This window comes from Phragmites australis, chromosome 19 (genome assembly GCF_958298935.1).
Source record: "Phragmites australis chromosome 19, lpPhrAust1.1, whole genome shotgun sequence".
Lineage (NCBI taxonomy): Eukaryota > Viridiplantae > Streptophyta > Magnoliopsida > Poales > Poaceae > Phragmites > Phragmites australis.
In genome coordinates, this window is record NC_084939.1 from 19,413,795 (window position 1) to 19,557,973 (window position 144,179).

At 42.1% G+C, this 144,179-nt stretch overlaps 5 protein-coding genes across 6 annotated transcripts; 3 read left to right on the forward strand and 2 right to left on the reverse strand.

Moving 5' to 3' along the window:
• The first annotated feature begins 9,438 nt into the window (after window positions 1-9,438).
• On the forward strand, window positions 9,439-39,816 carry LOC133900234 (probable serine/threonine-protein kinase At1g54610). Its single transcript, XM_062341350.1, has 9 exons — window positions 9,439-9,749; window positions 24,370-24,862; window positions 25,369-25,653; window positions 25,723-26,040; window positions 26,165-26,392; window positions 27,317-27,417; window positions 27,510-27,612; window positions 38,647-38,925; window positions 39,468-39,816. The coding sequence occupies exons 1-9, from the start codon at window positions 9,439-9,441 to the stop codon at window positions 39,612-39,614; spliced, it is 2,265 nt and encodes a 754-aa protein (XP_062197334.1). The 3' UTR covers window positions 39,615-39,816.
• A 19,552-nt stretch (window positions 39,817-59,368) lies between these two features.
• On the reverse strand, window positions 59,369-60,725 carry LOC133900502 (glucuronoxylan 4-O-methyltransferase 1-like). Its single transcript, XM_062341661.1, has one exon. The coding sequence runs from the start codon at window positions 60,609-60,611 to the stop codon at window positions 59,637-59,639; it is 975 nt and encodes a 324-aa protein (XP_062197645.1). The 5' UTR covers window positions 60,612-60,725; the 3' UTR covers window positions 59,369-59,636.
• A 9,573-nt stretch (window positions 60,726-70,298) lies between these two features.
• On the forward strand, window positions 70,299-75,432 carry LOC133900102 (uncharacterized). Its single transcript, XM_062341226.1, has 3 exons — window positions 70,299-70,524; window positions 72,778-72,949; window positions 75,046-75,432. Exons 1-3 carry the CDS (start codon window positions 70,377-70,379, stop codon window positions 75,134-75,136), a joined length of 411 nt encoding a protein of 136 aa, XP_062197210.1. The 5' UTR covers window positions 70,299-70,376; the 3' UTR covers window positions 75,137-75,432.
• A 317-nt stretch (window positions 75,433-75,749) lies between these two features.
• LOC133900101 (chlorophyll a-b binding protein CP26, chloroplastic-like) lies at window positions 75,750-78,420 on the forward strand. Of its 2 annotated transcripts, none has more exons than XM_062341223.1 (5): window positions 75,750-76,022; window positions 76,147-76,231; window positions 76,857-76,907; window positions 77,031-77,151; window positions 77,768-78,420. In XM_062341223.1, the coding sequence occupies exons 1-5, from the start codon at window positions 75,824-75,826 to the stop codon at window positions 78,194-78,196; spliced, it is 885 nt and encodes a 294-aa protein (XP_062197207.1). In that variant the 5' UTR covers window positions 75,750-75,823; the 3' UTR covers window positions 78,197-78,420. The 2 variants fall into 2 exon arrangements, with proteins under 2 accessions (XP_062197207.1, XP_062197209.1); XM_062341225.1 differs by having other exon boundaries at window positions 75,751-76,022; window positions 77,801-78,420.
• A 52,946-nt stretch (window positions 78,421-131,366) lies between these two features.
• Window positions 131,367-133,587, reverse strand: LOC133899887 (zinc-finger homeodomain protein 4-like). The gene has a single exon (XM_062340919.1). The coding sequence runs from the start codon at window positions 132,986-132,988 to the stop codon at window positions 131,819-131,821; it is 1,170 nt and encodes a 389-aa protein (XP_062196903.1). The 5' UTR covers window positions 132,989-133,587; the 3' UTR covers window positions 131,367-131,818.
• Between the last annotated feature and the right edge of the window lie 10,592 nt (window positions 133,588-144,179).

The window sequence follows — 144,179 nt, forward strand, 5'->3', positions numbered from 1 at the left end:
CTGAATCTATCTCTCCCGTATGATACCTATTCATTTGTTAATCATTTTTACTTACTTTATAATTTTTTTCACTTACACTCTAGCATGAATCTCAACGTAAATTAACGGTCTTGATAAGTCACACGTTCACATGCTTAGTAAAATTTACATGTTTAGTCGTATTCAGTAGAGTAAAATCAAAGAGAGGTATAGGCTGCTTCTGGCACGATCGGTATTGTGCTTAAAGGCCTATGCATTCTACGTTAGGAGCATTTAACCCATCTAAAGACTCTTTTGTATGTTTTTCTCCAAAAACAACTACTAGGTAAATTGATTCTTACCGTCTAAATTGCAATAACGGAGACAAATAAAAAGCGGATAGTCACTACACAAACAAAAAGTGTTGCCATTCTTTTCCATTGTTCTTCCTCAACCATCACCCCAACTCTACACCTCCAGCGGAGACCACTTTTTAGTCACCAGTGCGCACCACCTCCCATGGGTGGTAGTGCCTCACCAAACTACCTGAATACCCTAACATCTCTAGCACTAGCATCGATCAGGTCTCCATGTGGCGATATGTTGAGCGGAGTTAGTAGTGCAGATAATAAAAGCACACTACACGTTGCTATAGTGAATATATCCTTAGAAAGATTGTAGCGAAACTCTTTAGAGCATGTATGTGATTTTGATGATTAATGATAACATAATCAATGTGACTAATATTCTTGTCAAATATACGTTTTAGTAGGTCTCATGGATGCAATACATAAAGAAGTCGCCGCAGTCGGGACAAAGTTTGATTGAATTGGAGAAGTCCCAGGAGAAAAGCCTTCACCGGATAGTCCAGTGTAGAAGAAAGTGTACACACAAAGCTTTATTTGCATAAGAGAGCAAAACAGATGAAGCCACTAAATAGTCCGGTGTTGATGAAAAAGATACACATTGGAGTATTCTCAGGAAAATTTCATAAGTTGTGCACTAACCGGATAGTCCGGTGATGAAGGGTATAAAGCACTGGAGCAATTCTTGCAGAGGCGATCCAAGTGCTTAAGAATGGAGATCATGTGGCCGGATGGTCCGGTGAATGTATTGTGTACACCGGAGCATCACCACCAGAGCATTTCTTGCAGAGAAGGTGTCAGGAGCTGAAGATTGAAGTTTAACTCACCGGATGTTTTGGTGAAAAGAGGAAGTGCACTGAAGGCTTGCACCGGAGTGTTTTACACAGAGAAGAAGTGGTGTGGTTTGGCTGAAGTTAACTCACCGGAAGGTCTGGTGATGAAGTTGAAGAATCCATCGGAGTATCCGGTGTTCATGATGACTTTGAGTGGAATCCAATGGCTAGTTTCTAATGGCGTACTTACCGGATTGTGCGGTGATTGTACTTCTGTTATCACCAGACAATCCGGTGTTAATAACTTTTCTTAGCCGTTAGGTTAATGGCTAGTGTACGAGTTTAAGGTTATAAATACTCCTCCACTCAGTCATTTGAAGGTGTGGCATGCTGCTGAAGTCCAGAGAAACCCATATACACTTGAGAAGACATCCAAGCCACTAAAGTGCTTAAAGTGATCATCTAAGGCGATTAAGCACAAGATTAGAAAGTGTTTAGTGCTTATAGGCCTAGAGTGAGTTGTAGTTAGGTGCTGCAGCTTGAAGAAGGGATCAAGAAGTGATCCAGCCTAACTTGTACCAAGAGGTATGCCAGCACCTTAGAGTCTTGGTGACTCACCGGCAAGCTTGTTGACCTTTCGATTTGGTGTGGAGTGACGGCAAGATATGCGTACGGGGACGTAGACACCCTTGCCTTAGTGTCTCAAGCTCCGAAGTGATCGCAGCGGCAAGTGACCGGAAAAGAGGCTAGTGGTGAGGTCTTATCTTGGTGGCTCATCCGGCTTGAGACATTGGTGGCTCAAGAGATATGACCGGGTGTCAACCGGGAGCATGTCCTTGGTGAAGCTCCAACGTGGACTAGGGGTGGTATGCATGTCATCGATACCACGGGATAAAAATCCCTAGTGTCGAGTTTGCTCTCTCTACCTTATTTATGTTTTCTTATTTGCATTCTTGCAATTTACCTTCCCAGATAGGTTACAATCTCTTTTAAACGGTAGAGTAGATACACTAGATAAACCTAGAGCACATTTAGAAAGAAATTGAGATACGTTTATCTTGTGAAGTTTTTGGAGCCATCAATTTCTAAATGTCCTAATTCACCTTCCTCTTAGGATGTCACCGATCCTCACAGTTGCACGTAACCATTGGAAACACTAATGTGCAGTTGATAAAAAAATCCAACAACATTTGTTGATTTTGCTTTCGATACCCAATTGACGACATACTCTTCCTCTCTAGAATCCTCTGGCGGATTAGGGACCGGGATCGTTAGAGTTAGGTTCTAGGGTTCACCACTACCCAGCTTAAAAGGAGCCTGAGGACGTAGTGACTCAACAGTGGGGAGCAATGGTTGCAGTGCTGCAAGGCGTCATTAGCTTCGTCATCTATGGGTTGGAGTAGGGTGGTGGGGCCATCAAGAAGAATGTAAATAAGAGGTGGAAAGGAACGTCATAGAGGATTATGGAGTCTGGTACGACGTGATTTTGGAGCATGCAACTAACCATGGGGAGTTGAGGAGGAATATAATAGGTGAATTTGTTGGATTGTAATATGAGGGTACAAAATATAATTGACTACTTGATTTTATTTCCTTACCACCTGATTTTCCACAACTTTTTTGTAATAATATGTATAAAAAGTAGTTGTAACACCACATAGCAACCGTAGAGCTCCTGTTGGTCTTAAAGTTGTGAAAATCACGATTTAGGTTACGTGCAGTGCTCAACTTCAAAACTCAACCTGTATGGTGCATCAACTCCACTTCCCTCCTGAACCTCCCCTAAAAAGCAACCAACAACGCCCACCTTGTGCTCGGCAATAGTGGGACATCATTTTTCCTCTAAATCTGCACCCTTCGCCGCCATCTCGTGGCAGCGTCGCTCATGTGATGGTGGTCAAGAAGGAGTTCTTGAGCGGAGCGGGTGCCAGTTTTGAAGAGTGGGGATAGGTTGGCCTAAAGTGTAATACCCCGGCTCATTAGTATTTCTAGTTTTGGTCCATGTTATCTAACCCAAATATTCAAGTGTCATGGGTTTAGTACCGTATTGGTAGTTTAAATAGATTCAGGCCAACTTATAAGCTTTTGTGTTCCAAACATAGCAACTCTGGGTTAACTCTTTTACACGAAGTGAGGACAAAAGTGTAAAAGATGTGTTATGCATATGCAGACCCGCCCCACAGGTGGGTTGAGCTATAAGTGAATTTTGGAGACGTTGTGTTACATGGAGTTGGAGACTTTGCACTACTTGGTAAATTGGAAGAAAGTGAGTAGACTGAAGAAACTCGACGGCCTTGGAATCTTAGACCTTGAGAAATTCGAAAGAGCATTCATGCTGCATTGGCTTTGGTATGAGTGGAACAACACTTCCAAACCATGGGTGGGCTCAGATGTCCCTTGTGATGCCACTGATCGACTTCTTTTTAATATCTTGACGGAAGTTACTATTGGCGATGGCAAAAAGGCCAAGTTCTGACACAACCGATGGCTTCATGGAGAGGTGCCCAAATTCCTTGCTCCCAACCACTTCAGTTTTGTGAGAAGAAAAAACAAAACAGTGGTAGCCGTGCATGCGCGTGATTGGGTGAATTAACGTACTCATCTGCTTACGTGGATATGCTTGGTTAAGATCTTGCAAACCCCTTCACTACCAGCTCCAAAACCCCTTCACTGCCGGCTCCAAAACCCCCTTCACTGCCAGTTTTGGAGCCGACAGTGGGCAACGGGCAGTGATAGTCGTACCGGCTCAATGGACCGGTAGTGAAGGGGGTTATCACTGCCAGCTGAAGGATTCAGTCGACAGTGATTCTCTGGCATCACTGCTGGCTGTATCCTTCGGTCGGCAGTGATTTGTTGGAATCACTGCAGGCCGAAAGTTTGAGCCGGCAATGCTTTCCCTCTCCCCCTCCATGGTCCTCCTCTCTGTCCTCTCTGTACTCTCTCTCTCTTCTCAATCTCTTTGTCTCTCTCTCAATACATGCATACAATAATACATATATTTACTGTAAATCAATAATAAAAATACCTTCATTAATACATAGTAATGAACACATCTTACAAGTCAGGTATTGACAAACACACAATATTACAAGTCACCCCCTGAAATGTCGGTTGAGTTGAGCCAGTCTAGTATCCCTCTACCTCTCCCGCGATGAGGACCGCATCCCCGCATTGACGATTGATGGTGTGAGTACGTCCAGGGATGCCGGGAGGCCGATGGTGGTGGAGCGGAGGACTCGGCAACGCTTGATCGACCGCAGCGTTGCCTATGTTCCAGTCTCACCGGCATGTCAAAGACATCGAAGTCTAATGTCTGAACACCTCTAGTTTTTGAGCCTTCGGCCTCCTCCGTAGCACACTGACGGGCCACGCTCTCGTCCTCCTCCTTATAGGCGCGTTTATGGGATACTGCTTCTTGCTCCTCTGCAGTGCACAGCTCACGGGCTAGCCTCTCATCCTCCTCCTCTTGGGCATGTTTATGAGACGCCACTTCTTGCTCCTCCTTCGCACCATCGTTGGAAGGCCATTGTGTCCAAGAGTCGATGATACCAACTTTGCATCATACATAGTAATTTATATCATTCATTAATAAATGGAAAAATCTACGATTTACAACTGAATAAGTGCTGGTTCTACGATATGCCATCCATTGTGAGGATGACAAGTGGGACCTGGTCCCACATGTATTGACACACCGGTGGCATATCGTAGAACAGGTAATGTCATTCATTAATATTGTGTGAATTATGAAAATAGAATATGTTGTCAAGACCCTTGGTAGCCTTCTTCCTTGTCGCATACTCTCTGCTTGAAGGTAAGGTGTCATCTGAAGGTCTCGCACGTGTGGATGGCACAATCGATTCATGAAACTCACCATTTGAGTTGATAATATGTTCCAATAAGAACCCGGCCATCTGTTCTTGAAGGGCATGTATTTCAGTAGGTTGTAACACACTTGTGCGTAGTTTGGAGCGTTGCGTTTGAAGAATCAAAAGAATTAGTCCTTGAACACATGTAGAAATTGAAAAGAAGGCATTGATATGTTATTTCATACCTCAAGGTCATTGAACCTAACAGCGTCTCCGTCCAGGCTGAATGCGTGCATGAAAGTAAGAACATAAAACGCGTAGAGGTTGTTGCCGGGTGGCTGCCTCATACACTTCAAGAGGAAAGGATTCGTCAGTAGAATGAATTGAACCTTTTTATTTAGTAGGAAATGCAAGGCATGAATATGTATTATGTACCGGAAAGTCGGTTTTTACAGTGTACTCCTTCCTGAATGGAAAGTGGATAACACTCTTCTTGCGGTATCTTGTGTACACCGTGTACGTGAATATGAATACCAATTAAACTTAGATGCAATCGTCAAAGAAGATTAAATGATCGAGTTAACCTATTTAGCATGTCGATGAGGTGTTGGTAAGTCATCTAATCTCTCTTTGCTGAGTCCAACACAATGATCTTGCTCAAGTCTGGGTGGATGACAAAGAGGATCCAATAAAAACTACATAATATGTCAGTATAACAAATTAGTACTAGAATCGAGTTGCCCATAAAATGAGCACACCCTTGCGCGCAAACACGTACTCATAGCTGTAGGGTAAGAGTATGAATTTCTTTTATTGGTGGTGAAGCAGACACTTCAATAAGTAGGCCTCGGTGAAGTCTGGATTCTTCGTTACAAGTTTCTGGTTCACAAGGCCAGGATCGATGAATCCTACTTTCTTATCTAAGTCTTGTTCGTATGCTTGGATCTCCATTCTACGAAAGAGAGAAGTTAGCTATGCAATTACAAGGTGCAAGATCATATAACATGAATTATATGCATAAGTCACTTATAGAGTCCACGCTCTGATTATAGCCACATTGAGGGCATCTTCCTTGTACAGTTCATACACGTGCAAGAATTCCAACCAGAAGAAGCCGTCCCCATTGAGGAAATATTCTTTTTTGTATCTCACAAGGAATGCCTAAAAATTCTGCCTAGACTGCTCCAAGTACCATTGATGTAATCGACGCATTTGAGTTGTAAGGTTTCTTTCTATATCTGGTTTGACCAAAGGTCTGCCCAACTCAAATGGCCATATAACATCCAACTTTGATATATCCGCTCCCATAGTAAGTCGTGCTAGTTCTTCTGCTGTTAATCTAGAAGAAACCAAGAAGTCCGCAATGCTTGGAGCATCCTTAATGATTGGGCCTGATTTGCTCTTGGCCCGCATCTTGCTGATGCGTTCATAGTCAGTCGGCGGCTTACTTGAAGCCAACCCCATCTGTTTAGCTTTGGCCATTTTCATGAAAAAATTCAAGGCATCTTCAGGCACAACAAGCTTCGATGGAGGTGGTGGAGGATGGAAATGAGACGTGACACTAGCGTCCACAACCTTTTTTGTTTCCTTAGCAGTGAGTGAATAGACATTTATGGGTTCCGCCAACTTCTTAGATGCCACCGACTTATTAGATGATGTCGTCTGCTTAAATGTTGCAGAACCTGATCTTGTTTTCTGAGCTGATGGCTGGCTTCTTGATGGTGCTGTCTTCTTGAGCGATGGACTTCTTCGAGGCGATGGCTGAGGAGGTGGACTTCTTTTGGGAGATGACTGAGGAGAGGAAGATCTTTGAGGTGACGACGGCCCGGGGTGTAGTGGAGAGTAGAGAGTCTCGGGAGCTGTCTCTGGTGAAAATACTATGTAGACCTTCTCCCACGCGATGAATGTGTGCCCATTCTCTCCTATAGTGTTCGCCCCCTCCTCTGCAGGGTAGTCCACCTCAACATAGTGGTACTAGTCAACTGCCTCATTTACTTCGACCACGGCGTAGCCCTTCGGTATCGGACGTCCGTGCAAATGTTCACATGGTGTTCGTGCTGTGATGAGGTCCACAGGATAAGTGATGGGGTCAGCTCCCGGAACTCCTGTGGGCGCACAACTACTCCGACGACCACCGGGGCTGGAGCGCACAAACTCAGGAGACGTTGCCGGCCGTTCCTGTTCGCTCACAATGGTGCCTCGTTCATGCATGAGGGCTTGTGCTATTACTTGTGCTATTTTTTTTTTCTGTATGTTCCCTCTCCTTTTTTAGCATTTGTTCAAGCATTTCCATCATCCTAGCTTGTTCTGCATCTCGCTCTGCTTGGGATCTCTTTCAGCTCTTGTAACTATCGACTTTGCCTAGGAATCCATATTTTCAACCCATCACCCCAACACTTCGTGTGTGGCCACCGTGCTCCTTGTTTCCCAGGGCCAAAGTGAGCTCGTCCCTCTCCCTATACGGCTTGAAAGAACATTGTGCAGACTGCTCGTGGGCTTCCGCAAGCTTTTTTGCAAGCGTTTGCGCCACTTCCTGGTCTTTGGAGGTCGTAAAGCATAAGCTTCCATCAGACGAGTAAGAAGCACTTCCTGGGAACCATGAATGAGTCGATAGATAGAATGCATACACATACAATATTGTAATTGAGTACATTAGAACCACATTTAACCAAAAAAAAAAGTCACATCAAATGTAGCAAAATAGGCATAAGGGTACTAACAATTGACATATTTTTCTTACAAGTCACCATTATCTTACATAGCAAAATAATGATGATTACAACCAGAACTAGCATTAACTTAGGCTAAAAGAAACTGTTTAGGTCAACCTCAGATAGAGCATCCAGCTCGTCTTGAGAGAAGCTGCTCTCTGAACTAGTAGAAGTGGCACATAAATTCTGACTTGAGAAGAATGCTTCCTTTTTTAACCCATGAAATCAGTACTAAAGTCTGAGAAGTAATAAAGAAATACGGCCTCAAGCCATATCATCATCGCCACTATTTTATTGTATTTCAAAAGAAATGTTTGCTTCTCCGTAGAGAGCATGATATCAAAAATAATCATAGCATCAATATCTATACATTAGGGTGCATTGATCAGTACGAAAATAAGCATAGCATCGGTATCTATACATTAGGGTGTAAGAAGAAAAGCAACAAACAAAAACAAAAATCAATCACCACCATCATATGCAACCACCATCCAACAAAGAGTCTATTATTTGATTGATCCGCATTAGATTATGGAGATAATTATATACGACTGCAAGCTCGATTGGGATAGTGAAAAGACGTGTAAGGTGCATGTGTAATAACCATCCTAGTCGAGCTTTGCAGTCATATGTATGGTAAATAGTTATCTCCTTTCATCATTTGCGACTGCAAAGTATGCTTGAGGACCACTCGAATATAAAAATCAAGAAACAAAGTAGTTCATATACACTGAACATGAACATACACATAAGTGCCATAAGTACAGAAGCAAAACCACCTCCCATCAAGCAAGATAATGAACTGAACGACATATGGATGATTGAATAAAATTGCTCTCAGATAAATATAACAATTGGCCCCAGGACTACGATATCCTGCTCCCTAATTGTTCATTTGACACATCACAAGCTGGGCTAGAAGCTAAGATCACAACAAGATGTAAAATTGAAAAAAAAAATCTCTGAAATTGAGCTTTCTTCCTGGACAATGCTGCTGGACATAAAAGCTGATAGGGAGAGGATTACTCTTTGAGAAACAAACACTAACTGAGTAGCAAAATATCATAGCAGTACCAAAGGTTTTCCTGCTCTTCCAGAATTCAATCAAAACATTAATTGAATCAACAAATACCGTAGCTCCCAGTCCAGGAATCAAGCCTAACTGGTAATGTACAGACTACCAACAATAAGCACAGGGACTAAACAATGGAATGCAGCACTACTATCAGGGCAATCTGTGCCGATCCAACAACAGAGAACAAACAGATTTAACACCTATTGCACTTAAACATCTAGCCCAACCTCAGTGTTCCATTTGATCATCACAGAGCATATCACCAAGCCATCCAGAGAGCAGAAATGAAAGGGAGGAGAAAATTGAAATACTCACAGTGCAATTCGGCTAAAGGCAAAATCAATACAATCAATTAGCACCCCCAACACAGCACCTCCACCAACATAACATCACCACCAATTGATTACCTGAGCACCAAAGTTCTAAACACCATAACTGAGCTCACTCGGCTCAATTTTAATTGACTAAACCACCCAGTGGTGAAACCAGAACTCAATTACCAAATCAACCATTAACCTCACAATACCTATCACTTCGCAGCAACCACAAACACCGTCTAGGAGGTGGAGGGAGACGGCGAGCGGTGGAGTACTCACCATGATGATGTATTGGAGCTCGGGGATGACAGCGACAGGGATGGCCGCGTGGAGGAACGTGGCCTCGGGGACGGGGCGGCGGCATAGAGGCAGGCGACTCTGAGGAAGGCGGTGTTGGGGGGTGAGGACGGGGTTGGCGTCGGGGAGGAGGATGACGGCGTCGAGGAGGATAGGGAACAGCGTCAAGGAGGATGAGAATGGTGCCAGGGAGGAGGATGGCAACAGCGGCAGGGAGGAGGATGACGACGTTGAGGAGGATGGGAATGACACCGGGCAGGAGGACGGCAACGACGACGGGGAAGAGGACGACGATGTCAAGGAGGACATAGATAGCGGGCACGGGCTCGTGGGCCTCCAGCGGCGTGGGCTCCTTGGTGTCGGGAGGCGTTTTGGTGGACGGCACAGGGAACGGAAAATTTTTTTTAAGTGTCAAAGGGCACAGAGCGTCGAGCTATTTTATAGGTGAGTACTTTCACTGCCAGCTCAATATGACCACCGACAGTGAAATAATACCTTCACTGCCGGATCACTAGGACAACCGATAGTGAAACTACTTTCACTGCCAGCTCAATAAGTACACCGACAGTGAAAGTAGTTTCAGTACCGGCCCAATATGTCCACCGGCAGTGAAATCCCTTTCATTGCTGGTACCGTGGGGTGCAAAAAAATTGTTTTAGCTTCGCGCGCGCATAGAGACTCGAACCCAACCCCTATACCAAGTAAGACTGAACAAACTGCTGCGCTACTCAGGTGATTTCGATTGAGTTTGTACTATCTATATTTATTAACTTTAAGTTGACCTAGCAAACCTAATACATATTTATTTAAATTTGAACTTGCTATATACCAAAATTAATTTTTGTATATACCTAAAATCATAAATCAATATGGTCAATAATAAATATATCTTCCATCATACACTACAAATTGAAGCTTCCATAACAAAAGTGAGGTATAATTGCATCTAAAACAAATTCATACATAGTAATTAATACAATTTAGCTACTTTGTCTTAACGATTCACCCTTCATTATGATCATGACGTACATAGGGAGGTTCGTTGGTGTCTTCCATGGGACCTAGGTCGACGTCCTCTCCGAAAGGAGGTAGCGCGTCGAATTGATTGTAGTCTTCCTCGTCAACAACATTCTCCACTCCAACAATCCTTCTTTTTTCGTTGAAGAACCACATGGCGCTCCTCCTTGTTAGCCGGATCCGGGTCCTTAACATAGAAGATCTGCATAACATCATTTGCAAGTACAAATGGTTCTTCTCTGTATCCAATGAATTTTTGGTCTATTGTAGTCATACCGTACTTGTCGATCTTCACACCCCTTGGGAGTCTGACCCATTGGCACCAGAAAAGAGGAACCTTTAACACTCCATAGTCGAGCTCCCAGATCTTCTCTATGAATCCGTAACAGATCTCCCTATTTCCATTGCAGTCTTAAGCATCTATACAGACACCGCTATTTTGGTTGGACCTCTTGTTATCTTGAGCTCTCGTATAAAATGTATAGCCATTCATGTCATATCCTTGGAATGTGAGGATTGTAGTAGACGGTCCATGAGCCAACACATTCAACTAAGCACACTCTATCTGCTTATGCATCACCTGTCTGCATAACCAACCACCGAAATGATCTCTGTGCTCTCGCGTGATCCAAACATCGGACTTCCCTGGGTTTCTGGTGTGTATCATCTTCTGGTGTTCTTTGACATATGGTTCCACTACAACTAATTGTTGCAGAACTATAAAATGTTCTTGCGTGAATGAAACGGGGTCGTTAGTGTGGAATGCATTTGCACCTATCGTCCCTTTCCCCTGTAGCCTCCCCTCAGGGCGTGATACAGGTACACCAATCGATCTGAGATTCATGTAGTCGACACAGAAATCAATGACCTCCTCGGTTCCTCAGCCCTCGACCAGCCTTTCGGTCAATTTTAGTTACGAACATATTTCTTAAGAACTCCCATGAACCTCTCGAAAGGGTACATCTGATGCAGAAACACGGGACCAAGAATCCGTATCTCTTTCACAATGTGAATAATGTGATGCACCATGATATCAAAAAATGATGGAGGGAACAATGCCTCAAGCTGGGATAGAGTCTCGACCACGTCTTCCTACAGCTTATCTAGCTTGGTCGGATCGATGGCCTTCTGTGATATTGCGTTGAAGAATGAACATAGTTTTATGATTGGGTTTCGGACCTTCGGCGGCAGAATACCTCTAATTGCAATTGGAAGCATCTGTGTCATCATCATATGATAATCATGAGACTTCATGCCAGTTAATTTCAAGTCTTTCATGTTTACTAGTCTCTTTATATTGGCGGTGTAACCGGATGGAACTTTGATTCCATGCAAGCACTTGCACATTACAATTTTCTCCGCCTTGCTTAGATTGTAGTTCGCGGGGCCAAGATATTTGTTGCCTTCTTCCTTCTCTTTGGGATGTAGATCATGTCCGAGTTTCAAACATTTTAGGTCCTTTCGTGCTTGGAGTGTATCCTTTGTTTTGCCATGTATGTTTAGTAACGTACCAACAAGCTATCACACATGTTCTTCTCAATGTGCATGATATCGATTACGTGTTGAACCACCAAATCCAGCCAATATGCTAAGTCATAAAAGACAGATTTCTTTTTGAACATATGAGCTCTAAGATTAGATTTCGGAACTGGTGTACTCTCGCGTCCCTTTCCAAGGATAACCCTAAGTCCCTTTACCATCTCATATACCTGTCTCCCAGTGTGATGCTTAGGAGGTGATCAAGTCTCAACTTTTCCATCAAAAGCTCTCCTGTTGCTGCGGTACGGGTGATCCTTGTGAAGAAATTTACAATGACCTAGGTACACCATTTTTCAGCTGTTCTTCAGCCACAAGCTCTTTGTTTCATCCAAGCAATGCATGCATGCACAGTAGCCTTTGACATTCTAGCCCGATATGTTACTAAGGGCTGACCAGTCTTGGATTGTTACGAACAACATTACGCATAGGGTGAAGTTCTCTCATTTGTATGCATCCCATACTTGCACACCATCATTTCATAGTATTACAAGATCTTCTATTAATGGTTTCAAGTAGATATCGATATTGTTGCCAGATTGCCTCGGCACTGGTATCAGCACCGGCATCATAATGTACTTCCGCTTCATACACAACCAAGGAGAAAGGTTGTAGATACATAGAGTCATAGGCCAAGTGCTATAACTATTGCTCATGTTGCTGAATGGATTCATCCTATCCGTACTCAACCCAAATCTTATATTCCTCACATCTTCTGCAAAGGGACTTCTTGTATTTCCTATCGATATTTCTCCACTGCGTAGAATTAGCGGGGTGTCTCAGCATTCCATCATCCTTGCGCTCATCGGTATGCCATCGCATCAGTTCAGCATGCCTTTTGTTTGCGAATAAACGCTCCAAACGGGGGACTATAGGAAAATACTACATCACCTTCATAGGACGCCTTTTCTTCTTTCCTTTACCATTGATATCATCACCGTCACGCTTGTACTGTGCTGCACCACAGACGAGACACGCTTGCATGTCTACACGCTCTCCGTAATACAACATGCAATCATTTGGATATGCATGTATTTTCTGTACTTCCAACCTCAATGGGCACACAACCTGTTTGGCCTGGTACGTGTTTTCTGGCAGCACATTTTTCTTTGGAAGCAATTTCTTCAAGAACAGTAACAACTCTGTGAAGCTTGTATCAGACCACCCGTTGCTTGCCTTCAATTGCAGCAATGAAAGCACGGTACGCAACTTTATGTACTCCTTCTCGCACCCCGGGAACAATGGTGTTTTAAAGTCCTCTAACATACACTAGAACTTTTGAAACTCTCTTTCATTGGTGAAGTTCCCCTCCCCATTGCGCAACATCTGCTCCAGATCATCAACGTCGGCATCGGCCAACATCTCCTCTAGATCATCATCGGCCAACATATCTCCGGCAGGTGGCATATCGATGTATTCGTCGACCGGCATATTGGTGCACATGTCTTCGTCTTCTCTTTCAATGTATTGCCCTTCTTGTACGATCTCAGCTTCACCGTGCTCGGTCCAACGGGTCTAGTCAGGCATAAAGCCCCTTGGCATCAAGAGGGAATGTATCTACTGGATGATGGAGAACTGCTTCTTGTTCTCGCAATCGACGCATGGACAACACATGTATTGAGACTGTGTATTTGACTTGTGCATCGCAGCTTGTACCAGGAAATAATACACGCCGTTCTTGTACTTTGCGCTCACAGGGCTCGCATCGTACATCCATCTTCTGTCCATCTACAATTATATCATTATTGTAAATCCAAATTTATAACATCTAGAATATTTTGCGATCACTAACAAATAAATTACCTCGTCATCTCCTACCGGCAATTGCCCGGGTTGGAGGAGCTACCTTTTGCATGCTTTCGCGTTCGCTTCCGATGAGTATTTGTTGGTGCCATCCCTAGAAATTTTCTTTATTATTCAACACCTTATCTATGACTCATTAAGGAAACATGAAAAATAAATATGCTCATACATAAATATAATTGTATCTTGCTACATACCTAAATATCATGACAAAATTTTTTAATTCATTAAAAATCAAAATAAATATGCTCATACTTAAAGTTTCCATATTGGGAACATGCTAATTAATTAAAATAGAAAAATTATAATTGGAGCTTTCTACATACCTAAATATCGTGGCTAATTTTTCTAATTCACTAAAAATCAACCATAAATATGCTCATACCAATAGTTTCTATATTGGAGCTTGCTAATTAATTAAAATATAAAAAATATAATTGGAGTTTGCTATATACCTTAATATCATGGCTAAATTTTCTAATTCATTAAAAACCAAAAATAAATATGCTCATACGTATAGCTAATGTAAATCAATAATAAAGACAGGAAGCTTTCATATTATAAATGAGGTATAATTGCATCTACATTGTCTCAAAGCATCATGGCCATAGGTTCATCTCCATCATTTCAAAATCTAGAGCAATCTAGCAAATAAAATTCAAATAGGAATGAATTGGAGAGGAAGTTACACACCTTGGAACACCTAGGGCATGAGGATTCCTCAAAATTTTGAAGCCACCAAGATCCTGGTAATCAAAAATGGCCGCCACCGAGCAAGAACAAAGCTCCTCTCTGTTGTGCTCGAGCTTGCGGAAGGAGAGGGCGACTTTTTATATAGCCGGAACATCACTGTCGGCTCATTTAACCAGCCGGCAGTGATGTTATGTTATCACTGCCGGTCGGTGGATTAAGCCGGCAGTGATGATGGAGTAGGGCATCACTACCGGCTCAATCCATCGACCGGCAGTGATGACCGTTATCACTGCCGGTTCATAAGCCACGATGGCTGATTCTTCCCGCGCGGCTTATGAACCGGCAGTGACGGGCCAGCATATAAGGCTAGTTCTATAGTAGTGAAAACCAAAGAGAGGTATAAGCTGCTTTCGGCATTACTGGCATTGTGCTTAAAGGCCTATGCATTCTACTTTGGGAGCATTTAACCCATCAAAAGGCTCTTTGTATGTTTTTCCCTAAAAACAACTACTAGGTAAATTGCTTTTCTTATCGTCTAAATTGCAATGAAAAAGACAAATAAAGAGCGAATAGTCATTACACAAACAAAAAGCGTTGCCATTCTTTACCATCGTTCTTCCTCAACCATTGCCCCGACTCTACACCTCCCGTAGAGACCACTTTTAGCCACAAGTGCGCACCACCTCCCATGGCTAGTAGTGCCTCGCTAAGCTGCCTACATTCCCTAATATCTTTGGCGCTAGCGTCGATCAGGTCCCCATGTGGCGATATGTTGAGTGGGGTTAGTGTAGATAAGAAAAATTCCCTACAAGTTGCAGGTAACCATAGGAAAAACTAATGAGCAGTCGATAAGAAAAATCCAACATCATCCTTGATTTTTCTTTCAATACCCGATTGATGACATCCTCTTCCTCTCTAGAATCCTTTGGAAAATTAGGGACATGTATCGTTAAAGTATGTTAGGTTCCAAGGTTCACCACTACCCAGCTTAGAAGGAGCTCGGGGAGGTAGTGACTTGATAGCGGGGAGCAATGCTTGCAGTGTTGCAAGGTGTCAATGGCACCGCCAGCTATGGGTTGGAGGAGGGTGGTGGGGCCATCAATAAGAATGTAAATAGGAGGTGACAAGGAAGAGTATTATGGAGATGGTGGCGGCAGGCACGACTGTAGAGGAAAAATGAGGTCCTGCTATTATCGAGCACAAGGTGGGTGTTGCTGGTTGCTTTTTAGGGGAGGTTCAGGAAGGGGGTCAAGAAGGCGTTCTTGAGCAGCGTGGGTGCCAATTTTGAAGACTGGGGATAGGTTGTCCTGGAGTGTAATACCCTGGCCCATTAGTATTTCTAGTTTCGGCTTGTGTGACCCAAATATTCTAGTGCGGTGAGTTTAGTACTATATTGGTAGTTTAAATAGGTTCGGGTCAGCTTATAACCCTTTGTGTTCCAAACATAGCACCTCTTGATTAACTCTTATGCACAAAGTGTGGACAAAAGTGTAAGAGATGTGCTATACGTATGCCTGCCTCACAGGTGGGTTGCGCTATAAGCAAAATTTGGAGATGGTGTGTTACATGGAGTTGGAGACTTTGCATTGTGGCCATGTGGGCATGCAAAAATTGAAAAAATCCGCTGCTTGTTCCTTTGGAAAGGAAAAGAAGAGACAAATGGTGGTCACTACTTGGTAAATTGGAAGAAAGTGAGTAGACAGAAGAAACTCGGTGGCCTTGGAATCTTAGACCTTGAGAAATTCGGGAGAGCACTCAGGCTGTGTTGGCTTTGGTATGAGTGGAACAACACTTCCAAACAATGGGTGGGCTCATAGGCCCCTTGTGATGGCACTGATCGACTTCTTTTAATATCTCGATAAAAGTTACTATTGGTGGTGGCAAAAAAGCCAAGTTCTGACACAACCAATGGCTTCATGGAGAGCTACCCAAATTCCTAGCTCCCATCCTCTTCAATCTTGTGAGAAGGAAAAACAAAATAGTGGTAGCCGTGCAGGTGTGTGGTTGGGTGAATTAATGTACTCGTCCACTTACATGGATATGCATGGTTAAGATCTTGCAAACAAGATTCATCATAGCATCTTACGATCGCATGCAGTAAGAGCAAAACCAAAGAGAGGTATAAGTTGCTTTTGGCACAACTGATATTGTGCTTAAAGGCCTATGCATTCTGCATTGGGAGCATTTAACCCATCGAAAGGCTCTTTGTATGTTTTTCTCCTAAAAACAACTACTAGGTAAATTGCTTTTCTTACCGTCTAAATTGCAATGACAGAGACAAATAAAGAGTGAATAGTCATTACACAAAGAAAAAGTGTTACCATTCTTTTACACAAAGAAAAGCAACCAGGAATGCCCACCTTGTGCTCGATGATAGTGTGACCTCCTTTTTCCTCTATGGCCATGCCCACCGCCACCATCTCACAGCGGCATCGCTTAGGTGATGCTGGTCGAGAAGGCGTTCATGAGCGGTGCGAGCGCCAATTTTGAAGAGTGAGGACAGGTCGGTCTGGAGTTGGAGACTTTGCACTGTGACCATGTGGGCATGCCAAAATATTGGCAAAATCCGCCACTCGTTCCTTTGGAAAGGAAAAGAAGAGAAATGGTGGTCACCGCTTGGTAAATTGGAAGAAAGTGAGCATACCGAAGAAACTTGACGGCCTTGGAATCTTAGATCTTGAGAAATTCGGGAGAGCACTCAGGCTGCGTTGGCTTTGGTATGAGTGGAACAACACTTCCAAACCATGGGTGGCTCAGAGGTCCCTTGTGATGCCAAGTTCTGGCACAACCGATGGCTTCATGGAGAGGCGCCCAAGTTCCTAGCTCCCAGCCTCTTCAATCTAGTGAGAAGAAAAAACAAAACGGTGTCAGAAGAGCTCACAAATGCATCATGGGTTCACTCTCTACGTGGAAGAATCACCAACACCACCGAGTTACAGGATTTCATTTTTCTCTAGGGTAACCTACAATCCATCCATTTGCAACCTTATGTCCCGGACTCTATATCTTGGCGTTAGACTGTTAGACTTAAGTGTTCATTAATTCTCAAGCTCTAAATCAAGCACCCCAAAATTGTGGAAGCATGAGGTCTGACCTGCGTTTGGTGATGCCATGAGAGATCGGTGAGATGTTGTCGACGTAGGAGAGTTGGTGTAGCATGTTGACGTAGTGCTGGTGTGAGGAGGAGGTCCGTGCAGATGTGGCCGGTGTGAGGGAGAGCTTGGGGGAGACGATCCCAAAGCAAAAGCAGTGATCTTCACCTTGTTGGTTGCGCCCTCTTAGGATCAGATATGTTAGCGTATGTGGGGGAAGGTTGAGCCTAACATGTCCTTATCGTTACTGGCTAATAAGATATCATCCACATAAAGAACTAAGATGGTGAATTTTTTCCTTTAAAATTTACATAAATGCAGTTATTAACTTTATTTTCATTAAAGCCAAAATGTCTAATGATTTTATCAAACTTGAGATATCATTACCTAAACACTTGCTTTTGATTTCTTAAGGTGACATCCCAAATGTTCCTTGCCTTCCATGACAAAACGTTTTGGTTGAGCCATGTAAACATTTTCTTCGAAGTCACCATTAAGGAATATCATCTTTACGTCCATTTGATGCAACTCTTAATCATAATGCGCTACAAGCGCCATAATTATTCTGAAGGAATCTTTACTTGATATAGAAAAGAAAGTTCCTTTATAATCAATCCTTTCTCTTTGCGAGAAACATTTTGCTACGAGTCTGGCTTTGAACCTTTCGATGTATCTCCTGATCAGTTCATTAGGCACTGCCGAATCTGGACTGGGTACTGCAGGGGACTGCTGAGGCTCATCGTTAAGAATTTCAGAGACCTCAATAGGGGATGCAATGATATTAGTTTCTACTGAATGTGCAACCACGTGGGGCACATAGATGTATGGCACTTGGATCAGCGGTGCAGGAACATAAACTCGCTTCTCCTCTAGATCAACTTCCTTGGGCTCCAAATCCTTGTTCTCAAGAAATACAACATGTCTTATTTTTACAAACTTAGTGATCCTATCTGGATAGTAAAAGTGACACCCCTTCAATCTTTCATGATACCCAATAAAGTGACAACTATCTGTCTAAGGATCTAATTTTTCAATATATGGATTAAATATTTTAGCTCCAGCTACACAGCCCCACACACGTAAATACTTCAATCTCAGTTTTCTCCTAGTCCATAATTATAAGGAGTTTTTGAAACCGATTTACTAGGATCCCGATTAAGAATATGCGGAGCTATCTTAAATGCCTCTATCCACAGTCCAACTAGTAACTAGAATAGATGAGTATACTTCGCACCATGTCCATAAGCGTGCGGTTGTGTCTCTCAACTACCCTATTCTACTAACGTTCACCAGGTGTAGAATATTAGTCTAGTATGCTATTTTCCTGAAGGAATCTGGAAAATGGACCATGGATTTGCCCGTAAAGACATTTCTCCTATAATATTCTCCACTCGATCTAATCTCACTACTTTAATTTTTAGGTTGTACTAATATTCTACTTCAGCCTTAAATATCTTAAATTTGTCGAGAAACTCAGATCGATCTTTAATTGGGTAGATACAGCCGTAACGGGAGAAATCATCAGTGAAGGTAATGAATGAATCAAAAATATCCATCGATGTCATAGGAAAAGGGCTGCATATGCCCATGTGAAATAATTCTAATAATCATGTGCTCGAGTGGCCCCCTTCTTTATTTACTTAACATATTTTCATTTAATGCAATCTATGCAGTGGTCAGAGTCAAAGAAGTCTAAGGGTTGGAGAATCTCTTTATTAATGAGACGTTCCATTCTCTATCTCGAAATATGTCCTAAACAATAATACCACAATTTCAAAGAAATCTCATTAATTACACTTCTCTTTCTTTTGTTACTTACATCATAGACATTAAAAGATATAGAAGATTCATTCAGAGGAAGCATATAAAGTTTGTCTTGTCTGACGGCAAGACCAAAAACACTTGCATTAAACTTAAGAATGCACTTATTATTTCTGAAATTGCATTCAAATCCATCATCATCTAACATCAAAACTGAAATGAGGTTTCGCCTCATGGTAGTAACCTAAACTACATTATTAAGTCAAAGAGTGAAGCCACTTTTTAAAACTAAGGGAAGTGATCCAATAGCTTCAACTTTAGCTTTCTTCCCATTGGCCACTCTAAAGTTTTACTCCCCCTTCTTTAGTGTTCTCACAGTAAAGAATCATTGCAATAAGTTTGTCATGTGCACAGTGGCACCAGAGTCAATCCACCAGGAATTAAGCGAGAAATCAGCATAAAGAGATTCGTCAATAAACATTATTAAGTCATACTTAGGAGAACTCGTGAGATGCATACTTAGGAGAACTCGTGAGGTGCTTGATGTTGTTAACTGTGGCGGCAATGTTGGAAGCGTTAACGGCTGAAGAAAAGATTTGGGCCAACCTAGAAAATTGTCATAAAATAATATTTGCACAAAATTAATCTTACGTTGGTCTGATTATAACATGCAAAATTCAATTCTACATCACCGTTGGGTAGAAAACAGAAAAGAATTTAAATTAACACAAAAAATGACACATAATTACAATCAACGTTGGTCAAAAAGTAATTATAGACCTAGATAATTTGATCGTAAAATTTTCTAGAAAAATCTTCCCATTGGTTCCAATTCAACTAGAGAATTAATCATAATTTTGGTGCATAATCTTCACTAGTTTTGGGCAACAATCATGTATTAATCCAGTACATAAATGATTAAACATTAGGAAATACTGGAAAACATTAAGGCCCATAAAAGAAAAATAACCTTGGTCTCCTCTGGCCCATTAGCACAACATCAGCCTAAGCCCACGCGGGCACGTGCTCTCCCACGACATGGCCCAGACACGCCCTCAGCCCATAAAATGGCCGGCCCGAAAACTCCCACGCACACCTGTGCGCAAGTTGGCCCAGTTGGAGCTGGATGCATGATGGCTCGATACAGCCTGACACCACTGAGACCATGCTCTCCTAGCCATTCAATCGGATCCGACAGACTGCTAACGATTAGGCCCGGATCAAAACCGCGGTGCCCACCTATAAAACTAACCCTACCTCAGTCTCCCCCTCCTTTTTCGATTTCACCACACCACGAGAGAAGAGAGTGTGAGAGACGAGAGTGGTGGCAATGAGGCTAGGCTGCCTACCGTCGGCGAGGAATGAAAGAAGCGGCCGACCGGAGAGAAGGAAATCGCACGCGATCCCATTGAGCTACCTCGTGGTGGTGCCCATGAAGGTGATGATGTGAACACGGTGAGAGGAGGCGACACGCTAGCAAGCATCATGGCTTGCGCTAGGCTAAGGTGTCCGTGAACAACGAAGATGAAAAGAGGAGCTTCACAACAGCCCCGACGGCAACAACATCAACCACATGCGCAAGAACTTATGAGTATCCCCTTCTTCTTCTAGTTCTTGAGCTTGATTCGTGCATCCTAACGTGACCGAGAAAGAGGGAGAGTCCGTTTCCCCTCTCACACTGTGATCATGAGCCCAACCAATCCATGGTTGCTGTCCCACCTTGTGCCGCACCATATAAACCAAAGGAGGGAGTCCGGTTCCCATAAGATTACAATTCCCACGTTAGGTCCAACCTTCCCCCACATAAGCTAACCTATCTGATCCTAAGAGAGTGCAATTCAACCAGGTGAAGGCCGCTGCTTCGGGATCGTCTTCGCTAAGCTCTCCCTCACGCCGGCCACATCTGCACCAACCTCCTCCTCATGCGGCACTGTGTCACTACACCAACTCTCCTACGTCGACTGCATATCACCGATCTCTCATGGCATCGCTGAACGCAGGCCAAACCTCATGCTTTCGTAATTTCAGGGTGCTTGATTTAGAGCTAGAGAATTCATGAACACTTAAATCTAATAATCGGTATCAGAGCCATGCTTGCCTCTAATCAAGATCCATTAGAACAAATCATATTAGTTGTGTTCAGATGATGCCATTTCATGATCATTTAGGCCCAATTAGCTTCGATTTAGATCAATTTGTTGTCAATCATATGTTTTATGTCCAATTAGACCTAGATTAATGACGATTAGGATTGAATTAATGCACATGATTATGGTTTTTGGACATTTATGCCTTTGTGATAGACAATATGAGATAATTAGCTCATGCTTATACTCGGATTAGATACAATTATACTTAATATTCATGGATTAGCTATTCTAGTCTTGAATTAGTCACATGTACATGTTTTTAAGGCCATTTGTTTTCATTTTAATCAATTTCTCATACATGTTCATGTGTTTCCTTGTTTGGGGATAAATCGGCTAGTTATGGCCAAAGTCACCATATCAAATCCAATTCCGGGGTTGTTTTGAAATTTATAACACAGATCTTATTTGGGAAGCAAAGGTAGAAAACAAATAGAAACTTTTTACATGGACCTTGTCCAAAACAAGGTGCTTAGAGCGGACAACCTAGCTAGTTGAGGCTGGCCACACCAGGACTCATGTGTTCTTTGCGACATTGAACAAGAAACTGGTCTTCATCTTTGCCTACATTGTCCCTTCGCCTTGGAGGTGTGGGAGACCAGTGGTGGATCTAGAACAAATTTTAGGGGGGGGGGGGGGCTCAACTTCTTCTTCCTTCTTCCTCTTTTTTTTTCTCTCCTTCTTCTTCCTTCTCCTCTTTTTCTCTTTTTCTTCCTCTTCCATGCCCAAAAATTACAGAGGGAGTTTGGTGGCTCTCAAGTGTTTCTAGGGGCAGGGGTGCTCAAGCCCCCAAGCTCCCCGTTGAATCTGCCCCCTGTGGGAGACTGTCCTCATTTGGGAGCTCACCCCTATTTTTCAACTAGTTAACCCACTTGACTTCAGCTTCATTCTTGATTGGTGATGCACGGCCTCAAAGAAGCTCCCGAAGGAGGAGCGAAGATCCTTTAATGATCGCTATATATGTCATGTGGAATGTATGGAAAGAGAGTAATTGACGAGTCTTCCAACAACGGTCTATGAATGCACAGGAGGTGGCCACTGGAACGAGAGAGGATAAAATCCTTAGGAGGAGAGCTTTTATTCCAACAATGTAGCGTCTATGTATTTTTTGTAATTGGGAACTCTGTTTTATTGTTTCTTTTCCTCTTGCTTAATGGAATGGCAGAGCTCCTACCTTTGTTTTTTTTTAAAAACTTTGCACTACGGTCACAAGAAGTTTGAGGATATGACAGAGAGGGATGTCATCGGCCATGCTAGTGACCCGCATAGTGCCAGAAGGTATAAGGGTATTGTGCTTGTTCTTCCACTTCTTGGGGCTTTAACTAATGACTTTGATTAGTGGTTGGCTCACAGTGCCAAGATTGGAGATGAATCATGAGGCTGCAGGCAACATCATTACAACCTATCGGGATCCTCAGCAGTGATGAAGAAAATGCAGATGGCTATAGTAAAATGCATGAGGACGGGTTGCGAACCGTTGGATGCTTGGATGATGGATAGAATCGGATGCTACAGTAACAGGTGTTGCCATACAAAACTGTTCTACAGTAAACCTGAACCCTGTAAGGATGTTGGTGTCATAACTCGTAAGGATGCACTGGCTCTCTTTGTGGACATCATGCTAAGAAGAATCGCTATGAACAACTTCTCATTCTTTGCAGCGCTGATTGTTAGGAATAATAATTTGTATTCAACAGTAGCTCCTGGACAATATATAGACTCTATATGAGAGAATAAGATAAGTACTCTAACAACCTATACGTAAAAAATAAGAACTCTATATTCCTAATACCCTCGAATGCAAAACGTATATAATAGTATTATATTTGAAAGAGGAGTAAAAAAAAATTATAGCTCTAATACCATGTAAAGAATACCAACTTATATTCAATATTAGTCTGTAGATAAAAGAAAGTACATGATAAGGACTCTAACGATTTATACATAAAGGATAATAACTCTGTATTCCTAATAACATGCAATGATGTGCAGCACGATTGTCTCGAGTCTCGAAAGTTTCAGCTCCACGGTCAGGAGGGCAGAAAATGAGAACTCAGAATGCGTCATCAGTCTTTGCAGTTCTTACACGTATTCATGCAAGAGGAACCAAAGTGATTTCTCATGCACATCCCCTATGACTTCTCATAATATCTACCCATTGATTTGTTTAATCACTCATATTTATCTATAAATGGAAAAGAGAAAACAGGATAAAAAAGAAACACAGATAACATCTAATTTTAGCTCTCGAGAAATCCTCCCCTCCTCTCTTTTCTCCCTGCTTCGTTGTTCCAAGCATTGTTTAGGAATTTAATTTTTTTCCTTTTCAAGAACTCTTTAATTTTCTTAGTTGGATTAGCAGGGGGAAATGATAAAAGAGTATTGGCAGAAATCTGTCATACAGCAGTCTTCGGTAATCCAAATTCTTTTTGCATTGTGATCCCCACCTTTCTCTCCTCCATTTGATGATTAGAATGGAGAGAGCGGAAGGTAGGGGACAGTGTACCACTTTTGTTTCCATTATACTTTATTGAAAGGGAAAGAAGAGCGAGAAACTAACTTCTGGGTTAAACCTTCAATCCTTTTGTAAGGAGATTGCAGTTTACATTGATCGCTAATCGCCCTTTTCCTCATCATGGCCTCTTTAGATTGAGATTTCATCATTGCCTGGATTCCAAAGCAAATTGTTTGGATTCTGGATTGCAGAGATTGAACCGTGTACTTCGGTGGGGGCAGAAAAACGCCGTACGAGTCATTGTCGAAATCTCAATCTGCAGGTTTGATTTTTTATCAGTTTTGTGAATTCCAAATAAAATTCTGATTTGAATTTCTTGTAGTTAGGCTTTTCCCTGTGAAATTCCAAAGACGTACCAATTTGGAGTCTACAGAATTTCATCAAGGCTGCAGTTGGATCGAGAAATTCGTGGTTTCATGCACGGCCTATTTCCTTAGAATGAAGAAATTCACGAGGAATCCGCTACAAAGTTTAGTACAGATTCGATTCCTTCAATCAAGTGGAAGAGCATTGTTAAATGGGCTTCTAGGTCACATTTGTCCTAAATGTTCTAAGAAAGATGACGGCACCACTTCAGAGGGCCACACCACTGCATGCACATGTTTGCAACGGTTCTTCGCACCATCAAGTAGTGACTCTGCAGCTGTAGCAAGTGCCAATGGTGGAAATACTGCAGCGCTCAATGCCCAGTCAGAAGAAAATGGTTTCACTCCTAGCTCCCTCTTGGACGATGCAGAGAAGACGGTTTCAGCTGCTGACCATTCTAGGAAATCGAGCGTGCACCGTAGACTGAAAATCTGGATCAGCAGTGGGCATAATGGCATAATCGGGAGACATGGAATTAAGCTGGAGCTAGGAGTTCCCAATGTGGCTGTGCAGTTATCATCTGAACATGTTGATCCTGGATGGCCAGATTGGCTCAAGAGTGTGGCACCAGAGGCAGTACAAGGTTGGTCCCCTCGGCGATCAGATTCATTTGAGAAATTAGGCAAGGTACATTATTAGAAATCTTTTACGGTGGTCTCGAAGTAACTTGAGCCATCTATTTTTTAGATCGGATGGTCTAGATTGGTTAAAATACTACTCATTATTTAGAGGTAGTATGAGTAGTATATGAGAGGAGTATATGTAGTATAAGGGCATTTTTGGAAAAAAAGAAATAGCATGGTAGTTATATCATGTAAATTCATAGTTTTAATGTTTAGATTGGTCTGAATGCTGATTATTTAGTTGAATAATTATTTAGGGATTAGATATAAAAAAAAGATTACAATGATCTTCAATAGTATGATAGTTAAATATTAACACTACTATCATAATTACAAAAATGTCCAATCACGTGAACGGTCAGATTAAATTTATACTACCTCCTACCTACAGGTAGTATGGACCACCGTAAAAGAACTCCATTATTAACATGGTGATACTATACTCCTAGTTGTTTCATCTGGTAATTTTTTATGTTGGCACTTGTGCAAACTTTTTCTTTCGAATTGCAGGTAGGACAAGGAACTTATAGCAATGTGTACAAAGCCCGAGATCTTGAAACCGGCAGGTTTGTTGCGCTAAAAAAGCTACGTTTTGTCAACATGGATCCTGAAAGTGTGCGCTTCATGGCTAGAGAAATTCGTATTCTACGGAAACTCAATCATCCAAACATCATAAAGTTGGAAGGGATCATAGCATCTTCTGTTTCACAAAGCCTGTATCTTATATTTGAGTACATGGAACACGACCTTGTTGGTCTTGCTGGAACTCCAGGCCTCAAGTTCACTGAGCCACAGGTGATTGCCATAATATCCTGGTTCATTTGAAAACGTGGCATGAATTTTAATGGTTTCACTCGAATCCAGGTCAAATGCTTGTTGCAACAGTTACTTAGTGGCCTTGATCATTGCCACAGCAATGGTGTCCTGCATCGGGACATGAAGTCTTCCAACATCTTGATTGATAGCAGTGGTGTTCTGAAGATTGCGGACTTTGGTCTAGCAACCACTTATGATCCTGACAATCAGCAGCCACTGACAAGCCGTGTTGCAACATTGTGGTACAGACCCCCTGAGCTTCTTCTCGGTGCCACAAAGTATGGTCCTTCTGTGGACATGTGGAGCACAGGGTGCATTCTTGCAGAACTGCTTGCTGGCAAGCCAATCTTGCCTGGAAGAACCGAGGTACAGGCAACTGTTACACTCTGTGAGGATACAGGATACGCGATACTAGTATCTAGTTGACACACAATTTTACCTTGTGCTCATTTAGTCTGTATCATGATTTCGTCAAATAATACCATGGTAGGTGGAGCAGATTCACAGGATTTTCAAGCTCTGCGGATCACCTTGTGGTGAGTACTGGAAGAAATTGGAAGTACCCCAAACAGGGTTGTTCAAGCCCGGCCGCCAGTACAGGGGGTGCATTGCCGAGACTTTTAAGGATTTCCCTCATTCAGCTCTAGTTCTTCTAGATAATTTGCTTGCATTAGAACCAGAAACTCGTGGAACAGCTTCCTCCACTCTCCAGAGTGATGTAAGTTCTACACATTTCTTATTTGTTAACGTCGAACATCTTTTATTGTTTTAGATTTCAACATGCAAAAACTTCTGTAAGTCTTGTTTATTACAACAGTAATTTAAAATTATTAATACGAAGTTACCTACCTAGTTATTTCCAACGGGTTCATTGCACATTGAGCAGTAACAAATAGGGACCTAAAAATCACTAGTATTTGGGCTGTTATCCTACCAGCAACCTAAAAGAATAATCTGTGCTGGTATGATTCAAACCAGATGGTTACCACTTTCCCCAGCAAAAAAATTATCTGTTCGTCTTTTATCGAGTTATGCCTAGTTACTTTGAATTTGGATTGTTTGTTTGGTGAGGTTGAATGACTTATGCTCAAATAGCAAACATGATGCATAAATTAGGGACTATTTCAAAAGTAGCAAAATGAAACTAAATTAATTAAAACCAAATAATGTGTCTGGTCACGACTTGAAATGGGCCTCTTCTGGATTACAAATGAAAACATAGAACCCTGTGAACGTTCATACGGAATTTTGGTTTGCTTCTAGCTTGTTACAGGGGAAATTATGCCAACTTTCTTCAGTAACTTTCTAACTGGTTCAGAAGTAGTTGTCGAAATCTAGTGTCATGCATTAACTCTAACCTAGTGAACGCAATGAAGTTATTATGTCTTGGTCTAGACAAATTGATCAGCTGTCTAATATCCAAAGGAGGCCTTTGGGTTTGGGAGATCTTTGCACCGCGCGGCACTCAAAGGAACTTATTGTGCGAGGTGTCTCCTCTCACCACCCAGAATCGAGTCCTCAACAACTCTAATCTTGGTGTCCAATTCTTCTTAACACAATGCCACCGAGTTCCTCTTCCTCTTAGATTGGTCTAGTTTTTTCTTTTTCACCGCGGAACTTAACCCTGTATCCAAATCTTTAGTTTTTCAGAACGAAGCCACTTGCTTGCAGTCCCTCAAGCTTACCAAAGTGCCCAGCTAGCAAAGAGTACGATGTCAGACTCCGAAGGGAGGAAGCTAGGAGGTACCATTTTCCTCATTTTATTTCCTTTTTCAGGGGGTGCAATCGAGTTGAATCATTAGTAATTCTGACAATCTCTCTTCCTGTTCCAATAGGCAAAGAAAGGCGTCTCAGAGTGTAAGGGGAACTCAATCTGTTGTGCAAAGAAATGATACTCCTACAATAAGCCGTGCTGGTAATGGCTCCATCAAAACACAGGTTTGTATGATGGCTTAACAAACAGAACTCTTTTTCCACTTCAAAGTCCCTTTTAGTTGAACGGGCATGGGAATTATAGTGGGTTGGAGACTACAAATTTGAGGTTCAATTCCGTCTCGTTAACTCAAGAAGTTTCTCAACTTTAGTAGATTAGCACATTGCTATGCTTACTGAAGCCGTGGATTGCTTCCATGTTCAGTCATCAATTTGTCCGCACTTTTAGGGCTTCGGAAACCATTTTTCGAACAGTTTGCAGACCTTGGCTGGGAGTTGGATTCCATACCACCACATTTCAATCTTCTTTCAAATTTCTATATTCTAGTAGGTTTAATAGTAAGCAGAGGTCAAACAACAACAAAAGAAGAAAGAAAATAGCTCAAAAATGACATACTCTCACCAAGAGCTACAGTGACCCCTGTACCTGCTGGAACTTTGGGTTCCTGGCTGTAGCCGGCCGGTTACGGACGGGATTCCATACACGTCTTAGTATCAGCAGTTCTGCAGGACTGACAATACCGATTAGAGAATCCGTGAATACGTGTCTCATCAAATTTTTGAATGGACTTTTTTGATTTTCTCATCCAATGCACTCAAAATAAAGAGCGAAAGCAAGAAATCAAGAAAAACAAAAGAAAATCACAATGATTATGAAAAGACCATGGTTCTACTGGATGAATTTGAACACTAGATTTCATGAGAAATTAATCCAAGTGTCATCACTCAAACTCTTGCAACTTGAATGAAAAACATTTAGATCCAAAGAAATGAGAACTAGATAAAGAAATTCTCTAAATTGATAGATCTAAAGGATGGAGATGATTTAAGATCAATTTATATGTGATTCTTATCCCACTAGTAACAAGAAAGATAACTTCAACTAGGTGAAATTTTTCAGATTTCAAACAAAAACAAGAATTGCAACAAAAACCGAGAAACTTACAACTAAGCAAAGGAGCCAATAGAGAAAAATTAGAAGTAGATGAACATAAGCATAAGAGAAATATCCTATTTTCTAGCGGATTACAAAGTATTTTTATATTAAAAAATTCTCACATAATACATAGGCTAACCACTCCTCTCTCACTATCCTAAAATCCTAGCACATAACACTTAAATAGATGGCTCAAAGGTCTCAACCAGCCATCTCCCTCTATTTATAGTCTAGGTTCCTTACCTCTAAATTTCCTTGATTGTTCCTAAAATACTCATCTCTTCCAATATACTTCTATTTACCACTGAGGGAATTTTTGTCAATCTTTTTCTTCGTCCATCAGACGATCGTGGAGCCTTCATAACTTAGCTTCGTCTCGACGCAAGCTTCCCACGGTTTTGAGGCAAATCGCGAAACTGTCTCCTACGCTTCTCAAAACATGACTCACTACCCCTTGCTTATATCTTAAGCAAGCCACCAGATGTCGACGCAATGTACTTTGTCTTGTGATCTTGATCGCTGGTAAGTCTCTCTTGCTTCCAATCCCTTAGGCCGTCTTGTTACTTGCACTGGCATCCCTTTTGTTTGACTTTGTCAACCGTCGTCTTCATCCACCTTCTCATGTTTTGCTTGCACACCACTTGTACAGCTTGATCACCCTTGACTCCGCCTTCCACCTTGATCGTCCAGTATCAAGCACCCCGCTTAGCCCTGATCATCCCGTCATCGACCACCAAGTAGCATCCATCACCCGCACATCACACGACAAGCATAACATATCTCCAATTAGACAAAATTAAAATTACCTCTTGGAGAACTTATCTCAGAAAAATCATGAATACCGGATGATTCGGCGTGTATTGCCCTTTGATCATCGAACCATCCAGCGCTTGTGATTCTGACTTCACTAAAAACTTCCTAGAAAATCCTCGGACGAAGCATCCAGTGTACACTCCTCCATCATCCGACCATCCGGTGAGTATAACCCGGTAGACAAGTTATTTTGCAACCTCTCTAGAACAAATGCTATGGTGAGGCATCTGACGTTCACATTCTCCATCGCCGGATCATCCAGTGTATAGAACTCCTGAACTCCGCCTCCTGGAATGCTCCAGCGTGCACAATGCCTCATCGTCGGACCATCCAACATGTACAAATTCTCCAACGCCGGATCGTCTAGCAAGTACAAATTTCTTGGCTCAGAGACAAACACTCCAACTTCAATATCTTTGGTTAGTCTCAAACATAGACAAACACAACCATGCTTATGCAATACAAAAGATCATCAAACCAATTCAATAAACTTATCAATTACTCATCACAAATAAATCAAGGCACATGTCAACTTGGTTTCTCAATCTCCTCCATGATGAGTGAATTGACAATTCTAAAGCACAAATATTTTGGTTTGAAGAAATTGTAGCAACAGAAGTTCATCCAAGTGACCAAAAGGCTAAAGAGAAATCAAATCAAGATCACTTGGCATAAGAAAGAATGTATAATCCCGAAGAGAAGCAAAGACAAGAATAAAAAACTTACCCTTGATGAATGCACATTTTTCATTATGCAAGAGTCTTCTTTCTGATTTAGTGCATATTTTCTCCCCTTTTGGCAATGCAAATATCAAGGACAAAACACGTTGCAATGTATGAATATGCAATCCTAATGATCTTTCACAAGTATACCACAAAGTATTTGCAAATGCTAGAAATGTCAAAAGGCTATAGAGAGTAGAATATGGAGCTCACAAACATACAAAGGCTTAAAAAGATATAGTGTCACAATAGCATGAAGCTTTACAAGCTAAATCTGAAGAATTGTTAATGCATTTAAGTTCACATAGCCGATTCATGGCAAAAATGACCACCATATAAGCATCTACTTGTGCTGAGGCAAGACAAGTATTGAAAACTAGCAAACTTCAATCTCGAACTAGACAAATAAGCATTCATGATAGTAGATTTTGCAAACACTTACATATGAAATCAAGACTTAGTTAGATCAAGTGATTAAAAATTCAACATTTAGACACAGTTCTTTGTAATTTATTTTATCCTCAAGTTGCCTTTTATCCAAGTGAATTGTCGCACGACTGGGTACGACAAATACCTTGAGGCGCCAAGACAATCGTATTCGATCATATCTTAGCACAAGAAATTTGATTTCTCAAGATTATTCAAATTGCACAAATTATCAAGTTTTCACCAGATCAAATCAAGTAGTGTCTTTACGACACAAGGAACACAAGTTCCCTTAAGACTCTATCATGAGCTAAACATTTGATAAAGGCAGAAAATATAGTGCAATATTTCATAATCCACTATCTTAAACCAAGAAGCTTAGAGCAAGATATTCATCAAACTAGACTTAACACAAGTATTGAGTAAGCCAAAACAATTACGAACATAGTGATCAAGAATGTAGAATTTCATAGTCTATATGATCCATAAAATTACTAAATGTCATCTTTAGGAAAGCTAGCTTGCTTGAAATATTTCATATCAAACCATCAAGAGAAGCCTAAGATAAAAGATTGCTCTGCACAACTACTCAACTTAATCTGAATTCAATACTAGCAACTAAAAATGTTAAATACATATAAGTCAAAGCTCAACTACTATGATTATCTTATATGATGCTATGCAATGCAAATACAATAGAGTATGTACAACAGTAACCCCCCTCACATAATGCCATAGGGATGGCACACTCCAAGCTCTCTCCTCAGAAAAGCTAATCTTGTTGCATCTAGAGGCTTGGAAAAGATATCGGCAAGCTGGTGTTGGGTATCTATGTATCTCAAATCAATGTATCCCTTCTCATTATGGTCTCACAAGAAATGGAATCTCATATATATGTGTTTGGTTCTTAAGTATTGGACTGAGTTATCAGCTAAGTTTATGACGCTGATGTTATCACACAAAAATGACGCACTCTTAAATTCTAATCCAAAATCTCTCAAAGTAGCAACCATCCAAAAAATCTAAGAATAACAACTAGTGGCAGCAATATATTTAGCTTTAGCAGTAGACTGCACAACACTAAACTGCTTGTGAGAAGACCAATAAACAAAAGATGTACCCAAGAAATGTCTAGTACCCGAGATACTCTTCCTATCAATCCTATAGCCAGCAAAGTCCGCATATGAAAAAACTCAGAGGAAAAGCAAAGAAGATGTAGAAAACCAAATGCCATGCTCAAGGATGTGTTTGAGATACCTTAAGATGCGCTTCACCACTTGGCGATAAGGTGTCCTTGGTGATGCTTGAAAGCGAGCACACAAGCAGACGACAGAGTGGATGTCTGATCTTGTTGCCGTCAGGTACAAGAGGGAGCCAATCATACTCCTATACTCCCATTGGTCTACCGCCTTGCTATCTTCATCTGGATCAAGCGTGGTCGAGGTATCCATCGGTGTTGCCAAGGGCTTTGCATCGCTCATGTCAAACTTCTTCAGCAGATCATTAGTGTACTTTATTTGGTGGATGAATGTACCTTGCTTGTATTGCTTGATTTAAAATCCAATGAAGAAGTTGAGCTCGCCCATCATCAAATCTCGAACTCCCTACTCACAGTTTCTGCAAACTTGGCCACAAGAGTATGAGAAGAACCTCAAAAAATGATATCATCTACGTATATCTGAACAAGTAGGAAGTCATTGCCATGCATAAAGGTAAACAAGGTTTTATCAACCGACCCCATCACATATCCATGCTCTAACAAGGACTTGAACCTATCATACCAAGCCCTAGGCACCTGCTTAAACCCATATAAAACCTTCTGAGGCTTGTATACTCTATGTGATATTTGAGTTGCTCAAAATCAAGAGGTTACTTGACATAGACCTCTTCTTCTATAAAACTATTTAGGAAAGCACTTTTAGCATCCATTTGATACAACTTGAAACCCTGGGATGCCAAAAATGTAAGGAGGATCATAATGGTTTCTAATCTAGCTACTGGTGCAAATGTCTCTCCAAAGTCTATCCTCTCTATTTGAGTGAAAATCTAGGCCACAAGTGTAGCTTTATTTCTAACTATAGACCCATCCTCCCACTATTTGTTCTTAAAAACCCAATTTGTGCTGATAGTATGAATATTTGGAGGTGGTTCTACAAGGACCAAACTTGTTTTCTCTCAAACTTTTCTAGTTCTTCTTGCATGACATTGACTCATTTTAATTAGAAAGAGCGTGTCCAACATCATAGGGCTTAAAGCAATAAATGCAGAATCAGTGAAATGAACATGTTGAGCAGATTTGGACCTCGTTATCCTTTCACCAAGGTCACCAATCATCATTTGTTGCGGATGTCTTTGCTGAATATGTTGAGGAGCCTCGCATTGTGAGATCTCCCCCTCAAAACGCTATTGGTGTAAGCTCGAAAGCAGCTGAAGTGGAAGTAGAGGCTACAACACCCTCTACCGCTGTAGAAGAAGCAGAAGCTAGCTCTGAAGTAGATGTGATAGCAGGAAGTAGTGGATCATCCTCATCATCACCGAGAGCTGGAAGTTGCCATATATGAAGATGCTTTCACTCATCTCTTAATCATCTGCATACTCAAGAACATGGCTAGCATGAGGAGTTGATTCATCAAAAGTCACATTACATGACTCTATGCTGGTGTTAGTGTCAAGATTATAAACCCTGTAAGAATGACCATGAAGAGAATAACCCAAGAAAATCCCATTGGAACAGCACGACTCGAACTTTCAACATTGCTACGCTTTAGGATGAATCAGGGGCAAAAAAAAACTCTCAAATGAGAAAACTTTTGCTTCCTCCCAAAGTGCAACTCATAAGAAGTCACATTCAAAATTGAGCATAAGAAAATCCAATTAGAGATATAACAAGCTGTGCTAATAGCATCTGCCCAAAACTTCTTAGGAGTCCTATGCTCATCAAGCATCGTCCTAGCCATCTCAACCAAAGTTCGATTTTTTTCTTTCAACCACGCTATTTTGCTGAGGAACACGTGAGGTAGAAAATTTATGCTCAATGCCATGTTCAAGACAGAAAGCATCAAAGAGATAGTTCTTGAACTCGGTGTCATTATCACTATGAATTGCTTTCAATGCACTAGAGAGTTCATTGAACAATTTCAAAGCTAAGCTCTCAAAGTGTGAAAACACTTCATCCTTACACACAAGAAAGAACACCTAAGAGTAGTGAGAATAGTCATCAACAATGACAAGTACATTCCACTTCCCACCAGCCGAACAAACTCAAGATGGACCACCATACCGACAAGGAGTGCAAACAAGGTTTTTCTCAAACTTGAGCTTGGGCAATCCTCAGATCAAGCCTAGGGCACTTAATTGTGAGAGTAAATCAAAACTCTTGTGCCCTAGACTCCTATGCCACATCCAAAGCTTAGAAGAAGGTTGTGCAATTTAACACCAAGAAGAACCATAAAACTCAAAAAAATCGGATCCAAAAACTCTCCCAACTCAAGAAATTCGACAAAGCAAAGCACCCGAGGAACCAAGAACTCAAGAAGCATTGCATTTGAAATATACTTTCAAGTCCTCATCCAACAATTGAAATACAAAAAGCAAATTGTATCCCAGATACTCCACCTAAACCATATCCTTGAGAGTAAAACTCTCACTCACTTTTATCAGACATTTGGCCTTCACTCTACCTTTTATGAAATCCCAGAAAGTGATGTAATCATGTCATTTCGTTAGGGTGAAGCTAAAGAACCATGATGCATATTTAGTCATATGAAGTGAATAACCGGAGTTAATGAGCCACTTGTTCTCTAAGCCTCCACCTGCCATCTGCATTAAGTAAGAAGAGATCAAGTACTTAGTGCTGGAGTAAGTAAGGAACTTCTTAGGGATCCAGCACTGAGTCGCTCGAGGTGAAGGGGTGAAAACAGGTGTATGTGAATTAGTCCTAGCACGCTGGGGGTGAGTACCACAATGAGGAACACATGGTTTGCAAAAGCTCTATGACTCAAAGCCTCTGCCGTGCGGATCAAAACCATATGAACCATGGTATGACCTACGCCGGCATCGCCTCTAGAAGAGAACTAAAGAGCGTTTGAAACTCGTGAGTAAGAGCGAGGAAAAGATTTATGTACACCAAAAGAGGGGCGATACATGTCCCAAGTGCCCTGTTTCCATTCACGCCGCTCATCTCTCTTATGGCAAAAACAGAACTCAACGAGGTGACCCTCTCTCTAGTAGTAGGTGCACACATGGCGCCTCTCATCAACCGTCCTATTAATCACTCTAGGTTTTGTCACATGGGCTTTTATCTTAGGCTGAGAAGCTTTCTTGGATTGTGTCTTTGGAAGCTCTCTCTTCTTAAGTTGTGGTGTGGGATTTTTCTTTTTCGGCATAAACTGTGTGGTATTGATCTTGGCTTTCTCAGACTCTTGGGTAGTGGATGTGGTGAAAACAGTCTTGCCAAGACTGTTGTGAGCAACTCTCTACAAGCCCAAATCTAGAGCTAATCCTGTCTTGTCTACACACATTTTGGTCTTGGTCAAGTTAAATTCATTTTGCTTTTGCCTTCTAAGCACTTCACCACAAGAGAAATGATGTACTCATTCTAATCTATGAGCTTCTGAACTTGCCTTCTAACCCAACTGAGTTTGTCCTTAAGGAAGATGCAAGTGGAACAATTTGGCTACATATTCTTAGAACACTCATCACTCTCTAATCTAGACTCTAACTCCTTAATGTGCTTGACTTTCACTTCAACATCCTTTGTGAGAAAAGGGTAATTCTTACAAGCACCTAAGAGACTAGGTCTAGACTCCTACTCAAGGAGCTTCTTCTCAGCAGTCTCAAGCTGACTGATGACTTGAGCATGTAAAGTTTGAAGCTCAACAAGTTTATCATGAACACAAGACAACTATCACACTCCTCATCCTTGGACCTAGACCTAAGCAACTTAAGCTCGGATAAATAACATTCTAGCTTTGACTTAAGTTCCTTAACCTCACAAACCGCTTTCTTAAGGAATCTATCATGACTAACAAGAGCATCATTCAAGGTATCAATTTGAATAGAATGTTGATCGTAGGAAGGCAATACCTCAGAGGGATCAAGCTCGGGGTCACTGTCGTTGTCGTTTTCCATGAAGCAAAGGCCAGCGAAGTCCTTATTCTTCTTCTTGCTCTTCAAGGATTGATCCTCCTCCTCTGAGCTTTCATCCTCTCTTGAGGAAGTGTTGACATTGCTGAGTGCCGCCACAAAATCTCGTGAAGCCACCTTTGCCTCCTTCTTGGCCATCTTGTCACGATTCTTGAAGAAGGACTTCTTGTTCTTCTTGTGCTTAATGTGATCATGGTTGCGGTCTTCCTTCTTCTTGAGCTTAGGGTAGTCCACCTTGAAATGAGTAGTGTCATCACACTCATAACAAGCATGAGAGCCACCCTCTTCCGATCTCGACGGTTGTTGTAGAACTGGGTAAACTTCTTCACAATCAATGCCAAATCTTTGTCATCAAGTGCATCTACCTGCTCTTCTATGATAGAGACCAAATAAGACAAAGCAAATCCACTAGGTGAAGTGTTAACACACGAAAGACCAACTCCAGCTTCACCAACACCACTAGGTCTTGAAACCAACACCATATTTTGAGATAGGGATTTCCTTGACCTATCCTAGCCGCCTTGGCTATTTCTATAGATTTTACCTTACTGAAGAGTTCATCACAAGTTAATATGTCATAATTGGATAACTCATCAATGCTAAAGATCTTTACTTCTCATATGTTACGGTTAAGAGTATAGAGAAGCTTGATCGCCCTCTCATAATCAGAGTAAGGCAACACCGCAATGGATCTAAGATTGCTAACAATCCAATCAAATCGAGCGAACATGGCATCCGAATACTCTCCAAGGATTTGCATGAACATCTTATATTTATAATTGTACATGCTCCAACGCCAAGCCTTGATCATGTTGGTGCCCTCATGAAAGACACTAAGATTATATTTCTAACCTTGTTGTTAGCGTCATATTGTTCAATTTGGGCCTGAGAAGTGCGAGCAAAAGGAATTTTGTAGTTGGAGTCTACAATCTCCCATATAGCACTTCCTTGGCTTAAGAGATAAGCCTTCATGTGCACATTCCAGTACGAAAAATCATGACCTTCAAAGAAAAGGATCTTCCCATATCTCTCCCTTATCACCTATGGATCACAAAGTCAGTTAAGACCAACACCTGATCAAACTCGGTGCTAATACCAATTGTAGGGCCAAGAATGACAACTAGAGAGGAGGTGAATATGCGCCTCACCAAATTCTTGGATGTACTTTTCCTATTTTCTCATCCAACACACTTCAAAACAAAGTTCAGAAGCAAGAAACCTAGAGAAACAAGAGAAAATCACAATGATAAAAAAAGACCATGGCTCCACTAGATGGATCTGAACATTAGGTTCCATGAGAAACCAATTCGAGTGTCATCGCTCACAAACTCTTGCAACTTGAATGAAAAACACTTAGATATAAAGAATTAAGAACCAGATAAAGAAATTTTCCAAGTTGATGGATCTAAAGGATATGGATGGTTCAAGACCAACTCATATGTATCCCTCTAGCAACAAGAAGAGCAACTTCAACAAGGTGGAAATTTCAGTTTTCAAAGAAAAACAAAAATTGCAACAAAAACTAAGAAACTTGCAACCAAACAAGGGACCTAATAGACAAAAATTAGAAAGAGATGAACACAAGCACAAGAGGAAACATAAACTTCATTTCTTGCAGAGGAACACCCTATTTTCGACGGATTACAAAGTGTTTTTGCATACAAAATTTCTCACCTAATACATAGGCTAACCACTTCTTTCTCCCTCTCCTAAAACCCTAGCACACAACTCTCAAATGGATAGCTCAAAAGGCTCAAACAGCCATCCCCCTCTATTTATAGTCTAGGTTTCTTGACCCTTAAAATTTCTAGATTGTTCCCAAAATGCCATTTCTTCCAATACACTTCTACTTACCATCGAGGGTATTTTTGTTCATCTTTTCCTTCGTCCATCGAACGATCGTGGCGCCTTCATAACTTAGCTTCATCTCAATGCAAGCTTCGCAATGATGCCACGTGCACTCCTCCTTCCCACGATTTGTAGGCAAAATAGTGAAACCGTCTCGCACATTTCTCAAAGCGTGACTCACCGCCTATTGCTTATATCTTAAGCAAGCCACCCGATGTTGACACATATACTTTGTCTTGCGATCTCGACTGGTGACAAGTCTCTCCTACTCGCGATCATTTGAGCCGTCTTGTCACTTACACCGGTATCCCTTTCGCTTGACTTTGTCAATACGCCGTCTTCATCCACTTTCTCACACTTTGCTTGCACACCACGTGTACAACTTGAATCACCATTGACTCCGCCTGATCACCTTGACCATCTAGTACCAAGCACCCTGTTTAGCCCTGATCATCCCACCATTGACCGTCAAATTGTATCCATCACCTGCACATCACACGACAAGCACAAACATATCTCCAATTCTATCTCCAATTAGACAAACTTAAAATTATCTATTGAAGAACTTATCCCAGAAAAATCGTGAGCACGGATGATCCGCCATGTATTGCCCTTTGATCATCGGACCATCCGATGCTTGTAATTCTGACTCCACTGAAAACTTCCTAGAAAATCCTTCGGTGAAGCATCTGGTGTACACTCCTCCATCGCTGGACCATCCGATAAGTACAACCCGCCAGACAAATAATTTTGCAACCTCTCTAGAACAAATACTCCGGTGAGGCATCCGGCATTCACATCCTCCATCACCGGACCATCCGGTGTATAGAACTACTAAACTCTGCCTCCTGGAATGCTTCTGTGTGCACAATGCCTCATTGCCGGACCATTAGACGTGTATAAATTCTCCAACAACAGATCATCCGACGAGTGCAAATTTTCTACCTCAGACAAACACTCTAACTCCAATATCTTTGATTAGTCTCAAACATAGACAAACACAGCCATGCTTACGCAATACTAAAGATCATCAGATTAACTCAATAAACTTGATAATCACTCATCATAAATAAATCAAACCACATGTCAAATTGATTTCTCAAGTTCATAACTGTATTAGCTAACTCTGATCGGCTCTGCCATCTACAGAAACATGAAGATACCACACCAAATATCAACTCAGAGGATGAGCCACGGACATTGGCCACTGGGGTGCAATCTCCTGGATTTGACTCCACATGGAACAGCAGAAGAGATTCCAGTGACCATCCGGAAGTACCTGGACGCAAATACAATTCTGTGAGAGTGGCAAATTTCACTGCCATAAGGACAAAGAGATCAGATGTGCTTCAACCTGAGTCGGCTGATGCAAGGAATGAAGTGCCTGCTTCTGACACGGGGGACCGGTGCAAGATGGGGCCAATGATGGTGAGTATTACTTCTGAAAGTTTGCTAGTTTTTTCCCCATATGTTTACTCTACAAAAGCACCGGTTTGGTCAGAAGAAAAAAAAAATACATAAGAACATCAGCTTCAATGGCACTGTTATTGTTAGTGTGAGACAGCCAGTTATACTATTGACTTATTACAGATATTTATGCTTCACCGTTTGTTACAAGAGTATTCCTCAAAGTAGATGAAGCTGTTTAATTGACACAATCACACAAAATTTTCAAAAGTTTTGGATTAGTTATTCCCAGGATTAGTAGATACAATGGTTTGCCACTCTACAATGTTGTGCTATCCTAACCTATTGAGTGCTTGTTTATGTAATAATTTGCAGTTGAGATTTGAAACTGAGATTCTTATGCCTTATGTGATACTTTTTCTGGATCAGATCTCCACCGCGTCGTACCTAATGATTTTCCTTTCTATTGAAACATTTTAGCTTTTTTGACGTCAAGATCACAACTTTTTTTTTTGTATCTTTTGATTATCATTACTCACTTGTTTTGCTTTTTGTCTGATCAGAGCTACAGGGGCAAAAGCAGAAGATTTCAATACTCGGGCTCAATGATTACTGCAAAAGGGAACATGGAGCAGATGCTCAAGGAGCATGAAAGGAACATCCAAGAAGCGGTGCGCAAAGCGCGCCTCAACAAAAGCAGAGAGTTGTGAAATAGATGCTGAAGTTAAACTGTTGACGATACCAACATTTCCATGTTCCGAATCATGCTGCTTGGAAAATGATATCAACATGTTTTCCTTATTGCTGCTCGGTACAAAAGCTGCAGTTGCTATTGCAATTCAGTCTCAGAATTTCCATGGGCAATTAGTTCTTCACCACCTTGGCTGGATCCATCACGAAAGCTGCGCTTTCTGCCCATGGGATTCGAAAACCCACCAGGCCACCAATTTTCGTCGTGCCCCGGGCTGCAGCAGCTCTGGTCGGCCCTCCTCCCTGAAGCTTCCAAGCAGACATCGGTGGAAGAAGAGGCCTGTGATGCCCTCAGCTCCTAGTTCTCTGGATCAATAGGAAAAAAGCAGCAACATAGAGCATTTGATAATTTGATTGGTAGCATTATTTGTGAATCCAGTCTTGTGTCAGTCTACGGTTGTCTTTTGCGTTGCAGTCAGAATCAGCTCGAAGTTACTTTTTAAAAGCCCTGCCTAAAGAGGGATCGATTAGGGAATATTTAAATGTTAGAAAGGTTAAAATATGTAAACTAAGCTAGGTACAACTTACACGTCGAGGAGTCCTTTTACAACGCTGTAATCATGCTCTCCAGGTTTAACTTTTTGTCCTATTAGCCTTGATGAGTTGAGGTACCACACCAAGTTTCACTTAAGACAAATGTCCAGTAAGACTCAATGACCACTGGTGTTGCTGGCGCCAAACATGTAGTCCATTTTGGAATATTATTGCATTACCCTGGCCATATAGTCCACAACGTAGTCGTTATGAAGTTGGATGACCGAGATTGTAATAGTCTCAGGGTCAAGAAATCCGATGGGCTCCTTATTCTTCTTTATTTCTTTGATCAAGTATCTACATATAAGAATATAGTTAGATTCAAGACTTAGTGGTATTAATTAATTAATGTCCAGTTTCAAGGGATTTACAGTGTGATGATCCGTGATAACCATACGTTCAAGGCATTAAGGTTGAATAGGTCATATAAGTTATTGAAACCACAAAGAAGTCTACTTATAGTAATTATATAGGTCGATACATGCTTGTCCCATCCTAGTTAGGCCATCTACCGTCATCAAGGGCTTTCCATATTGAAATTTCATATTAGCACTAGTCCACGCTGCTCCAATGTCCGTGAACTTCTTAGCCGGTAGAATGGCCTTCAACCTCTTCGGCAAATGCTTCTTAGAGTCTTTCTTCCTGGCTCCCTTTTCCTTCTTCTTTGGGCCCTTTGGAGGAGACGAAATTAGAGCTGAAAGCGTGGCTATAGGATGCGGAGAAGGCAGTGAAGCTGACTTCTCTAGAGGAGGAGAAGGTAGTGAAGCTGCCTTCGTTGGAGGAGGAGAAGGCAGTGAAGCCGACTTCTTTAGAGGAGGAGAAGGTAGTGAAGCTGCCATCTCTAGAAGCGAGGGGTGCGGCGGCGGTGTACTTAAAACTCATCCAGATTGGGATGCACTGGAGACCACGATGTTGCCCCTCTTCCACTGGATACTTTGACGAAGAGCTTCACCCAGAGTCGTGAATTCATCATTGGAGGGGAGCTTCAACACGTGATCGGTGGAATAGCCAGCACGTGTTGAGATCGTATGTAAGATATAGACATCTGGAAGCACCTGACCCCTTATAACCTTGATGTAATACCCACCAGTCCTAATTAAAAGGCTATAGAATGTGGGCCATTCTAGTAGGTCAATCGTATCCGGCACAGTCACAACAGCTATTGGTTGATCGACCTCCTTGGAGGCGCAGATACTCTTTCATGCATTTTCGGGGCTAGTTTCCTTTGGGATGGAAATCTCTATTCCTTGTGCTGCAAGCATTTGCATGATGTTTGCATAAACTTTCTAAGTGATATCCCGTATCAATGCATCCACATCCACTACACCCGACCTCTTTCTCTTCTTGTACATTCCGAGGTCTTTGGAAAAGTCATATTTCCAGCCCTAGGAACTGGATACACCTCGCATTTGACTTGGGTGCTCTGGGTTTCCCAGCGTCCCTGATAGAAGATCTTGTTCCCTGACTCCAGTGAAAGAATCTTGGCTAGCTTCAGCTGTCTTTTCTTTTACTTTTTCTGCAATTGCCTGGATTTTCCTGTTTCTAAATGTGATTTCTTCGCTTTCGGATAGCTCACCTCTTGCACGTAAATATGACCGTGATCATCCTGAGAATTACAACCAAGGATTCTCACGGCATTCTTTGGCTAACTTTTCATCTTCTACTTGCCATTTCACCATTTTCCCCACGTACCTGGTTGTGCTGGTCTTGTGGTTGTGCTTGTTCCTAGCCCAAAGTTGTTCCTTCTCCTCACTCTCCTTTTTGAACTACTCTAAGCTCTTCATTTGCACAAAAGCATCTCAACCTTCCACTTTCAAGTGCTTATAGCTGTCAAAGGGTGCCACCCCTTTAGCCAAGTACCGATTAACAAGCTTGCTATTAAACCTTCAGTGAAGTTTTGCGATCACTTTCATTGCTTCATTTTCCGCGGTGATCTTTTGATGCTCACTCATGTTTCCAGGGTACTCTAGATACTGCTTGAGGTCATTGACCTTAATCGTTATTGGCACCCTCTCTCGAGCAACCAGCTCTACGACCCTCCAAAATCTATTCAAGGCCTTTTCATCTGTAGGTAGCCCATCAACATCGATTTTTATGATGGTAACCTTGTCAGTCAGCTACTGTGTTTGTGACCTTGGATTTCGAGCTCGTGCACCCCTACTAGCTGTCTGACTTGGAGACTATGCTTCCTCCATCTAGAGAGAAAACAAGAGGGGTTGACATGAACAAAAAATATTCCTCCACTCAAGAAGTATGAAATGCATTGACTCATCTCAATATCTCTTTAGCGGTATCATAGTCGGAGCTACTTTCCCAATGTCAGCTCGGAGGCTCATATGGAACAGGTCTTAGGCTGTGTCACGAGTGCTGACTTTCGTTGCTGTTAGAGGAGGATGATGGGTGCGGGCTTGGGCTCCTATCCACCCCATCTTGTTCTAGGGTGGTCTCTAGTGTAAGTATCCTCTGTGCTTGTGGTTTCTTAGGGGTTGTTGTCCTCTTCTGCCCCATGATACTTAATCAACCACTAGATTATTATTTGCCTAGAAAAAAACTAAGAATTTCCGAACAATGACACACTAGATTATCATTTAAAATGGAAGAGGAAAGAAGGTAAGATCAAGTGTAGTATATTCTATCTCAATAGAGGAAAGAAAAGGAGTCAAGAGTATTGGAAATGAATTATATGTATATGTACAAACAACACATTTGAAATTTATTCTAATAATTTTACACAGTCTATCTTTTTGTCCGCACCAATCTTTCAAATCTTGTACTTAGAGAATAAAACTAATGAAATGACATCATGATTACATATGCATGCTGTCAATAGTTAGCTTCTTGTGTTATATTAGGGGGGGGGGGAGTAACCATGGAATATGTGATATGTATATGAATTAGTATATGATCAGCTTCTTGAATGCATATGAATAGTTAGCTCAAGGATATATATATATATATATATATATATATATATATATATATATATATATATATATATATATACTATTACGTCATGGGTTATATTAATCATCAAAATTAATCTTAAAAATTTGGAACAGACATTTTCGCAAACAGTTGATACACACATTTGCAGCAAGAAACCTAGAACACAATTCCAACTAAAATAGCACACATTCTTGACTTGTTAGTAAGAATTGCATGGTAGTGTAATCCCAAGAAAGGGAAAACTTAGGTTGTTGACTCACATGCATTTCCGCAAACATTTGATGTGCACACTCCAAACAACAGCGATCAGCCGAGCAGCAATCGTAGAAATTCTCACAAATTGATTAGCAGTGGAGGGAGGGGGGGGGGGAAGGGGCCGGCAAGCTTTAGCTTAGTGTGGGGGAGATCGTGGTGCAGTCGCCTCAGTTGGAGGGTGGCTGGAGGTGACGTCTACAGAGGGGGTCCATGGAGGAGGTCGAGCGGCTGCAGGAGTGCAGTGAAAATGACTCTATTAGGTCATGATTGTGATTTTGGTGATTAATGACAATATAATCATTAAGACTAACATGTTTATGAAGTATATGCTTTAGTAGGTCTCATTGATGTTGGACACGCTCTCACTGGATGGTCCAGTGCTCTGTGTATTGAACTCACTGGAGCATTTCTGACAAAAGGGAAGAGAATACTAAAGATTTCACCGAAAGGTTTGGTGATTAGCAAATGTGATCATAGGAGAAATTCTTCCAAAGAAGGGTGTTGTGCTGAAGAATGAAGATAAGCTGATCAGATAGTTCAGTGCTTGGCTTGTGCACACCGGAGGAAGTGCATTGGAGTATTTTTGGTGCTGGAAGAATTGTACTCATCAGAGCTTTATATCTAGAGGTAGCTTTACCTCACCAGATGGTTCAGTGTCAAATGGGTAGAAGCAGTGGAGCATTGTTGACAAAGGGGAGAATGCAGATGGATTCATCGGATGGTCCAGTGATCACTGGAGGATCACGCCAGACTAATTCTTGCAGAGAAGAATCCAATCACAGAAGAATAAAAATCAACTCACCGGAAGGTCCGGTGCCTGTGTTATACACACCGGATGCTTTACACTGAAGTATTTCCCGCAGAAGCGTTACTAAGAGTTAAAGATCGAAGAATACCTCACCTGATGATCCCGTGGTAGGTGCTATGTACACCGGAGGCTTATACCAGAGCAATTTACACAGAGAGGCTATAGAGGCTCGGATGGCTCAAGTGCACTCATCGGATAGTCTGGTGATGGAGATGAAGTATACACCGGAGTGTCCGGTGTTCATAGAGGCTTTGAGTGGGAGTCCAATGGCTAGTTTCTAATGATGTACACACCGGATTGTTCGGTGTTTGTACTACTATTATCACCAAAATATCCGGTGTTAACAACTTTTCTGAGTCGTTGGGAAAATGGCTAGTTAGCGGAATTGAGGCTATAAATACCTCTCCATTGCTAACCAATATTCAAGGAATTTTTCATAATCTCCTCTTGGCTCATTTGGTCCAAGAGGAACAGCATCATCTTCGACAACGGAATGCTTTCATTTGATTGCTATAAACACAACTTGAAAGAAGAAGTAGGCCTTGTTTTCCACAGAGTAAAGCTAGCTGTAAAAGTTGCTTTACTTTCTTGGTTAGAGTCCTTCTTCTAATGTTTTTTAGGCTTAGATTAGGGTCTTCCCATTTGAGTCTATGACTCACACATGTATCTACCCGCCTTGTTTCTATCTCCCCTTTTTATATATAATTTGCAGTAGCGAGCTCCCCTCCTGGTTCCTTTTTTTTTTAAAAAAAATACCCTTCCACTCAATCATTTGAATGGGCTGGAGTCCAGAGAAACATAGAGACATTTGAGGAGACATTCAAGTCACCAAAGTGCTTAATATGATCATCTAAGGTAATTAAGCACATGTTTAGTGCTTATAGGCCTAGATAGATTGTTGCTAGTTGATTGCTGCCTAGAGAGTGGATCAAGGAGTGATCCTAACTTGTACAGGGTAGTGCACTGGGGCCTTGGAGTCTTGGTGACTCGACAGCACCTTGAGCCAGAGTTGCTCAAGCTTGTTGATCCTCTGACTTGATGTGGAGAGGTGGCAAGACATGTGTACAGGGACACGGAGACCCTTGCCTTGGTAGCTCAGGATACAAAGTGAAGATGACGACAAGTGACTGGTAGAGAGGCTAGTGCTGAGACCTTACCTTTGTATCTATCTGCCTTGTTTCTTTCTCCCCTTTTTTATATATAATTTGCAGTAGCGAACTCCCTTTCTGGTTCCTTTAAAACAAACCCCCTCCACTCAGTCATTTGAATGCACTAGAGTCCAGAGAAACACAGAGACAGTTGAGAAGACATTCAAGCCACCAAAGTGCTTAATATGATCATCCAAGGCAATTAAGCACACATTTAGTAAATGATTAGTGCTTATAGGCCTAGAGGGGTGTCGTCTGCCTCGGTGGAAAGTCCAGGGGGCAGGTCGGGAGAGGAAACCCGAGCACCATAGACCGCTTGCATCGTTTAAGACCGATCGTCAGGGTAGTTTGCTTTAGCACTTACCTTACTCACCACATGCCGATCTAATGGTAAGGCGAGCTGAATACTTTCGCAGTTGTGGTTTTGTGGGCATGAACATCGATGGTGTGAGCGGGCGGGTTTGTAAGTGGTACTAGTTTGCTCCGAGAGTAGTTCTAGTATTGTCGTGCCGAGCGATGCATACCCCACACGGTTAGGGCTGGTTGGGAAAGGTTGTCACGGGTACCCCCTTGTGTGCACTTTAGTGGGTGGTACAAGCCGTATGGTCCTCGTGTCGTGTGGATCCAGAAGTATCCCCCTGCAAGGTGTATAAACAGTTTAAAATGCCGCGCTCTCGGTTATGAGCATGTCTATCGCTTATCTGCACCCGGTCGTAGAGTTCTCGTTGTGGTTTGTGGATGATGGCATGAGTTTGATGGTTGGGCATGTGATATTGGTCTGGGTATGGTGGTTGGTGGTTCGAGTTGGCACTTGTTCGCATTGATATACTTGTTGTTACATTTACATATGCTCAGTTGTTGGTTATGGCAGGGTAGTTTCATATAAGTTGGTTAAGTTAGTTGCTCACACCTATGTCTAGGATGCTTACTGCTTAATTAACTTAACCATGTTTAATTCTTGCTACCAGCTTAATGCATGATCCTTGGAGTCGGGAGTATATATACCCATACTGTGTAAGACTTGTGAGTACCTTCGTACTCAGGATGCTGCCCTGAAGTTGTTGCAGGTTTACAGGTCGGTGAGGAAGAGGCAGTGTTCGGCTACTTTGTGCCTGCCGATTAGGATGGCGGGTAGGAGTAGCACACTCTACTCCGAACTCGGTACTTTTGGGATGGTGCCTAAGGGCATATGGCGCCATCGGCTTTTGTTGTATAGGTTTATCTTCCGCTGCGTAGGTGTTGTTTCCTTTTGATGTAAATTGTGGAAACAACTGCATGTTTAAAGACTTGTAATATAAATGTTTAATTACCTGCTCTTTATTAAACTATGTTGTGATGAATATGTTGGAAGGCGTGTGTTCCGATCCTTGGGCACAAAACACGTGCCGGGACTACCGGAGCGGTATTTTGATTAATTGTCGTGGTTGTGATTATGTCAATGATCCGCATGATGATTAGTTCAAATACTGTTTGGTCGGGTCCTCATAGCTTATCGATGATCATTCAACAACATTGTGAGTTCTTCCGTCAAAACACACTCCTGTGCATCCAATGCTTCTCCTGCTATGGTTAGTCAACGATAGAAAATAACGAAAGATAAATTATCCCTATCAACTACTAGGTGGTGGAGGTGGAGCCACACACTCTCAAGTTCTTACCAATCACTGCAGTTGGCACAACCGGTGGCTGGTTTGTGATACCATATCGGGTGCGAGTGAGGTAGTTGCAAGGGGAGAAACCGTTCTGATCGAGAGAAGGTGTAGCTTGGATAGGCAGTATTTAGTAGCAAGGAATAGCTATAATTGAAATCAGATTAGCAAAGCTGAATAAAAATCCATAGTACTCATCACAGTTGCTGGCCCGAACACGTTCCTAGAACTAGCTCAAACAAGCCGAAAACTATAACAGACATAAGCACAATGGAATAAAATTCACAAAGCAAACTGATTCTCTTTTTTTTAATTCTCCCTCTTTTTTTGCACTCTTTGCTTAGAAAAGTCCACAGTGCACGTCACAATTGCTGGCCCGAACACGTTCCTAGAACTAGCTCAAACAAGCCGAAAACTATAACAGACACAAGCACAATGGAACAAAATTCACAAAGCAAACTGATTCTCTTTTTTTGCACTCTTTGCTTCTTCTTCTTTTGCACTCTTTGCTTCTTGCTTGCTTTTCTTTTCTTTTCTTTTTTTTTTTGCAAATGTGACACAAACTCAAAACTCTTCTACTGCTTTTACTAAGACCAGTGAGGTACGTGGGTCACAAACTTTTTCCGGAGAGCAGGGATATAAAGGTAATAAAAAGATACTCTCTCTCTCTCTCCCTCCCCCCCCCCCCCCCGCTCGCTCTCTCTCTCTCTCTGAACTTTGGCTACCTCTGTTTAAGCTATCGAGTGATACTCGAACTTTGTCGGACAATGCTCGATATGATGATTATGTAGGGTGTCCGAGAGCAGCCAGAAACAGATAGATCCGACTAGGTTGTGGAGGTGAAAACGAGTGGATAGTTGAATCTGACTAGGTGGTCAAACCCGAAAGGATGGTCGAATCCAACTAGGTGGTCAAATCCAAGGAGATGGTCAAAACGACTAGTGATCGAACCCGAGTAGGTGGTCGAAATGACTAGTGATCAAACCCGAGTAAATGGTCGAAATAACTTGTGGTCAAACCTGACTAGATGGTCGACTCGACTAGAGACACAATCTCGGATATTGCAGACAAGGGTAGGCCGAGATACACGACGACTAAACAGCAAGACTCGACACTAGAAACTAGATCATGATGACTCGACCAGCAACAAAGATACTGACGATGGACTCAAACTCAACAACGCGAATACTGAAAATAATATTGCGAAGTCACAAAGTGATTTTGATAGCGGAAAAATAAGATCTGAATATTTTTGTGGGGTAATTTTCTGGACTCTAGGTAATGGAAAACGACGAAACAAAGGGAATAACTGAGATTACTTAACGGGCAATCGTGGCTCTGATACCATTTGATGCGCGTTTGCCCGATCTTTCGAAGGTAATATGATAAGTCGATTGGTGGAGTTTCGATATTGATGATCCAAAGGCTCTAACTAAGATAGATCGATAACCCTTGCAACCACTACACCACTACTCTGTGGTTATCAATCGTACCAATACACGGTTGACCTCACCAAGAAGGTTTTCCCTGTAAGATAACACAAGCAAGAACAAGTAGACGCAATCTAAATATTGCTAATTACCAATAAACTACTCGAGTTGGGGTTCCACAAACCGAACAAGAGGTGAAACTATATAAAGCAGAATGATCTAAGCAAAACCCAAGTCTAAAATACGACGTCTACTGTGTATATATAGGGGGGACGTGAGGAGGTCAACCTAGGATTGTGCAACCATGGAAAGAGGCGTGCACATCCTGGACTCCGACCCCGACACGATTACAAGACCCCACAGAGTCTAAAATAGTTGTGCAGCATCTTATTTCTTTGACTCTGACTAAACTATAAGGAATATTAGGTTGAACTCTTACCCATTGGAAAAAGGCTCATCATAAGCTTTCCAAAATGTCCAAGATTGCCTAAAACAGACTTCGTATGAGTGAGTTATGCCCATTTTACTGATGTGTTGTTTTGCGACTCGGCCATGACCACGACCACGACTAGAGCTCAGCCTCGAGTCCGAGTAGACTTAGCCTTCAAGGGGGTGACATCCGGTTAAGATTGTGGTGCTTCTTCCACATTCCTAAGCAATAAAATATCACAAGAATTTAATAGGAATCCATCCAAGGAAGCATGAACAGTGAGAAACGAGTTCACCTGGTGGTCTAATTGTCGTGCACGTGCTATTGTAATTTGATCTTGTATGATTTAAGGATTAGTGGCGGTATTGATCGTATCCGAATGAGCCATGGGCTCATCAAGAGGGGTGGCTAATTAGTTGGTCGGGTGGTACCCATATAAGCCTCATTGTTGTGCGGTTTAGCCAGGTTACATGCTTCAAGAACTGGTCCATAGGATCCCACACAAGAACAACCACAAACCAACTATGCGTTACTTGCACACGTGCATTCCCGCACAATCATCATATAAACATTCTGTTGGGATCCCTGTACCATGTTACTATAAAATTACCATACCCAATTCTTGTTGCATAATTATTAGTCAAGATTAACATTTACCCAACTATGATAGCACTATCATATATACCCTTCATTACCATGATTCATCAACGGCGACAAGGATAATCATACAAGAGCTAGTAAACCCTAACACGATATTTCAAATTAGACAAGCATGCAATGAAGGATAAACAACTACATATGAATCCTAAAACTAGAGCAAGATATTCAAGGACACTTGCTTTCAGCTGAGGGTTGCTCGAAGTTTTCGAAAACTTGATCTTGCATATTCCTGAACTGATCACCTCCTAATCGACACACCAAAAAAGCACACAAGGTAAATTACTAAGAACAGTAAACCAAAAATTACTAAAACTAGGTAAAAGCCCTATAAAAAGATTCTACACGTTATTACAAACATTTGAGCACAAAAATCACCCAAATCGGAGCTACGAGCAAAAAAGTTATAAGCTTTTGAAGTTCTAAGGGCTTTTTTGCAAATTTTACTTGATTTCTGAGAATATACCGATTTGTTTTTATACTGAAAATCTTAATTATGACATCATAAAACATTAACTGGATTATTTTTCTATTGGAAAATGCATGGAATATGCTTAATGGCTCATGGACCACGGCTTGGAGGCCAGTCCATGGGTCTACAGTGGACCGATTACATAAACCGAAGGGGTATGCAATGCAGGCCGTTGGATCTCGATCGGACGGTCGGAATCAAAAGGGGCCTGGCTGATGGTGCTAAACAGAGAGGGTGGTAGGTAGACGGCAGCGGGGTGGCTGGAGCTTCGACTGAGTGGCACAAAAATGTGCCACCGGCCACGGAAATCAACGTGGAAACACGCAAAATGAAGAGAAGTTCATTGGGAATCTAACTATGGGTTTCTATCTGGTAGAGAGGAGCTATGGGCAGCAGGCGACAAAGAGGGGCTATCGGTTGGAGCTCGAGCTCGAGTGGCGGTGCTCCATGGGTCGGGTGAAGCTAGGATGTGGCCGGAAGTCCTCCGGTGACCCTGCGATGCCGTAGAGGGAAGAAAAAGGGGTTAGATACGGCTCAGGTGCGGACAATTGGGCGGCGTCGGAGCTCTCACCAGCGTTCGGAATGGAGATGGAGCCGAGGACAACTCCGAGTGGGAAAAGAGGGGGAAATGGGTGGACTGGGTGTTGAACATCGCCAAGAAGGAGGGCGGCTTATATGCGCGAGAGGGGAACCGAATCGGCCAGGATTTGGAGGAAATGGCCGGCGGCCTAAATCACCTTGAATGTGGTGGTTTCCACATTTGAGAGGGGTAATGGAGGGAGAAAATGTCCAGGGTGCTTGATTGAGGGACGAGGATCGCGGTAGTGGCGTTTAATTGGCGCAAAATGACCTAGGGACGCTCGGATTTGAACAGGTGGTGGAATATGAGGGCGGTGGCGATGGGCAGGATTGAGCCAGCGGGAGGAGGAAGAAAGGGGGTGGCTCGGGCGGGCGGCTCGGTGGCTCGTACCGAGCCCACCTGGCAGGGAGAGAGCATGGGAGGGGCGGCTTGGGCGTAAGGGAAGGCCGGCTCGGCTGGGGCAAGTCAGCCCGAGGCCCAACGCGGGGGAGGGAGGCGGCCCACGTGGGAAAAGAAAAGGAGAGAGAGGGGGAGGGAGTTGATGGGCCCGAAGAAAGAAAATCGACCCGAAAGCACTTTTAAAATTTTGAAATTCCTTTTCTTTTTACATTTTGAACCATATTCAAAAGAGGTTAAACGAGCGCCTTCTAGCGAACTTTCGCAAACATTTTTTCAGGCATGAAAACCTATTGCAACTACGATAGCATGAATGCATCGAACTTAAATATAACCTATGGCAAATTTACATTTAGAAAATAATTTCTTTCTATTGAACAAAATTTGCAACTCCTATTTAATTCTAGCAAAATTTTAAACTATTGCAAAAAAAATTGAAAATTTAGGGTGTTACAAAGACAGGGAATTATAGAAAACTATCACACCACCTTCCTAGGTGCTCCTTTACTTTTCTTGCCTCCATCCTCGTCACCACCGTCATTTCTATGTTTATATCAATAGGTTCCACAAACAGGACATTGATCCAGCTCTTTATACTCTCTATTTAAACAAGATACAATCATGCTTACATGCATGTATTTTTTCTATTTCCAGTCCTAAAGGACAAATTATCTTCTTCATATCATAGATGCCCTCGGGCACCAAGTTCCCCTCCAGTAGCATGTCCCTCAGTAGATCATGTAATGTTTCGAAACTCTTATCAGACCAACCATGGGTTGCCTTCAGCTATAGAAACTTTAGGTCCCCAAATAGCCACGTGTACTGCTCCTTACAGTTAGGATAAAGGGGCGTAGTGGAATCTCGCACAAATTCTTAGAATTTAGCAAACTTACCACTATTATACTCGTTGTGCCGCACCATCTGGTCCACATTCTCCACAAAATCCTCGAGATCATTATCATTGAAACCTAATATGTCCTCATTCATGAGATCATGATCCATATCACCGGGTGTGAGTCCTTGATCCACACTGTCGCCATTGAGGCCCTGATCCATCTCTCCTTCGTTAAGGCCTTCTTCGCCATGTTTGTTCCAACATATATAATTCTTTTTAAATCCATGCATGATCAAGTGTGCATGGATATTGTCTGGTTTCGGGAACTCATGACATACTTCACCCCGCACAGATACTCTGGACAAGTCCGGCTCTTAAGGTACATCCAACTTTTGTCCACCATCTACAATGTAAAAAGCATTCATTCTTCATTAACAATTATTACCTTAATTGTGTGATTAAGCATGCAATTAAAAATTACATACAATTACACTAGATCTGTGATATCTCGCGGTAGATCGAACAAACCTAGTATCAAATCTAAGATAAATACAACTCACTTACACTAAGATTTTGGATAAAGATGCACAATGGCCGATTACAAGTCAAAGCACGAAAAATCTACCAAATAGGGGTTAGAGGAGGAGGAAAGCGGGAGATGCAAACCTTCAAAGACCTAGCAACAATTCAAACTTAAAATCAACAAGATATTAGAGTGTCTCTAACGGAACCAAAAAAAATTGCCAGATCTACTGTGCGCAAATACTGTTGAATCATGTATTGTTAGGCACGCCTAGTAGCTTGTCAGCTCTTATAACAGAGCTAACTCATAAATGACGGGTCATAAAATTACCCATCACTTGTTATATTTATAAATGACAGATCGTAATGTGACACATCACTTATGAATGGCCCAAGGAGGCCCTTCACCTATACGAGGTCATAAGTGATAGGTCGTAACATGACCCGTCAGTTATGAGTGCCACAGGGAGACCCGTCACTTTTGACTAGGAAATAAGTGACGGGTTTAGTTATGACCCATCACCAATATGATAGATTAATATTACCTATCATTGATGACCTATTATCCGTAACGGGCCAATGTTCGGTCCCGATCCGAGGCTACATAATTGACGGGTCATATAATAACCCATCACTAAATTGTGTCTCATTGTCAGTTTTTCATGTAGTGAACAGAAAGGTCTACAACAACATGGAGATACTGGACACTTAGCCACTCTACAGCTAGCTAGGCATGCTTTCAGCAGACTCTAATCATTTGTAAAATGGTTCATTTTTTCACCTTGCAATACAAATCTTAGGTGGGCATTTCACCCACTGTTGAATCATCAAAAAAGAAGTATCTGAATTTCCCTAACTGCATGATCAAGCAAGCGGTACATGATTCTGTATCTCATGTCTCCAGAAGAAGCAAAACCAGAGACACTATTTTGGCATTCCAAGAATATCTTTCATTAGAGAAATGTCTCTTGCCCCCAACCCCTCGCCCGCCACCACGGCAACTCCACTGCCGACGCTCCACTACCGTAGCCCTAGCCAACCACCACCAAAATCCCTCATGCCCAGTCGTCCTTATCCTCCCACGTAGCTGTCAAGCCTCCTAGCTCCTCCCATCAGCCGGTGTAAGGATCTGACGTCCAAAGAGCGAAGTGAATTATGACACTTAAACTATTTGGCTACAAAACACTTCACAAGATAAACCTATATCAATTTCTATCTAAATGTTCTCTAGGTTTATCTAGTATGTCTACTCTACCGTTCAAAAGGTTTGCAACTTACTCTAGGAAGGTAAATTGCAAGTATATAAATACGAAAACGTAAATAAGGTAAAGAGAGCAAACTCGGCACAAGGGATTTTTATCCCATGGTATTGATGGCATGAATGCCACCACTAGTCCACATTGAAGCTCTACCAATGATATGCTCCCAGTCACCAAGACTCTTCTACTCACTGCTCTTAAGCCATCAAACCACCAAGTCAAGGTCTCAAACCAGATGAGCCACCAAGCCACCAAGGCAAGGTCTCACCACAAGCATCTCTTCTGGTCACTTGCCGTCATTTTCACTTTGGAGCTTGATTCACCAAGACAGGGGTCTCAATGTCCCCATACAAGCTTCTTGCTGCCACTCCACGCCAATTTGGATGGTCAACAAGCTTGAGCCACCAACGCCCAAGGTGTCCTCTAGTCACCAAGACTCCAAGGTGCCGGTGTACCACTTGGTACATGATAGAATCACTCCTTAATCCATCTCTAGACATCAACACCTAGCAACAACTCTCTTTAGGCCTAATAACACTAATCACTCACTAATCTATGTGCTAATTACCTTGGATGATAACTTCAAGCACTTTGGTGGCTTAGATGTCTTCACAAGTGTCTATGAGCCACACCTTCAAATGATTGAGTGGAGGGGTATCTATAACATCAACCCCACAGACTAGTTGTTGCCCTAACGGCTCAACTTTTTTGTATACGCTGGATGATCCGGTGTAAATATATTATACTCATCGGACCATCTGGCGTGTACATCCTCCACGAACTAGTCATTGGAACCCCACTCAAATTCATTCTGAACACCGGATATTCCAATGTTGCCTTCAACTCCATCGCTAGACCATCCGGCGTGTAAACTTGAGCCAAACCGTGCTACTTCTCTCTGTGCAAAATACTCTAGCATAGCCAATCTTCATCGTCGGACCATCTGGCATGTACAACCATGCCAAACTACCTGTTGAGACCTTCTCTGGACAAAAAAAAAGTCTAGCGTTAGCAACCTCTTCGTCGCCAGACCATCTGGCGTGTTGTGCATTTTCTCCTTTCACTGGGAATGCTCTGCGTGCACCATCTTCAAAGCGCTAGACCATCTAGCGTGCATATTTTCTTCTATCAACTAAGCCATTTCTTCTCTGCACAAAACACTCTGGCGTCTAGAACTTCATAGCGTTGGACCATCTGGCGTATTGTATGCCACTATGATAGTGAACCAGTCCTTCAGCTTGTCATCGACCTTTGTTAAAGTACACTTCTACCAGCTAGCTACTCCTGAAAAAAATCATTCTCACCTTTCTAAAATCCGTCTCCTGCGCTCTGGCCCTCTGGCAACAAACATGTCGGTTGCTACAAACCAGAACGATGTCACAAGTTAACTGCAAAATATTATGTTAGAATGTAAGATGCTTCAATGAAAATGCACGTAAGGACGCAATCCGAGAGCTTGTCTCCTCCACCTCACCTACAATCATACGCCTTCAGGAAACTAAGCTAGAAATCATCGACCAGCCCATGGTTGTGCAAATCCTAGGCCTACAATTCACTGTAAACTTCGCTTTACTCCCAGCACAACAGACTAGAGGAGGCACACTGTTGGCAGGTTCAGAAGACCATTATGAGCTTTCTGATCCACTGATTACTAAAAACTGGAAGGATACATTTGAACAATGCATGCCATTGGAAAAATTGGTCTTTCACCATGGTGTATGGTCCACAGGGAGACGAGGCAAAATTGGATTTCTTACAGGAGCTGCGCAATATAGCGAAAAACGTTAGAGAGGAGTGGATCATTGTAGAGGACTTTAACCTCATATACCAAGCAGAGGACAAGAATAATGACAACCTAAACATGAGGTTAATGGATTCTTTCAATTTGGTAATTAATGATTTAGCTTGGAAAGAGATTAGTCTCAATGGGTGCAAATTCACCTGGTGCAACAATCAGGCAAACCCAACTCTCACCCGCATTGACAAATTCTTTTGCACTAAATAGTGGGAACTTCTCTTTCCATCTTGTTTCTTACATCCATTGACATCCCTCATGTCAGATCATTGCCCACTCTTCCTTCATGGTGACATATCCTCCCAACCCTACAAAGGTTTCCACTTTGAAAACTTCTAGATCTCAATGCCAAGGTTCTGGGAAACAGTTGCACAAGCATGGAGCCGACATGTACAATCAAAAAACGTCATTAAGAGGCTGCACATCAAACTTGCACGTGTTGCAAAAGCGCTCAAAAAATAGAGAAGATCAACAATTGGGGACACCCAGCTATAGTTGGTCATTGTCGAAGAATTAATCCTTAGACTCGACATGGCGAAAGAGACACATGCCCTCACACCACCGGAACACCAACTGCTGCAGCGCCTTAAAGCCCGCAGCCTAGGTTTAGTGGTCATTGAAAAATCAAGGAAAAAAGCAACGCTCAAGACTCACTTGGATCAGACGTGAGGATGCTAATACCAAAAAACAATCATGTGAGGGCTGCATCTCACGAGAGGAAAAATTACATACAACGTCTACAAACTGACTATGGGGTCATTTTTACAAAAAAAAAAGGATAAAGAACAAGAACTATTATCAAAATTTAACAACCATCTTGGAAGCCCCCCAACCAGAATCCACACGCTGGACTGGGAATACCTTGGCTACCATGAGACTAACCTAAGCCACCTGGAGAACCCTTTTACCGAAGAGGAGATCAAGGCCACAATCCTCGCAATGCCATTAGAAAAGGCACTGGGCCAGATGGCTACACTGGCCTTTTCTTCAAAGTTTGTTGGGAGACCATCAAAAGTGACCTAGTGCAAGCTTTCCATTATCTATACGCCTACAATGGGACAAACTTTGATCTCCTCAACTCAGACACATGGTGCTACTCCCCAAAAAAGCAGATACTATGAGGGTGGGAATTTCAGACCAATTAGCCTCATGCACAGCATTGCTAAAATCTTCTCCAAGCTCTTAGCAAATAGGTTGGGCCCTCACTTGGATATTTTGGTCTCCACATGTTAAAGTTCTTTCATCACAATGTGATATATTGAAGAAAATTTCCTCTACACGCAAAATTTGATTAGAGACCTACACAAGAAGAAAAACCCTGCTATCTTTCTCAAACTCGACATCGCCAAGGCCTTCGACTCTATTCATTGGGGATATCTATTGGAACTTTTACAAAGGCTAGGTTTTGGGCATAAATGGTGTGAATGGATCTCCATCCTATTTGGCACCTCATCCTCTAAAATTATGTTGAATGGCAACCCAGGGCCACCTTTCAGTCATGGTCGGGGGCTGCGATAAGGAGACCCCTTATGCCCAATGTTGCTCATCCTGACCATGATCCACTGCAAAAGATCATGGACTTAGCCACACACAAGAGAGCATTCTGTCACCCATCCAAGCTTAGGCAGCAAAGATGCACACTTCTCTTTATGCAGATGATGCAGCCATTTTCATCAACCCAACTCCAGATGAAATTCAAGCGACTGAAAGCATCCTATCATCCTTTGGCCAAGTGACTGGACTAAGCACAAACTTTGCAAAAAAAGTGCGGCATGTCCAATCTGTTCTGTGGAAATTGATATGGACATCGTGCTGCATTCTTTCCCTAGCGAGAGGAAAAAGTGTGCCTATCGCTACCTCAGACTCATGTTGCATACTAGAAAGCTCAAAATGATACACATGCAGCCATTAATTGAGAAATTAGAGGCCTGGCTACCGGGGTGGAAAGGAAGGCTTCTATCCAAAGCCAGGAGACTAGCATTGATCAACTCAGTTCTCTCCTCCATTCCGACATATCATTTGACAATTTTTTTGCTTGTAAAATGGCCAAAAAAATGGACAAAATACGTCAATCTTTTCTTTGGAAAGGAGATGGTTTGGAAAGGAGATGGCATAGTGCACGGTGGTCACTGCCTAGTCAATTGGTCCACTATATGCAGACTGAAGAACTTAGGTGGGCTTGGTGTAATGTATTTGGAGAAGTTTAGTGAGGCTTTGAGGCTCAGATGGTTGTGGTATGAATGGACTGCCCCTCACAAGGTTTGGGTCAGCATGGACACCAGTTGTGATAAGGTTGACAAACTCCTATTCACAATATGCACTATTGTAAATTTATGAAATGGGACAAGGCAAGTTTTTGGCATAGTCGTTGGTTGGAAGGAGAGGCACCAAAATTTATCGCACCAAGTTTGTATGAAATATCAAGGTGGAAAAATAGGACACTGAATAAAGAACTAACCAATAACAACTGGATTGAAGCCATTCAAGGAAAAATCACCAATACGACTCAGATGCGAGAATTTGTAATGCTTTGGGCTCGGTTACAGGAGGTCCAACTCTCATCGGATGTCACAGATTCCATTGTCTGGAGATGGACAAGAGACGGTCAATACACCATCAAATCTGCCCATCTTGCCCAATTTAAAGGATGCTACTCTCCCTATAACATGAGTCTCATTTGGAGAGAGAGAGGATAGAGAACAAGTGCAAATTCTTCGCCTAGACAATAATTCAAGACAATGTCCTCACTGAGGACGACCTTGGCAAATGTGGATGGCCACATCAACAAACCTGCACCATGTGCAATTGTGTGCAAGAATCAAGCCTTCATATGTGCCTACATTGCCCTTTTGCCCAAGTGGTGTGGGATCTCATCCTCACATAGCACAACCTACACTATGTACAAAACATCAATCCGGCCTCTTACACGAGCATACATGAATGGTGGTCCAACGTGGCAAGACTGTTCCAACGAAAGGAAAAAAGAATGTGTAATGGAATCATCATATACATAATGTGGAATATATGGAAGGAGCGAAACTAGGGATCTTCCAAGCATCTTCCAATACTGCACGTGAGGTGGAGTACCAAGCCAAGCAGGACATTGATCAATGGAAAAGAGCTCATGAAATTGCCGCCTTGTAATGTTTTGCTGTTATAAATCTACCTTTCTTTTCGGTTGCTCCTCTAATAGTTTTCCTTCGTGTTGTTGCGGCATATACTAGGCCTATCCATCTTTTAAACTTTTTTCTCTTCTTCCTCTAATCTTAATTGAATGGCAGAGTTCCTGCCCAAAGTTTTCCATATATATATATATATATATATATATATATATATATATATATATATATATATATCTTTCACTGGATCCATTTAGGCTGCTAAAATGAGCGGCAATAATCCAGGCTTGATTTTCTTTTAAAAAAGTTTGCAGGTCTTGAGTTCTGTCTTTCTGAAGCTTTTGAGGAAATAAAATGGAAAAACGTCATATCGAGATCAGAAGACATTGCCTGTGACATTTCTCCAATGAAACCAGTTCACTGAAAAGAGAAACAAAAGGTGTCGGTATAACTCTACCAGTTGTTGGTTCATTATCAGCTGTTCCCTTAAAGTTGTACTCTTTTCCAATCATTATGTTCGTATATTTGTATAAATTAGTAGCGCTGGGAAAATGAGCCAATGGATGGATGCTTGTTCCAGATGTCAAATTTGGTGCTTATATTTCGGTTGCTGCTGTGCTCATTGGTGAAAGCAATTTCTTGAGGGTGGAATTTTTATTCTTCACTTCTTCGAAATTATAGGCAGAGTTATCTTCATCACCAACTCCACTTCTTTGTTTAATATTTCACATAAATCCTTTCATTCGTCAATGGTTGTGAAGAACCTTTTCTCAATAATACTTTGAATAAAAAAAAATCAAAATCCTGAAATGAAGACAATTCAAGATCACAAAAATGTAAACATAACAGAGTGTGACAGGTATTAGGAAATGTTCATTCTATCATCCTAGAGTACAGAACTTCAGGTCCCATTCCTCCAATGATTATTAAAAAACATTTATAAAACCAACACCTAAATATGAAATCTCACATAAGCATCAAAGAGCGCAAAAGTTGTTCCACCAGAACAACAACAACAAAAAAAGTTAAGAACTTGAAAAATTAAATGTTATAAATGCCTCTTTCTTGCTCTAATTCCTGCAACAGTAACTTTTTTATATATATAATATATAAATATATATATCATCAACATATGAGTGACAATATCTCAAGGGCAAAATGGCATGGTTTCCTTGTCCCTGTGGCTAGGAATTGCGAAGTGTCGGAGCCTGCCAGCCTCCTCCTTGATGTACCCCTCGCACAGGAACTCTCTCGAGAAGCTCTCCTCCGTCGTGCTGTCCACGCCGTGCACCAGCACGTCCGTCTCCCCCGCCCCCGGCCGACGTGCGCGCGCCGCCACCCCCGCCGTGTATATCGCGCCCGGCACCGGCGTGTCCATCATGATCACGTCCCACTCCGCCTCGTAGAATGCCGCCGGCAGGCCGCGCGTCGCCAGCTTGCACGCCGACCGCTCCAGGTGGTCCGGCGAGAGTGGTTTCGTTGGGGAGGAGGCTGCGGCGCCGGTGCAGTCCGGGGAGTCACGGAGGGCGAGGAGCTCGTCGGCGCCATCGTCAGCGAGCGCGGTGGCGTGTTGTTGGTAGGCGATGGGGTGGGCCTCGAGGTCCAGGCCGGCGGGGCGCGCGGCGCGGACGGACGCGATCCGGGCGGCGTCCGCCTCGAGGAACAGCGTGCGGCCGCCGTGGTTCAGCGCCGCCCAGAGCGCGCTGCCGGGGCCGAGCCCGAACACCAGGAGGTTGCACGGCGCGCGCCGAGACAGAACGCGCGCGGCCGCGCCGGCCTCGGCCTCCGTCTGCAGCGGCGTCGCGTTGGACGTCGCGTAGTGCACCAGAGCCTCCGCGACGGCCACCGGCACCTCCGCGCACTCGTGCCCCTGCTGCTGCTGATGGCCGGTGTGTTGGACGTCGGCCGCGAGCGTGGAGGCGGCTGCGGCGGCGCTTGCTCTGGCGCCGCTGGGCGCGGCGGAGTGGAGGGTGCGGAGGGTGAGGAGGAGGAGGAACGCGGAGCAGGCGGTGGCGCCGAGGAGGAGGACGCGGCGCGGGGTGACATGGTGCTTGAGCTTGGCCTTGGCGGAGACGAGGTGGTTCCTGAGCTTGGCCTTCCGCGCGTGCATGGGGCTCGTCATCGTGCACTATTGCACCTACACAAGCTTGAGAGTGTTTTGCCTTTTGAGTAGTGGTGAGATGGCAGTGGTTTGATTTGGACTTCGGTGATGCTTCAAGTGTCAGCAACATGCACAGCAGAGCATGCCATGGCCCACGGGAGATGGGTGATGAGGACTAGGGACCTAAAGTTTGGTGTGTGTTAGTTAGATCTTTGCAGGTAGCAGTCGTTGTTTGCTGATCTGGAAAAGAAGTCTCTGTGCAGGCAAAAGAGGAAAGATAAAAGGAATATATCAACTGAAATTAATGCCACTAACAAAGCAAAATAAATAACTCCGGTGGTTGTAGCTTCGTAATCCCCAGAAAAATCTAGAGATATCATATATAGTAGGGAACTTACCGTGGAGCGGCGAAATGCACCAAGGTGGTTCACATAAGGAACCGTCTGTGGAAATTAGTTTTCACAGGCGGTCCACAGCCGTACGGGGCCGTGGTCACTTTCTCAGGCGGTTGGAACCAACTGTAGAAATGAAACCTAGGTGTCTCAGAGAATAGCTTTTGTAGTAGTAAACTCTAGTGGCGAAGTGCTAGGACTGTTATTCTACAAGAGTATATGCAATGCAAGAAGAGCCCTTCTACGGTCCTTGGATGTACCATGAGGTACTATGAGATTATACCATTAGAGATACCGAAATTTGTTAAGTTATAACTCTTGACACCTCCAAGGATGGTAAAAAGGCTCATGCAAAAAAAATGCTTAAGAAGATGAATAATATGCCACATCATCATGCATCCATCAAAGAGTTTTAATCTTTTGGTGTTGAAATCTACACTATAATAGAAAGGAGCGGGCTGCCACACCGCATGGCACAACGCGCCTTGGCCACCGAACACCAATCGCCGTGACTCAGCCGTTCGGGATGCGATGTCACGCACACCACGCAGATGCGCAGCTCGCGGTGCATAAGGGGGAGCAACCGAGCAAGTGAGTAGGAGCAAACCCCAACAAGGAACATACCACGTGCACGGCTTGGCTAGGGCAAGTTTTTGTTGCAGACCTTGGGTTCTTGATAGAACTAGAGGATCCAAGAGGAGAATTACAGATTTAGAGTGCTCAGAGAAGCATGGTGAGGAAACTGAGAGCTAGGTAGGAGAAGAGTCTGTTAAAGTAGAGTTTATTCAATCTTTCTCTCATGCCTCGACGTGAACTTATGTATGGACTAATTGTCGTACGAGTCTAAATAGTAAGAGAAACATGGGCCTACAGACACTGTCACCTAAGGGTAAAATGCATGGAGGCTACATAGTTAGGAAAAGAATAGTAAAATGCAATGGTAGTGCTTAAACTTGTCATGGAGTGTCATCTAGCATCATTAACTTTTGAAAATATTGATCCATGCCCCTAGAATTTTGAAGTATGCCATGGCAGGTTCATGCGTTGATATGGCGCCAACATGGCATTCTGATTGTGTGCCAACATGGGCTCATCTTCCTTAGCTCCTCCAAGCTGTTTCATTATCATTCTATTTTAGGCATCTGCCATGGAACAATAGAAGCAACCTCGCCCATGGAACGGCCATAGGTGAACTAACAGTCGAGGAGGTTGACATGGTAAATCAGGTGGCAGGCGCGCATGCATTGGAGCTCCCGGACAGTAGCAAGGGCCAAGGTGGCAGCATTGGAGTGCTGGGCGTGGAAGAAGGTGGCAGCGTGCATGAAATCCACGGCAACTGACAGGGAGGACTGTGGTGGGAGGCGGATTTTGGGACACCAAAATGTGGAGATCCATCCCGCCGGAGATTATTCGTGAACACTAGAATACTAAACAGAAGCTGCTTGTAGTACTCCTGCGAAAGAGCAGGCTGCTACCGCCAGGGGATGAAGCCGACAAGCAACTGCAACCTTCAACGTTTTCCCAACACCTTAGTGAGGCTCCCTCAAATTAGTTTTGGAGCAACTATGCTATATTGTAACATGCAAATATCTCATGCACCCACCACTTCGCCATTTTGGTTGTTGCATGCCAGTGATGCTTAGAGACTATCGCGATGAGCCATCATCAACCATCGATGTGCAAGATCACAGGTAAGATAGGCTTTGCTCCAGCTCAGTGGCGGATGTGTAGTGGTCATGGCCGTTGGCCCGAGGGAAGGTAGGCTTTGCTCTAGTTCGATTGTTGCTGCTATTGTTTTGTGGGCAGGCGCCCGAAACGTGTTCGTGAATGACAATGAGGAGTTGGCTTGGATGAGTAAGAGGAGGCCACGTTGGCACACAATCAACATGCAATGTTGGTGTAATATCAACACCTAGACATGCGATGACACACTTAAAATTTTAGGACTTTGATCTGTATTTTTAAAATTTATGAACCTATATGACACCTCGTCTCTAGTTTAAGAACCACCAATGTATTTTACTCAAAAAGAGGGTAGCAAGTAAGACTAAGGGACTAAAGATCAGCCCTAAAGTGGTCCTAGGAGGGGTTATTTATAGCCCTCCATAACCATGGAGAATTACATGTTTGACCTTTAAAAGGGAAGCATACCCGAGAGTTGGAGTGGAAGAAGATGCTGACATGAAGGTGGTGAGGCCAGGCCGGAGACACCGACAAGTTGGGGAATGAAGAGGTTGGGCCCTGATGCAACACGAAGTCACTAAGCATTCTACTATTTTGCAATAATTCATGGGTCGAAGAAGATCCACAGGCCCATAGGGTTTGGCATAGGCTTTGATGCCTTGTGGTTGATGGACAACTGGATAGGAAGTATGCCACAGTGGACTTTGTTGTGTTTATTGTCTCGGCCACTGTCCAACGAAGAAGACGCACCAGTATGCTAGCATCCATTCAAACTACAATTAGATGTTGCCTTGGTGAAGATGAGGGTAAAGGCAGAGGTGACAACATATTTGTTCACGTAGCGTAACTCATGAAGAAGAATCATGGAATGTGCCTATGTGAACATTGGCAGGGACGTCTTGATGTAGTATGAGGCCTCCTGAAGCTACTAGGATAGTGCCATCAATGTGAGAGAGGAAGCCGAATTGGTTTGCCACTTAGTGTAGTACCAGGCCTACAGGCAGAGGAAGATGGGGATATGGACTTTGATGGAGATGACATTGATGTCACTCATGACTGCGGTTTAGTGCGCAAGAGCACCACGAAGAGGATGTGTCGTCTCTTGGATTACTAGCCCCAAATATGGTGAAGTTGGCTAGTAGCAACTGGAGGGAACGAATTAGCGTTGAGGTGGATGCACACCACTAGGGCACCAAGGCAAGGCCACATAGGGCAGTGGAGATGAGTAAGGGCATCATAAGGTGTTGAGAATCTAGATCCAATCTGAAATCATGTGAGTGGCGAGAAAAAGATATTTGTGGAAGCTTGGCAAACCATCGTGGCGGCCTCTGTTGCATGATATATAGGGTATACATGACAAGTGCATAGAATTCCAACTATAAGGAAGGAGATAAGCCTAAGGCGTTCAATTGAATTGGATGTTCTATCGAATGAGAGGCACATACCCCATAGTTACCGTTTCTAGATTTTTTTTGTGTCTTAAAACTTTTTTCATTGAGAATTACTGCTCGCCCATGCATATTGTTACCAAAATTGTCGTGTTTGGGTTTACTCTAGTGATATGAGTTGTGGTACTACAATTAAGTGCTAACCACTACTTCTAAATCCCAAAATTCAACCGGTTTTGAAAAACTGATTGTGATGATGGTTATCACATTCGGTTTGTAAGTAGATATCACAATCGATTTAGCTTGGCAACTGACTAGACATTATCCTAGTCGGTAGAGTGCATAACCTACTAGGATATTTTAATGAATATAGTCGGTTCCATTCAAGAACCTACCAGGATATTGTCCAGTCGGTTGCCATGCAAAGCAGATTGTGATATTTAAATTAACATAGTCGGATCTTGTTTAGAACCGACTGGACTAATCTCTCACTATATCTTCTTTGAGCAGCTCCTATCCAGACTGAGCAGGGTTGCTAGAACAATAGTTGCTCGGAGGGGAGCAAACATTTTCCAAGATTTCTGTGGAGGAGGCTCAGATTTTGGAGTCAATGTTCGTTTTTGGTGATGCAAGGTAAGTAACATTGATCTAGCTAAGGGTGTTCTTTTGCAAATACCATAAAACATGATGCATCAAATACTTGATTTAGCTATGTTGATTCCATATATTAGATCTAGAATTATTAGTTAACTAGGGTTTAGGTGTAGAATGAGATGCATCATGTTCTAGCCATTTAGAGCTTGTATTTTAGATCAAATATTTGTTCCATGGTAGAGATCTATATGAGCCTAACCTTCTAGCCATTTAAAGATCAACAATTTATCTCCAATTTAATGTCTAGATCTAGATCCAATCTAAGAAGATTCATGTATGAATGGGGAAGTTTTTTCTATTTAGTTAATTAGGTGATATGGAAATGTAGCTATTAGATAAGAAAATTTTCTATCTCACTTGGCTAAAATTCGTTACGTTGTGTTAGCTATACATGTTGGGCTGAGCATGGTGAAGAAGAGCGGGAAGGTGGTTACAACATTAGTGATGGTGAAGAGGAGCAAGAAGATGGTTATAACATTGGTGACGGTGATGAAGAGTGTGATGAAGATGAGGTTATGTTGGATGATGACAATATTAATGTGGATTAGATGTTGTGCGATGCAGAAGCTCTATGTAAAGAGAAAGGGTTTGATAAATTCGAGGCCTTGATTGAGGACTCGAAGAAACTTTTATTTTTCGAGTTGTGATGATAAATACACATTATTGCATTCAGTGCTCAAACTTCTAAGATTGAATTCAACCCATTGTTGGTCCAATAAAAGTTTCACAGAGTTGTTACGTCTCTTACAAGATATGCTACATGAGGGAAACGTGTTGCCCACTAGCACATACATGGCAAAAAAGATTATTTGTCCTTTGGGATTGAAAGTGCAAAAAATAGACGCATGTTAGAACCACTGTATCCTCTATCGTAAAGAGTATGTAGACATGGTTGCATGTCCTGTGTTCAAGGCATTTCGGTACAACACAAAGGATAACTCTGATGATGGTGAAGTGATGAAGAAAAAAATTTCAACCAAGGTGATGTGGTATCTTCCCATAATTCTTTGCTTGCAACATTTGTTCGTGAACCCAAGGGACTTTGAATTACTATGGTGGCACTTCGATAAGATGAAAAACTGCAACACGCTTCTGATGCTATACAATGGAGAAAGATTGACAAGATCTATAAAGATTTTTTTTTTGCGGAAAGGAATATAAGGTTTAAGTGAATACTGATGAAATGAACCCTTCGGTAGCATGGGCACCAAACACAACACTTATCCTGTGATTTTATGTATCTACAACATTCCTCCTTATCTTAGTAAAAAGCAGAAGTACCTTATAATGTCAATAATTGTCTAAGAGCCAACACAACCTAGTAACAATATGATGTGGTTTTACGACCACTGATGAAAGATTTTACAACATTGTGGAAATAAGAGGTTCAGGACTAGGATGTGTACAAATAAGAATACTTCAACCTATGTGCCTTGTTGTTTGTGACCATCAATATTTTTTCGCCCTTGGAAACATATCAAGACGGACTGTAAAAAGGAAGCAAGCATGCTTACAGTGTTATGATGAAACCGATTGTATGTGGCTAAATCACTCATGCAAAACTATGTAACATGTGTCAAAAGGCGGTTCTTACATATGGATCATAAATACCGCAATATGAAGAGAGCATTTATTGATAGGACAAAAGAGGATGGGTCACCTACAAAATCTACTAGCAGGAAACATGTATTTGATATGGTTAAGAATATGAATGTTATTCTTGGAAAGAGAAAGGGTTGACCGAGGAGACATGAGAAGGTAATGTGGAAATGAGATCAATACTTTAGGACTATTTGCTTTGTTGGAAGGACTTAGACATTCACCACTTCATGGATGTCATGCACGTAGAGAAAAATATAGGTGACAATGTTCTTGGTCTCTTACTAAACCTTCCAGACGAAACAAAGGATGTAATTAAGTCACGGAAGGGCTTGGAAGATATGAATATCAGGCCTAAGCTACACCCTCAAGATAGAGCCAATGGCTAAAAGTACCTTCCCCGGCTTCCAACACTCTGAAGAAGGTTAAGAAAATTGAAGCGTGCTCATGCTTGCATGGTGTGAAAGTTCCATCAGGTTAATCAATAAGCATCAAGAAATTGGTTTCGATGAAAATTTTGAAGCTAAATAGCATGAAGTCTCATAATTGTCTTGTTATGATTACACAGCTCCTTCCTACTGTAACTAGAGGTATTAAGCCAGAAAAGGTTTGAGTGGCAATCACAGATCTTTGCAATTGCACATAAGGTAATTGATCCTAAAGGACTCCTTGCTTTGTAGGACTATGTGGTAGAGACTCTATGTTAGCTTGAGATGTGGTTTTCTCTATCATTTTTTGATATCATGATACATCTCATTGTCCACATTGTGAATGAGATAACCTTACTTGGACCTGTGTTCCTACATCAAATGTGCATGTTTGAGAGGTATATGGGCATTCTCAAGTTCTACGTAAGGAATCACTCTTGGCCAGAGACTTACATTAATGAATGTTACGGAACCAAACAAGTCATTTAGTGGTGCATCGATTACATAAAGGAGCCAAACTGGTATGCCTAAATCTAGACATGAGGAGAGGTTAGTTGGGAAAGGGACCACATGAAAGAAACTATTCATTGATCATGAAAATATACTATTAGAACATACCCATTTCACAATATGCCAAAGTAGAGTTGTAGATTGAAAGACACATGGATGAGGTACGCACAGGAAATCCAAGTCGCGCGGAAGGGTGACATGCAATCTGTCGCACTTCCAACGGGTGACATGATCTGTCTAGTCGACTAGGATGCCATGGTGGCTGCCACATTGACCAATCCCCCTTCCAAAGGACGACATGAGCCTCGACGCCATGTGGGGACCATGGAAAAGCTATCGCCCTTCGGATGGACAACATCTTTTCCTATATAATAGGTGTGTCGGCCCTCCCTGGGAGCATAATGCCCATTTGTGCCTCTAGCAAATAGAGTGAGAGTGAGAGGAGAGGAGAGGGAAGGGAGGGGAAGTGGCGAAGCCCTGTCAACATCTATCTATGGTGAAGGTAAATATTCTAATTTTAGTTTTTACAAACCAGATAGGTTAGCCATCAGGTATAGTTTTTGACATAGGTTAGATATCAGATCTAGTATTTAGAGGAACACTAGGTGTTTGTTATGTTATGTTATGTTATTGTAGATCTAGCACATATATTTCTTGTTAGTCAAAATAATATTATAGTTTTTGTCAATTGTAAGCAGGTATGTCGGATAAGTGGTAGTTTAAGACTTTTTATGGGGAATGGGACATTGTTTATGGTTCACACGGGGTAGATCTGTCGAGGTTTGACTTAGCAGAGAAGGGTATATCTAGACCAATGGAAAAATATTGTGGGATTGCATGGCTGGTTTTAGAATAGATCCCGTGAAACAAAAGTTGGTTGTTAGTTGTAGTTAACCATGGAACTGAAGTTTTTTACTAGGATGTGTTCTAGCTAACTGAAACATTGGTTTGGAAGAGGTACCTGGAGTGGGCAACAGAGAGAGATTGGTCACCTATGTTGCTTATGCAATGGAGATACCGGAGGGAGTTGGGGAGTTACAGGGAGGAGGTGTTATGGAGGAGAGTGACGAAATGGTGGTAAACGAGGTGGAAGCACCTGATGTTGTGTAATCCTTAGCTGATCCGATGGAACCAGTTGAAGACGCAGATGAGGGGGGCTCATCCATGGATTAATTGAACAAATGGAGTAGGAGGATTGGAGGGCGAAAGCTTTTGTGGATGACATCTCAAGCGATGATGACAGTGTTCCTATCCCTGGGGACTGGAACAATCTTGATTTTGCAAACCTAGTGGTGAGTGAAGGCTATCATGTGTCATGAAGGAAGCTCTTTTTCAGACATGGAACCATGAGCTATATGGATTTGAGATTACTGGTTCATTCACAACAAACCCTAGACTGAACAAATTGTATGTCCTAGATCACGATAGCATGAAGCAGCTGATGGGACATCTCAAGACCATAAGGATTCATAATGACATGGACGAATCTGAAGTCGGGTGTCGTGTGAAATGATGTAGCAAGTGTAATGAAATCGGACACACTTTCAAAAAATGCACTAAAGGTCCAGCAGGTGGCAACAATGGCGAAGCATGTCCTTCTGGCTCAGGTTACGATGGGAGACGTCCATGGACTCATTGTTCAACTTTTCATCCATGCATTATGGAGTTCTATGACCGATTGTTGTCATGTTGTACCGAATAATTTGTAACGAACCTTGATATTGATATGTGTAATTCGTGTTGTCTGACTTATTATTTTCATGTTGCAATGACTTACGATGTAATGAATAATGTTAGTATTGTAATATTGTGTTATTTTAAGTTTCTATTGTAATGTATACTTGTTATTGACTTATTATAAATTTATGTTCCATTTAATTATTTACTAATGTTATATATTATCAGGGTGCCATAGATTTCTGGAGGACCCATCCCTTTGGAGTGTCACACTGGCGTGAGCATCCGTTGTGCTTGTGGTGAATGAGCACAGATGCCGATGTCCTTCGAGGGGGAGATCTTTGATAGGAGATTCTTCATGTGTTCTGAACTTGACTTCGATTTCATGGTATGATCCTCTTTCCCACTCTTACACACCTACAAAATCCATATTGTGAACTACACTCATAATGCAACATTTACTTGTTGAACAACCTTATTGCTTCTAGGAATAGATCGATGTGGTTAGGCCACCGTTCAATGGAGGATGGATTAGAGAGGCCGAAACAAAACGAGAGTACGAGATTATGATGGAGAAAGCACGACAGAAATAAGAGATGTGTTGTGCGTGGCAACAAGAATGCCAGCTGCGAGAACAGGAACGCAAGCGGTAGGCTGAGGACCTTCAAAGGCGAGAGGACAAATGTCATCTTCGGGATGGCATTTTAATGAGGAGGGAGGCTGAACTTCGGAGGCGTGAGAAATTACTTCAAAGACGTCAAACTCTCATACATTGCTAGGAAGACGAGAAGCGTGAAGCGGCATGTGAGAGAGCCGTGGTCCATACAGTAGAACTGATGTTTTATTTCCGGTATTGTAAAATTTACAACCATGTACCACGAACTTTGTATTCGTCGTAGGCGTTTAACTTTGTGAATCAAATTGTCAGTTTTTACTCTCCTCACCCGATTAATCCGCAACAATTCTAATTTACAATGTGTCCTACTTTCATCTCTTTAAAAAAAGGAACATGTCGCGCTTTGGAAGGGTGATATGTCATGCCACCCATTGAACATGCAACACATAGCAAGGATTGTTCACACTGGCAGGCCATATTGACCTCGCCTGTTGTAAGGACGATAGGTCCATATTACCTTTTCAACATGTGACAGTAGCCTAGATCTATAATTTTTCAATACGAACACATATATTTGCAATTTTTTATTTAAAAAATATAGAAAATAAAAATCTCATCTTTTGCGTATGACCGTGAAAGCAGAGGAGGCCCGGGCCCAAGGCCTTCTTTACATGCCGTGAAAATATCCGACTTGAATGCAGAGGAGGCCCGGCCCGGGCCCAAGGCCTTCTTAACACGCCGTGAAAGAGGAGGCCCGGCCCGGCTCGCACGAGAGCACCATCCACGAGAAACACGAGGGGGCAGGCGGAACACAGCCAGCCAGACGCGAGGGCAAGGCGATGGGGAAGAAGCAGGGAGGCCGAGGAGATCACAAGGGGCTCCTGTGGAGGCTGCCGGAGCTCACCTCCAAGGAGCTCGGCAAGCTCGGCCCCGCCTTCGGCCTCGGCATCGGGTGCGGCGCCGGCGCTGGCGTCGGATTCTTCGGCGGTATAACCCCCTCCCCTATTTCCTCGCCTTCTTATTGTAAAATTCTTGGTCGGTTATTGTTTCCATGAACCATCTGCATTCCTCTCTGCTCCTTACGGGCTGATTGATTCGGTGTGCTGTGGTAGGTGAGCTTCGGTATAATTTGTATCCATTTTTTTAAAAAACGAAAATGTATCCATTTAGGTTTTTTTTAAAACGAAAATGTATCCATTTGATTGTTCGGTTGGTTGTTCTATACCCTCTCGTTCAGAGGCTTGCAATTTGCTAGCGATTTGCTTGCTCAGATTGTGGGACTTCGAGTCAGTCTGGTTGCCAGGTTGGGGTTTAAGTAATGATAGGGTTCTCCCCAACTCGCAATTGTTCAAAAAGACGGGTTTCCTCAGAGCCTACGGGTGGATTTGGGGACTTGCTGATCTGCGTAGATTAATTTCTTAGTGAGAGGTTTATTGTTTCCCTGTTGCCTGAATTGGCAACAATTCTAGTTCACTGTTCAAATGATTCCCATTTTACATGTTGAGGTACATAAGCATTATGCTTAGAAGATGATTGGTTGCAGGAATACGCTTAGTAGATTATTAGTATGCTACTATTAGACTTGCAGGATATAGTAATTTTCAGTTTCTGTAGGTTCAGCTAAGGTTATTTTAGCTACACGTTGCTGCAACATTAGAGAGGAGGATTGAAGTTATCATTTGGGAACCTTACAAGAATATTTGATGAGCCTATAGCCAAAGTTTCAGATTTTTTTTTTTTTTGGTTAATGTTCACAGGATAAGTTGAAACATCTTATTCTGGATAAGCTATGATGGAAGGACGGGGCTAGGGGAAGAAAAGACATTACATTTTCGTTAAGTGCTGGCTCCAATTTCTTCGCATTATATGCTGTGTAGCCTGTGTTCTTAAAAGTGCTATGCACTAGGCGGGCAGTGGGGTGGCACCAATGCCATAGGTGACTGCCTCATAGAACAATAATTACATGGTTGCATATTTGAACAGTGGATTCAAATATCTGAGACAACAAGCATTCCTAGTTTTTTTTTCCTTCTTAGTGTTAGGAGCTTATGTTGCCGAACAAGATGTGGTTTCTAGTTATTTCTTTTTCCTTCTTGTTAGAAGAATATATTTCATAACAAGATGTGAATTAAGACTAGTGTTGCTTCCAAATAAAAAAGCAGGCCATGACTCCTGGAGTTCGGCTTTATTATTTCCTTAATTTTCTGTTTCAGCACATATTTTAAAACTGTGTAACCATATATTGCTTCTACCACTTCAAGTTTGCTGTCTCAGACCATTTATTGTTTGGCACTCGCATTATTTCCATGTTATACATATGCATATGAGCAGAAACATATCAATATGTTATGCTATCACATAATATGTTGTCTGATCAATTTAATAGTGATTATTGAGTTTGTTAGCTTTCTGATAATTGAGTGATTTAATTACAAAGCTGCCACTTTAGTTTTGACAAAATATGAGACATGATCTGAGAGATCACATGTCCCACTTTTGCTAACTAAAAGAACTGAAAGACGTTGTGAAGGGTAAAAATGAATTTTCTATTCAAGTTTAAATTTTGAGTAGACGAAAGAACCACTTGGCTTTGTGTTAACAATTAAAGATAAATATGGTCTCCAGGATCATAAACTCCAGAAATCCATCTCTATGGAATATTATTATGTACCTATCGATAAGCTCATTTGGCATAGAAGGTGAGGGTGAGGGAGGGAGGGAGGGTGTACACCAGACAAAGGAGAGCTTGACATAACACCAAGTGAGATTACAGCTAAAGATCCGGAAGCCTGTGTGAATGATACAATGACTTTGTTAAATTGAAATATGGAGGGGATTAAGGGTCAACTTGGCTTATGCAAAGGGTTAAGATAAATAGGGTCTTGAGGATCATGAAATCCAGAAATTCATACCTGTACAGAATGTTTTTACCTATTAACTGAGTCTCATTGCACTTAATAACAAAACATGGATATGCACAAAACATTTCTCAAAATTAAATATGTATCTAGAGTGGCGAAAAAAATAGGAGCTCTAGGGCCCTTCACATAAAGCAGAATCATGGTGAAGTGTTGTGTTCTTGTGTAAATATCTTTACCTATTTTGCCCTTAATAACAACCCCCCCCCCCCCCCCCCAATCCCTGGTATGAGAGAGAGAGGGATGTTTACATAATTTTTTTTTTCATGAATGCTGTATGCCTGCATACTCATTTTTTCCCATGGTTGTTTGATTATTGTAGGTGCCGGATTAGGCTATGGTTTTCCTGGATTAACGTTAGGCTTTGGAGTTGGAGCTGGATGTGGTGTAGGAATTGGATTCGGTTATGGTTTGGGCAAAGGAATCGCATATGACGAAAACAAAAGATACACTAATGTTGGCAAAGTGTTCCAGGAAGCTCCACATCTGCCTACGTAAGTATAATGTGAACATAGGAAAAATATTTGATGGTATTTGTTCCTGCAGATTTTTTAATTCATGGTGTTACCTTGTGCACTGTAAATAGTTTTCTTCACATGCAGCATGGGCCTTAAGTCTGCAAGAATAGTTCTTTTTCTTGCATGATTGTAGTGTGTTGTACCTAGTTTCCCAATGATTCACGCTTTTGCAAATACCATTGAACCTTTTTATGTTTAGTGATATACCACTCCTAGTCTTTTCCCCCCCAGAAACTCCAGAACTATCCCTGCTTACCCATCTCTCGGCTTTATCTTCTCTTTTCGTTCCTGGCTATACATGTCTTCCACAGCTGCTTGTCCACATTTTTCTTTTCATTTAATATGGATGTGGTAGCCCGCCATGATTGAAGGAGGAGAGAGAAATGAGGAATGGTCTGCCTTCACTGGTAGGCCAAACTGCAAAGCTTTGCAAACTCAGGTGCCATTGCTGCCTAAAGGATCTACTTATCCTGGGGTATCTTCGCCAAGAACATCCTTTGCAGCGGCCGGCAGGGCAATGTGGCCATGCAGTTACTGCACATTCTTCCATAGGCCACCACTGGTCCTCTACCATGGAGCTGCCAATTGTACAACCGGTTCCATTCAGGCACTCCTTTTATCCTTGGCTTTGGTTGTGGAGGAGGGGGAGAATCAGATCCAACAGCAAGGAGAGGGAGATTCTTTTTATTACTTTTTTTTTTGCAGGAAGGGGTGTGGGGAATGGGTTTGGTTGCAGGTGAAGGGAGGGTGTTAGGGTAAACACTGCCGAAAGAATAGTCGAGTAGCGTTGGCTGCTCTGAGAGGAATTGGATTGTAGATTGAAGAGACTTAGAACTATAGGGAAGAGAAGGGGACTAGAACTATAGGTGATTGATCGTGTATATATAGCCAGCTGGCCAGCCTACAATGTCCTAACTTAAACTCAACTCTAACTTATCTCTAACTCTTATCTGATTTAAACTACTAACTTATCTCTAACAACCAATCTAACTAATCTTATATGGTCATGGGCTACAGTACCGCATTTCGCTACAGTACCGTTCGTGAGCAGTAATTTTATCACCTAACAGAGGGGGAGAGAATAACGTGGGGAAGAAAGGGGAAGAGTATAAATGCGATTCTAAAAGGGCATAAACTTTGAGTAGTATTTCTATTATTATTGTGGCCATTTGGTCATTATATATATTTGCTCTTATCAATAGCTAAAGTTTGGCAATTTTGACTGCATCTTCTCCAAAATTTCATACTATTTCTGTATGGGGAGTATGTAGTATATACAACAAAGTATCAACCACCTGAAGACTTCAAAACAAAAAGGTCTAGGGGAACTATCTACTCCAAACCTAAAGAAACTCGTAGAAATGATGTTACATCACTTAATTTTATAGAGTAGTGTTTTTATGTGCATTGCGCAAAAAGCTAATGCGATAGAAAATCATCCATAAAAAACCTGCCTAATTTGGTGTAAATTGCCTAGAAAAGTCCTGCAGCGTAGTCAATGAATTGACCAGTTTTCAGAAGACTAGTGCAGATTCTTCACAGCACTGTTGCTATCGGTTGTTAACAGCAAAGCACCGAGATATTCTAACTTTTTAAGTGATGCCTGGGGTATGGTTGTATGGATTTATAGTAACAATGACCACTTGCACGAAAATAACAATAATAGGAACTTCCTAGCTAATCTACATTCTACTGTCATGCACTCATGGTATTATTCTATATCTGGAAGAAGCGGTATGGAACTCTTAGTGTTCTCTTCAAAATCTTGAACATCCATTTTTTCCCCTTTTTTTTGATGAGGACTTGAACATCCAAGCTGCACCCAATTAGTTTCAATATTGTTGTTTTTTCACCAAGAAAAACTCCAGTTCTTCTATTCAAAGACATAGCTAAGTCTGTTGCCATAAAATAACATGAGATTTGTTTGGTCCCGGCCTATTTTTTCTTTTGCTCGTCAATCGTTTTTCAGCATGTTCTGAAGTCTGAACAAAACTTAAACCAATTAGCTAGTAAAATATTATCCTACTGTTGTGCAATATTGCTCATCGTTTCTTCCTCTTCTCTATTTCCAGGGACACTGTTGCTGCTTTGTTCGACGAGTTGGTTATAAACACCAAGAAGCTTGTGACGGCAACATCAAAAGGGATTGAGAAATGGCGTTGAGGTGCACCACTGCATTATCGTTGCCATTAGCTGTCTTGAACTGTGTATCAACTATCAAGTGAAGATTAAAAGCAAGGTTTACCTTGAACTGGAGTAGCACTTAGTTCTAGAATGCAGACTCTCTCTTGCTCATCGGTGTGTAGGTTTGTATTTAAGTAGGATCGTGAAACGAGGCCACCAATGATTTCTGGTCGTTATATTAGTTGCATGAAATATTGCTGGATAATCCTGTTACTGGGGTGCGCATCCCAGAAGTTAAATTTTAGGATGAAATGATGCTATGTGCTTCAGATGAACTCTGGTGTGTTCATCACCCTCTTGGTATCAGTGCGGCTTGGAATTGTTGTCTTGGGCTCTTGGCCCTCTCTCTCCCTCTGGTTGGTGCTCCCTCTATCTATCATGTTTGGACCATTGGGTCCTTACTGAACAGCCACAGGAGGCTCTAAAGTTGCCACATCAGCACCCTGATCTGCCAAGTCAGCACAGCCTGCCCAATCAGACCCAAGCAACAGATAGCCCTCCTGGGCGCTCAGCCAATGGCAGCCCCCGTGACCAAATCTTGGCTGGGCCCACCGCATCCTCGAATCCTCATTTCCATCCATTTAAACCAGCTCACCTTTCCCTCCACAAGCGCCCATCAGCCCTCCCCTGCTGCAGATCTTCCCTCTGAGCTGTGGGTCTGCGGCAATGGCGGCGCTCGCTCCATCCAAGATGCTCGGCACCCGGCTCGACTTCGCCGGCTCCTCCCGCTACGCCACCGCAGCGCCCACCGCGGGGGCGCAGAAGATCGTCTCCCTGTTCAGCAAGAAGCCCGCCCAGAAGGCAAAGCCCGCCGCGGTGTCGTCCTCGGGCCCGGACATCGGCGACGAGCTCGCCAAGTGGTATGGTGAGTATAGACCGGAACATTACTGCTGAGACTGCTCAACTTTAGGACCCTAATCGGCTTCAGGGTTCCCTTTTATTTGGCATCTTCTTATGCAGCAAATGTCTCTTGTTCTGTGTCTTGTTAGGCCCTGACAGGAGGATCTACCTGCCGGAGGGTCTCTTGGACCGCTCGGAGGTGCCGGAGTACCTCACCGGAGAGGTTCCTGGAGAGTAAGTCATAAGCCTCCATTTTGCTCTCCATATTGGTCTATGTTTGTTTCCAAAAATTTATATTTCAGTTGGTAGTTTGTTGAAATCAGGTTAAGTACTACTAGTTGGTTTAAACAATAGACAGCATATCTTAGACTACAAAAAAAGAAGAAAGAAATGAGAATGCGTTTTTCTTGTGTGTGTAAAAGCAGTTTGGTGGTGAAATTCAGACTTTCCATGGGCTGTTTGTTAAATTCGTCCTGAAAGCACAGTCATCTCTCAAGCGCTCACTAGCACTTGAAGTTTGAACAAATCTAGCTTTCTCACACTTCCAAAGAGTTCTCTCTTCAACTATTAAGGCCATCGTTGGTTCTACTTGTATTTGGAATCAGTTCCTCCGGCTTACCGAAGAGTGCTATGAGCCTAGATGAACATTATCCTGCAGTAATAATTTACTGTTCACACGGATTCACTACGAGATTACTGTTTACAAAATATTGTGCATAGGGTTGCTGTTCTCGGGTACTGTTCACGGAGTTAAGCTACGGGTACTGTTTGTCCCTCTTGTATTTGCATTGAAATGATTTGCTTCCGAACATGAAGTGAATTCGTCTGTACTGAACAATTTTGCCCTTCCAACTTGCAGCTATGGCTACGATCCTTTTGGCCTGGGCAAGAAGCCAGAGGACTTCGCCAAGTGAGTGATCTCTATCGCAGACACACGACCTGCAGTGCCTGACCATATTGATGAACTTGATCATTATAATCTCGCCTACAAATAAAGCAGCAAAATCTTATACTACCTACCATCACCTTGCAGGTATCAGGCCTACGAGCTGATCCATGCCAGGTGGGCCATGCTCGGTGCCGCCGGCGCCGTCATCCCCGAGGCTTGCAACAAGTTCGGCGCCAACTGCGGCCCCGAGGCCGTCTGGTTCAAGGTCCTGATCATCAGCTCTCAGAATGTTCTGATTTTAGAAGTACTTTTTTTTCTCAAATACTCAGAATAACTATGTAGCATTGCACTAAAGGAAATAAAATGAAACACAGTTTCACACAGATTTCGGTAGTAGGTATAGCAATATCTGAGAGCATGAACAATGCTACGTGCTTAAAAAAAAGTATGTTAAGTATCTACATAAAAATTATAATTTTTAATACAAATCAAAACTAAAAAATACTTAAACATAGTTAGCTATCTTGTTAGTGGTGCTTAAATAAGCATTATGCCCTCCGTCTAAGAGCATGTACAATCGAGTGCTTATAAAAAAAATCGGGTTTTTTCTCAACTGTAGTAGCACAGGTAAGGTGCTTACTTAATCATCGTTGTTTATATTAATGTTAACAAGATAGTTAACTATATTTAAATATATTTAGTCTTTATTAGTATTGAAAACTATAATTTTTATGTAGGTGTTTAATACTCTTTTCCTTAAACACCTAGCTATAAGCAACTAGTATTGTTTATGCTAACCAACTGTGCTAGTGTAATGGAGAAAAAAACCGGTTTTTTTTCTAAACACCTCCTTAAACACTTTATTGTGCGTACTCTAGAAGTCTCAGCTCATGCATGGTGTGACCTTAATGCAGACCGGCGCCCTGCTTCTGGACGGCAACACCCTCAACTACTTTGGCAATAGCATCCCCATCAACCTGGTCGTCGCCGTCGTCGCCGAGGTCATCCTCGTCGGCGGCGCCGAGTACTACCGAATCATCAACGGGCTCGACCTAGAGGACAGGTTGCACCCTGGCGGCCCCTTCGACCCGCTGGGTCTGGCCAGCGACCCCGACCAGGCTGCGATTCTCAAGGTGAAGGAGATCAAGAACGGCCGGCTGGCCATGTTCTCCATGTTCGCCTTCTTCATCCAGGCCTACGTCACCGGCGAGGGGCCCGTCGAGAACCTTGCCAAGCACCTCAGCGACCCATTCGGCAACAACCTGCTCACCGTCATCTCCGGCGCCGCCGAGAGGACGCCCAGCCTGTGAGGACCGCCGTCGTGTCGCCAGCTGCGTGCATGGGGTGCGGTGCAACCTGATGTGCTGCTGTGTTTGATGTTACCGGGAAAATGTGAGTCTGAATGTGCCACAAGTGTAAATTATCAAGAGGGGGAAGAAACCTTTTCATTCTGATCTCTGATAGGACTGCTGCTTGAATTTGTGCCTAAGATATGCTGCTTAAGTAATTCATTCATCGTCGTTAAGATGCCAAATTGATTCGCACTCCATAAAGGAAAAGATCTTGCATTCGATGAGTTCTATGGGATGGCAAATCCTAAAATACATGTCCGTCTATGGGATGGCAAATACTGATACCTTAGATGTATTTTGCTGCAACAATGGCAGCTGAGCTTGAAATCTCCTTTTTATCTTAATTTAGGGCCCATTTGAACCGCATGTATTTGATTGAAATGCAAAATCCACATACATTTCCTGAATTAGATGTAACTTGCGAACTACCAACGGTCCGAGTGGTCAATTGGCTCAAGAAGTATTCGAAAGCTCCGGGTTTAATCCCTGGGCAGATGAATTTTAAGGCTCCCAGCACGGAGCATGGGAGTAACTCTCCACAGTGGAGTTGAATCCGGTGAAGTTTCGATACACAGTTTCGTTTTTACCCCGGGTATCAATAAAAACCGTGTACCGCAAACAAATTCAAACCAAAATTCATTGTTCTGTTGTAAAACAGCAAAGATATGCGAGAACAAAAACAAATATTAAAGGTGGACAGAGTCACAAAAGATGTAGGGCTCGTTTGGATTGAAGGCCGGAGCTGTCGTGTCAAAAAATTGGCGTTGACTGAGTTCACGATACTCGATTGGATGGACGCCCATTATTGGCTCACCTAGGCTGTGTCGGCTTTCTCAGTTCATTCTCACGCCAACACGTGGGTGCGAAACGTTGATAGCCAAATGGTCCGCCAACTTTTTGCATGGTCCGCCAAGGCTGATGGCCTCTTAACAATAGGTGTCCCACTCTCCACATATATATATATATATGTATGTATGTTTAATATAGATGTGAACGAGAACTCTTCTACAACTAGGATACTTACTCTGATTTGTCTAGGAAGTTCACACAATTGTGAACTCGAATTTCACAAGCACATTCATGCCTTTCTAAAAATTCAAAACCCTATTTTCAAGGTTTTACGGTACTAAATATACATAGATCCAGTCTTGAGGGGAGATCTACTGAGTCCTGACAATGGTACGGACCATTCGTGATGTGAGGAATGACGATATTAAGAGAAGGTGAATTATGATATTTAAAATTAATGGTTTTAAAAAATTTATATGATAAATTTATTTTAATTTTTATCTAAATATACTCTAGATTTATCTAGTATATCTATTCTACCGTTCAAGATGATTGCAACCTATTTTAGCATGGTAAAGTGCAAATATATAAATGCAGAAATATAAATAAAGTAGAGAGATAAACTCGACATAAGAGATTTTTATCCCGTGGTATCGGTGGCACAAAAATCACTCCTAGTCTATGTTGGATCTCCACAGAGGATATGCTCACAATCGTTAAGTCTCTTCCGGTTACGGTACTTAAGATATCAAGTCACCAAGATAAGGTCTCAAGCACAATGAGCCATCAAGTCACCAAGATAAAATCTCATCACTAACATCTCTTTTGGTCACTTGTGCACCGTCTTCACTTCAGAACTTTAGTCACAAAGACAAAGCCATCTGTATCCCCACACAATCTTCTTGTCGCCGCTCCACACCAAGTTGAAGGGTCAACAAGTTATTAGCAAGTCACCGAGACTCTAAGGCGCTGGCATACCTCTCGGTACATAGTTGGATCACTCCTTGATCCACTCTCTAAGTTGCAGCACCTAGCAACACTTCTCTCTAGGCCTATAAGCACTAATCACTCTCTAATAGTTTGTTTAATCGTCTTGGATGAACACTTTAAGCACTTGGATGGATTGGATATCTTCTCAGGTGTGTATGAGGTTCACTAGACTCTAGCCCCTTCAAATGACCGAGTGGGTGGATATTTATAGCCTCCAACCCGCCAACTAGGTGTTGCTCCAATAGCTCAACTTTACTGTGAATACAGGATGATCCGGTGACAACAGAGGTATAATCACCGAACCATCCAGTGTGTACATCAGTGGATACTAGCCGTTGGAACTCCACTGAGATACATTATGAACACCGGATTGTCCAGTGTATCCTTCACTTCCGTCATCAGACTATCTGGTGTGTTGTCAAGCGCCAAGCCGATCCACTTCTTCTCTATGCAATTAGTCCGGTGTGTAAACCCTTTGATCATCAGACCTTCCGATGTGTTGACCTTCATCTGCTTTGACATCTTCCTGGAAAACACTTCGGTGTGTTAGCTTCTTCACCACCAGACCATCCGTTGTGTTGATTTCCAACTCTTGAAAAAAAAAATCCAATGTTCTATTAAATGCCCCGGTGTAGGCATCCGGTGTGTAGTACTCTGATCACCGAACCATTCAGTGAGGTCTTATTTTCCTCTTTTGAGTAAAAACACTCCGGTGTGTATAGCCTTCTGAGCATCGAACCATCCGATGAATACAAAACACCCGGGAGGAATACTCCGGTGTGTACAAAGTTCTAAGCACCGGACCATCCGGTGAGGTCATTCTTCTTGTGATTTATCCAATTGAGTTCGAACTTTATCCCAGCTTCAGTGGTTTCTTCATGTATTGCATCCATGAGACCTAATAACATATATTCTTGACAAACATATTAGTCTCAATGACTATATTATCATTAATTACCAAAATCACAACCATAACCTAATAGGATCATTTTCATTGCACATGATTGATCAAACGGCTAGAACCCCAAGCAGTACTCTTCCTCTATTTTCCCTTTGCAAGCTAGCCAATAGTAACCGTTGCTCCAAACTCTTGCTCCCTCCGGCGATCACCACCACCACCAAAGGCCCTCTCGCACCCTCAGGCCTCATCCATCTCTCCTCCTTGTTGCCACCACCCCCACTCTGATACCCTCGCCTCGCCAGCCTTCTCCCTTTGGCCAGCGCGACTGCTGCTGGGGGCACACCAGCAACCGATGAGGGGCGCTTAGCCCTTCCACAGATACTGGAGGCCATCCCAAGCCCAACGACGTGAGGCCAAGTGCAAATTCTCCAAAAAAAACATGATCTTTAATGGTGAGCCAAATTTTTGCAGACTTCTTTTATGAGGATTTCATATTTTACTACTCCCTCTGGTTGCAAATGTAGGTCGTTTTAGCCTCCTCAACTATTCTCTAAATATAAGTCATTCTCGAACTTCTATGCATTTGTTTCTCTTTTGTTCCCGTCTTGCCCTTATTTAATAAATGCTACTTCTCTCACAAATGAATGAGTTATCTTTTCTAATGTAGAATAAATGAAGGGCAACAAGGTCATTTAATCTACTTTCTTAATCCTTGTGCACAAGTCTAAAACGACCTACATTTGCAATCGGAGGAAGTACTTTTTTAGGAGAAATTAAATTTGTGACGATCTTGCACGTAAACAGTGTGCCAAATTGCGATTGTAAAATTGTAGCAAAGTAGTGTCGTGCCAATTGCTTGCCAACCGCAAACGCACTACGACAATGGTTTTATGGCATTTGAGGATTTAGCTTGAGAAACTAATTGGAGAAGTGCCTTGGTTTACATGTGATGAGGCATTGACAACAATTGATGTGTCTTTAACTTGGTTAGCATTGTTTGTGGATGCTTATTCTTGTTCATGTCTAACTCGAGTTGGCAGTGTTTGGAATTGACGAATTCTTCTCTGTACATAGAAAATTACATACACCGGATGTTCCGGTGTTCACCGAAAGTTCCGGTGTGGGCAGTGTGTACTCGTAAGACTATTTCTTGCAGAGAGCAATTTTTCGGACAAAATTGGGGATCAATGCACCAGAAAGTCCAGTGAATATGGTGGCTACATGGGAGGGTATCACCGGAGCATTCCAGTGTTGAAGCAGAAATGAAAGCAAACACCGGATGGTCTAATGATGGACTTTGAGAGCGCCAGAGTATTTTCTATAGAGAGGAGATTTTTGGCGCCAAGTTTGATTATATACGTCAGATAGTTCGGTGCTGAGACTGTGAACACCAGAGAATGCAATGGACCTTTTGTTACAGAGAGGTTGCAGAAGGATGGTTCGGTGGATTGGCACATACTGAATTATCCGGTGATGGACATTAGATGTTTTGGAGTCTGGAGAAATATGTTTGCTTGTTTCAAGGTGTGCAGGTGATGGATACAACTTGGCAGTCAATGGCAGGTGATCGGAGCTAAGCAGGTGCTTAGTGTCGGATGATCAAGGAGGGTCGGACAGAGTCAAAGGTGATCCTAGCTTTACACATGAAGGTCAAGCAAAGCATGAAACAGAGGATGAAGATGGCGTGTTGATAAAGTCAAGCGAAGGGGATGCCAGTGCAAGTGATAGGTGGCCCAAGAGAGCATAAAAGACTTGTCGACGATCAAGATCACAAGACGGAGGACACACATCATAATCAGAGCGTTTGCTTTAGGTAAAAGCAAGTGGTGGTTAGTCACATTTTGAGAAGCGTGCTAAGGTTCCGTGGTTTGGTCTCAAAACTGTGGGAGGACTGGAGGAATTGAAAGTGCATCTAGGTCCCCTATGTGGGTTTTGGCTTATTGATGACAAACAATTAAGGGATTAATTGTGAGGAACCGTCCAAATAATATTCTAATTAATCACCAGGAGGATCATTATTCATAATCACAACCTCGATGTTTAACTAGAATATTATCCCAGTAGTCCCGGCACGTGTTTTGTGCCTAAGATCGGAACACATGCCTTCCAACATTTAGCATCATAACATAGCTTAAGAAAGAGCAAGTAATTAACATTTATATTACAAGTCTTTAACATGCAACCATTTCCAACAATTTACATCAAAAGGTAACAATATCTACGCAGCAGAAACATAAATCTATACAACAAAAGAGAGTGGAGCCACATGCCTTTAGGATCTAACCCAAAAGCATGACTTCCGAGAGTAGGATGCACTACTGTTGCCCGCCACCCTGATTGGCAGGCACGAAGTAGCCAAACACCGGCTCTTCCTCACCGGCAGCACCTGAAAACACAGGCATGAGTACGAAAGTACTCGCAAGACTTAAACCATATAGAGCACATATACATAGCTTGACTCCAAGGATTATGCATTAAGCTATTAGCAAGGAAAATACACATGGTTAAGTTAAACATAAGTGGTTAGCAACCTGAACATATATGTGTGAGCAACTAACTTAACCAACAAAATATAGATCTACCTTGCCATAACCAACTGAACATAAATAACTGGAACCATAAGAACATATAAGTAGCAAAGATCAAATCAACCATCTCCCACACATCCAACCATCAACCACAAGCGAAAACTCTACGACCGATGCAGATGGACAGAAGCATCCTCATGACCGAGAGCACGGTATTTCAAAATGTTTTTACACCCTGCAGGGGGATACTCCTAGACCCACATGACTTGAGGACCATACGACTTGCATGACCACACAGATCCATACAAGGGGGTACTCATATCAACCTTTCATAATAAGCCCTAACCATTTTGATCATGCATCGCTTGACACGGAGGTACTAGAACTACTCCCAGAGCAAAATAGCACCTCTTACAAGCCTGCCCGCTCACACCATCGATGTTCACGCCCAAATGATCACAGCTACAGAGGTATTCGGCTCGCCTTACCATTAGATCGGCAAGTGGTGAGTAAGGTAAGTGCTAAAGCCAACTACACCGGCGATCGGTGCTTAAACTACGCAAGCGGTCTACGGCGTCTGGGATCCTCTCCCGGCCTGCCCCTAGGACTTTCCTCCGGAGCAGATAACACCCCTAGCACCGCCCACATCTCGTCTCATACTCACCAGTCATCAATCCATATCCAACATTGTGATCATTATGAAAGTAAATAACGCCTATGCTCGCGAACGATGAAACAATTCACCACTTGACTTCTACCGAATGACCTATGCATTGCTAAGCATTTCGATTTAACTTGTAATCTAGACACCAACAACATACTCAAGGCGATAAGGAAAGGATGAACAACAATTCAAGGTACAAGTAATGCATTCAACATAGGATCTACCCATTTGTACCCGATCTCGACTTGACACATGCAAACATACATAAGCATAGTTTATCAATTTTAGACTTCATTCAATTGAACAAAGGTGCAATAGCTTAGTTGCTTGCCTTGTTGCTCCGGTGACTACCTAAAATTACCCAAACAACACTCGTAGAAATCTGGTAGGTTGGCGTCGTCTTCAACTACAATCACGTCACGCTCCAGCTCCTTGTTCACTAAACAAGAACGCGTACAATGATGAATATGAATGAATGCAACAAGGTATGCCACAATGCTTAACAACATGCTAGAAGTACAAGGCATGCGAATCAATGCAATACTAAACGATCTAAATGAAATCTGAAAAATAACAACCACCCGGAGTATTCAGGTTGGTCCAGAGTATCCGGGTCCGGACCCTCCGGATGAACCTCCGGAAGAGGCGCTCGGTTACCCCCCTTTTTATTTGACTTGCCCGGAGTATCCAAGTGAATCCGGAGTATCCAGGTCATCCTCCGGTGAAGGTGCTCAGTTAGCCACTTTTCTAACTTAACCCGGAACCTCCTGGCTGGTTCGGACTATCTGGGCTGGTTCGGACTATCCGGACTGTGCCGGACACTCCGGGTGAGGTTTTGGGAGAGGCTCTAGGTTAATCGTAATGCAATTATCCGGAGTCTCCGGGTTTACCCGGATTATCCGGGTGAGGCAGATTTAGTTTTTTCCATAAATTTTCTCTCGATCAATTCGACTCACTTTACAAATCTATGCTACACAAACGTGTATATGCCCTATCCAAAGGATTCTAAACCCATCTTGCACCCTAAACCCTAACAAATTTTGAACACAATTCGACGGACAATTTCTGCTGAACCCGGAGTATCCGGGTGAGGCCGGAGTATCCGGGTCAGCCCAGAAAAGCTGTTCTCGAGTGGATTTTTGGTCGATTCGAGTTGCGATCTTCTCCAAGCCTAAAGGGAACATGTTAAGGATAGTCCAAGGGTCCTAGAACTCACTCATCAACTAGCAACATAACTCTATAGCTCAAATTTGTCCAAAACTCTATTTTTTCTCCAAAAAGCTCAAGAACTTGAAGAACTACTCGATTCTTCCATGAAAACGAAAATGAATTGGATAGATGAGTAGCTCATGAGCTAGAGAATGCATAGATACCACATGCTTTCCTCAAATCCTTCTTTTGAGGTCGGATTTTGGGAGAAAGGGAGAGAGAGCTTGAGAGGGGAGTGAGAGGAAGCTGCTGCAGTTGTTGTGCTGCTGAATGGGAGGCGTGGGGAGTGAGGGAGGAGAGAGAGGGAGCAGGTGGTGCTGCCCCTTTTGGTGGTTGGGATGGTGGGGCCACTTGTGGGGCCCACATGTTAAAGAAAGGAGGCATTTCTAATGCGATTTCTATTCTTTTCTCTCCCAAATTTCTTTTTCTTATCCAAATGATTTTAAATAAATTACTTTATAGTTAAAAAATAAAATCACACAAAATTAAACATAATGCTTAAGAAGCAGATTTATGCTTAATTATGTAATTATGGATTTTAGGAAGTGACAAACCTCCCCCCCTTAAGAAGAATCTCGTCCCGAGATTCGGTACGAGTCGGGGAGAGGACGATGAGTCTAGGAACCACGCTATGAGAGATATCACGTGGTGAGATACGGAACCTAATGAAATATTTTTATTCAACATAGTGATAAGCATAGACATGCAAGAGATTATAATTGTGCAAAATTTACACAACGCTTACAAGTTCTCAAAAAGCTCAAGATACTCAGAGCAGACTTTATCCTCACGCTCCCAAGTTGCCTCATCTTCGTTGTGGTTGCTCTATTGGACTTTGATGAATTTTATGGAATGATACCGAGTTTTGCATTCCGCTACATCCAATATCTGGATCGGTCACTCACAATATGTAAGATCCGGCTCCAACTCTTGAGGTGCAACATCAACGACCTCGGTTGGAACTTGGAGGCACTTCTTCAGTTGCGACACGTGGAACACATCATGCACGACGGAGAGAGACGGTGGCAAGTCCAATTGATAGGCTACATCTCCACGCTGGCCAACAATTTGAAAAGGCCCCACATAGCGAGGCGCTAGCTTGCCTCGAACTTGGAAACATTAGACGCCTTTGAGAGGCGAAACCTTGAGATACACATAATCTCCAATTGAGACCTCGAGGTCTCAGCGGTGGTGATCCGCATAGCTCTTCTGCCATGATTATGCCGTGAGAAGGCACTTTTGAATAGCTAGAACATGCTCTTTGGCCTCTTTGACCAAATCCGGGCCTAGAAAAGCCCTTTCGTCGGATTCGAACCAATTCAACACGTTCGGCATCGTCGGCCATATAGAGCTTCAAATGGCGATATTTCATTGCTCATTTGGAAGCTATTATTATATGAGAACTTGGCAAATGTCAAGCAAATGTCCCATCTCTTCCCATAAGTGAGAACACTAGCCCGAAGCATGTCCTCCAGAATCTGATTCACCCTCTCAGTTTAACTGTCGGTTTGAGGATGATATATGGTGCTATGGAAGAGCTCGGTCTCCATAGCTTCATGATGGCTCCTCCAAAAATGAGAAGTGAACTGAGTGCCTCAATCAGAAATGATCTTCTTCAGAATCCTGTGGAGGCAAACAATCCGAGTGAGGTATAGCTCTGCATATTGCTTGGCCAAAAATGTGGTCTTGACGGCCAAGAAGTGAGTGGACTTCGTCAACCGATCCACAATGACCCAAATCAAGTCATAGCCATGCGAGGTCTTCAGCAATCTAGTAATGAAATCCATGCCGATCTCCTCCCACTTCCAGGAGGGAATAGTTAAAGGTTGAAGTGTACCAGCTAGCTTGAGATGCTCGGCCTTCACCTTTCGGCAGACATCACACTCAACAACATATCGAGCGATTTTCCGCTTCATGCGAGTCCACCAAAACTGTGGCTTGAGGTCTTGATACATTTTTGTGCTCCCTGGATGAATGGATAGCAACGAGTCATGAACCTCATCCAGTATCTTCTTCCTTAGTGCCTCAACCTTTGGAATCACTAAACGGTTCCCGAACAACAGAATTCCCTGGTCATCTTCAAAAAAGCACACAGCCTTGTTGATCTTTATTTTCTCCCGAATTCTGGCGATGCCCTTATCACCCTTCTGAGCTGCCTTGATATCATCCAGAAGAGTGGATTTGATCTCTAGATTGGCGAGAAAACCATCCGAAACCATTTCAAGTCCAAGCCAGCGGAAATCATCACAAAGTGTGGCATTCCTGGGCTCGACTCTAAGACAATGATAATGAGCCCTTCGGCTCAAAGCATCGGCGACCACATTCGTCTTACCGGGATGATAATGAACTTCCAGCTCATTATCTTTGATCAACTCGAGCCACCTTCGTTGCCTCACATTCAAATCCGCCTGAGTGAAGATATATTTGAGACTTTTATGATCTGTGTAGATATGGCACAAGTTGCCCATTAGGTAATGGTGCCAGATCTTTAGAGCGTGCACCACTGCGGTAAGCTCTAAGTCATGTGTTGGGTAGTTCTCCTCGTGGCGCTTCAATTGGTGGGAGGCATAAGTGACAAAATTGCCCTCTTGCATAAGGACACATCCGAGGCCCATGCAGGAAGCATCACAATAGACCTCAAAGCTCTTGCCCACATCAGACTGAGCAAGAACGGGAGCAGTCGTGAGCAGCTTCTTCAAGGTCTGGAAAGCTGACTCACATTCACTTGACCACTCAAACACGTTACCTTGCTTCAACAACTCGGTCATTGGCTTGGCAATTCTGGAGAAATTATCAATGAACCAGCTGTAATAACCTGTGAGTCCGAGAAAACTCCGGATTTCAGTGACATTCTTGGGCTGAACCCAGTTGAGTACATCCTTCACCTTACTTGGGTCAATTGCAACACAGTTCTCTGACAAGACATGACCTAGGAAAGCAACCTCCTTGAGCCAAAACTCGTATTTGCTAAACTTGGCATAGAGTTGGTGATCTCAGAGTCGGCCAAGAACAACACGGAGGTGTTCGGATTGTTCTTCTTCAGTCTTGGAGTATATAAGAATGTCGTTGATGAAAACCATGACAAACTTATCGAGTTCTTCCATGAATATCGTGTTCATCAAGTACATGAAGAACGCCGGGGCATTCGTCAAGCCAAAGGATATGACGGTAAACTCATAAAGACCATAACGAATCGAGAAAGCCGTCTTTGGAATATCCTCCGGTCGGACCTTGATTTGATGATAGCCCAGTCTCAAGTCAATCTTCGAGAAAACTCGGGCACCGGTTAGCTGGTCAAACAGGATATTCATCCTAGGAAGCAGGTACTTGTTCTTGACCGTGACCTCATTCAAGGACGGTAATCAACACACATCCACAAAGTGTCATCCTTCTTCTTCACAAAGAGTGCCGAGCATCCCCAAGGTGAGGAGCTCGGACGTATGAAACCCTTCGACAACAACTCCTGAATCTGTTTCTTCAACTTAGCTAGCTCAACTGACGACATCTTATACGACTTCATTGAAACTGGGGCCGCTCCGGGCACAAGGTCAATAGAGAATTCCACGGCGCGGTGGGTGGCATCCCTGGCAACTCATCCGAAAAGACATCTGGGAATTCACACACCACAGAATTACTCAACAGATCCGTGGTGGGGATAGCCTTTAGAGTGTAAAGCCAAGGATCAACGGCCTTGAGCTTCGGATGAATTCGGGTGCCGGACGGACCATTAAGGGTGATGGTCCGCTGAGCACAATCCATGACAACTTCATTCTTTATAAGCCAATTCATCCCCAATACGACGTTTATCCCCTTTGAGTCCATCACTAACAAATTGGCATAGAAAGGTATCTCGTTGATAATCACTGATGCGTTGGACACGTATTGCTTAATAAGAACCTTAGCTCCGGGTGCATCTATAAGATAAGGTGTAGGGGTGGTACTGATTCTCAACCCGTGCCGCCGTGTATAACTCGTCGCTACGAAATAGTGAGAAGCTCCAGAATCGAAAAGAACGACTGCAGGAGCAACGACAGAATTTGAATGCATAAGCAACCTACCCATCAGCACGTTGTCACCCTCGTGAACTTCTTCAGCGGTGGTGTGGTGCGCTCAGCCACGCTTGGGGATGTGGGTAGCCTGAGAAGACTGCGATGCAGACTGAGCAGGTGGTGGCCTTGGAGCGATCACCACGGCTCCCGGCTTCGGATATGGGCAATCCCGAGCATAGTGGCCGACACGGCCGTAGTTGTAGCATGGGTCGTCGGGGCCACTTGTCATGCTCACTTGAGAACCAATGGGTCTTGCAGGCTGCCCTTGTGGAGCGGAGAAAGACGAGCGCCGCACCATCCACATCGGCCATGGAGCAGTCGGTGCCGACACGTGAGATGGTGGAGGCTGACTCTCAGTGCGGGCGCATTGAGAGTTCCCGCCCATGGAAGGCGACAGACCCCTCTTGCGCTTCATCTCTTCTTGGTGGTTCTTCAGCTTGAACTCCACCATGAGTTAGGTGCTCACCAACTTGTTAAAGTCGGCGAACTCATGCGCTGACAACCGATCTTGCATCTTGGAGTTGAAGCCGTTTACAAAGCAGTATTGCTTCCTCTCGTCGGTGTTGACCTCATCCTAAGCATACTGTGCAAGGTGGTTGAACACTTGCGTGTACTCCATCACTGATCTACTTCCTAGCTTGAGGTCCATGAATTCCCTTCTTTTAATCTCTATAAGGCCCTTAGGAATATGGAAATCCTGGTATGCCTGGCGAAACTCTGCCCAAGACACCCGATAATTGGCAGCGTGCCTGGCCAAGTAGTTGGACCACCACGCTCCCGCCGGGCCTTGGAGCTGATAAGCGGTGAAGAGCGCCTTCTCATGGTCCTCGTACCGAAGGAGAGCGAGTTTCTGCTTGATGGTGCAAAGCCAATGGTCAGTGTCGAGCGGGTCCTCAACACGCATGAAGGTAGGCGGCTGAGTTCGCAGAAAATCCAAGAAGTCATCTCGGCGCCCGGCCCCACCTCCTCCATGAGGGGCTGTGTTACGCACGAGAGCTTCGAGAAGCGCCATCTGAGCTTGACGGTTTTGCTCGATTTGCATAAGCACCTTCGCCATGCTCGGCGGTGGAGGTGGGTTATTCTCATTAGAACCCTCAGGAAGATCTCCCAAACTACCACGGGTTCTCATCCGATTGTGACGATGAGAAGAAAGAAAGGCGAAGGTTAAATTCTGACATAGGTGAAAAATCAAATTCCAACTGATGCTACTTTACTATGTCGGATCTCACTTACTTGGATCCGTATACTATATACTGATGAAAATGCATGTTCAAAAGCATGATGCAAAATGAGCAATGAAACATGAAAGTATGCTCGCATCTGAACTACACATATCTTTCTCAAATGCATCTCACCCTATCAAGCATCACAACTACATATGTTATACTTAATGGCAGAATATAGCAGGTTCATACATATTGGCAAGAAGATGCACAAAAGAAATTTTAGTGAGTTGCTTAGTGAAGTTAACCACTTACTAAACAACATTCTAATTATGTTTAGGCTACTTAATTAAACCAAGTTCTGATACCACGCTGTGAGGAACCGTCCAAATAATATTCTAATTAATCACCAGGAGGATCATTATTCATAATCACAACCTCAATGATTAACCAGAATATCATCTTGGTAGTCCCGGCACGTGTTTTGTGACCAAGATCGAAACACATGCCTTCCAACATTTAGTATCATAACATAGCTTAAGAAAGAGCAAGTAATTAATATTTATATTATAAGTCTTTAACATGCAACCATTTCCAACAATTTACATCAAAAGGTAACAACATCTACGCAGCGAAAACATAAACCTATACAACAAAAGAGAGTGGAGCCACATGCCCTTAGGCTCTACCCCAAAAGCACGACCTCCGAGAGTAGGATGCACTACTCTTGCCTACCACCCTGATCGACAGGCACGAAATAGCCAAACATCAGCTCTTCCTCACCAGCAGCATCTGAAAACACAGGCATAAGTACGAAGGTACTCGCAAGACTTAAACCATATAGAGCACATATACATAGCTCGACTCCAAGGATTATGCATTGAGCCATTAGCAAGGAAAAGCCACATGGTTAAGTCAAACATAAGCGGTTAGCAACCTGGACACATATGTGTGAGCAACTAACTTAACCAACAAAACATACCACGCTGTGAAGAATCATCCAAATAATATTCTAATTAATCACCAGGAGGATCATTATTCATAATCATAACCTCGATGATTAACCAGAATATCATCCCAATAGTCCCGACACATATTTTGTACCCAAGATCGGAACACATGCCTTCCAACATTTAGCATCACAACATAGCTTAAGAAAGAGCAAGTGATTAACATTTATATTAGAAGACTTTAACATGCAACTATTTCCAACAATTTACATCAAACAGTAACAACATCTATGCAGCGAAAACATAAACCTATACAATAAAAGAAAGTGGAGCCACATGCTCTTAGGCTCCACCTCAAAAGCATGACCTCCGAGAGTAGGATGCACTACTCTTGCCCACCACCCTGATCGGCAGGCACGAAGTAGCCAAACACCGGCTCTTCCTCACCAGCAGAACCTGAAAACGCAGGCATAAGTACGACGATACTCGCAAGACTTAAACCATATAGAGGACATATACATAGCTCGACTCTAAGGATTATGCATTGAGACATTAGCAAAGAAAAGCCCCATGGTTAAGTTAAACATAAGCGGTTAGTAACCTGGACACATATGTGTGAGCAACTAACTTAACCAACAAAACATAAATCTACCCTGTCATAACCAACTGAACATAAATAACTGGAACCATAAGAACATATGAGTAACAAAGATCAACTCAACCATCTCCCACACATCCAACCATCAACCACAAGCAAAAACTCTACAACCGATGCAGATGGACAGAAGCATGCTCATGACCGAGAGCGCGGTATTTTGAAATGTTTTTACATCCTGCAGGAGATACTCCGGGACCCACACGACTTGAGGACCATACGGCTTGCATGACCACACAGATCCATACAAGGGGGTACTCATGTCAACCTTTCCCAATAAGCCCCAACCATTTGGATCAGGCATCGCTCAGCGCGGAGGTACTAGAACTACTCCCGGAGCAAACTAGCACCTCTTACAAGCCCGCCCACTCACATCGTCAATGTTCACCCCCAAATGATCATAGCTACATAGGTATTTGGCTTGCCTTCCCATTAGATCGGCATGTGGTGAGTAAGGTAAGTGCTAAAGCCGACTACACTGACGATCGGTGCTTAAACGACGCAAGCGGTCTACGGTGTTCGGGATCCTCTCCCGGCCTGCCCCCAGGACGTTCCTCCAGAGCAGATAACACCCCTAGCACCGCCCACATCTCGTCTCATACTCACAAGTCATCAACCCATATCCAACATTGTGATCATTATGAAAGTAAATAACGCCTATGCTCGCGAATGATGAAACAATTCACTGCTCGACTTCTACCAAATGACCTATGTTTTGCTAAGCATTTTGATTTAACTTGTAATCTAGAGACCAACAACATACTCAAGGCGATAAGGAAAGGATGAACAACAATTCAAGGTACAAGTAATGCATTCAACATATGATCTACCCATTTGTATCCGATCTCGACTCGACACATGCAAACATACATAAGCATGGTTTATCAAATTTAGACTTCATTCAATTGAACAAAGGTGCAATATGCTTAGTTGTTTGTCTTGCTACTCTAGTGACTGCCTAAAATTACCCAAACAACACTCGCAGAAATCCGGTAGGTTGGCATCGTCTTCAACTGCAACCGCGTCATGCTCCGGCTCCTTGTTCACTAAACAAGAACGCGTGCAATGATGAGCATGAATGTATGCAACAAGGTATGCCACAATTCTTAACAACATGCTAGAAGTACAAGATATGCGAATCAATGCAATACTAAACGATCTAAACGAAATCTGAAAAATAACAGTCACCCGAAGTATCCGGGTTGGTCCAGAGTATTCGGATCCCGACCATCTGGGTGAACCTGCGGAAGAGGTGCTCAGTTGCAGCCTTTTTTTTTTACTACCCCAGAGTATCCAGGTGAATCCGGAGTATCTGGGTCATCCTCTGGTGAAGGTGCTCGGTTAGCAACTTTTCTAACTTAACCCGGAACCTCCGGGCTGGTCCGGACTATCTGGGCTGGTCCGGACTATCCGGGCTGTGTCGGACACTCCGGGTGAGGCTTTGGGAGTGGCTCTCGGTTAATCATTAACGCAATTACCCGGAGTCTCCGGGTTTACCTGGATTATGCGGGTGAGGCAGATTTAAGTTTTCCACAAATTTTCTCGCGACCAATTCGACTCACTTTACAAATCTATGCTACATAAATGTGTATATGCCTTATCCAAAGGATTATAAACCCATCTTGCACCCTAAACCCTAACAAATTTTGAACACAATTCGACAGACAATTTTTGCAGAACCCGGAGTATCCGGGTGAGGCTGGAGTATCCGGGTCAGCCCAAAAAAGCTGTTCTCGAGTGGGTTTTTGGTCGATTCGAGTTGTGATCTTCTCCAAGCCTAAAGGGTACATGTTAGGGATAGTCCAAGGGTCCTAGAACTCACTCATGAACTAGCAAAATGACTATATAGCTCAAATTTGTCCAAAACTCTATTTGTGCTCCAAAAAGCTCAAGAACTACTCGATTCTTTTAAAACCAAAAGATGGGAGACAAAATCACTCACGGACACCGGGAAATAGTTTTTGTTGTCTAAGCCTAGAGTCTCCGGGTGAACCCGATACTTCGGACTCTGTTCAGTCAGCCGGAGTCTCCGAGTGAAACTCCGCTAAAGAGTCTCGGTTTGAGTCTAAGAAACTCAACTCGGAGTCTCCAGGTTAGCCTGAATACTCCAGGGTTCTGTTTGTGTCTGAAGTCTCCGAGTGAGACTCCGCCAGAGAGTCTCGGGTAAGCCTTGTTTGCTTAACCCGGAGTCTCTGGGTTAGCCTGGATACTCCGGTGTTCTGTTCATGGCCGGAGTCTCCGGGTGAGACTCCGCCAGAGAGTCTCGGGTAAGCCTTGTTTGCCTAACCTGGAGTTTCCGGGTTAGCATGGATACTCCGGTATTCTGTTCATGGCTGGAGTCTCCGAGTGAGACTCCGCCAGAGAGTCTCAGGTAGGCCATAAGTGCTTAACCTAGTCTCCGTTAGCCCGGATACTCCTGGTTCTGATGTCTCCGGATCCTCCGGAGAGGCTCCAGACAGTGTATTTGCCTGAGTTATCGTGTGTTACCCGGATACTCCAGGTGAATTCAAAATAGATTGTAATGGCTAGTTTTTTAAGTGAGCTATAAATACCCCCACACACCCCCCTTTCTTGGGGTGTTGCTGAACCAACTCGTGGACAAATACTTTCAAAGCCATTCAATAGCCCTCCTAACTCCTCTAGAGCTTAAACTTGTGCAAGATTTAGAGATTAGATTTTGGGAAGTGAGTTTGAGTGCTAGAAAGCAAAAATCCACTCTTGAGCACTTGAGGTCATCAACGAGCTTTCGATTCGCATTCTTTTCTCTTAGAGCTGTTAGCTCCTAGATGGCAAGGCGTCACCCGGAGAGCACCCAAATTTGTGGAGTTCCCCGGGAAGTTTGTATTACCCATGTTGATTTGAGTAAGAACCCTCGCTTGATCTTTGTGGTCGCTTGGGAGAGGAAAGGGTTGGAAAAGACCCGGCTCTTTGTGAGCTCCTCAACGGAGACGTAGGCATCTCTTTGTGAAGTGGCCGAATTTTAGGAACAAATTCTTGTCCACTTCACTTTATTGCACATTTACTTGTTTTAGTTAATCTTTGGGGATTTTCCCGATCTACTTGTTTGTGTGCTTGTGACTAAAGGGTGTTGGTGATAAGGTTCTTAGACCTCCTTTAGAACCTGTGGTAACCTATAGAATCACTTAGATTTTCTCAACAGGTCTTTAGTTTCATTTTCTTGTATAATCCAGACTATCCGGATAAGGCCGGAGTATCCGGGTTCTGTATAACGCGGAGTCTCCGAATTAACCTGGAGTATCCGAATCTAGTAATTCGCTGTCAAGTTTTTAAATTTTAGGAATCACCTATTCACCTCCCCTTCTAGGTGATATCTCGTACATTTCAGGAGTACGTGGCACTATCATGAAGCTTGCATCGAGGCGAAGCTAAGTCATAAAGGTGTCGTGGCTATCCGACGAATGAAGAAGAAAATGAACTAAAATGCCTTGGTGGTAGGTAGAAGTATACTACAAGAGAGGGATATTTTGGAAAAAAGCTAGTAAATTTAGGGATCAAGTTTCCTAGGCCTATAAATAGAGCAGTAGGGCTATGAAAGGTGATGAACAAGCTATTTGAGCCTCTTATACCACCCATATGAGAGCATTATGCTAGGGTTTTAGTGGAGAGTAGGACGAGTGCTTAGCTAATGTAATAGGCGATAGTTTTGAGAGAAAAATCTTTGTAATCCGTTTAAATAGGGCTGATCTCTTTGAGTAATGAAGTTTATTTTGTTTCATATGCTTGAATTCCACTCCTAGTTTTTCTCTCTTGGTTCTCTTGCCTTGTGTGCAAGTTTTTCCTTTCCGGTTTTGATTTTCGTTTTTGCTTTTGGCTGAAATTTCAGCACCTTGTGAGATCATTCTTTTTGTTGCTAGAGACATAAAATTTGCATACACATGTTTATGTGATGGGATCTTGAATTTTCTTGCCTCTAAACAACCAATTTGGCGAGTTTCGTTACTCGGTGTTCATCTTTTATTGTTGCTTTGTTAATTATGATCTTTCGAGTGCTAAGACACATGAATTGATCTTAAATAGAATCTATGGTTCGTATAACATCCGTGGAGTCATGTTACCTTGATTTTCTCTTGTAAAGACTTCTCTCAATTTTTTCTTCTGCTTGAGTTTTGCGGTGCGTTGGGTGATCCAAATAGGTGAAGGTCATTGATTTCGCAAGAAATTTGTTGATGCGCCTATTCAACCCCCCCCCCCTCTAGTCACAATCTCATTTCTACAATTGGTTTTAGAGTCGGTTTGATTACTTGTTTACCTTAACCGGCTTTGTGATCCGTAGGCGACATGCAGAGAAGTGGAAAGCTTCTGTTGTTTGATGGCCGTGATTTTTCGTACTAGAAGGTGCACATAGAGGCTTATCTTCTAAGCCAAGGAAGTGCAATATGGGAAGTAGTTGATTCCAACTACGAGATTGCTGTTGCTCGTATGACTCATGTTCAAATCGAACAGTATGAGGCCAACAACAAGGCTAGAAATATTTTGTTTACTACCCTGAGTCAGAATGAGTTTGACAGGGTCCAGCACCTCCGTACTACCCGGGAGATCTAGAATACTTTGAGTGTCTTTCATGAAGACACTAATCAGATTAAGGCCAGACGACAAAATACATACAACTATGAATACCAAATATTTATGCAAGAGCTCAGAGAGTTTTTGGATGCGATGTTTGCTTGCTTTGATGGGATTGTTAGCAATCTTCGATCAACTGGTGTTTGATCCTATTCTGACCACGAGAGAGCGATCAAGCTTCTCTATGCTCTTGACCGTAGCATATGGGAAGTGAAGATCTCGAGCATTAAAGAGTCTCCAAGTTACGACATGTTAACTTGTGATGAGCTCTTCAACAAGCTCAAATCCATTGAGATAGCCAAGGTAGCTCGGATCGGTCTCGGAAATCCCCTATCTTAGAACATGGTGTTGGTTTCTGAACGAAGTGGTGGCAATCAGTCTGCAGCTGGCTTTTCTTGTGCTAACACTTCATTGAGTGGATTTTCTTTGTCTTCCTTCATTTCTATGATAGAGGAGCAGGTGAACGAACTAGATGATGAGGACCTAGCACAGATCGTGATGAACTTCACCTGCTTCTACAATAATCGCTGAGACTGGAGGAGGGGTGGTTATTGTGCCTGCTTTAAGTGCGGTGACACTACCCACTTCAAGGTGGACTACCCTAACCTCAAGAAGAGGGAGGACGGTGACCATGACTACAACAAACACAAGAAGATGAACAAGAAGCCCTTCTTAAGAAGAATCGTGACAAGATGGCCAATAAGGCAGCCAAGGTGGCGTCTAGGGCGTTTGTGACAGCTCTCAGTGATATCAACACTTCTTCCTGTGATGAGGAGAGCACGAAGGAGGATGAACTGCAAGCAAAGAACAAGAAGAAGGCCAAGGACTTCACTAGCCTCTGCTTCATGGCAGACAACAACAACAACGACAGCGACACCGAGCTGGATCCTTCCAAGGTATTGCCTTCCTACGACCAGATTTCCATTCAAGTCGATAACTTGAATGATGCTCTCGTTAGCTAGGATATGTTACTTAAGAAATCTGTGCGTGATTTCAAGGATCTTAGGCCTAAATATGAGTCTAACTCTACTGAAATTGCATTGCTTAGGTCAAGTCCCGATATTGAGGAGTGTGAGAGTTGCCTGATTGTCATGGCTAGTCTTGCTGAACTTCATAATGTGCATGTTCAAATCATCAGTCGGCTTGAGAGTGCCGAGAAGAAGCTCTTTGAGGAGAAGTCTTGGTCTACTCTCTTATATGCTTGTAAGAATTACCCTTTGCTTGCAAAAGATGTTGAACTGAAAGACAAGCGCCTGAAGGAGCTAGAGTTTAGATTGGAGAGTGATGGGAGTTCTAAGGAAGTGCAGCCAAATTGTTTTATCTGCACCATCTTTCAAGACAAACTCAGCTGGGTTAGAGGGCAAGTTCAAAAGCTTTTGACTGAGAATGAGTGCCTCCTTTCTCTGATGGAAAAGTGCTCAGGGGGCAAAGAAAAAATGAATTCGATTTTGGCCAAGACCAAGATGTGTGCTGACAAGACGGGTTTGGCTCTTGGGTTGGATTTTAAGAGGATGGCTTAAAGTTGGGAGAGTAAGACTGTGTTCACCATACCTACTACCCTAGAAGCTGAGAAGTCCAAAATCAATACCACAACACAACAAATCAAGAAACTCATTCCTCAATCCAAAAAGAAGAACCCCACCACAATTCAAGAGAGCTCCACACCCTGAGATGAGAGAGCCCGGAGTTATTAGCAGTCGAGTTTCTGAGAGACGCTACCACTGCACCTATTATCAGAGAGAGGGTCACTTGGATGGGTTTTGCTTTCGCCATAGGAGAGATGAGCGACGTGAGTGGGAGTGGAGCACCCGGGACATGTACCGCTCCTCTGTTCGAGTACATGAGCCTTTTACTTACTTCCACTCACGAGTCCCTAGCTCTTTTCATTCTATTCCTAGAGGTGTTACTCGGCGTGTATTTTGTTATGACTTATATGGTTTTAGTCCCGGTATAAAAGGTTTTGAGTCTCAACGCTTTGGCGGACCACATTTTGCTCAATGTGGTACTCGCACTCAGCGTACTAGACCTGTTTTACATGCACATGCTTTTACCACTTTAGGGCGGATGACTCAATACTAGATTCCTACGAGGTTTTTTGACTAATCCCAGTACTGAGTCATCCACCTATTATTCTTCTCATATATAGATGGCAGGCGGAGGCCTAGAGAACAAGTGGCTCATTTACTCTGGTTGTTCGCACCACATGATCAGAGATTCATCATGGTTCTCCAGCCCCACTCCCATGAAGCGACACGAGTATATCATATTTGGGGATGATCAGAAAGGAAGGATGAAAGCCAAAGGTATGGTAAGGGTGAATGAGAGTTTCACTCCAAATGATGTAGCTTTGGTGGAGCATCTAGGATACAACCTTCTCTCTGTATCTCAGTTGCTGGATGAGGATTTAGAAGTGCGTTTCAAACATGATACTTCTCAATTTCCTGATTCTTCTAGCATTTTGATTTGCAGATTTCTCGAGTTAGGAGAGTTTTTAGAGCTGATTTTTATGAGTCTCTTGGTTCTTCTCGTTGCTTGATTATCAACCTTCTTCTGAGTTCTGGATGTGGCATAGGAGACTAGAGTACATGAGCTTTGATTTTCTTACTCGTTTGAGTGGTCTAAGCTTGATATGAGGATTGTCCAAGCTCAAGTTTGAGAAGAATCTTGTTTGTGCTCCTTGTTGACATGATAAGATGGTTGTTGTCTCCCACCTACTAGTCAATCTGGTGATAACTGAACGACCGGAAGAACCTCTCCATATGGACATTGGTGGTCCTTCTCAAGTTCGTTCGTCGGGTGAGAAGTGGTATGTTCTTATCATTGTTGATGATTTCTCTCATTACTCTTGGGTCTTCTTTCTTGTGAGCAGGGATGAAGTGCTCTCACACTTTCAGAGCTTAGTTTTGAGATTGTTCAAGGAACTCCCTGGTGCATTGAAAGTAATTCGTAGTGATAATGACACCGAGTTCAAGAACTATCTCTTTGATGCTTTCTGTCTTGAGCATGGCATTGAGCATCAATTTTCTGCCCCACACGTTCCTCAGCAGAATGGCGTGGTTGAGAGAAAGAACAGGACTTTGGTTGAGATGGCTAGGACGATGCTCAATGAGCAAAGGACTCCTAGAAAGTTTTGGGCTGAGGCCATTAGCACAGCGTGTTACATCTCAAATCGAATTTTCTTGCGCTCGATCTTGAATTTGACTTCTTATGAGTTGCGCTTTGGGAGGAAGCCGAAGATTTCACATTTAAGAGTTTTTGGGTGTCGGTGCTTCATCCTAAAGCGTGTCTGACAAGTTCGAGTCGCGATCTTCTGATGGTATTTCTTGGGGTATTCTCTTCATAGTCATGCTTACAGGGTTTACAATCTTGATACTAACACCATCATGGAATCCTGTAATGTGACTTTTGATGAGTTGACCCCCTGTGCTAGTTCTGTTTTTGAGTATGCAGGTGATCAGGAGATGAGCGAGAGCATCTTTGTAGATGGTGACCTTCCAGCTCTTGGTGTTGACGATGATGATCCACTACTTCCCTCTACCACACCTGCTCCAAAGCTGGCTTCTGCTTCTTCTACTCCAGTAGAGGGTCCTCCGGCCTCTACTTTCACTTTAGCTGCTTTCGAGCTTGCACTAGCAGTGTTTAAGGGGGAGGTACACTCACAGCGTGAGGCCCCTCAACACATTCAGTGGTGATATCCTCCACAGATGATGATCGGTGACATCAATGAGAGGGTAAGGAGGTCCAAATCTACTTCTCATGCTCATTTTACTGATTCTGCATTTGTTGCTTCTTTTGAGCCCCATGATGTTGGACATGCTTTATCTGATTCGAGTTGGGTCAATGTCATGCATGAAGAGTTTAAAAATTTTAAGAGAAACCAAGTTTGGGTACTTGTAGAGTCATCCCCTAATGTTCACACCATAGGCACAAAATGGGTTTTCAAAAATAAACAGGGGGAGGATGGGTCTATAGTGAGAAACAAGGCTAAACTAGTGACTCAGAGTTTCACTCAGGTTGAGCGGATAGAATTTAGAGAGACATTTGCACCCGTAGCTAGGCTAGAAGCCATTAGGATTTCTTGCATTTGCGGCATCCAAGGGTTTCAAGTTGTATCAAATGCATGTTAAGAGTACTTTCCTAAATAGTTTCATGTAGGAAGAGGTCTATGTTAGGTGACTCCCAGGCCTTGAGCACCCTAAATACCTTCATAGAGTTTATAAGCTTAGAAAGGCTTTGTATGAGCTTAAGCATGCACCTAGATCTTGGTATGATATGCTTAGGTCTTTCTTGCTAGAGCATGGGTATGTGATGGGGTCAGCTGATAAAACTTTGTTCACTCTCAGGTATGGCAATGATTTCTAACTTGTTCAAATATATGTGGATGATATCATTTTTAGTGGCTCTTCTCATACACTTGTGGCCAAGTTTGCAGTCGATGATGAGCGAGCTCAACTTCTTCCTTGGGCTGCAAATCAAGTAATACAGGCAAGGTACATTCGTCCACCAGACGAAGTACATCAAGGATTTGCTGAAGAAGTTCGACATGAGTGATGCAAAGCCCTTGGCAACACCGATGGCTATCTCGACCGTGCTTGATCCAGATGAAGATGGTGAGGAGGTGGAACAGCGGGAGTACAGGAGCATAATCGGCTCTCTCATGTACTTGATGGCAACAAGACCCGACATCCACTTCGTCGTTTGCTTATGTGCTCGCTTCTAAGCTTCGCCAAGGACGTCTCACCGCCAAGTGGTGAAACACATTCTGAAGTACCTCAAGCACACTCTCGAGTATGGGCTTTGGTTTTCTGCTTCCTCTTCACTTTCTCTTCGAGGTTTTTCGGATACGAATCTTTCTGGTTGTAGAATTGACAGGAAAAATACCTCTGTTACTTGTCACTTCTTGGGTACTTCTCTTGTGTGTTGGTCTTCTCGCAAACAGTCTAGCGTTGCGCAGCCTACTATTGAAGATGAATATATAGCTGCTGCTAGCTGTTGCTCATAGATTTTATGGATGATTGCTACTTTGAGGGATTTGGGGCTGAATTTCAGGAGTGTGCCACTTTTGTGTGACAACAACAGTACCATAAACTTAGCCAAAAACCTAGTTCAACACTTCAAAACCAAACACATAGACATGAGATTCCACTTTCTAAGGGATCACAATGAGAAGGAGACATTGAGTTGAGCTACATAGATACCCAACACTAGCTAGCTGATATATTCACTAATCTTCTAGATGCTACAAGATTTGACTATTTGAAAGGAGAACTTGGTGTGTGTCATCCCTATGGCATTGTGTGAGGAGGAGTTATCCTTTGTACATACTCTATCTTACTTTTGTTATATTTACATTACATTTTATTATCTAAGATAATCATAATAGTTGAGCTTCGACTTATATATCTTTAGCATTTTCGATTGCTAGATTTGAATTTGGACTAAGTTAAGTAATTGTGTGGGGCAATCTTTTAATTTTAAGCTCTTCTTGATGCTTTGACATGATACATTTCAATCAAGCACTGCCAGAACAGCACATTACTGACGGGTGATAACAGTGATTAGTGACGGTTACGGACTCATCACTCTTATTGCGTCACTAATGATAAAACATTAGTGACAGGTACTGATGGGTTAGCACCCGTCACTAATGACAATCACCAGTGACGGGTCATAATTGAGGCCCATCACTAAAATGCGTCTCCTATGACCTAAGCAGGCATATTGCCCATCACTATAACCGTCATTAGTGACGGGTGTATGTACCACCTGTAACTAATTATCGATCCCCAGTGACGCGTAGCTTTCCAAACCGTCTCTAGAACTCAGTCATTAGTGACTGGTGTTAACTACAAACCGTCACTACTGACCGAGTCATCAGTGACGGGTTGTTACCACCCGTCATTGGTTACTGAGTCATTAGTAACAGGTAGATTTCCAACCCATCCATCTCTTGGACTCGGTCATTAGTGACGGGGTGATAATGAACAACCCGTCACTAGTGATCGAGTCATTAGTAACGGGTGTATTTACCACCAGTCACTAATTATTTAGAACCAATGACGGGTAGCTACAACCCATCACTGGTATTATGAGTCATTAGTGACGGGTATCTTCAACCCATCTCCAATGACTGAGTTCCAGAGATGGGTTGGAAAGCTACCCGTCACTGGGACTCGGTCATCAGTGACAGGTGAATTTACCACCCGTCACTAATAGTCTCATCCTCCGAAGGGATTTACCTTTTTTCTGGCTACATTTTGAAACAATGTCAGGATTTGGCAGTCATCTTCTCCTGCAAATAAGACACATCCAGATACATTCATGCCATAATCACCATTCATTTCAAGATATATACCCACATTGTAAGAACCAAGTCATGAGATATGCAACCACGAATTACATAATTAAAAGTCCTCAAAACGTACAACGACGCAAGTCCACATCAAAAGCTCGAATTACATAAGTCGAAAGTGCAACCATAAATTACATCAAGATAGTTACAAATTACATAAGTCGAAAGTGCAATCACAAATTACATAAGTCAGAGCCCTGCCTCTCTACAATAGAACTCACCTTTCGAAGAGACAACTTTGGTCATTAAGAATAAGGCGATTCATGCTCGAATGTTAGAGAGTGCAGACTTCTCGATGCTGCCATCCGGTAAGCTGAATTCTTGCTGAATTAAAGCAGTTATGGAAAAAGTATGCAATTAGCGTGAGAAAAATCATTTTATCATCGGATATTTATAATGAATAAAAGCAGCTATAAAAAGACTATGCAATTATCTTACATCTGGGGCTTTCATATCCTTTTCTACCATGAATAGCAACATGTGACACGGAACATAGAATTCGCAGTAGTTGCCCAGTAGTTATTGGTGACACTGGAGAGGGGAAAAATCGTTAGCTCAAAAGGAAAAAATGTAGTAGTAGTAGAGTATTTACAAATATGTCTGTTGGCACTTAATGTGAAAATGGTCTTATGTGTCAATGTGCGGGGCTCTTTCGGATCATAGCGCATACACATGTCAAAAGCCCTACATGTGAAAAGGGATCCAATAGTCAACATTTGGTGTAAGTTTGAAAAGTTCAATATGCAACCTAAGTCATGAAGAGGTTACTCATGAAGGATTTGTTTGATAAAAGTATAGTCACATTGTCCCCGTTCGTTGTTAGGTCCCACCAATGATCTTGATGAATCGAGGTACCAGACTAAGTTCCACTTAGGGGCAATGAACAGTAAAATCCAATGGCCACCTGTGTTTTGGGCGGCCATAAAGTAGTCCATCTTCGAAAAGTGGCTCATTCCCCTAGCCACATATTCCACAACGAATTCCCTTTGTTGTTCCATCAAAGAAATTGTCAAATTTTGGGGGTCCAGGAATCTGAAGGGCTCCTTCTTCCTTGTTTCTTATATCAAGTGTCTATAGATAAGAAATTAGTTAGATTGGAGAATTTACTGGTAATAATTAATGAACTTCTAGTTTGAAAGGGCTTACAATGTAAAGCATCGCAATAACCCCTCGTCCAGGCCATTGAGGTTGAAGAGGTCATATAAGTCGTTGAAGCCCACGAGGAAGTAGCTGCCCCCAGTCAAGAAGTGCCAATTTTGGTAATATAAGACAATGGAAAGCTTCTTCTCTCTACAACCTTACAGGTAGTAATTATGCAACTCAACACAAGGTTGTCCCACCCGCCGAAGTGGATCTATCGGTAGCAAGGGTTCCTAAGCTTGAATTTTGGGTTTTCCTTAGTCCAAGCTTCCCCTATCCAATGCTTCTCGGTGATTAAGTCCTTGCCAGAGGACTCAGATTTCTTCAGTAGCTGCTTCTTTGACCATGGCCTTGACTTCTTCTTCTTCTCTGGGCTGCCCTCAGGTTGCTTACTTGTAGATGCCGGAGTGGGCAAAGGCTTCTTCTTCTTCTCTGGGCCATCCTCGGGTTGCTTAACTGTAGATGGCGGAGTGGGCAAAGGCGACACAACTAGCACATCTCGAGGCTGTGGTTGGGGTTGGGAACTTAAACGTCCAGGTGGATCACTCCTAGATACCGTGTGCAGCACGATGTCCCTCCCACCTCTTCCATTGGATCCTTTGAAGACGAGCTTGACTCAGTTTTTTATCTCATCATGGGGGGGGGGGCAAATTTTTGTTCACGACATTGGCATGTACAAAATCCACGAAGATCACGACATAGCCAGGACGTATCAGGACTGTATGTAACACCTGGACATTTGGATGCACCTGGCCCTTTGCAACATCAATATACTAGCCTCTAGGTCTTATGACCAGCGAGCATGGTGTGGGCCTATTGAGAAGGTCTATGGTATCGGGCTCCATAGATGGAGAGAAGATAGGTTGTTCAACCTCCCTAGAGGCTTGACTACTCTTATGTCCAGCAATAGGGCTACCACCAATTGGTGCACTAGGAATTACGACTCTCTGTGCCGTAGACCTTTGCATGACATCTTGATAAACGATCTCCTTGATTGACTGGGTCAATGCTTCCACATCTATTAGAACCGACCTCTTCCTCTTCTTATACATCCCAACGTGTTCGGGGAAGCCTAACTTCCAGCCCTAGAACTGGACACGCCTCGAACGTGACCTGGGTGCTCAGGGTTTCCCAGCTCAGTGGAGAGCACGTCATGTTCCCTGAACCCAGTGAATGAACCTTTGGAGGAGTAAGTTGCTATTTCTTTCACCTTTTGAGTGACTATCTCGATTTCGCTAGATTTGAAGGTGATTTCTCCACTATCTGACAGTGTACCCCTCACGTGCAAATACGATTGCGATCGTCCCGGGAATTGCAACCAAGGATTCCCACGGCCTTCATTGGCTAACTTTGCATCCTCCGCCTGCCATTTATCCCTTTTCTCCACATACCCGCCTGTGCCCAGGTTGTGATTTTGCTTATTCTTTGTCCGAAGCTGCTTCTTTGCTGAACTCTCCGTTTGGAACGTCTCAGAGGTCTTCAACGCCACAAAAGCTTCCCAATCCTCCCTTTTAATATATGGGTACTTGCTAAAGGGTTCCAACACTTTTTCCATAAACTCGTTCACAAGCTTACTCGTATGGCTTATCCAAAGTTTGACAATCATTTTCATAGCAGCCCTGCAAGCCTTCGCCTTCATGTTCTCTGGGAACTCCAGAAACGTATTGACACCATCATTGAACAAGGTGTTCTTTTGATCCATAGTGAGGTCATTGAACTTCCGAAGGGTAAATGGCACCCTCTCTCGAGCATTAAGGCATGCGAGCTTCCACAACATCTGCAGGGCCTTCTTCTTCGTAGGCACGTCGTCATCATCGATTTCCATGACGGTAATCTTTTCAGTCAGCCACTTTGCTTGTGCCCTTGCCTTTTGTACTATTGCTCCATTGGAACCTAGTTGCATAGATGTCTGACTGGGAGCTTGTGCTTCGTCAGAGGATCCCAATGACTCATTGGCAGACATCTAGTAGATCCGAATATCCAGATACAATTGTATAAGTCTTAGTAACTACATTCACTTTTATATGAATTTATGAAAATATGATGTATTTCTTATCTAAAGTGAAGGTTTCTACCTAATTTCTAATAGGCAAAGATAGGTCCTAATCCCATTCGAGGATATGTCGCCCGAGTAGGTTTCCATGCTCGTGTACGGTTCTGGAGAAAATTTCGGCAACACCTCCCTGTTGTTCTCCGGATACACACCCTCTTGGCTCGTTGTCAAGGTGTCAATAGGGAGACGTCACCAAAATTCTCTCTAGAACTGTACAAGAGCACAGAAACCTACTACTCGGGTCATATATCCTCGAATTGTCCAAAGTACATGGACAATTCGGGAGCATCTTCTATAAATATGACAAGTTATCAAGTCATATTTTTAATCAAACACTCCTAAATGGGAGATGACGTAATAGGTTAGGCAACCTAAATTCATTTTTGGGATTTTCTTACAAATTTAATTTTAACCATCATGAACTTGTTGCGCAATATGCATACATTAGTGACAAGAATATACAGCAGCAGATAAACAAGAATAAGAATTAATGTGTTCTGTCAGGACTGAACATAAGCAAGAATAAAAATAGGTAAACATGAAAATTGCATATGCCAAGCATATAAACATCAAGAACATGTTTATGCTATCAAGTTTTACTCTCAGAAAGCGGGTTACAACTGATGTCGCCATCCAAATGCCAAATTGGCTATCTCATATCATCAGTATGTGTGACAGCGCACTCTTAATTCTCATATCATTCCCAAGAATAGCATGCACTGCAGCCTCCATATTTATGCATATTGAAAAGCAAAAATTCAACATGGTTGTGCTAAACTGCTAACCATTGATTCACATACCCTCTATCTCCTATATTACCGTAAATACTACATAAAAATCGCAACTCAAGGGTCAACATTAGGAACATGTAGAGTTTAGGTATTCAATAGTAAGTGTTAAATGGGTAAGATAACAGCGCGCCTAATTCATCTGTGCTAAACTGCTAAGTTGATATTGTTGCACCTAAGTAGACAACTCTGTCACACACAACCTCACTTAGCCACTATCATCATTGAGTAATATAATCTGACACACCATTTGCATTCCCCGACACACAAAGTATGGCATAATGCACAGAAGTAACTCACAATGGCGGATGAGGATGATGGCGGTAGGCATCGGCGAGGAGGGGACGATGAGAGGCTTACCTCGATGGATGAGGATGATGGCGGGGCAGAGCACGATGGCGCGGGCTCCTCGGTGTCGAGGTGCTCATCGGGGAGGAGGCGACAGCGGTGTGCGCTCCTCGTCGTCAAGGTAGTCGGGGATGAAGGCACAGGGGAAGACGTCGTCGGGGAGGGGTATGGGGATGGCAGGGAGACGGCGACGGCCTCGGGGATGACTGAGACAAGGAGGCGAGGAGGAATAGGCGGCGGGCATAGATAGACTTAGGAAAAATCAGAGGTTAGGGTTCCTGCACCCGTTATTTATAAACATATCATTAGTGATAGGTGAATTTACAACCCGTCACTAATGATCGGGTCACAGTGACGGGTGGATTTATCACCCCATCACTTGGACTTGGTAATTAGTGATGAGTGGTAAATTCACCCATCACTAATGAGCTCTTTAGTGACGCGCGACGTTATCACCCATCACTAATGTAACTATTTACATGTATACTGGCTACATCTTGAAGCAAAGTTAGGATTTGGCAGCAGGATAATCCGATGATGAGAAAAATGTACTCATTAGCTGTCACTAAAGAGTGGCCCGGCAAGGAGCCGCCAAGGCTACATTTAGTAATGGGTTATAAATACACACATCACTAATGACTTAATATTAGTGACGGGTTATAAGGACACCTGTCACTAATTGTTTAACATTAATGATGGGTGATAAGATACCTGTCACTAATGACACATTAGTGATGGGTGGACTAAGACTCGTCACTAATGACTTCTACAAGAAGAGATCAACTTTCAGAATAGAGGTATGCATGCAAACAGAGAGTACTTCAACATCCCATTCAATAGAACTGAACTGAACTTCGATGGACAACATCCTAAAGCAATGTCAGGATTTGGCACCGTCTTCACATTCAAGAATACATATATACATCCAGAAACTTGAATTTAACTCAAGTCAGTCATACAATACAGTTATGCATACATTACGTACTTATACAAATATCCATACATCATTACACTTAAGCATTTGCCGGAGCACATAACCTCTGATATTTAACATAGTTAAAATCTATAATATTGTATCCTAGTACTTCATCGATATACATTAGCGTATGAATTAGTGCACTCTCTTTCGCTTAACATGGACGACCTGATGTTTTACCATAGACAATAAACAAGGTCTTATTAGCTAATTCATTTCCACTTAAATGAAACCTTATATCAGCCTGGAAGTTGCCTTCAGCAGTGAAGTCCACTCTGGGGCCATAAAAGCTTAACCCAAGATGCTTAATGGCTTGATCTAAGATTGCATAAAAGCTAATTGCCACAAAGGTGTCACCAAAAATATCCTACAAGCAAAGAAAATAAAATTATGATAATAATACACGCTAACAATCATGTATATCAAAACAACTGGATTATATATTATTGTACCATATCATATTCATCGAACTGAGCAAGCCTCTCACTGATCGAAGCCAAATCCTCTTCGCCCTCCTCAAGCGCTTTTATTCAAAAATAGTTGTAGTCAGGTAAAAAGAACCCATGCTCCTCAAGCACTTTCAGGCACCCTTTAACGGTGGTTTTTTTCAGAATGCAACGAAATCGGTGATGGCTCGCCACAGGCCCTAATAGTGATATCTCCACTACTTTCTCCCCTTGAACGTATGTCAAAAGAGATAGATAGCTTCATAAAATTCCTTCCATCTAGAGTGGATTGCACCAAAGGTACAGTACCACCTATCGCAAGGATTACCTCTTTAAGCCATAGGATCGGTTTCAACACCTACATGATATGATGATATGAATTGAGCCTAATGTACTATAAACTCAATTAAATTATTGTGTCCTAATGAGTGTTACTATGAGACTAACAATGAGAGAGAGAAAGAAAAGAGATTACTATGATCAGTCTCGATTGTGGTCGGTGGGGGAATGCCGGTGGGGGAACGCCTGGAGGGTAGTGTACGCCTGGTGCGTGAGCTGATGGAGGAATTGTTGAGATCCATCCAAGTCCGCCATGGTGACAGCAATGGCTCCTGCCACTATCTTGATCCATCGCCCTAACCCTAGCGGGTAGAGGGGAGCGGCGGCATACATCGGGCTGTGGTGGAGGGGGAGGATGGCGGAAGCATCAACGGTGAGGTGCGAACGGCAGCGGTGGTGAGTGGACGAGGCGAGCGGACGTGAGCGGAGATGAGAGTGGTAGAGAGAGAGAGAAATTGGCAGATAAGAGTGGTCGAGCAGATAGGAGTGGCAGAAATTAGTGACGGGTTATAAGGACATCCGTTACTAATGAGTCAGTCATTAGTGACGGTAACAACTATAAACCATCACTAATTAATTTAATATTAGTGATGGGTCCCATAACAACCCGTATACCTGCCATCACTACATTTAGTGATGTGTGCCTCATATAGCTGCCACTAATGACTGAATTATTAGTGACGGATATTAATGTGACCCGTCACTAATATCTTTAGTGATGGGTCGTTTGCTCGCCGTCACTAGTGAACCCTCATTAGTGATGGGTCATGGCTGGGTCCCGGCCCAGGCCACACATTAGTGACAGGTCAGCACTAGACCTGTCACTAATAGTGCACTAGTGACGGGTACTAAGGAGCTGTCACTAATGACGTATCTCTTTTGATGGTTTCTTACGTAGTGAAGCTTGTTTTCCTTAAGGTGAAATTTGACAATTTTATGAATCATGTAGGCTATGAAATGCTGCATTCTTGATCACCATATTCATAATTGCTTAGGCTTAGTCAATGCTTGGATTAAGGCTAGTCTAATAAATATCTTGCTCTAGGTCTTTCTGGTTCATGATAGTGGATTGGGAAATATTACACTATATTTTCTATCTTTATTAAATGTTTAGCTTATGTTAGAACATTGGGGGAACATGTGTTCCTTGTGTCGCAAAGGTATTACTTAACTTGATCTTGTGACCATCTTGATAACTTGTGCAAATCGAATAATCATGAAAAATCAAGTCTCTTGTGCTAAAATATGATCTAATACGATTGTTTTGAGGTCTCAAGGTGTTTGTCGTACCTAGTCGCGCGAGACTTTGCTTGGATAAGAGGCAACTTGAGGATAAAATGAAATTCAAAAAAATATGTCTAACTGTTTAATTCTTTTTAATCACTTGATCAATCTAAGTCTTGGTTTCATATGTGATCATTTGCAAAGCCTATTGATATGAATGCTTTTTTGTCTAGTTTGAGATTGAAGTTGGATAGTTCTTAATGTTTCTGTTGACTCAGCACGAGTGGATGTTTATGTGGTGGTCAATTTTAACATGATTTGAGAAAATTTACAACAAATATCAAAGAAAAATGAAAAATGTGCATTCATCAAAGGGGAGCATTTGTTTTCAAGTTTTTGAGCTTTTCTTGATCTTTTGTGGTTTTGGCTTGTCTTTGCATATCTTCGGCCTTTTGTAATATGTCTTATGCCAAGTGATTTGTGTTTACTCTTTCTCGAGTTTTTGGTCACTTGGGTATGCTTTATTTCTTCTATCCCAAATCTTTGTGCTTTGAGGGTTGTCAATGCACTTATCAAGTGGGAGATTGAGAAACTAAGTGGAGAAGTGCATTGGTTTGCATGTGATGAGGTATTGACAATATTTGATATGTCATGAACTTGGCTAGCATGTGTTTGTGGATGCTTATTCTTGTTCATGTCTAACTCGAGTTGGCAGTGTTAGGAATTGGCGAATTCTTCTCCGTACACAGAAAAATTACACACATCAGATGTTCCGGTGTTAACCAGAAGTTTTGGTGTGGGCAATGTGTACTCGTCAGACTATTTCTTGCAAAGAGAAATTTTTCGAGTGAAATTGGAGATCAATGCACCGGAAGGTCCGGTTAATGTGGTGGCTACACCGGAGGTTATCACCGGAGCATTTTCAGTGCTGAAATAGAAATAAAAGCAAACACCGGATGGTCCGGTGATGGACTTTAAGAGCGCCAGAGTATTTTCTACAAAGAGAAGATTTTTTGCGCCAAGTTTGATTATGTACATCAAATAGTCCAGTGCTAAGATTGTGAACACCGGAGAATGCACCGGACCTTTTGTTGCAAGAGGTTGCAGAAGGGTGGTTCGGTGGATTTGCACACAAAAGATTATCTGGTGATAGATATGAGATCATTGGAAGCTTTCACATGACCTTTCTTGCAGAGAGTAAAGTTTTTCTGGAATAGATAATGTTACACTCATCGGATAGTCTGGTGTTCAGGGAGAAATGTGTTTGCTTGTTTCAAGGTGTGCAGGTAATGGATGCAACTTAGCGGTCGACGGCGGGTGATCGAGAATAAGCGGGTGCTTGGTACCGGACGATCAAGGAGGACTGGGCGGAGTCAAAGGTGATCCTAGCTGTACACATGAAGGTCAAGCAAAGCATGAAACGGAGAATGAAGATGGCGTGTTGACAAAGTCAAGCGAAGGGGATACCGATACAAGTGATAAGGCGGCCCAAGGGATCGGGAGCAGAAAAAACTTGTCGCTGATCAAGATCGCAAGACAGAGGACACACGTCACCATTAGAGCACTTGCTTAAGGTGGAAGCAAGTGACAGCTAGTCACACTTTGACAAGCATGCTAGGGTTCTGCAGTTTGGTCTCAAAACCATGCGATGACTGGAGAAGTATGTGGCACCATCGTGAAACTTGCGTCGAGATTAAGCTAAGTCATAAAGGCATCGTGGCCGTCCGATGAATGGATGAGAAAATAAACTAAAATACCCTCGATGGTAGGTAGAAGTGTACTACAAAAGAAGGGTATTTTAGAAAAAAAGTTAGAAAATAAAGAGGTACGGCTATAGAAGATGATGAACCAGCCATTTAAATCCCTTGTGCCACCCATATAAGAGCATTGTGCTAGGATTTTAGTGGAGAGGAGAATGAGTACTTAGCTTATGTAATATGTGAAAGTTTTAAGAGAAAAATCTTTGTAATCCGCCTAAAATATGGCCGGCTTCTTTGAGTAATGAAATTTATTTTGTTTTATATGCTTAAATTCCCCTTCTTCTAGTTTTCCTCTCTTGGTTCCCTTGCCTTGTGTGCAAGTTTTTCTTTTTCGGTTTTAATTTTCGTTTTTATTTTTGGGCTGAAATTTCAGCACCTTGTGAGATCATTCTTTTTGTTGCTAGATATATAAAATCTGTATACACATATTTATGTGATGGAGTCTTGAATTTTTTTTACCTCCAAACAATTAATTTGGAGAGTTTCATTGCTCGGTGTTCATCTTTTCTTATTTCTTTGCTAATTGTGATCTTTCAAGTGCTAAGACATATTAATTGATCTTAAATAGAACTTATGGTTCCTATAACATCCATGGAGTCGTGTTGCCTCGATTTTCTCTCGTTAAAATTTCTCTCGATTTTTACTTCTGTTTAAATTTTGAGGTGTGTTGGGTAATTAAAAAGAAGAAGTCTATCAATTTCATAAAAAATATATTCACCTCCTTTAATTGTGAATCTCGTTCCTACGTAACTTCATTGCACCCTTGCACTTGGCAATTCCAAATGAAAACGTATGAATGAATGAATGAATTGTAGATGACGTTTTGGACAATCTAGGAGAAAGTGGGAGAAACAGGGACAACAAAACTACGCGTATCATTGGTTTCTACGAACAGGAGCTGCGGTTCTTTGTACCGAGGATCCTGTGTGCCGTAACCTGACACCATGCTTAATGAGAGTTGTCGCTAGAATTGATTACCTGGCCGGATTTCTAGATGGTACAAAATTGAGTTGCTTCTTGCCTGGAAACATTTTGGATCACTATTGGTGCGAAATGCAAACAAGTCAATATGAACTTGTGTATGTATAACTTATCTTAGTTGTCTATTTATCACACCTGATATTTACATATCTGATTTTCTACGCTTACCTCTCTAGCATATATCGAGTATCGAAGTCATTCATTTGCTATTATTTATATATATATATATATATATATATATTATTTGCCTAGATGCACTGTAGTTTATTATTGCACCACCCTGCAGTTACCATCTAAAAGATAGTATAGTTGCGACTCACAAGATATGTTAGTTACTACAAATATATATAGTCATAACTGAGTACTTTATCTATTCGTAATTATGCACTTTCTTGTCATGTGATCGTAACTGGGTCACCTCTGCGTACAACCCCTGTTATGATCCAAAAAGGCAGTATAGTTGCTATTGTAACTGACTTTTTTTGTCATGTGATCGTAATTCAACTATCTGTGCTACCGTAACTGACTGTTTTCTTATTCGTAACTGTAATCGCAATTAGATCACCTCTGTGCACACCTCAGTTACGATCAAAAAAGAGTATAGTTACTATCGTAATTAGCTTCTTTATCATGTGATCATAACTTAACTATATGTGCTGTCGTAGCTGACTATTTTCTTAGGCGTAACTGGAAGTAGCACAACAGTAAATTATAATTATTCTTGTAATTATACATTTTTTATCATATGATCGTAACTCACTTATATGTGCCGTTGTAACTGACTAATTTCTTAGTCGTAACTAGGGTGGTATGAAGGTGGCTGAGGGTGGTGCAACGCAGTTCATTATTACGCTTAGATGCACACATTGCAGAAGTATAAACAGAATATGATCTTAGTCAATTGGTCTATGCCTTCACTCTAAATGCATTGGCCAACACGTGAACAGTGTATGCTGGGTTATGAAGATGCCATTTTTCTCCCAATATGGTGCCCCTGTATCATAAAGAGAAATACGAAATATGTTAGTACATATGCACAGTTTTCATTTATTATATGTCGTGCCTGGTGCTGTTTTGGGGACACTTGTACCTCATGTTCATTTTCTGGAGGCAACTTGACGTAACTCATGTTCATCGTCATTTCTATACCATTCTACACGGCGAAATCATTTCATTTGTTAAACATCACCATATGAAAAAAAACTCAAAAGTGATAGATCATAATCGTTATGGATGATTGGTACCACACTTATCATCCTGAACGCATTACTAATGATTAGTTATAAGTGATGGGTAAAGATATGTCACCAATAAGATCATTGGTGACGGATCAAAACTTATCCGTCACTTATTAAGGTCATAAGTGATGGATCACAGTTGTGATCCGTCACTTATTACTTATGTAGGTGATGGGTCACCATTATGATCCGTCACTTATTACTGATTGACGTTTTTCACGTTTTTATAGAAAAAAATCAAAAAAAAATATTTTTCACTCGAGTCATCCCAACACATACCTATCACCACTAGCCACGGGTTACTTCTATTTTTTCAGCACTATTTTCAATCTTTACGTCTAGCGGGAATCGAACCTGCCACCTCCCCTCACGCATGTGTTACCACCTCAGCTATCACATGTTTGTGATAGACATCAAATATTTTATCCTTTTAACTTCTCAGTCAGAAGGTTATAAGTGACAGGTTATAACCATAACCTATCACTTATGAAGGTTATAGGTGACGGATCGTAATCTTGACCCATCACTAATGACTGATTTTTTTATTTTACATATAAAATTTGTATTAATATTTACATATAAAATTTGATAGGTGACTGGTTATAATTTACCTATAAATTATATTAATATCTTATAAATTTCTGAATATCTCATACAAACGATCGTAATTTGATAGGTGCCCTAGATTGCCCAGTAAAACGGGCATAACTTTTGCATACGAACTCCGATTTCGAATTTTTATGACTCTACAGAAAAAGTTACATCATTTTCTCCTTCACTTTATCGGGTCCGACAAATTTTTCGAGACCAAAAACGTCTTGGAAGATTGAGTTCTTACCCCGAAAGTTTCTGCACCATTTTCGCAACACGCGGTTGTGTCCATAGCCGCCACCCCTTACATCAAACTTGAGCAGAAAGTATATATATTTCCTATTCTAATGTTGTTGAGTGATAAAAAAAGAAATAATAAAATAAAAATAAAAAATATTAGTGAACTAAGTATCTATATAACTATTATCGTTAGTGACGGGTTACAACATGACCTGTTACTGATGTCAGGTCATAAGTGACGGGTCATATTACGACCCGTCACTATTATTATAAGCAACGTGTTATATTACGACTCGTCACTAATTTCATGTCTTCTTTGTCTATTTTTTACGTAGTGTATAAGTAACCCAACATTAATATATTTACATGTGCGATCAAATCAAGGTCCGGGAGGGAACCTATCTCGGCTGCTTAATTCAAAACAATAAATTAGGCAACCAGACTCATCTGTATGATACGTTCTGAGGTTTTCACATGATGCTAAGTTTGTTTGCTGTATTAGCTATACCTTCCTGTGTCTGACCTTTTTATTTGCATCCAAGTTTGGCATTTGGATGTGCGTTGAATTTCGATGTTTCCAAAAGTTCAGGTGGCACTGGTTTCATGATGTTTGCTTGTACTCGGATTATTACTGTAAAAGCATTTGTGATCCTCCTTGATGGAAAGCATGACACTTGGGGTGGTTCATACCTTCTTCAGGTCATGCATATTTAGCAGCAGGGAGGTACGAAACAGTGTAGTTCTTCGAAATTCTGGCAGGTATCTTTCCTGTCTAAATCTTTTCGTTTTCAATATTCTGAGCCCCGATTGTACACTGCAAAGAAAACAAGGCGACGCCATATGGATGCTGCCACAATGTTGTAGTTGGCCTTTTATTTATTCATTTCATTTATCGCCATTTTTTTTTAAAACACTCGAAGGAGAGACGTCTTGAATACATTGTCAGCTATAGGCAAGGAAAGGCCCCGAAGGTCAATTGCCTAGAGATGTCACTAAAACGACTTTATGACTGTTCAGGAACATACTGAAAGTGACACATAGTGAGGTTTTTTTAAAACTAGAGTTCGAGTTCCAATCAATCGTCTCATAACTAGAGGACCTACCACCGTGCTATGAGCATGTTCTCTTGTCGTCAATTAAGAGAAAGCAAGTATCTAATTTCTACAGATTTCTACTTACATTGTAAGATAACCGATTCTTGCTTGTATCTTTTTTTAGGCCAAGTATTGTTTGTTATCTTGCGTTGCTTTTTAACTACATTCTGAAGCCATAAGGGTGGAAATGTACATTCTACATTTCTTTCTTAAGGAAAGAAAGGAAACAATTTTCCTTCATTTCTGCCCTAGTTGCTATCTGGTTTATACTCACTAAACTTGAACTGAACACACATGAAATAGTAATGTGCCTTTTGTAGTTAAATGAAGAAATGGTTCTGACATGCATGTCCCAATTTGATGTATGAATAGTCAAATGATGAGTCAATACAGGTTAAGACTAAGGAATTAGGATTAACTGACGATCAGATGGGCAGCATTGACAGAGGTAGAATCCCAAAATTGTAAAAGCGTGTGTATGTCTAATGATGAGAGTGCTGATGCTTTTATCACCGATACTTCCAGATATTATTAAGCTGTAGTTGCTTAAGGAACAGAATAGCTCTTCCTCAATAGTACCTCTGGTTTCCATGGACAACTAGCTCACTGTGTTCAGATGTTGTGAATGGTGGATTCTTATTCCTTAATGTTTTATTATGCCAGCAAAAGAACTGATCGTATTCTTTTTGGTTAGCTCGGACATTGAAATATACATATGCTGCTATTATACTCATCCAGTGTGCCTCTTGTTCACTCAAATTGGGTCTCTGGGCAAAGCTATGATGCATTTGTCGATACTTTAAAATATTCTAATGACAGAAATGAACTGAAAGAATCTCAGTTAGTGTTTATTAGTTACCATTAGAAATCTGCTTATATTTTTTTGGGCAATTCCTTCAAATGATTCAGGGCTTGTTTGGCAAGACTCTAACTCCAATAATTCTTAGAGATGGTCATCCTTAGCTTCAGAAATTTTTGAAGTTATAGCTATGGACAGATTAATGATCTTTGGTTTATATATCTTGTTCTAATTTTGGATTGAAAATAAATATTTAATATACTTTTATTTTTTTCATACAAACTCTAAATATTATATGTATCTCAAAGCTAAAGCCCTATCAAACAGAGTCTCTACATTACTTGCAGGTAAACACCAGCAGGATAAAACCACAGTTCTATCTAGCCGAGTCTATGTCAGTAAGAAATTTTGGTTTTCATCTAAAAAAAAAGAATGTTGGGATTTTCAGACATGCCACTCCTTAAGTTGGCATTTCAGGTACTATATTGTGCTACCTTTTGGCATTCAACTACTGCATTTCTTGTTTTAATAACTCAAAGATATATTGTGTTATTGTCATCGATGAAGAAATTAAACATGGAAGTATCATCCCTAAGAAATCAGAATTGTTTAGTGATTAACTGAATACTATAACCTCTACTAGCATTCACCTTTAGCAAATCTTGTACGGATCCTTAATGTCAATCCTTTTGAAGACCGACTAAATCAAATTTGACATTTTACTGATGATATTTTCTCATGGTACCATTAAAAGAACATTAGGTTGTTGATATTTTGTTTCATATGCAGATATTTCCTTATTACAGCAACTCCAACAGCTAATAATCGCTCCCCCTATCCATCAAAACGGCCAAATGGTCTAAAAAAGCCTCTCCAACAGACAAGATATCGCACCCTCTATTTTTCCTCACCCTCCATATCTGGGTCCTCGCACGCCACATGTTGCGGGCGTTCCCTCGCACTCCATCAGCCAACGGTCGTCGTCCTCCTGCCATCTCCCTTCCCCTTTTCTTTTGGAATCGATCGGCACCCCCGAGCTTGGTGCCTTGACCGCGCCCGTGTGCTCCGGTGACACCTCCGTACTGCTCAGACACCCGCTGCTCTGCCCCTACACCGCCACGGACTGCAGCCACCGCTCCTCTACCCCTCGCCACCATGGACTGCTCGAGACCCACCTGTCGCTGCTGTTGTGTCCTGCCATCACCTGTAGCTCACCCCACCACCCGCCCCGCTCCAAATCTAGGAGCAGCAACACTAGGGACCTAGGTGTCTCCTTGCCCCGGATTTGGAAAGGGAGATGGGGAGAGATGTGGCTTTACGAATATATTGTTTGGTATAAAATACTATTAAAAATAGAAGAGAGAATATGAAGTTTGAAATATAGATATTAGAGTGGTGGAGTAATATGGATGAGAAATTTTTATAAATGACAATCTATATGGGGATATTAATGATGTATTATAGATGGTCTGTTGGAGTTACTTTTAGATGTTACAACTTACCATCATGTCACTGTAGATAAGATATGTATTCAAGTTATCTTTAACTACTCTCAGGGTCTATTTGTTTGAGCTTCTACTTATGGTTTCTCTGGAAAGTTATGTTTTTGGTTTTTCTGAAAAGTTGCTTTTGGATTTTAGCTGTTAGATTTTACAACAATATTTTGATTTTTGAGCACACTATTTCTCAAAAAAACTACTCTCAGCTAGCTTCTCAACTTCTAGTTTATTTACTTAAAAGGAGGCTTCTGACTTCTTAGAAATCATTTTTTAGCAAACCCATTTATTTGGGCTTCTGGTTTCTGAACTTCTAACAGAAACAGAAATCAGAAGCAACATGAAACAAACAGGCCCTCATTCTAAAACATACTTATTAGAAGCTTACCCTTTACAATGAGTTCTGTTTGAGGGTTGTGAAATAAAGAATACACCGTTTTTTTTAACGGAATATAAAGCGCTTAAAGTATACAAAGAACATGCCAAGATATCGGTGGTGCAAATACTTCGTAGCTCATTTGCAGAAATAAATACATTTTTCTTGAGTTGTATGGTTGTATATATGTTTTGAGAGAAACTAAGCCCTGTGTTAAACTTTCTTTTCTAGACAGCTTTTTTTGGTCTGTCGTCCTTCTACTGAACATGTTCAAAATGTAGATCACATGATATGCATATGAAAATGTAGATGGCATCTGGGGACAAAGATCTCAGATTCATTCCGGCCGTTCTGCGCAACATACAATTGTCGACCACTGAACAGCAGCAACGGACACAGGGCAAGCAGTAGTACGACCTGTAACATGTTGGCTACACTACACTTGCTCCTGCCATCTGATCTGATTTCCTGAGCAGCTGAGTGTCTAGTGTAATAACTCTAAAATCATACTGTGAGCCCCCCATTAATCCATCTGCAATTCTTCGTGCGTTCCTCCTGCCGTGCATTGTTTGCTTGCGTGAAACCCCTGTGCTTTGTTGCGTGCAGGATTGCCACAGGCAGTTGTTGCTTCACCCCAGTGATGTGAATTGCTGTACTGCTGCCGGTGCCGTGCCGCCGTGTTGTGGTTGCGCTGCAGTCTGCAGCGGTGGACCACAGGATCACAAGATCTCACTTATCTTCCCACACGCAAAGTTTGGGCACAGCCCAATTTCGTCTGGTTTACTTGTGATTTGTTATATTTTTCCCTGTGTTTTGAGGTCTGCTTGAAGGCCGCTTGACTTGTTCACTAGCACACGAGGACATCCATTTCTCAAGAGGGAAAAAAAGAAGGTAATTGACCCATTCCTGAATGACCTAGGGTTCTTCGTTGCTGCATCATGGTACGAGTTTAGTGCCAACTGCCCCTGTCCTTGCTGTGGCAGAGCTCACATGCATGCTTACATTGCATGCGTGCATGAACAGATGAGCACACGATTATGGGAGCTTATCATGGTGACCTCATCATGTCCCTGATGTTCCCTCCTAACCTAGGGTCAGCCAGGCTTGTACTCTACCATCAGAGCACCATAGATAGGGTCTTTGTCCTTGATAATTCTTAAGAAAACTATTTACAATGTTTTCTAAAGCTTGTACGGAGAAGCAATGGGTTTATTAGGTCTAGTAGCAGGACTAGACAATATACTAACTAGTAGCGAGGGGATCGGAGCAGGTAACAATATCTCTCCCCTAGCCTTTCTCTCTCTTGGTATGGCCAATCAACTGATGTGCCAAGACATAACCCAAATAAGAAAAAAAAAATTGCTCTTGATGCCTCTCATTATCTATCATCATCCTGCTGCATGCTACAGTGACAGTGTGACATGCCTGCTCAGGGATTAAACATAAAGAGCTGTTTCACCTGTGTGCATGCCACTATAGCGCAATGTGACAGGCCAAGCTGCACTGTGGCAGTGAAAAGTGTTCTCCAAAAGCTAGAAGCTGCCATGCTGCTAAAGCGTAAGCTTTGTTTGCTCCCTAATCTCCTAGGGCCACTACACTACAGTCCTATGGCCTCTTGTCCTGTGTCACACCAACTCTGCTGCAATGGGTTCATGAATGCCAAGAGCAAGAGCTTAGCTTGTTTATCCTTGTTGCAAATTTTTTCTTTGATGAAACATAGTACTTCACGTGCGCTCTGCCGAGCAGAGCGAGGTGCAGAAATGACACCACGTTTCAGCTGAAGGAGCAGCTGCAGGCTGTGATGTGTCTAGCGTGGATTGATGGGGTCGTACATGTAATATCCTGAGATCACGCAAGCGTGCTGATTCGATGACACGGCTGGGTGCCTTTCACCCTCCGCTCTGCTTTCCAATCTGAAACATCAGAGCTCAGTGCTGCTGCCGGTGAAAACTTTGTTGCCTCTGCATCGCATCGCATTGCATGCATCCATCCATCCATCCATGCGTGGTCACTCATTGGTCAGTGCACCTCTCATTGGTTCCTGTGGTGATTTAGATTTCATTTTTTAAGTTTGTTTTGTCATTTTTGTGGTGGAGCTGGATAAGGTAGCTAGCTGCTGTCTAAAGGTTTCCGTGCCGTTTATGCTTCAAATCTCAATGTGATGTTAAGCTTCCATCTTCCACTGATACATTGTTGTATACTGTTTTTACAGGAGGGGGCCTTCAAATTTTCAGGTTTTTTTTGGATTAAATTTTTTAGGATGATACCTATGCCAGCATAGTATACCACTGCTTGCAGCTGACCTGAGTGCTGAGTGTACCTACTTGCAATTGCAACCTCAACCTATAAATACAATTCAATTCATCCTCCTCTCTCTCTAGTGTATTGCAATATGCATGTATTACTAGTACAGTACTCTGAGTTTTATTTTCCTACCACGTCCTACTTCTATTGTCCTAGGTCCAGCATATCCACAATGGGCTCCAGCCATTGGCCGAAGATTTATTGGACATTTGAGAGTTGAGACGGTATAGAGTACATGCTACAATACTTGTAGTATATGCTCTTCCTTTAAAGAATGACTGAATGAGTACTGTGTACTCATCGTTCTTGGTGTTTGCTGTTGCTTTATGAACCTATGATCTATTAATCACGCAACAGTATGTATAGTACTCTTGGAAGATGTTGAAGTTGTAGATTCTTTCATGGTAAATGATAGCGAGAGTGAACTTGGTAGATCGAGCTTGTAGGCTTCGAGCATATAGGAATAGTTTTTTTTTTGGAAGAGTGCTATTATCAACATAACATTGTTTCTATATAAATGCAACTTTCTCAGAATGCGTATAGAAGTAAGATCTAGTCAATGGGAACCTGTCATTTTGAGTTTTGTATAATTTGTTACCATCGGTATCATATAGAAAATTTTCAATGGGAGCATATCCAGAGTTTGGTTGAAGTATAGATAGACATGGCTATCCAACTTTAAGGAATAATGTTCATAAATGCTGGATAAAAGTGAGCCGGTTTTTTAGCTGGATGAGACTGTCCACCTTATCTAATTATAATTATTAGTAAAATGATCTATGATAATTAGTATGTTGTATTATTAAATATTGTTTATTACTATGGGATTATATTTGAGAAGTGTTAGGTAGGAACGAGATTGGTCATTAGAGGGGGTAAATAGACGCCTCAATAAATTTTTTGCGAAATCGATGATATTCTCCTATTTGGATCACCCAACGCACCTCAAAACTCAAGCGGAAGTAAAAATAAAGAGAAATTTTAACAAGAGAAAATTGAGGCAACACGACTCTATAGGTTCCATTTAAGATCAATTCATGTGTCTTAGCACTCGAAAGATTACAACATGCAAAGGAACAAGAAAAGATGAACACTGAGTAACGAAACTCTCTAAGTTGATTGTCTAGAGACAAGGGAATTCAAGATCCCATCACATAAGCGTGTGTATACGAATTTTATGCATCTAGCAACAAGAAGAATGACCTCATAAGGTGCTAAAATTCCAGCCTAAAAGCCAAACTGAAAATCAAAACCGAAAACCGAAAAACTTGCAAACTTACAAGGGACCCAATAGAAAGAAACTAGAACGAGCGGAATTCAAGTATATGCAAAAAAAATATAAACTTCATTACTCAAAGAGATCAACCCTATTTTAGACGAGTTACAAAGATTTATCTCTCAAAACTTTCACCTATTACATAGGCTAAGCACTCATCCTTCTCTCCTTTAAAACCCTAACTCTAAGCTCTCAAATTGTGCCACAAGGGGGTTAAGTGGCTAGTTCAAACTCTCTCATAGTCCTACTCCTCTATTTATAGGCCTAGCAAACTTATCCCTAAGTTTTCTAGATTTTTTCAAAATACGCATCTCTTATAGTACAATCCTACCTACTACCGAGGGTATTTTGGTTCACTTTCTTCTCGATTCATCGAATGGCCGTGACGCCTTCACGACTTAACTTTGCCTCGATGCAAATTTTGCGATAGTGCCACGTACTCCTCCAGTCCTTCCACGGTTTTAAGGCTAAACCGCGAAACCGCATGCACACTTCTCAAAGCGTGACTCATCGCCTTTCTTACACCTTAAGCAAGCGCTTCGATGTCGACGCGTGTACTTTATCATACGATCCTAACCGTCAACAAGTCTCTCCCGCTCCCGATCCCTCGGGCTGCCTTGTCACTTGCACCGGTATCCCCTTCGTTTGACTTTATCAACATGTTGTCTCCATCCGTCTTCCATACTCTGCTTAACCTCCACGTGTTTAGTTAGATTCACCATTGACTCTGCCTGGTCTCCTTGATTGTCCGACACCAAGCACTTCGCTTGGTCCCGATCATCCCGTTATCGACCGCCAAGTTGCATCCATCACCTGCACATCATGAGACAAGTAAACATATATCTCCAACTCCAATTGCAGTTAGTCCATAATCAATATGCTCAAATGAAATCCCAAATCAATTCAAATCACATCAAAGCTCATGCAAAACCAAAGATCATCAAGTCAAATAAATATCAATATCAATCACTCATCACAAATAAACCAAGATATATTTTAACTTAGTTTCTCAGTTAGTATGTTGATTAGTGATGGTTAATTAGTGATGGTTAGCATGTTGATTAATTAGTTTATAGTTAACTATAATTATTTAAAACTAAGAGATATAATTTAGTTAATTGTTCTCATCCCATCCGTCCATGTCCCTCCAATCAAATGCAAAATTGGATCATCCTATAGGTCTAACCAAACAGACAATATAAATAGCCATATTCCTAAAAACATAGATGCCTATAACCCATCAATATTTTCGTCCAACGAGACACACCCTTGAAGAAGGAAGATAGGATGTGTAAATGAACGCTTTACTTCTTTGGTCCATTTAGGGCATACGGACTTCCTTTTATTTCAATATAAATTGAATTTTGTCTGTGCAATTCTTTGTTTCCAGATAGTCCCATACATATACTCGTTGTTTCTAGAGATTCAGAAATTACATTTTCAACGGATTTTTACGGCTCATATTTGTATATCTCAAGTGAGAAAGCAATATGATAAGTGTCTTGGTTGATATGTGTGATGAGTCATTGATAATATTTGAGTTGAGTTAGACTTGGCTAATATGTACTTGTTGATGCTTGTTTATGTTTATGACAAACTCGAGTTGAAGGAGAATGAAATTGGAATGATTTTCTCTGATTCTAGGTAATTTGTTTTCACCAGATTATCCGGTGCCTGGGAAATTGGCTTCACCGCATGATCCAGTGTGATGCTGATGCTGACGCCGGAGGTTTTTAGTTTGGCAATAAAATTTGAAATAGGCATCGGATGGTCTGGTGTTAGCTACTTGTGTTCACCGGATTATTTTCAGCAGAGAAGGATCCAAACTGAGTTCTGGTGAGTTGTACTCACCAGACAGTCCGATGATGAGCTGTGTGAAAACCAGAGAGTACATTGGATCTTTTTTTGCAGAGAGCAATTTTTTAGTGTATAGGGGACTTTTATGCACAGGATTGTCCCGTGGTGGACGGTGTGCACACCGGAGTAGATCACTGGACTAATTCTTGCAGAGAGTAAATTTTCAGTGAAGAAAGATCTACACTAATCGGATGGTCCGGTGTTTAGAGGGTGAACACATCGGAGCTTCCGGTGTTCACGATTTATGCATGATGTGCTTTCATTTGAGAATTTTTGTTTTGAGCTAACTTGGAGATAGTTTTTGGTAGGAGAAATATGTTTGCTTGTTTCATAGTATGCAGGTGATAGATGCAACTTGGCGATCGAGAGCAGGATGATCAGGGACAAGCAGGTGCTTGGTGCCAGACGATCAAGGAGGGCGAGCGGAGTTGAGGGTGATCCTAGCAATACACGTGGAGGTCAAATGAAGTATGAGGTGATTGATGAAGACACGGTGTTGACAAAGTCAAGCAAATGAGATGCCAGTGCAAGTGACAAGGCGACCCGAAGGACCAGGAGCGGGAGAGACTTACCGACGGTCAAGATTGCAATACGAAGAACACGCATCGATATCAGAGCGCTTGCTTAAGGCAAAGCAAGTGGTGGCTAGTCACACTTTGAAAAGCGTGCTATGGATTCACAGTTTGGTCATAAAACTGTGGGAGGACTAGAGGGTCACGTAGCATCATCACAAAGCATGCGTCGAGGCAAAGCTAAGTCGTGAAGAAGTCATGGCCATTCGATGGACGAAGCGAAAAGTGAAACAAAATATCTCTGTGGTAAGTACGAGTGCATTACCAGTGAGGGGTATTTTGGGAACAAGTAAACTTAAGGGCTAAGACACCTCCTTAAGCTTGTAAATAGAGGGGTAGGGTTATGTGTGAGTTGAAACCAACCACTTAGCCCATTGTGCTACCCATTTGAGAGCCTAGTGCTAGTATTTTAGACTAGAGAAATATGAGTGCTTAGCCTATGTAATATGTGAGAGATTTTTAGAGAAAAATCCTTATAATTCGCCTAAAATAGAGCTGATCTCTTTGAGTAATGAAATTTATATTTTTGCATATACTTGAATTCCCCTTCTTCTAGTCTCTCTATTAGTTTCATTGCAATTTTGTAAGTTTTTCTTTTGTTGTTGTGATTTTCTTGTTGATTTTCATTGTTGCCTTTGAGTTACGATTTTTCAATCTTGAGAAGTTATTCTTTTTGTTGCTAGAGGTATAAACGTTGATATACTCATATATTTAAGAGGGTCTTGAATTCTCTTGTCTCTAAACCATCAACTTGAAGAGTTGCTTCTTTCGGTGACTGTCTTTTTGCTTTGTTCTTCATTCAAGTTTCAAATTTTTGTGCTCAAAGATATATGAAATAGTCTTGAATAGAGTCTATAGTTCATATTTCATCCGTTGAGTCATATTGCCGTGGAACTTTCTTTCTCGTTTTGTCTCTCTAAAATTTATGCTTTCATTTGTGTGTTTTTGAGGAGCGTTGCGTGAATAAGAAGTAAGTTATTTATTTTGTAAGAAATTTATAAAACACATATTCACTCTATTTGATCGCCATTCTCAACCCTACATCAAGTATGATATGTCAGGTATGAACCTGTAGCATCCAAAGTCCTCAACGATTGAATATGCTGGTATAAACATCGCGTACATTTTACTATAACTGCAATTCTGGAGCGGTATTTTTTTTTTTTGACATTTCTCAGTTTGTATTGTTTATGATATGGGCAGAGTTGAGTGCAGATGTATACACGAAATTTGTCTCAACTGAATAAGATATTGGTAGCATTGTGAAAGTATATTTCTTAAATACTCTCTTCGGTTATAAATACTTTGTCGCTTTGATTAAGTTTTGGTCAAATTTTTAAAACTTTGACTATCAATAGCTTCCGATATATTTAGTTTGAAAATATAAAAATCATATGTATACACGAAATTTGTCTCAACTGAATAAGATATTGGTAGTATTGCGAAAGTATATTTCTTAAATACTCTCTTCGGTTATAAATACTTTGTGCTTTGATTAAGTTTTGGTCAAACTTTTAAAACTTTAACTATCAATAGCTTCCGAAATATTTAGTTTGAAAATATAAAAATCATATGTGTAGATTTATCTTAAAAAATACTTTTATAATATTATATTATTATTAGATATTATAACTACATTTTATTAAAAATAATAGTCAAAGTTGCACATCGAAGATCATGAAAAATTAAAAGCTTCAAGTATTTATGACTAGATGAAGTATTAAATTTAAATTTAAATATCGTTTTGAATTTCATCTGCTTCAAATTTAGAGGGAATCTTGGAAGCATTTGCACTTTGCGTATTTATTGCCTTGCTTGAAGTACTGCTACTACTGTTCCACTTCAATGCACACCAGAGGGAAATTAGTTTCCTGCGCGCTCTGTACTTACTCCATGTACTACTACACTGCAATTAACTTTCCTCTTAATACAAAAAAAAGATGTCTTTTAATACCGCTCTCATTGGTGGCTAAAAGTTGAAATCACAAACATTTTTGTTTGGTAGAGCAGATGATGTTTCTGTCCATATTGCAAAATGAATACATGAAATGCACATCATTTCTAACAAAAACAAATATATATATATATTTCATTTTTTTTCTCCTCCATTAAGGTAAGTAACACCTGCTGTGTGCTGCCTGGTTCCACCGCAAATGTAAAAGAGAGAGAACAAATACATGCAACGAGAAAAATTACTGAGCTGCTGATGGTGTGTTCTGATGCCAAGAACATGGGAGTGATCTGAGACCTGATGGCTTGCCTTGGCAGCAACCACCATCACAGCAGCAGCAGCTGACACACATGAGCTGGGTTGTCCTGCAGTAGCAGCAAGTCATGGAGCTCCCTTGGCCAAACCATGATATGGAATGGAGGATTGGTGATGCACAGCACAGGGATAGCAAATTCTGCATTGCTCGCAAAGACAAACGGCCATAATGGTTTTGCACAGGGATCATTTCGTTTTGGCCGGCTTTGTTTGCTTTTTACCTGTAGCTGCAGTTTTTTGTTTCTACTTTTGCTTTTTTGGCTTGGTTTCAACTCAAGGGGGAGGCAAACAGTTCAATGTTTTGTTTTGTTTACTTAGAGCAAGCTATTAGTTGCACATAACTTGCTACCATCCCCGTTACAAGATAGATGTCGCCCTAAAATGTATTTGATTAAGCCTTTAAAACTTTTTAACTACTACTGATATTTAGATTTGTTGTACCAGGAAGATATCAATATAGCTTCAACGAAAATACTTCTACATTATTGTAAGTTTGTGGATTATTGCTCATATATAATGATTGTCATTGTAAGTTTATTTATTATTGCTAGTGTATAATTATGTATCATTGTAAGTTTATTTATTAAGAAACGATAATGATTCATAGGAGTATCAGATCTCCTGAATTACTTTGCTGGGCAGCACTTTGCAAAAGCTATCTTACAAGATTTCCCAGTCTACCACACTTCAAATTGGTAACCTTGTAAGACCCTGTCTTATTATTTATTTCATTTGAGAAATATATAGACCATGTCTTTATGATCAGCTTGGCTAACATGGAACATTTCTCTCTCTCATATGCATACTCACTCTTCTTGCAATTTTCAGTGTTCAACGGTGCCATGATTAAAGAGACCCCATGCCTGTCTCTATTCACCCTCTTTGAGATTTTAGTGGAGACGTGATAGTGTAGCTGTGTTAATTTTGTCTTCATATTTTAAGTTGAGTGGAACTCTTAGCTGTATGACAGTGTGAAATCTCTCTCTCTATATATCTCTCTCTCATGTTGCTACAGAGGGCATTGGAGCACTAGCTATGACCCCTTTTGTCACGAAGGGGCCGATAAAGGCTGCAAAACGCAGATGCATGCTTTGCCGATGCTTCGGAGCCTCCACATGTTCTTTTCTTGCAGGCGAGCACATCGGCGAAAGCACTCGAGACGAGAGACGGCAGTCGACCATTCGTTGGGCTTGAGGCCAATTCAGGCGACATGCACGTACGCCGTCGCCGCATGGCAGTGCCAATGGCGCACCAACACGCATGCTGAGTGGGTTGGTAGCAACGCAGCGTCACTGAGAAACGAAGCGCCCGTGACACGGGAGGTGCAGACAAGAAACCACGCGCCACTACCTGAGAAAAGATTTATACAGACAGTTTAAAAATTCTGTGCGGGATGTTTTTTTTAACCGTTGAAAATCTCGTGCACGTTCATTCGTTCCCCAAGTACTTAGCAAGGGGCTGTTATATTCAAGCTAATAAATAAGGATGAGGTATGACAAATGTTACTTAGGAAAATAATATATAGGTAATAAACAATTGCTCAAGTTGAAAAGATACTAGGTGATTCATATTTTTTGTAATGTGAAACCTCTGTTTCTAAGTTTGGGAAACTTCAGGTTAGAGAATGGGTCACAAATAAATTCTAGGAGGATAGATGATTGGGATCTAGCACTTTAGGCAAACAATATCCCATCATGTATAACATAGTTTATAGAAAACATGCCACTGTTTTGAAGGTGCTTAGTTTAGATCCACTTAATATCTTTGTCCAAAAGAACTTTGGTGGGAAACAAGTTAGAGACCTGGCATAACTTGGTGGCAAGAATTTTGTATGTTCATCATATGGTCTTTGCAATAAGAACAATCAATTCTCAGTCTAGTCAATGTATAGGGCTATGACGGATTTTGATGTTATTTATCACAACTGATATGTGTGACAATTAGAACTCTCCTTAAAAATTAAGGTTTTCATGTGGTTCATGTATAAAGGTGTAGTAATTTTTACTAAAGATAATTTAGTTAAAAGGGATTGGCAATGAAATGGAAAGTGTTGCTTTTGTAGTTATAATGAGACTATTCAGCATCTTTTATTTGATTGCAATTTGCTAAGTTTATTTGGATAGCACTACAAATAACCATTGGCTTACAACATCCTCTTAGTATATCCAATATGTTTTGATCATGACTAGATGGAATAGGTTCAAAGCTAAAAAAACTAATTTTGGTTGGGGCAAGTGCCATTTGTTAGCTACTTTAGCTCAGTCAGAATGATGTAGTATTTGATAAAATAACTATTCAATCTTTTATGTAGGTGATTTTTAGGGGTATATATTGGATATAGTTCTAGATGCTGATGCAGAAGGAGGAGGAACGGGGTATAATACTCACTACATGCCGTCTTTTAGAGACAACGATTATGGATATCTTCGCTAAGCATGATTGGAGATTTAGCAATAGAATATACCTTTAATGTTGAAGAGTATCTTTTTGTTAAATTTCATCTCTTTAGATAGTGACTTGTGGCTATAAGGTAGATACTTAAAAAAAAACTTATAATAAGTAACAGCTTCGTACTATGATGTTTTATTCCATTATTAAAATCAGTACAGAGGGAGCCATTGTCACAATAGTACATTAAGTAGGTTGGAGCAGGAGCTGCAGGCTGTATAGCCGGGTCTACACTCTAGCAGCCACTACAGACTAACCCAAGCACACAGTCCAATACACACACCATTTGCTTGCTGCGTTGCTTAACACCGCCTCACACCTGTACTAAGCATTTCTTCATGCACCTGTAATTATAGTTCATTTCAGTTGACGAGTCTGAACCATTAGATCACGATTGGACCACCATTAGGCCTCCTTTAGAATAAAGGAATTGTGGAGGAAAATGGAGGAATCAAATCCAAAGGAAATATCCCTATTAGGGCCATTTGGATGATAGGATTGGTGCAAAGAAATTTCATAGGATACACTATTACAAAATCTATTTAGTGGGACGTACTTTACAGGTAGATCTATAGAGCATCTATACAAAGGGTACCACAGACGGCTCCAAACTAGAATCATCTGAGAAAATAGCAACAAACAGTTGCAACAAAGCGGGACGCTACAGTATAGACGGTTACAAACTAAAACCATCTGTACTAATAGTACAGTTAGAATCTTCTGTACTGTTCTTTTTTTACAGATGGTTTCAAATTAGAACCGTTTGTGCTATTGACAGTAATAGTATAGACGATTCCATATTAGAACCGTATGTAAAAAAGAAACAGTACAGACGGTTCTATGTATTGATAGTGTCCTACTCATTTTGAGCGTAGATCTTATATAGATTATCTTTATATAATGATCAATAATAAATGACATGTAAAACAGTAAGAATTATATAATGATCAGCAATGAATGACATATGAAACGGTAAGAAAGCTGCAAGTACGAGTAGAGTGTTGTGTGTGTGGGTGGGGTGGGGGTTTAAGAAAACCAAACGCAAGGAAAAAATCCCAAGAAATCGCGTGCAGGAGAGCTCCCAATGTGTGTGTGCTCGGTGCATATATGCATCGTCCGTTCAGTGCTGTTCCTTGATTTCGTTCGTCCGAAGGCAGGCAGGCACAACCAACAACCAGGAATTACTCTCTCGGATTCGCTCGCCACCACATGCTCCCCTGCCCCCCTGCACACCTACACATGATTGATTGGTTTGTTTGGTTTGGTTTGGTTGGGGCCATGGCCACACCCAATGTCTAGGGCAGGGTATCTTTGCATTTGCTCAAAAAAAGAATTTTATGGTGCATTTTTCAATCAAATTCTTCAGTAGTGTTTAGACACCACAAAACATTTCCATTCTCGCTATCTCTGTCCCTCTGCTTTGTTGCCTTCCTTTGTGGCTGAGTATGTATGATCCTGGTGAGATGAGATCAGGTACTGAGAGCACAGTAATAACAGCGTCGACAGGAGCTGCAGATTAAGCATGGATAATGCATGCAAATCAATGCCGTCAACAGTGACCCGGAAAGATACAACACATGCATGACGATTGACGAGCCTGCATGCATCTCAATCTCTGCTGGATCATGCATGCACAACGCTCCAAAATCCCAGCAGAGAATTCAATAAAAAGAAAGTCAGGATTAACTTGATACACAATATCCAATTATCCATAACGACAGCTCAAATGTTCAACTCGTCCCAAGCTAGGCTTGAAGTCAGAGACACCAACCAAGAAAATAAAAATAAAATAGTCTAGGAAAGTTTCTCATTTTTGTTCTTGAGATAATAGGAAATTGGGTTCAGTTCAGTTCACCTATGATGCATGTCCTCATCATCTCATGCTTGCTCCACTACCTTATGACAAATCAACGAACACCGGAAAATAAAAGGAAAAAAAACAGACGATATAACTTGACTTGTTCTCTTTTGTTTCACTTCTCTCTTCTTCAACGATCACTTGCGATCACATGGATGGAATGGAACAGTGAGATTGCGATGCGGTTGGTTTGCTAGGCTACCAGGAATCCAGGATCAAGAACCACCATGGACAGCATGGTAATCTTCTTCTATGTCAGGTTGGGGAAAGCGGTCACTAGAGCTTGAGCGGCGGCGGGGAGCTGGGGCCGCGAAGGGAGGACGGCCCAGGCTGCGGCGGAGGCATCACTGGCATCGGCATCGACATCTGCAGCGGCGGCGGCGACGGCATGGCTGGCATTGCCTGCGCCTGCGGCGAGGCCTCGAGGCGCTTGGTGGCGAGGTTGTGCTTGTTGTTGTGCATCCAGACCTTGAGCACGCGGCGCTTGACGCCGATCTCCTGGCAGAACGCCTGCACCATGCCGTCGTCGAGCTTCTGGAGGCGCCACCCGACGCGCTCCGCGAAGTCCAGCATGCGCGCCTTCTGCTCCACGGTGAATTTGGTGCGGAACCGCTTCTTGGACGAGGAGGAGCCCCCGCCCCCGCCCCCGCCCGAGCCGAGCACGGCGGCGGTGGGGCCGTCGCCGGCCATCTCGTCGGATTCGGAGGTGTGCATCACACTCAGCGGCATGACGTAGTGGTGGTGGTGCGGGTGCCCCGGCGGCGGAGGGAGCGCGCGCGCCGCGGCGTAGGCGCCATAGGGGTCGGCGGAGACGAGGAGACCGCCGGCGCCGTTCTTGTGTTGCGGCATAGCGGGGGCGAGGAGGCGGCGGGCGGCGCGGGGCCCGTGGCCGTGCGCGTGCGCGGCGCACCCGCCGGCGACGTCGAAGTCGTCGTCGACCTCCTTGCGGTGGAAGTTGCGGTGGCAGCCGCAAGCGGAGCACTTGAGCGCCTCCAGCGAGCCCTCCTCGCCGCTCGGCATGAACTCGCCGCACCCGTCGGTGGCGTTCCCGCCGATGGCCGCCGCGTGGTTCTTCAGGCACTCGCGGTACTTCGCCGCCGAGTTCCAGCAGCCGCCGCCAATGCCAGCGCCGGCCGCCGCCCCGCGTTTCTTCTCGGGTCTCTCCTCAGCCGCCGCGGCATGCGGCGACGGCAGCGCAGGAGACGACTGCCCATTGTTGTTTCCATGCTCATGGTGGACCTGCAGGACATGGCCCCCGCCGCCGACGCCGCTATAGGGCGGTGCGACGTTGGCGTGCATTGGGATCGGGAGCTCGCCTTGCGTGCCGGAAAGATCCATGCCTCCTCCTTCCTCTCCTCGGCGACGCCTCTCCAGCGAGAAGATGCCTCTTGCTGCTGCTGGCGATGCTTCTGTTCTTCTCTGCTGCAGGGGCACAATGGAAACCATGATGAGATCGAGTGCAAGCAAGAAAAGTTAATGGCGCCCAGAGTCACTCACTCACAAGGATGCAACAAAATTCTCAGTGTTTCTTGGGACTCTCAATACAGGGGAGAGAGAAGAGAAGGGAAGAAAAAAGATAACAAAAAGGGAGCTGAGGTGAGGTGTGGGATCTCGGGGACCTTATCAAGAAGATACTAGTTGCAAACCAAAACCCCAAGATGAAGGAGGTAAGCAAGCTGCTAGATTAGACCATAGAATAATATATGTTGTTATCTGTGCTGCCATGTCCTATCTAGCCAGCTTCTTCTACTTTCTTGGGCTCTTCCCCATGCAATGCAAACAAGGTCACACAACTTGGAAGGAACGAAGGAAGGAGAAGATAAGCTACTCACTTGCTATAGTGGAACAAGGATGGATGGATGGAAGGATGAGCAGTGAGGCTGTTCTTGCCAAGAGGCAGCAGGGTTACTTTGAGCTGGTTACTAGCTGCAAGTTTTTACTGGTTACTAGTATACAAGTTCTATACTACTGTATTCTATTCTTGTCCACTAAATGTATGGGCCATGGACCAGCCTTTGACCCCTCTCTCTCTCTCTCTCTCTCTCTCTCTCCAACATACCTATCCTCCTCTCTCCTCCCTTTGAACCGGACACACACAGCAACGAGTAGAAGCTAAGGAGGAGGGGGAGCTCTCATGCTGGCATGCTGCTGCAGATGTTTTGTATTTGAGTCTAGTGCAGTGATTGTGTGTGTGAGAGAGGCTTATTAGATACCACAAGAGCTTTTTCTCTCCTGGATTGGTCTGAACAGCGGAGGAGAGAGAGACCAAAAGTGAACCAACCTTGTTGCGTCAAGGGCTAATCAAGCGGACAAAGAAGCAGGGAGGCAAGCCCTGCAGCCTTTGCACCTTCCACCATTGCAGTGAAGTGAGGTGACAAGGGGGCTATAGCCGCCTAGGGCATGCTGCAATGTGGCGATAAAAGAAAACAAGAGAAAGGAAAGATGAAAGGGCCACCTATGGAGGAGGCTTAGAGAGAGAGAGAGAGAAAGAGAGAAGTGACGTGATGGAGAGAGAGAGGCAGCGTGTGTGTATTGTTCTGTGGTGTAATAACTTAAAAGAAAATACAAGAGAAGAAGAGATTGGACAAAGAAATAGTAGTGTCTCTTGCTTTCCTTGCACTGTCAGGAATCCAAGCTTGCTTCAGAGAGATGGGGAAGATGACAGAGAGAGTGAGGGAGGAGAGGCAGTAGTGGCATGTCAGAAGGAGAGAGAGAGTGATAGAGGGAGAAAAACAGGCATGCCCACACTGATTTTGTTTCAAAGACACAAAAGAATGATAGTTTTGCCACCCTTCTCTCTCTGATTTTCTTTTGGCAGAGGAGAGAGAGAGAGCAGGTCTACAAAGAAAAAAGCAAAATGCAGTTAGGCGCTTAGTTAATGCCCACATGGGCACTATTACGTATTCACAAAATCCTTGTGCTTGGTATTTATTTCTAATAATAATTCTGTTGTCGGAGCCAATTCATGATGGACAGTTTTTGCCTCCCGGTCACAAGCCATAACTACGTTGTGTTTTTTTCTTGGTTTTTTAATCTACACAATAGTATGCAATGGTTCAAACGAAAAATCATACAACTGCCCAAATCACATATTGCCACTATGTATAAAAAATGAAACATCGGTACTAAATATAACGAAAGCAGGCGTGCTATTATTATTATTATTATCCCAAAAACCAAGTTAAAGCTCCAAATTGCCCAAACCTTTTCCATTGCTTCTGACATTAACAGGACGAAAACGTGACAACCGACACGAAGAACAAACAAACATACATACAGATAAAATAACCTCTGTCTCGGTACCCTACAAATTAAACTACCAACTTAGCTTGCAACCAGTTGTCTGTAGTAGCAAAAAGAGACATGCTTAAGGCACCAATTATAGATTTATAGTGAAATAAGTAACAGTGTTACTGTGTTAGCAGCCAAGCATGCATGTAGTAGCAGTCATCAGGCTGTAGCAGAGCATAGTGGGTTTGTCTGTATCACACAGGGTGTATCATTGTGCCCTGAGAGTTGACCACACCCCCACCCCCACCCTGTCCTAATGATACCCACATGGCCACTAACCAATCATCTTAGGCTCCCTGGAAACGTGCAGAGCATTGCAATTTGCAGGCTCTCAAGGGTCAAACATGCATGATTAGTTTGGCACTTTCCCCTTTGGTCAGAGCCCCTGACCAGATTAGTCTTGTGATTATGTCCAGATTAACACAAAGCCTGCAGTCCTTGTATAATTTAGTTTGATTAAAATTTGCATCATGCATGCACATAGATGAGTACAAGATGTCATCTCAGAGATTCTCATAATTGGGCAGTGGGCATTATTTGAGTTAGCACCTACTGCATCCATCACCTTGGGGTGCGCAAAGGTGTTACTCCTCCTACCGGCTACTGCCCTCAGGCCCACTTAACCCCAAACTTTGGATCCTGCAACTTTTCTCTCTCTGCTGCCTGAATGAAATGTGCATGCCTAGTGAATAGTGAATGAGTGAGTGCTCTTGTCCTTCATGGCACAAACATTCTGCTGCCTGCCTAGAAAGAAAGAAAGAAATGGCCAAGTCTTTCTTTAACAGCTGCACAAAGTTGCAGTTAGGGCACACGATGGAATCATTTGGGATTAGATCATCACCTTGGGAATTAGAATTAGATTCCCCTTTTCCATGTGGGGGAGAAAGGTCCTAATCACTTCTTTTGGTGGTGAATATTATAATGTGCTGGCTAAACATGCAAAGTGCACACAGAATGATCTTTAGGGTACTGCATGCAGGACACCCTACTTTTTCTTTCTATCAACTGAATGTCCCCCCTAGATCACAAGGAATGTTCATCATATCCTCCATGAGATCTTTAGAACAATATAAGGCTGGATGATCCAGGAATATCTCTCAAGGGGAAAAGATTAAAGGTGCACATACGGATCCTTAGCTTTCTCTGAATTTATTTTGCTCTTCTTTTTTTTTTTCCTTTCCTTGTTCATGCATGGTTGGTTCTTTCCTAGCTCAGGTAGGCTCAGCTCTGGTTGTGCAATTATGTGTAATTTTGCTTTGCTTTTTGTTTTTTTCACCCACCGTCTTTGCATATCCCCATCACTTTATTCTTCGATATCTGGCTGCTTTATTCTCACTTAAACCTCATTCCAGATACTTTTGCGTCCATTCTGTGTTTTTTGTTTTGCTATTGATAGTTTGCTCATTTTTTACACTGTATGTTTGATTTTTTCCCCGAATATTGATCAAAAGCGACAGCAATTTTTTGGGCCCATGTATGTTGAGAATATGCCAAATATAGTTTTTCTTTTCTTTTCTTTTCTTTAAGTGAGAATGTGTAAAGATATATGTGATGTATACATGTTAATACTCCAAGTAAATTTTTATGGGTTTTCTTTATGGATGCTAACATTTAGTTTTTGCTGAAATAAGGATTGGAATTATCATATCAATGACAACCGTTGTATTTACCAAGTGATATCTATCTGACCCTCTAAGCAGAACAACCTCTTGGGCTTATGCCAAGTTGGGCCTAATATGGGTTCAGATTAGGATTGGGTTGGATCGAGACTGGGTAGGGGCTTGGGCTATGTCATATTGGGCTGGGCTTTCGTAGTACTCATGCAAAAAATGCTGTAAAATAGGTTGAATTGTTGCAACATGTAATTTCAATTATAGTGGCACATAAGATGCACTGTCATTAATTAGCTCTTTTATTTGGTGCCTATTTGATCCGTGAATTGCGGGCTTAGACTTACACTAGTAACCATGTTGACCCTCAATAATTGCTAAAGTGAAAAAAAAACAAAAGATAGCCTATCTATTGATAGCATACATATACGAGACATGGGAAAAGAAAGCACAGGAAAAAATAATTTATTATCAATTATCTAGACTAGCATTTAAGCAAGCATACGTAAAAGAATATAAAAGGCCTTAAAACCGCATGAACTTATGTTTGAAAAAAACGACGAGGTTATATATTTGGAGAAAGAATATAGAGAGATTTTTTTGTGCTATAACAATGAACAACATGGGTGAAGATCTACCTGCATGCAAGCTGATATGTTCTCAAATCTGGCTGATCAAGCTAGGATACACTTTAAACGAAATTATTAAATCCTTGGAAAAGGATTATTGGATGATACAGTGTGCATGTATACTCTGGTCTTGAGCTTCTAATCAGTTAAATATATGCTCGGCTTCATGTTAGAAAATCTTTCGAAAATATTGCTGAAACCTTTTTTGATTTCTAGAGATCATAGTTAATTTTATTTATGTTCTTTTATGCAAAAATCTCTTTACGACTCAGTTTTGGAACATTGATTTTTCCCCGATTCTTATGGGGATAGAATTTATTATTAAAACCGTGTGAAATTCTGAGTTCCAAACAGATCCTAAGTCTTTTAGCCTAACACCTTCTAGTTCATAATGAGTAGTGCGTGAAACGTACCACACCAGATGAAGAGAAAGTTTGGGTCATATTCAGATGAAAAATTATGAGAGTTCTGAAGACCGGCCGCGCAAATCATGTTGCCTCTGCCTAGATATCAACATATAACCATGCTAGCTGTGGGAATGTTTTTGATCAACAGAGCTGAAGATTAATGATGGCAGGCCCCTGGTTAAGTGATCGAGCTAGAAAATTATAAGAGTTCATCTTCCTCTGCTACTTCTTTATGCAAGGAAACTCTAGTGCCTTTAGAATCGATGCCCTCAGCATATGCTAAGGCTGTAAGTGGAACTACATTCTCAACTTTTTTTCTTGAGTTGACGACTGACACACTTAAAGAATCAATACAATCTTTGAAAAGATTTTTTTTTCAATGCTGGAGATATGAGGTTCGTGTAAGTTTGACTTCTTTTAATAAATGCAGTGCTTAGTATATGAACAACTGCCTAAGGTGTGTTTTAATTCCTCTTAAACCTTAAGATGTGGAATTTATTTTGGCTATTCACATGCATGCTCTATTACAAAAGTTTTTTTTATCAACTCTTACGCATACACAAGATTTGATATGTAAGATATATAGCGTGGTGCAAGAAACAACATTACGAGAAAATGAAGAAACTAAATGAGTTCTTATATACTTGCACTACTACAAAAGTGTCTTCACTGTCGGCTCTAAAGTGCTCTTTAGAACTGGTTTTAGAGCCAACAGTGGCAACAGACAGTGATTGTCCCGACTATCATTGCTGGTCTGAGCATCGATAGTAAAAGTGTTATCACTGTTAGTATTATTGGGACCGACATATGCAATAATTTTTAATAGTCTCAAAGGCCCATCATTAATATGTTAGTATTATATTGCTAATGGAGGAGGTAGAGGTAGGAGTTTTCTCCTTATATATATATATATGTATGTATATATATATATAGGTGTATATATATGTATATACATATATATACATATATATATACATATATATATATAAAAGAGGACCCCACTTCATTGGGTACATAAATAATATAGACTGCTAATTAATAGTAACGCTATATTGCTAATGGAGGAGGTAGAGGTAGGAGTTTTTTTTTTCTGTATATACATATATGTATATACATATACATATACATACATATACATATAGATACATACATATACATATACATATACATATATATATACATATACATATACATATATATATATACATATACATATACATATATATATATACACATATATATATATATATATAAAAGAGGACCCCACTTCATTGGGTACATAAATAATATAGACTGCTAATTAATAGTAGCGCTAAAATTGAGAACGCTCTCATTACGTGAATCTATATAAGAGTTAGGGTTTTATCTTTTTCTCTTTCTGTGGCACTGCCACTGTAGTCTACTCCGTCCCGGCGTCAGCCTGCACCGACAACCGGGAGAGTAGGTCTCTGAAACCCTCGCTCTTAAGATCTTGCACCGGGAGAGGATGAATAAGGTTTTTAGGAAGCGCTTCGTGCGACTGCTTAAGTTCTTCACCACAACTCGTCTTCCTGGTAGCTTGGGCGCTGGCTGCTATCATCGTCAACAAATTCGGCGCATCATCAGCAGGATCGATCGTGCCGTCAACACGATATAACCAGCATCTTCAACAACCTCCACAGCGTAGTACCAGTATATAAAAACCATGTTACTCGTACTTTATGTACTGCGGTTTCTAATTTTGAGTAGAGTAGATCTAGACATGTGAAGTGCTTTCATATATATGACTAGATTATACTTTGTTAATGTAAACATGTTAGTTTATCAGTTTACGCTCATGAATTATTTATGGATTAAATTAAATCTAAAAGTGCCATATATTTCAAAAATCACCGCCGACTCCTTCAGCCGGCAGTGATAGTTTATACTCGAATCGACATTTTTTGGCCCAAAAAATGAATTTTTTTCTCGATTAGTCACCCCCACGCGCACGTAATCACAAGTCACACGAGTTTTCATGCGAGTGTGGCTCGTGGCATTCGAACTCGGAATCACTTAGCCCGCACGATATATCCTTACCATCCTACACCAAAAGTGCTTGTGATAACACTAGTATATATGATCCTTTTGATCTCTTCTGTTTGAAACTTTAAACAATTATTTGTACATTTAAATGACATCAAGTGAAAAGGTTTTCAACTACAAAGTTGTAGATCTCGTCGAGTGCTACAATTTTCGTAAAAATTTTTATCCCATCTGACTTCGTATGAAAAAGTTATGATTTTTTAAGTTAAGGTGTAATCTATTATCACTGTCAGTTCGTGACTAGAACCGGTAGTGATAGTTAGCCTATTACTGTCGGTTCATAAAAAGAATTGGTAGTGATAGTGTTAATATCGGTTTGTGGCTAGAACTGATAGTGATAGTCAAGTTTTACTACTGGTTCTTTTCGAATGCACTTTTAGTGCCGGTCCTTGATACGAACCGACAATAATACTCCATTACTGCTAGCTCTTAATGAACCGACAATGATATGTTGACATATAAAGCATATCCTGTAGTAGTGTTGTATCAAGATATCTCAGGTTTTCTTTCAGAATTAAGTTCATAATTAGATAAGTCACAGAACAAAATATTAATGGAAAATTCATACCCTAAAGAATCAAGCATATTAAAAAAGTGGTCCAAGAAACCATGGGTCGTTCTTACCTTCAAACTTAGAATCAAGTTGCATTACAGCACCAAAGTGCTACCAAGCTCCGTCCTCCTATAAAGATAATATGTGAGAATACTATAAAACTAAGAAATCATGATGAAATAATCTTAAAATGATCTAATTTGTACCCACGCACTGCTTGCAAGAATCAGGTAGGGAGATATGTGAGAAACAAGCCGTGCTTATATAATGGTCTTACTAATATATGGTTGCTATTTATTGATTCCAATAATCTGAGAAAAGTTAAGGAGATGACGAAAATTTGGGAAGTGAGTACACATGATACCCGTTTTTCTGCGTCAAAGACCGAGCCTTCGTACACGTTGCTACACCGTCTCACAAAATAATGCCAGGTGGTGCTCAAATGACAATGCAAGATACAACTCCGTGCCATTTGCCATGTTCTAGTAAGAAACCATTCATACCATTAATGATGGATCGTATTTAGGGTAAATCTTTTCATGCATGTCATTGACAATAGGTTGAATTCCACAACATGGCATTCCAACATGGTTGACTAACATGCATGGGTACAAGTGTCCTCTTTGGAGTTGCATGTGTTTACATGTGTAGAATTAGAGAGTACATGTGTCTGCATAAGATGGTCATATATTTGTTGTACAAAATATGGTTGATTAATATATAACTTTGTGTGACATACTTATGTGAACTTAGTTGTAGCACCACTGGAGCATTACTCTTAGCTGTGGTGATTGAGTGAATACAAATATGCTTCATGCTGGTCAAAATTAGTTTTAGATGTCATGGAAGATGGCCATTGCCATTCAAAATTTCTTCACATTAATTCAATATATAGGCTTAATATAGAACTACATATGTTGTACAACTCAATTTGTCTTAACTTATGACAATGTTGAGTATGCTCATATGCACCATCGTCTCTTCTGAAATGATAGAAGTAACACATTGTATTTTTTTTTGTCACCTCCTACCCATCAGAAAATACTTTGATCCCATGCAAAGGAACATTATATAACAAAACTATTCAAAATTAAATGTGTTGTAATAAATACGATAACATATTAGTTTCTTCACAACTGAAGCTATAGGAACAAGATTGACGATTAGATGGAGGTAAATATGTGTCTCAACAAATTTCTTACGAAATTGATGATCTTCTCCTATTTGAATCACCCAATGCATCTTAAAACTCAAGCGGAAGCAAAAATCAAGAGAAGTTTTCATAAGACAAAATCGAGGCAACATGACTCCACGGATGATATATGAACGATAGTGTTACGTCCCAAATTCTTAACCATGCAATTAAGCATAATCATGCTTTTTAAGCATTATGTTTAATTTTGCGTAATTATAATTTGAAATATTAATACAATTCGTTTGAAATCATTTGGATGAGAGAAAGAAATCCGGGAGAGAAAAAATTGAATTCACAGCGAAAATAGATACTTTTCACTTACACATGAGCCCCACACCTCACCAACTCCAACCACTCAAGTGGGCAGCCCCCACCTGCCCACTCTCTCTCCTCCTCACTCTCCCTCACTCCCACACGTGCAGCAGCAGCTGCAGCTCCCCCTCCCCACTCAAGCTCTCACTCCTTCTCTCCATTTTCTTCCAAAATCCGAGCTCAAGTGAAGGATTGGAGGTATGCATGTGGTAATATTGCATTCTAGAGCTCATAAGCTACCCATCCATCCAATTCATTTTCGTTTTCTCAAAAGATTCAAACCGGATTTGATGTCTTTTGGTGTTCTTGGTTGAAGCATAAAGAACACCGGAGTTCTTCGATTTTCCTCCATTTCCTCTACTTCCCGGCGGTCACCCAACTCCACAAGCATCTTGAGTAAGTCTCTTAGGCTCCCCATGGCAAGAATCCATGGTTTGGTTGATTAATTTCGAGTTTTAGCAAAGTTTATGAGTTTTTGAGGTTTTGGACCAAAATGAGGATTTAGATGAGATTTGATTTAGGAATTGAGTTGCTAGGTGGTCAGTTAAGTTTTAGACTCTCTAAACTCTCCCAAACATACCCCTTTTGGAGTGAAAAAGATCGCAAATCGATTTGACAAAGTTTCCCCTCAAATAAGAGTAGTTCTGGAAAGTCCGGAACCTCCGAAAAATTGTCCGGAGGTTCCGCAGCAAAAACGTGCGGATAGCCCGCAAAAGTGCGGAGGTTGTGCATAAATGTGCGGAGGGTCCGCAGTTACTATTTATCAGACGCGTTGAGGCTTGTAAAATTCATAATTAATTTATCCGAACTCCAAACGACGTGAGACCAGTTGCGTTAGCTTTGTATGAGTGTTAACTATGTGTTAAAATTTTGGAACTCCATAAAATATTTTTGAGAATTAGTGAGTTAATTAAATGTGTTTTGACTTGTTTAGCTCATGGTTAGTTGTTGCCATATCCTAAAATTATGAAACCACTTTTGTTAGCCTAGTATTAACATGCTCTACACATTAAAAATACTATGAGCCATGAGATAAGTGTTTGAATTCCGTTGGTTAATGAAATACGCGCTGAGGCTTAATGAGTTATTGAAATGGTTTCAATCTTTAACATTTTGTAATCAATTGAATCTAAACCTCTTATATAGTGTATGACCATGTTTAGGTAGAGTGTGTCTAGTGTTCAAGTTGAATAGATCGATGAATCGTCAAAAACATATTTTCAGCCCAGGTCCGGAGTGTCCGGACAAAAGTCCGGAGGGTACGCACATGTCCAGAATATCCGGAGAAAAGTCCGAATAGTCCGGAGTTTTCCTGAGTTGTGCAATGTCCGGATGTTCCGTATAATTTTGCGAATAGTCTGCATATGTCCGAAGGTTCTGGAGATTTCTCCGGAGGTTTCGCACTTTCAGTAACTTTTCAAATTGGTTTGAGTCCCAATTTTGTTCTAATTTGCATGTTTGCACTTTTAACATGTTTTGCGCATCCTATGGCATGCTTGTTGCATTTCATCCATGCTCATGGCATTGCACACGTTATTCTTTTTAGAGAATGTCGAGCCAGTGATCTAGGAGAGCGAGGGAAATTTTGGGCAGCCACCTGAACAACAAGGCAAAGTATCTATCATATTGAACCCTGTCAGTTGAATTGAATAAAGTCTAAGTATTGATAAGTTATGCTTATGTATAGGTTTGCATGTATAGGAAGTCGATGTCGGACTTTAATGGGAGAACCTATGTTGATCGCATTGTCTCTACCTTGAATTATTGTTGATCTATATCCTTGTAGCCTGGGTTTATTCATGATAAGGTCTAACTTAAAAAGGGATGCGAGATGCTTAGAAATGCATAGGTCCTCGGTAGAAGTCGAGTGGTGGAATGTCCCATTGTTTGCGAGCTATAGGTCAAATTACTTTCACAATGGTTACCCTGTTGGGTTGTGGGTGTTGGTTGGTCGAGTGGTGAGTATGAGTCGAGATGTGGGTGGTGTTAGGGGTGTCATCTGCCCTCAAGGAAAGTCCGGGGGTAGTTCGGGAAGGGAATCCGGACACTGTAGGCCGCTTGCATCGTTTAAGGCCGATTGTCGGGGTAGTTGGCTTTAGCACTTACCTTACTCACTACATACCGATCTAATGGTAAGGAGAGCCGAATACCTTCGTAGCTGTGGCTTTGTGGGTGTGGACATCGACGGTGTGAGCGGGCAGGCTTGTAAGCGGTACTAGTTTGCTTCGGGAGTAGTTCTAGTATCGCCGCGCCGAGCGATGCATGCCCCCACACGGTTGGGGATGGTTGGGAAAGGTTGTCACGAGTACCCTCTTGTGTGCACTTTGGCCGGTGGCATAAGCCGTATGGTCCTCGTGTCATGTGGGTCCAGGAGTATCCCCTGCAGGGTGTATAAATAGTTTGAACTACCGCGCTCTTGGTCATGAGCATGCTATTATTTCATTTGCACCCAGTCGTAGAGTTCTCGTGGTTGGTTCGGTTGTATGGTTCGGATATATGGTTTGTGGTTTGGATGTGTGGTTTGTGGTTTGGATATGTGGGAGGTGGTCGAGATGGTACTTGTTATACATTGATAC

Coding starts and splice junctions, on each gene's coding strand:
- LOC133900234 (XM_062341350.1), top strand. CDS start 9,439: ATGACGGCGTCGAGGAGGATAGGGAACAGCGTCAAGGAGGATGAGAAT. Junction 9,750..24,369: donor AGCGTCGAGCTATTTTATAG/GTGAGTACTTTC, acceptor CCTTCAATCAAG/TGGAAGAGCATTGTTAAATG. Junction 38,926..39,467: donor GCAAGATGGGGCCAATGATG/GTGAGTATTACT, acceptor TTGTCTGATCAG/AGCTACAGGGGCAAAAGCAG.
- LOC133900502 (XM_062341661.1), bottom strand. CDS start 60,611: ATGACGAGCCCCATGCACGCGCGGAAGGCCAAGCTCAGGAACCACCTC.
- LOC133900102 (XM_062341226.1), top strand. CDS start 70,377: ATGGGGAAGAAGCAGGGAGGCCGAGGAGATCACAAGGGGCTCCTGTGG. Junction 70,525..72,777: donor TGGCGTCGGATTCTTCGGCG/GTATAACCCCCT, acceptor TGATTATTGTAG/GTGCCGGATTAGGCTATGGT. Junction 72,950..75,045: donor GAAGCTCCACATCTGCCTAC/GTAAGTATAATG, acceptor CTCTATTTCCAG/GGACACTGTTGCTGCTTTGT.
- LOC133900101 (XM_062341223.1), top strand. CDS start 75,824: ATGGCGGCGCTCGCTCCATCCAAGATGCTCGGCACCCGGCTCGACTTC. Junction 76,908..77,030: donor AAGCCAGAGGACTTCGCCAA/GTGAGTGATCTC, acceptor ATCACCTTGCAG/GTATCAGGCCTACGAGCTGA. Junction 77,152..77,767: donor CCGAGGCCGTCTGGTTCAAG/GTCCTGATCATC, acceptor GTACTCTAGAAG/TCTCAGCTCATGCATGGTGT.
- LOC133899887 (XM_062340919.1), bottom strand. CDS start 132,988: ATGGTTTCCATTGTGCCCCTGCAGCAGAGAAGAACAGAAGCATCGCCA.